The sequence below is a fragment of the Capra hircus genome, chromosome 10, assembly GCF_001704415.2.
Source record: "Capra hircus breed San Clemente chromosome 10, ASM170441v1, whole genome shotgun sequence".
NCBI lineage: Eukaryota > Metazoa > Chordata > Mammalia > Artiodactyla > Bovidae > Capra > Capra hircus.
This window is the reverse complement of record NC_030817.1, coordinates 2,948,652-3,092,830: the sequence shown is the minus strand read 5'-3', so window position 1 is coordinate 3,092,830 and position 144,179 is coordinate 2,948,652. Positions and strand designations below refer to the sequence as shown.

The 144,179-nt window shown below is 45.0% G+C and overlaps 2 protein-coding genes across 7 annotated transcripts; one reads left to right on the top strand and one right to left on the bottom strand.

Annotated features, from left to right (window-relative positions):
- SPATA7 (spermatogenesis associated 7) lies at positions 7,634-50,026 on the top strand. 5 transcript variants are annotated; one of them, XM_018053884.1, is made up of 12 exons: positions 7,634-7,822; positions 16,332-16,406; positions 18,474-18,569; positions 23,386-23,433; positions 26,785-26,912; positions 36,951-37,348; positions 39,788-39,854; positions 41,496-41,611; positions 44,437-44,490; positions 46,035-46,112; positions 49,016-49,073; positions 49,315-50,026. In XM_018053884.1, the coding sequence occupies exons 1-12, from the start codon at positions 7,804-7,806 to the stop codon at positions 49,873-49,875; spliced, it is 1,698 nt and encodes a 565-aa protein (XP_017909373.1). In that variant the 5' UTR covers positions 7,634-7,803; the 3' UTR covers positions 49,876-50,026. The 5 variants fall into 5 exon arrangements, with proteins under 5 accessions (XP_017909373.1, XP_017909372.1, XP_017909375.1 ...); XM_018053883.1 differs by having other exon boundaries at positions 36,879-37,348; XM_018053886.1 differs by lacking the exon at positions 18,474-18,569 and having other exon boundaries at positions 36,879-37,348.
- Positions 64,654-139,115, bottom strand: PTPN21 (protein tyrosine phosphatase, non-receptor type 21). 2 transcript variants are annotated; one of them, XM_018053881.1, is made up of 19 exons: positions 139,054-139,115; positions 134,307-134,685; positions 105,946-106,115; positions 100,723-100,820; positions 99,205-99,272; positions 98,108-98,178; positions 95,783-95,870; positions 95,296-95,384; positions 92,927-93,014; positions 91,343-91,422; positions 82,885-82,945; positions 82,189-82,273; positions 77,131-78,431; positions 72,233-72,370; positions 70,895-71,116; positions 68,582-68,710; positions 67,841-68,075; positions 67,303-67,463; positions 64,654-67,053 (listed from the first exon to the last, which is right to left on the bottom strand). In XM_018053881.1, exons 2-19 carry the CDS (start codon positions 134,484-134,486, stop codon positions 66,925-66,927), a joined length of 3,393 nt encoding a protein of 1,130 aa, XP_017909370.1. In that variant the 5' UTR covers positions 134,487-134,685; positions 139,054-139,115; the 3' UTR covers positions 64,654-66,924. The 2 variants fall into 2 exon arrangements, with proteins under 2 accessions (XP_017909370.1, XP_017909371.1); XM_018053882.1 differs by lacking the exon at positions 139,054-139,115 and adding an exon at positions 136,510-136,619.

The window sequence follows — 144,179 nt, the reverse complement described above, 5'->3', positions numbered from 1 at the left end:
GGAACTCTGCATTCAGATGCTTTTATCTTTCCTTTTCTCCTTTGCCTTTCGCTTCGCTTCTTTTCACAGCTATCTATAAGGTCTCCTCAGACAACAGTTTTGCCTTTCTGCATTCCTTTTTCTCGGGGATGGTCTTGATCAATGCCTCTTGTAAAGTGTCATGAACTTCTGTCCATAGTTCTTCAGACACTCTATCTATCAAATCTAATCCCTTGAATCTATTTGCCACTTCCACTGTATAATCATAAGGGATTTGATTTAGGTCATACCTGAATGGTCTCGTGATTTTCCCCACTTTCTTCAATTAAAGTCTGAATTTGGCAATAAGGAGTTCATGATCTGAGCCACAGTCAGCTCCCGGTCTTGTTTTTGCTGACTATATAGAGCTTCCCCATCTTTGGCTGCAAAGAATGTAATCAATCTGATTTCGGTGTTGACCATCTGGTGATGTCCATGTGTAGAGTCTCGTGTTGTTGGAAGAGGGTGTTTGCTATGACCAGTGCAGTCTCTTGGCAAAACTCTGTTAGCCTTTGCCCTGCTTCATTTGCTACTCCAAGGCCAAATTTGCCTGTTATTCCAGGTATCGCTTGACTTCCTACTTTTGCATTCCAGTCCCCTATAATGAAAAGGATATCTTTTTTGTGTATTAGTTCTAGGAGGTCTTGTAAGTGTTCATAGAACCATTCAACTTTAGCTTCTTCAGCATTACTGGTTGGGGCACAGACTTGGATTACCATGATATTGAATGGTTTGCCTTGGAAACGAACAGAGATCATTCTGTTGTTTTTGAGACTGCATCCAAGTACTGCGTTTCAGACTCGGCTGTTGACTATGATGGCTACTCCATTTCTTCTGAGGGATTCTTGCCCACAGCAGTAGATATAATGGTCATCTGAGTTAAATTCACCCATTCAGGTCCATTTTAGTTCCCTGACTCCTAGAATGTCGATGTTCACCCTTGCATCTCCTGTTTGACCACCTCCAAATGGCACCCCACTCCAGTAGTCTTGCCTGGAAAATCCCATGGATGGAGGAGCCTGGGAGGCTGCAGTCCATGGGGTCGCAAAAAGTCAGACACGACTGAGCCACTTCACTTTAACTTGCCTTGATTCATGGACCTAGCATTCCAGGTTCCTATGCAAGATTGCTCTTTACAGCATCGGACTTTGCTTCCTTCACCAGTCCCGTCCACAGCTGGGTGTTGTTTTTGCTTTGGCTCCATCTCTTCATTCTTTCTGGAGTTATTTCTCCACTGATCTCCCTTAGCATGTTAGGCACCTACCGACCTGGGGAGTTCATCTTTCAGTGTCCTTATCTTTTGCCTTTTCATGCTCATCTCTAGGGCAGGAGAAAAACTGGGCTCAACTGGGCTTGCTGTCATTCTGAAAGAATCATATAAGTTGGTCTTTTAGAAAAATGTGTGACTTTATACATATTTCTCTCAGACAGCTTAAAAAGAGGTTTGCCTATGACAAAGGAATTAAGCAAATTCTCATTTACCTTTTCCATTTTATGTGTCCATGATTGCACAGTAAAATAAGATTTCTGTTTTATGGGGTGGTACATGCATAGACACTAAACATACATGATGAAATGTCACTGAGATAATTGTCTCCCTGCCTGTTTCCTGACTTAGTGGGATGAGCACTAAATCCGGAGTCAGAAAGCTGAGTCGTGTGGGCTGAGGGTGTGCTCTGGGCTCCAGCAGTCTTTTCTGCAAGATGAAGATTTTGGCTTGGTAATTACTGGCATCCTTCTGGCCCCTACATTTTCTGATATACAAGGGAAAGTATTTGTTTACTGTTAGCCTTGTTTAGAAAGTAAATTAATAAGGCTCAGAGCATCACTGTCCTTTAGCTTATTTGTCCAGTTATCTTATATAAGGATCTACTCTGCATGTTATAAATGACATGGAGGAAATCATTCTGTGCCCAGACCGTGACCAAAGTTTCTAGACTGTGCCTTCACTGTAGGCTGTGTCTCCTGGACGTATTTTTTAGCTCACATCGCTTTTCTTTAATTTGAAGTTTCCTGTGGGTACACATTTCAGTGGACACTTAATATTAGGTAACAAGAGCTGTTTTCATTATGTATTTTCATACTGTTGGAAAAGTTAGATTTAAAAAAAAAAACATGAAACAGTGAACACTGAAAAATTGTTGCAGATAGGAAATGAAAGGACTCAGAGAAGGTTAGAGAAACCCATATTTCAGTCAATAAAGGCAGAGACTGACCATGTCTGGGGGAGTTAGCAACCCAGTCTCATCTCCAGCATCTAAGCTTCATTATTGTTCAGTCGCTAAGTCGTGTCTGACTCTGCAACCCCATGGACTGCAGCATGCCAGGTTCCTCTGTCCTCCACTATCTCCCAGAGGTTTGCTTACTTGCTCAAATAGTATAAAGCAGTAATTAATGCAGTCTAAATTTAAATAGTCCTGAATGTCCTTCATTTCTGTCCTTAATTTTCTTTAGAGTAGAGATTAGATACCTTAGGGCATTAAAAAGGGATGGTTGTCATTGGTGGCTTACAAACTCAGGGTTTTTTATTTGATTGCATGTGGCTATTCGTGATTCATAGGTACACCTAGAGGAGCTTTATTGCAACTTCCCAGAAATCCACTAATCATTAAAACTTCAGACTCTATTTTTTAAGTGAAAAAAATAATATCAGGGTAAAGTAACACATCAGTTATGCTTTTTGCTTTGCTTTCTTTTTAATGGTGAAGACACTTATAAACAGAGAATGCATTTAGTGGAGATAACCAAACCTTTAGGTCAAGCATCACCTTTGATGTATTGTGGCAACTGACTGGCAGTGGAAAAAGAGATAAAATGCTCTTCTTAAGCTATAGGGACAGCCTACCTAGTAACCACAGAATGATTAAGTTCTGTTCATGGGGACTTCTCTTAATTGGATGAAAAGATTTAAGGAACACACCTGGGAGACATGGAGACGTGTGATAGTTACTAGTGGGCTTAATACATGCACTTCTACGAGTGATTCTTTTCTTAGTAGCAAGAAATCAGCTAAGCTCCCCCCAGAGTCATAATCCTGTGCTCTTTTAAACTGTAGGAAGGGAGTTCCTTGGTGGTCCAGTGGCTAAGAATCCACCTGCCAGTGCAGGTTCAACCCCTGGTTTAGGAAGATCCCACATGCCACCTGCCACATCCCGCAGAGCAACTAAGTCCATGCCCCTAACTACTGAGCCCAGGTTCTCGAGGCCACGCGCTGCAACAAGAGAAGGCACCGACCGCAAGGAGACGTCCGCGCGCCGCAGCCGGAGAGCAGCACCCCCCCACCCCCCCCCCCACAACGAGAGAAAGGCTGCCCGCGGCAAGAAAGACCTAGCACACCCAACAGTAAAATACATGAATCAGCTTTAAAAAAACCTTTTAAGAATAAATAAACTGTAAGGAAAATAAAAACTTAAGTGTGGAATGGAGCATAATAAAAAGTGCAGTGACCTCTGTGTAGCGTGACACAATTGAGAATAATTTTCTATGGACAAGATGATATTTGTGTTCAGATATCAGAGTTCTTTTTCCCACGGGAACTCAAAATGGTCTTTTGGGATCAGTTTATGCTATTATCACCCTTTCCTGTCTTTTTTATTTTCTGTTAGGGTCATGTTGCTTTATTGAGAATTATGGTCGTCACTGTTCTCTCTAGCTTTAACAATTAAATTAAGAAAAATCAAGTTATAGGTTGACAATGATGACAGTTTTTTATTCATGAAGGGCCCTTAGATAATACAATAATTTCTTTCTGTGCTCAGGAAAGAATTCGGTATGCATGTCACTACTATTGGAGAAGTTCTACCTAGGAGTCACGTTTCAAAATGCTTTTCACTCCTTACACTCCTTGAGTAAGATTTGTAAGTTAATATTGTCTCCTGTGGGTTGGCTGTCCTCCTCAGAGACGCAGTTTAAAACTTTCCTAAAGCCCCCTCTAGTGACAAACAGCAAATTAGTCCATTACTTCATAACATTTAATACCATCAAGTTCTAAAGTCCCATTTTTTCACCTATTTATTAGATAAATGAATAAGCTACAGTATTTCGATTGGAGAATGGTTAAGATATAGTCAATAGCTCGAATTTCCAAGGTTCCCACCAAAACCTAGGGGATTTTCTTTTGAAATGAAAACCAGCATCATTTAATTCCATTTCTTTTCTCTGCCCTGAAGGGTACACCTTAAAAAAATCCCCTAAAAAATGTCCTTCATTTTTATCCTTCAGGGACATTAAAGATGAAAATATGTTTATAATTAGCCACTGAATGGGAAAAGATTAACTTGGCCTTTACCTCTTGGTGTCTCCATTACATTCACTGGATAATTTTCATTCATAAAGCTGAGCATGGCCAAACAGAAAAACATAAATTCTCTAAATTATGAAAGCAATGGTAATCTATAAAGATATAGATTAAATGTAAATGTAATAATACAATGTTTTAAAATAATAAGTAATAAAATACAATCAGCTATACAGTATATGTATTGGACTACATATTATGGCGTGTAAAAACATATTATGGTATGTAATAACATATAGCTTATTTCATTTGTATCTCTTTTTCCAAAGAGCTTCAAACTCATCTAATTAAAAATAGGCTTGATTAAACCATTAAATAAGAGAAGAATAAAAGCCTTGGGTCGTATCTGACTCTCTGTGACCCTATGGACTGTAGCCCACCAGGCTCCTCTGACCAGGGACTTCTCCAGGCAAGAGGTCTAGAGTTGGTTGCCATTTCCTTCTCCAGGGCATCTTCCTGACCCAGAGATCGAACCCGCGTCTCTTATGTCTCGTGCATTGGCAGGTGGGTTCTTTAACTGCTAGCTCCACCTGGGAAGCCCATATAGAGTATATGTATTAGGCTATATATTATGGTATATAATAATATATAGCTTATTTCATTTGTGTCTCTATTTCCAAAGAGCTTCAAACTCATCTAGTTAAAAACAGGCTTGATTAAACCATTAAATAAAAGTAGAAGAATAAAAGCCACCTGCATAATATAGGGAATTAAAGAGATGAATAGAAAGGCTATGAATAGTTATTGCAGCAAAGCATGGTCTTAGTTTTGAGCTGACATGGTAAGACAAAAAGAAGGAAGTCAGTAAGAAAAGTGGACACTCCAGTGCATTAAGGGAGAAAACGGCTTTCCTTCTGAAATACAGATAGACAAGCCTCCAGATAGCAGTAATGAAAACGCATCATCGGAATGATTCCTTAACAATGAGAAATTCATGTTTTAATATTCAACAAGAAGTCTCAGGAACGTATGTGCTCCAAGGACATTGCAGTTGGTGGTGATTCCCCATTGGAAGCGTGCTCCTGGGAGCAAACTCGACAATAAACCCAGGCCAGCTGCATACATTTACCCATGATCGGGGTTATCTCTGGGAATAGCAACCAGAAAGGATCTTCTCTCTTTTTTATACAGAGTGAAGACAAAGGATAATTAAATTAACTGTCATAAAGGGACTTATGATATGTTCTCTGCTATGGTTGGAAAGAAAAGGACTCTATCGTGCACTTCTTGAAAGAACTGGAACAAAATACTTAAAAATCATGAAATGAGGATGGTTTCAGTTGAAGTTGGCTACCAAGCAATGTAGTCTTCACAACCCTCATTTTGTTGTCTCTCAATGGTAGAGCCCCTTTCCTTTTGGAAGCCAAAATTTCCTTTTGATACCCAAAGCCTACTTTCACAAGAGAAACTGGCATCACCCTTGAGTGAGTCAGGTCAGTGTGTTGCCTCTCCCAGGGCTGTTTGCCCTCTATGCTTCAGTTCTAATCCAATTCAACAAATGCTTACTGGGGGTCTAGTATATGCAAGATATTTCCCAGATGCTAGTACTGGAATAAAAGGCTTCCTGTTCTTACCGATTTCAAGCATTAATGAGTAGGTAGGCAAGAGTGTCTTTGTTCTCTAGGTAACACCTGACTCTCTGCCCTTCAGTTCAGTCGCTCAGGAGTGCAGCAAAGTCCATGGACTGCAGCACATCCCTGCGCCCCTGGGCATCCTGCCCCTGTACCCTTCTTTTTGTCATTGGGGCCATAGAACCATCACACACTTACGCATTTCTCAATTCTGAATCTAATTTTCTCCTTTCCCTGGAGTCTTAGAAAATCAGGAATTCAGGTGAATTTCTGGCTATAGATACCCCTTTCCTTTTCATAATGTTCCTAAATTACTCCTTTGTGCCTGAATTCCCCTTCTGAGGCAAAAGTCTTAAAAGAGAGAAAACTGTTATTTGCTGAACATCTCTTTCTGCCAGGCCCTGCATGTGTTAATCCTTACAACTACAAAGTTAGTAGCATCTCTTGCATCTTAGACAAGAGGGGCTGCAGGCTTGGAGAGGTTTACAAAGCAACTCAACAGATGTGGGGACTAACTGCAGCAGCAAACTCACAATTAGATGTTCCACATATCTGCCTTCAAAGACAGTACTTTTGCCATTACAGAAGAGATGCTGGCGGGGCTTGAGGCTGCAATTTTGCGTCTCAGAGGACCTTTGGCAACAGCCGGGGACCTTTCCTGGCACAACCGGGGGTGGAATAGGTGGGCTGCTCCTGCCATGCAGTGCGCAGAGGTCACAGCTCGCTGCTAAACACGCTGCACTACACAGGACAGCCCAACAATCATGCATCCAGCCCCGAATGTCCATAGACCTGCTGCGGACAAAACACATTACAGAACGCGCCCGGCCCCAGTCTGTCCTCGCGTCCAAGGATTCAAAAGTAACTCCTTCGAAATTAAATTGTGGAAAGCCACGGATAATTCAATGCCTTGTTCATGTTACAACTCTTTCCCATCATAAAGGAAAACTGATGACTTAAGATTTTATTATTATTTTTTAATATAAATTTATTTTCCTTGGAGGCTAATTACTTTACGACATGGTTTTGCCGTACATCGACATGAATCTGCCACGGGTGTACACAAAAAGGCGGAAGGTGGTGGTGGAAGAGGAGGGGGTGCGGGGAAGCTCAGGAAGCAGAAAGGAAATGTAAAGTGATTACCGGGATTAAGAATTAAGATAATATGTAGATGCTTTCATCCCCAGGATTTTCACTGATCCAAATGTTCAAGTACTACTGCTTGTAACTTTAATTATTTGGGGCTTCCTTGGTGGCTCAGATGGTAAAGCGTCTGCCTGCAATGCAGGAGACCCGAGTTTGATCCCTGCGTCGAGAAGAAATGCAAACTGATTATTGGGGTTAAGAATTAAGATAATACATAGATGCTTTTCATACACAGGATGTTCACTAATCCAAATGTTCAAGTACTGCTTGGAAATCTAACTATCTGGAGCTGGTTAATTGCTACCCTGAGTTCAACCAACAATTCTTTCCGGGACCCAGGAGACACGGACGACCGATGAGGCCGGCATGTTTTCCTGCTCTTCCCGCACAGATGAGGCCTGCCCGGTGCTGGGGGCGGAGTCCCGACGGGCCGCAGAGCCGCAGGGCCGCAGAGCCGCAGGGCCGCAGGCCGGCGCTGCACCCCAGCGTCTTCACGTCCTCCGCTCCCATCTCGAGACCCGCGGGGCGGGGCGTGGGGGCGCGTCCCTGCGCGGTGACGTCACAATCCGGCGCCTCGGGGCCCGCCCTCAGACGCCCGGCGCGCGTGAGTCTCCGGCCGCCTCAGCTGCCGCCGCGCCGCCGCGCCGCCCCGCCGCCCCGCCCTCCGGCTGCATCTCGCCGAACCTCTGCCGCGGGGAGCCGGCCCGGCCCCTGGAAGGGCTGAAGGGGACGCCACAAGTCCCCGCGGTGTGGCCGCAGGAGGACCCGAGCATGGACGCCAGCCGGAGAGGTAAAGGGCCGCCGTCGCGGGCGCCCGCCGGCTGCCCGGCCCCGTCAGATGTGGGGTCGGCGTCGCCGCCGCGCGCGCGCGCGCTCCCGGGCCCCTGCTTGGTCGTCGGCGTTGCCTCCGACCCTTCCACAAGCTGTCTAGGCCTATTGCAGCCGAGGAAGCCCTGCTTGCGGGCTCCCCAGGTGCGCTCGCTGGCTCAGAGCTTGTTACCCCGGCTCCGGGAGGCCCTGTCCCCCTGAAGTCGGGGTCGGAGGCAGACCTCCCTGAGCCCCGAATCAAGTCCCCCCTCACCCGCCCCCTGCACTTAGGGGTGATAGGGGTGAGCTTCGGTCTCTTCATCTCGAACGTGGTTGTAAAACCACCCATGTCTTGGAGCTCTTGAGGATTAAATGCAGATAATACCTACAAAGCTCTTGGCACACTGTGAAGTACTTCAGTTCAGTTCAGTCGCTCAGTCGTCTCCGACTGTTTGCGACCCCATGAATCGCAGCACACCAGGCCCCGCTGTCCATCACCAACTCCCGGAGTTCACTCAGACTCACGTCCATCGACTCAGTGATTACATCCAGCCATCTCATCCTCTGTCGTCCCCTTCTCCTGCCCCCAATCCCTCCCAGCATCAGAGTCTTTGCCAATGAGTCAACTCTTTGCATGAGGTGGCCAAAGTACTGGAGTTTCAGCTTTAGCATCATTCCTTCCAAAGAACACCCAGGGCTGATCTCCTTCAGAATGGACTGGTTGGATCTCCTTGCAGTCCAAGGGACTCTCAAGAGTCTTCTCCAAAACCACAGTTCAAAAGCATCAATTCTTCTGCGCTCAGCCTTCTTCACAGTCCAACTCTCACATCCATACATGACCACAGGAAAAACCATAGCCTTGACTAGATGGACCTTAGTTGGCAAAGTAATGTCTCTGCTTTTGAATATGCTATCTAGGTTGGTCATAACTTTTCTTCCAAGGAGTAAGCGTCTTTTAATTTCATGGCTGCAGTCACCATCTGCAGTGATTTTGGAGCCCCCAAAAATAAGGTCTGACACTGTTTCCACTGTTTCCCCATCTATTTCCCATGAAGTGATGGGACCAGATGCCATGATCTTCATTTTCTGAATGTTGAGCTTGAAGCCAACTTTTTCACTCTCCACTTTCACTTTCATCAAGAGGCTCTAGGAGTCAGCCCAGCCCAGATAGTTTGCATCTTCACACTGTGAGCAAGGCAGATAAGGCAGTCTTCAGACTTCTTCCAATTCAGTGTTTCTATCTATTTTAAATTATGCCTTTAAACCAAGCTGCCAGATGGTTCCTAGCAATGTCTTGCTTTGCATACAAGTGTGCCTTTATTATGTAATCATCGATCAAAATAAGTGCTGTTCTGAATGTAGGAGATAACTATCCATTGATCAGCAAGCTGTATTTTCTGACAGTTTACCATCTAAGTTCCAGAAAAAGCAAACAAAAATACGTTTATGGTTTTCAGAAGTTTTACCACAGAAGCGAACATGACTCTTGGTGTATACTGGAAACTATTCCGAAATTATCTCGAGTTTGAATGCACAAAACATCTTGTACATTGATTTCACGGTGAATAAACTAAAAAGATCATAAATAACTTCCCAAGGTCCCAATAAGTGACACAACAGACTTTCAATCCAGGTATGATAAAGCAAAACCTTAGAGCAACTTAATCATCTCATGGTAGAAATGGGAGCATGGGAAAGGATATATGTAAAAATTAGAGTTATCATAGACTTAGTAAGTCTATTTGTTAATTAGGTTGTTTTTAAAATCAAGTTCATGTAAAAAAAAGTAAAAAGATTTCTGTTTTTATAACTTACCCAGTTTAACTAGCTCCATTTTTAGGACATTATATGATGTATAGTATCAAACACTGCTTTTTATTGAGCTTTTAAGAAAAGTGTAATACTCGACAGATCTGGGGTAATTGTTAATAGAAAACCATAAATAGATTTAGAGCTAAAATACCTAAGGAGACATGGAGCAATGGACTGGTTTAAAATTGGAAAAGGAGTATGACAAGGCTGTATATTGTCACCCTGCTTATTTAACTTATATGCAGAGTTTTTGAAGTCCAAACCCTCTACCTCAGAATTCAATGGTATTGAAGATAGGACCCTTAAAGAGTTAATTAAGTTAAAATGAGGTGGTTAGAGTTACCCTAATCCCACTTGGGGAACCCCATGGACTATAGCCCACCAGGCTCCTCTGACCATGAAATATATGCAGAGTCCATTATGTGAAATGCCAGGCTGGATGAATCACAAGCTGAAATCAAGATTGCTGGGAGAAATATCAACAACCTCAGATATGCAGATGATACCACTCTAATGGCAGAAAGTGAAGAGAAACTAAAGAGCCTCTTGATTACCGTGAAAGAGGAGAGTGAAAACTCAGCATTCAAAAAACTAATATGGCATCTGATCCGTTCACTTTATAACAAATAGAAAGGGGGAAAAGTAGAAGCAGTGACAGGTTTTCTTTTCTTGGGCTCCAAAATCACTGTGAATGGTGACTGCAGCCATGAAGTTAAAAGATGCTTGCTCCTTGAAAGAAAAGTCACGACAAACCTAGACGGTACATTAAAAAGCAGAGACATCATTTTGTCGACAAAGGTACATATAGTCAAAGCTATGTAACCATGTATGGATGTGAGAATTGGACCATAAAGATGGTTGAGTGCTGAAGAATTCATGCTTTCAAATTGTGGTGCTGGAGAAGACTCTTGAGAGTCCCTTGGTCTGCAAGAAGATCAAACCAATCAATCCTAAAGGAAATCAACCCTGAATATTATTGAAAGGACTGATGCTGAAGTTCAAATACTTTAGCCACCTGATGCAAAGAGCCGGCTCAGAGGAAAAGACCCTGATGCTGGGAAGGAAGGAAAGCAAAAGGAGAAGGGGGCAATAGAGGATGAGATGTTTGGATGGCATCACCGACTCAATGGACATGAGTTTGAGCAAGGTCCAGGAGATGGTGAGGGACAGGGAAGCCTGATGTGCTGTAGTCCATGGGGTCACAAAGAGTTGGACATAATTTAGCTACTGAACAACAAAATTGCACCTTTTAAATTGATTAGATTTCATTACCTCTGATGATTTTGAGAGCACAGGGTACTAAGACATCTAAAGTTATTTATCTTTTGTCATTTACGGCCTTTGACATTGTGCTCTCTCACTTCCCTGTATATACCTGCTTTTTCTTTTTCTGTGAACTGTAGTGAAACGTGTTCATTAGGAAGGAACTTGGAAGGAATAAACTGCATACAGGGAATAAACTACATACTTCTTAGCCTGTCTTATATGATATAATAGTAGCATGCAGCATGATTTGAGTACTAGCAATTTATATTGATCAGGACAGTGTAATGGTTAAGACTCAGGAGCCAGACTGCTGAGTTCTTGGGCAGATGACATGTCTTACGTCTTTGTGCTTCATCTGTACAGTGTGAATAATGATAGTACCAATCTCATAGGATTGTTTTAAGGATTAAGTGAGTTTCTAGCTACAGAGTGGTTAAAAGGTTGCCAGGTACACTTAGCAGTATTCAGTAAGTGAATACAAGTGAAGAAATCCAACTCAAATTGGTTTAAGCGAAAGTGGGAATTTTTGAGCTCCTGTGGAGAAAAGTCTAGGGAGGGTAGAGCTTCAAACATGGTTATATCCCAGTGCTCAAGCAGTGTTACCAGTGATCTTTGGTCCTGGTTCCGCTTACCTCTGTGTAAGTTTCCTTCTCAGACAGGTTCCCACTGTGTGGGGCAAGATGGCCACCAGTAGGGTCAGGCCTGTTTATGTTCTAGGGATTTCCTAATAGTCCCGGTAGACATCCCAGGACTGTGTCTCATTGTCTGGACTTGGGTCACCGTAACTGGCCAGTTTGGGATGATATGCGCACCTCCGACAGTGGGATCCTCTTGAACCAGCTAGGCTAAGCGAAGGGAGGAGTGGTTCCTCAAGCAGGTTAAGGTCCTGTTTTCCTCAAAGGGGCACTGGATTCTGGGTAGGCAAAAAGTCAGCAGTTTTTTCCTCTGGAGAAATAAGATTTGTTTGAGAGTTTGGTGGTTAGTTTTCTCCCTTTGTATTTCCATGTGCTCCATCATGACTGTCTTTACTACCAACTCAAGTGTTCCCACCATGACTTCTCTTGTCCTAAATAAGTCAATGGTTTTCCTTCTTGCTCTGACTTATGTAGATGGAGCTTCTTGGATATTCTTAGGTGGTTTTTTTGTTTGTTTGTTTCACTGTGTTCTAGCAGGATTTGTTCTCTCATCCTGGATTTTAGTTCTACTGACTTGGTACCTCTTTTTCTGTTTTCAGACATCCATATTTGTTTCAGACTTTGACTGTTTCTTCCCCATACCTTGATAGCTTATAGAGCAGACTGACCATGTACCCATTTAAAAGATGTCTTGGAACACACTATATTTGCTTGTTGAATTCCATTAAACTCTGTGACTCAGCCTTCCTATCTTGGAGGTTACCCCTCAAAACACAATCACTTTGGGGGGACAGAAGTTGTTTTGTGATGAAGTATATATCTAGTTTTCTGACAGTGCATCTTGTCTGAAAGGTGAGACACTGACGTTAGGGGAGATATTAGTTTTCTGTGCCCCAGTGTTCATTACAGCACTATTTGCAACAGCTAGGACGTGGAAGCCACCTAAATGTCCATTGACACATGAATGGATAAAGAAGCTGGAGTACATATATACAGTGGAATATTACTCAGCCATAAAAAGGAACACATTTGAGTCAGTTCTAATGAGGTGGGTGAAACTAGAGCTTGTTACACAGAGTGCAGTAAATCAGAAAAACAAATTTTGTGTACTAACGCATATGTATGGAATGTAGGAAGATGGTCCTGATGACATTATTTGCAGGGCAGCAGTGGAGACAGATGCAGAGAGCAGACTTGGTGTGGCTGGGGCGGGAGGGGAGGGTGGGGTGTGTGGGGAGGGTGGCGTGGGGACACGCGCTGCCACCTGTGAGATCGACAGCCAACGAGGGTTTGCTGTATGCCACAGGGGACACAAACCAGAGCTCTGTAACAGCCTAGAGCGGTGCAATGGGAGGTTCACAAGTGTATGCCTATGGCTGATTCATGCTAATCTCTGGCAGTTTGCAATTGTATAAAACAATTGTATGATTCATGTTAATGTTTGACAGTTTGCAATTCTGTATAGCAATTATCCTTCAATATAGTGAAAATGAGTATACTACCCAAAGCAATTTACAAATTCAATGCAATCCCTATCAAGCTACCAGCAACATTTTTCACAGAACTAGAACAAATAATTTCAAGATTTGTATGGAAATACAAAAAAACCTCGAATAGCCAAAGCAATCTTGAGAAATAAGAATGGAACTGGAGGAATCAACTTGCCTGACTTCAGGCTCTACTACAAAGCCACAGTCATCAAGACAGTATGGTACTGGCACAAAGACAGACATATAGATCAATGGAACAAAATAGAAAGCCCAGAGATAAATCCACACACATATGGACACCTTATCTTTGACAAAGGAGACAAGAATATACAATGGAGTAAAGAATCTCTTTAACAAGTGGTGCTGGGAAAACTGGTCAACCACTTGTAAAAGAATGAAACTAGATCACTTTCTAACACCCCACACAAAAATAAACTCAAAATGGATTAAAGATCTAAATGTAAGATCAGAAACTATAAAACTCCTAGAGGAGAACATAGGCAAAACACTCTCAGACATAAATCACAGCAGGATCCTCTATGATCCACCTCCCAGAATTCTGGAAATAAAAGCAAAAATAAACAAATGGGATCTAATTAAAATTAAAAGCTTCTGTACAACAAAGGAAAATATAAGCAAGGTGAAAAGACAGCCTTCTGAATGGGAGAAAATAATAGCAAATGAAGCAACTGACAAACAACTAATCTCAAAAATATACAAGCAACTTCTGCAGCTCAATTCCAGAAAAATAAACGACCCAATCAAAAAATGGGCCAAAGAACTAAATAGACATTTCTCCAAAGAAGACATACGGATGGCTAACAAACACATGAAAACATGCTCAACATCACTCATTATTAGAGAAATGCAAATCAAAACCACAAAGAGGTACCACTTCACACCAGTCAGAATGGCTGCGATCCAAAAATCTGCAAGCAATAAATGCTGGAGAGGGTGTGGAGAAAAGGGAACCCTCCTACACTGTTGGTGGGAATGCAAACTAGTACAGCCACTATGGAGAACAGTGTGGAGATTCCTTAAAAAATTGCAAATAGAACTACCTTATGACCCAGCAATCCCACTGCTGGGCATACACACTGAGGAAACCAGAATTGAAAGAGACACATGTACCCCAATGTTCATCGCAGCACTGTTTATAATAGCCAGGACATGGAAACAACCTAGATGTCCATCAGCAGATGAATGGATAAGAAAGCTGTGGTACATACACACAATGGAGTATTACTCAGCCATTAAAAAGAATTCATTTGAATCAGTTCTGATGAGATGGATGAAACTGGAGCCAATTATACAGAGTGAAGTAAGCCAGAAAGAAAAACACCAATACAGTGTACTAACACATATATATGGAATTTAGGAAGATGGCAATGACGACCCTGTATGCAAGACAGGAAAAAAGACACAGATGTGTATAACGGACTTTTGGACTCGGAGAGGGAGAGGGTGGGATGATTTGGGAGAATGGGAATTCTAACGTGTACTGTCATGTAAGAATTGAATCGCCAGTCCATGTCTGACATAGGGTGCAGCATGCTTGGGGCTGGTGCATGGGGATGACCCAGAGAGATGTTGTGGGGAGGGAGGTGGGAGGGGGGTTCATGTTTGGGAAGGCATGTAAGAATTAAAGATTTTAAAATTTTAAAAATTTAAAAAAAAAAAAGAAGAAAAAATATATAAATAAAAAATATAAATATAAATAAAAAATTAAATATAAGATGTTTAGATAGAATCCAAGCAGGAGGGTAAATGGATTGGACTAGATGAAGCTTAAGACCTCTTTAATCATTAAGTTCTGACATTTTTATGTACTTTTATATAATAATTTTATAGTATATAATTTTATAAGTTACTAAATTACTCTGTGAGAGGATCACTTTCTTAAAATTATTTTTAAGGACAGACCAGCCTGTGATGTATACAGGTCAGGAAGCAACAGTTAGAACTGGACATGGAACAACAGACTGGTTCCAAATAGGAAAAGGAGTACGTCAAGGCTGTATATTGTCACCCTGCTTATTTAACTTATATGCAGAGTACATCATGAGAAACGCTGGACTGGAAGAAACACAAGCTGGAATCGAGATTGCCGGGAGAAATATCAATAACCTCAGATAGGCAGAAGACACCACCCTTATGGCAGAAAGTGAAGAGGAGCTAAAAAGCCTCCTGATGAAAGTGAAAGAGGAGAGTGAAAAAGTTGGCTTCAAGTTCAACATTCAGAAAACGAAGATCATGGCATTCGGTCCCATCACTTCATGGGGAATAGGTGGGGAAACAGTGGAAACAGTGTCAAACTTTATTTTGGGGGGCTCCAAAATCACTGCAGATGGTGATTGCAGCCATAAAATTAAAAGACGCTTACTCCTTGGAAGAAAAGTTATGACCAACCTAGATAGTATATTCAAAAACAGAGACATTACTTTGCCGACTAAGGTCCGTCTAATCAAGGCTATGGTTTTTCCTGTGGTCATGTATGGATGTGAGAGTTGGACTGTGAAGAAGGCTGAGTGCCGAAGAACTGATACTTTTGAACAGTGGTGTTGGAGAAGACTCGAGAGTCCCTTGGACTGCAAGGAGATCCAACCAGTCCATTCTGAAGGAGATAAGCCCTGGGGTTTCTTTGGAAGGAATGATGCTAAAGCTGAAGCTCCAGTACTTTGGCCACCTCATGAGAAGAGTTGACTCATTGGCAAAGACTCTGATGCTGGGAGGGATTGGGGGCAGGAGGAGAACGGGCCGACCAAGGATGAGATGGCTGGATGGCATCACGGACTCGATGGACGTGAGTCTGAGTGAACTCCGGGAGATGTTGATGGACAGGCAGGCCTGGTGTGCTGCGATTCATGGGGTCGCAAAGAGTTGGACACGACTGAGCAACTGAACTGAACTGAACTGAATATATATATATTAACTCAGAATGCTATTGATTGTATCTCAAAATCATTTAAAAACCAATAGGTCAGTGATTTATGGAATAAACTCAGTACATCCTCAAGTAACATAATTGAAGTGTTTATCATTTTATCCGGTGAAACTTAAGTCTCAAGCAGAACTTTTTAAAAAATAACTTATTTTCTTAAAAAAGAAAGCCTTTTATCTATGGCAGCAGGATTTTTATGTGATATATTATTGCTGGTTAGTAATTGAATTGATTGAATAAATTTTAAACAATTTTGGTAAAGATAAGCTTATGATTTTTTATGTGTTCAGTAGTGTCTTTGTGAAAGTTGTGTTTCATTTGTCCTAATTCATGTTTTTTTGTTAAAAGTCAGAGCAACCTCTGTCCTTCCCACATTTGATCCATCATGCCTATTTAAAGGACACTTGAGCACCAAAAGTAATGGTAAGTGAGGTACTTAAAATGGTAAGAGATGGTTAAAAGATCAACCAGTTGTGTTTCCTTTATTTGTAAACTATGTAGCATGATGAAAAAATGCTTCCTTTAATCAGTATTTGGACTTCATGCTCCTTCTGGGCTGTGCCCAGTCGTGTGCTCCTCTGTACGGCCCCATGGACCATAGCCCGCCAGGCTCCCCTGTCATGGGATTTTCCAGGCAAGAGTACTGGAGTGGGCTGCCATTTCCTCCTCCTCCATACTACTACTTAGGATTAAATATTGCAAGAATTCCTGGGACTAGAGAGTGTAGGAGTCCATCCTGCCCTGGATGTGGCCCCTGGTCGCCTCCTGCCCCCTGTGGCAGCTCCAGCCCAGCTCTTCTGTTGCTGGCAGACTGCCCTGGCTGAAGGCTTGCCTTCCTTGTTAAAATGGTGATTAGCAGGTGGTTAAAGACACAGCACTGAAGAGGAAAAGCCAGGCAGAGAAAAAGAGAAATGCCCTTGAAAAGGCCATTTTGTGTCAGGAACAAACACTTGTCCAGCTGGGCCTCTTTATCCAGTTGGAATTTCTAGATCTTCTAAAAGGAAAATCAGTATTCTCTAAGATGTTCTCTAAATCTATATTCTGTAAGATCAAACATCTTAATGTTTTCACATTTTAAGGACTTTAAATTTTAATGTACATTTTAAATATTTTATAATTGTAGCTTAAAATTTTTAAGCCTGGGTTTTTGGTCAAAATAATTGAAAGTCTTTTTTTCCTTATTTACATGAAAAATCTTTGATGCCGATCCTCCAAATGTGAAAGAAGGATCATTTTCAATTACTTATTTCTTGGTAATAAAACAAATATATAAACATGGAACCAGAATCATAAACTTTGAAAAGTAATTTTTAAATAAAAATTTTGAACTAGTTTTAAAAGATACTTAAATAGAAAAACAGACTGAAGAGCAGTATGTCATTTACCAACTTTTTTTTTTAAGAATATGTTGCAGAGCTGGTATAGAAACAGTGATTGTAAGTATGAGATTGCTTTGGTTCAAACTATGTCCTTTATCAGCTGTGTGACCTTGAAGACGTTCCATTCCTGTGCCTCAGTTTTCACATCTAGTAAATGGTGATGGTAATGACTAGATGAGTTACTGCATGTAAAGAGCTTTGAACAATATACGCACGGCACCTATTCAGTAAACGCTTTCAGCAGTGGTTGTAGTATCCGTGTCAAGGTTGTCATTATTGCATATGCTTTTATTGTGCATAGAATTCCCTTAGAAGGATGCATTAAAGCAGCAGCAGAGTTTACTTCTGCGAGAGAACACTCAGGGTCAGGGCAGGAAGTTCAGTCCTTTTCAGTGTCTGTGCTGTTTTAGCTGCAGTTTTTTTAAACTACATGTATGTATTATCCTCAAAAACTTTAATATTTTAAAAAGTTATGCCTGTGTTTATATTTTATATGTTTATGCTAGTATATGCATGCTTAATTCAAGAATTCTTTCAACAGTTTAGATGAGGTCAAGAAGTTTAATGTCATCTGATTTCTTTGTGATTGTACTTGTCTCAAGGTTGTCCTAATGCTTCCAAAAGAATGCAGTAAACTGATTTGTAGGACTTGTTTTCAGGTATAAAATTAGAAATTTTCATCTCAGAATAGAATCTTCACCTGTAGGATTTGTTTGATTTCCCAGACCAGTATATTCAAATGTTAAACATGATAACACTATTTTATCATCAGGCAAGCAGCTAAGTATTTTTAGTTAGGAGATTAAGAGCTGTCAATAAGTAGTAGTTTTGTAAATGTAATGGTAGGTTATCTTCCACAGTCTCTTCCCGAAACTCTCAGGCTTATAAAATTTAGGGAGGTTTGAGCCCAGAGTGGTCAGTAGCTCGTCACGTATCATTGCAGGATGACAGCTAGGACACACTCAGCGTCACAGACACAGTGCCAGCATCTCCATGGTTAGAGTCCAGAGCATTCTATAAAAATGTGCTTAATACTGAGTAACTTGTTTATCTCATGATGGTTTTTAATTAATTTTAAATATATAATGATTAAATGTGTTTTAATTTTTAGCTTTTTGCACTGACTCCTCCTCTCTCAGACTAAGTTCCCTCCAACTGGTCAAGAATCACATGGCTGTTCACTATAATAAAATCCTTTCAGCCAAAGGTAAACGTGCAAATGTTACTTTCTGTACCCAGTTTAAACCCTTCTCAGCTTCACTTCTGATTTGTGTTAACCTGTAGCAAAAATGAATACATGATGTACCAGTGGGTTTGTGCTTGGTGTGGTAAAGTACCAGCTACAGATTGGTACACCTAGCAAGTCCGGAATGCCGTTTTATTAGCTGTGTTTGAATATAATGTCTCTGTCTCATTTTACCTGTGTTATTCCTAATATATTTTGTGATTAGATGCTGATCTTAATATTGTGATTAGACAGTAATTTATAATCTGTTCTTTTTAACACATCCATTCTTCTACATATTGTCTATGGTGGCTTATACTAAAAGGCAGAGTTGACTAGTTATGATGAGGTTCTACGATCCTGAGAAGCCTGAGAAATTTATTGTCTGTTCTTTTACAGAGCACGTTCGCTGACTTCTGGTACAGACCATTTCATCATTTCACCAAAAACTTCTCCCTAGTCCTTTGCAGTCACTCTCTTCCCTCCAGTTCCTGGCGACCACTGATCTCCTTCACTGTAGTCTTGCCTTGTCTAGAATTTCGTATAAGTGGAATCACACAATATGTGTCATTTTGGATCTAACTTATTTCAGTTAGTTAACACTCTTGAAACTAACCCATGGTCAGTATTTCTTTCTTTTTTTGCTAAGTTGCCGGGGTCCAGCCCCGGTGGATCCAGGGAATTCAAAGGTGGGGGGATGGCGTTGGCGTCTTTGGAAAAATACATATTTAATTACAGATATAGAGAGAGATTAGAAACAGATAGTGTAGTAGGAGATAGTGTAGAAAAAGAGGCTGAATAACTTGGTCTACGTGGAATAGCATCCATGCTCCAGATGGGAATTCAGCCAGAAAAACAGGGAGCAAGAAAGAACGACATGGGGGTATCAGTCTTTCTGGAAACTGATCCCATTGTCTTTATTTTTAGGTTTGCTTATATACCTTTTGTTACACATAGGGATGAATATAGAGTCACGTGGGGGTCAGCAGTCCTGACCTTTATCAAAATCAGGTGCTTCACATAAATGTTAAAAAAAGGTCTTAGGAATATTACATCATCTTCTGGCCATGAGACCCACTGACATTTTATGATCCTTTCTTTCTGATAACCAAAAAACTTATTTTTTCCAAGGGTGTTTTTTCTTAAACCAGGTACCACCCTCCAAATAAAGTTACATTCCTATAGGGTGAGGGTGTAGTGAGTTACAATCAAGAAAGGAATTTATTTAACCCAAGGTTAACATGATTAATCTTAAAGGTTAATACTTATTTCTCCTATATGCTAGTTATATTCATTATAAGGGCAGGGAACATGGAGATTTAGCAGCAAACATCAGCCCAACAAATGAAAATCCTTTTACCAATGTTCCCCTTAAGATCTATTTAGTCTTAAGATAGTGATATAGTTACATTTTTACATAGCAAGGACACAGTGATTTATAACAAAGTACAGTGATCTATTACAAAAGAGAAAATTCATTAACTCAAAAAGTCTAGTATTGCTAACCTTAAAAACTACTGTATTTCCTTTTCTATATTCCAAATACATTGATTAATATATTCCCAGGTGCCTAAGGATATGGAGGCCTGGCGGCAATCATTGACTCAACAAGAAGAAAAAGCCCTATGCTAATTAAGACTCTCAAAATACTCCAAAACTCTCTGTGCTGTTTATGGTTGAGAGGTAGTAAACAATCCTGTGGCAGCAGTATGGATAATCCTGTCACACAAGCTAGTCTGTCAGCAGAGAGGTTTGACCTGAGACATCCTTGTCCCACCCAGAGCAGGGAATTAGCAGCAATTATTGACACAACAAATGAAAAACCCTTCACCAATATAATTCCTAACCAACCCACTATACTAATAATTTCCAACTCCCCAAAAGAATTTGCCTTTAGTAAGTCTAAAACATCTCGTGCCTCTCAGATTGGGAGGCTATAAACAATCACATGTGGCCGGACGAACCTATACAGGTGGGCTAGACAACCTTCAGAGGAGTCGGTAAGCTGAAACACTCTTGTCACGCCCAGGAATTTTTATTGCCTTGGAGCTGCACGTTTACTCCTTCTCCAAGAGAAACGGTTATGGGGGAGAGTCCCCCGTAAAGTCAGAGGTGTAGGTGAGAGCATAAAACAGACTCTGGTTTTGGGGTAGATGCTCGGGAACAGGGGGTTTCCTGAGGCTTGATCACACCTTTGCGTATGCCAAGCCTCCTTCCTCGTGACCTTTGCCATGGGCGGAGTTCCTCACGCTGGCCCCTGGCACTAAGTATTCCATTTATTGAATATACCATAGTTTGTTTATTGACGTTCACCAGTTGGTGGACATTTGGGTTATTTTGACTCACTTTTGGCTATTAGGAATAAAGCTTCTGTAAACATTCATTTAGAATATTTGACCGTATGCTTCCATTTCACTTGGATAAATTTATTTACTAGGAGTGGAACTGTGGGGTAATACAGCAAGTGTATGTCTAACTTTATAAGAAGCTGCCAAACTGGTTTCCAAAGTGGCTGTCATTTGCTTGTTTCTATCACTTCCACATCCTCGCCAACACTTCCTATTGGCAGTCCTTTTTTAGCCACTCTCTGGATATGTAATGGTATCTCATAGCGTTTTAGTTTGTATTTCCCTAATGCCTGATGATGTTTGTGCTGCTGCTGCTGCTGCTGCTGCTGCTAAGTCGCCTCAGTCGTGTCCGACTTTGTGCGACCCCATAGACGGCAGCCCAGCAGGCTCCCCTGTCCCTGGGATTCTCCAGGCAAGAACACTGGAGTGGGTTGCCATTTCCTTCTCCAATGCATGAAAGTGAAGTCCCTCAGTCATGCCCGACTCTTAGCGACCCCATGGACTGCACCCTACCAGGCTCTTCCATCCATGGGATTTTCCAGGCAAGAGTACTGGAGTGGGGTGCCATTGCCTTCTCCACCTGATGATGATAAGCAGCTCTTTTTTCCTTTTTTTAAATTGCGGTATAGCTGACATACAGTATTATGTTAGCTTCAGATGTACTGCATAGTAATTTGACATTTGCTTATGCTTTGAAATGATCAGCAAGGTGAGTCTACTAACCATCTTTCCCCATAAAAAGTTAATTACTGTGTTACTGACTCTTTCCCTTATGCCATGTATTACTTATTTGTGGCTTTCTTATTTCATAAAAGGAGGCTTGTGCCTTTTAATCCCTGTCATTTTATTTTGCCCCACATTCTCAGCTTCCTCTTTTTTGCCAACAGCATTTACTCTCTGTATCTGAATCTTTTCATTTTGTTTTTCAGCTTCCACATGTAAATGAGATCATACTGTATTTGTCTTTTTTGTCCAACTTATTTCACTTCCAATAAAACCCTCTAGATCCATTAATATTATAGCAAAACACAAGATTGCATTTTTTGTAGCCAAGGAATGTTCCGTTGTGTATATATACCACGCCTTGTTTTTCCATTCATCTATCAAAAGGTACTTAGATCGCTTCTATATCTTGGCTATTGCAAACAATGCTGCAGTGAACATGCAGATTGGTGTTTAATTTCCTTCCGGTAAATTCTCAGGAGTGGAATTACTGACTCTTAGGGTAGCTCTATTTTTAACTGAGGAGCCTCCATAGTGTTTTCCGTAGTGACGGTAGCAGTTTAGAATCCCACCAGCAGTGCATGAGGGGGTCCCTTTTCGTTGGGCAACTTTTCTTATTCTTATTTTCCATCTATATATCTTCTTTGGTGAAATATCTATTTAAATCTTTTGCCCATTTTTTAGAAAATGGGTTGTCTGTCTTCTTAGTGTCAAGTTGTGGGAGTCCTCCTCATGTAAACACTGTCCTGTGTCAGATACATGCTTTGCAGATATTTTCTCCCAGTCTGTGATTTGTCAGTTCATTTTCTTGATTTAAGTTTTTATTATGAAATAACTTTAGACTTAACAGAAAAGTTGCAAAAATAGTACAGAATGTCACAGAAACCCTTCATCTAGCTTTCTCTGATATTAAGATTTTATATAGCTAGAATACAGTTATTAAAACCGGAAAATTAATATTGACAGCATACTATTAACTACAGACCTCATTAGAATCTCAGTAGTTTTTCACTAATGTCTTTTACAAAATTTTTTATTTTACCATTTGAATAACTACAGTTTTTAAATTTTTGGTAAAGTTTTAGCTTCTACATTGTTTCTGATCCATTTTGAATTAGTTTTTGCACAGGGTATTATATAAGGACCATTTTTTTTGCCTAAAAATGTCCCAAGTACCATTTGTTGAAGAGATTGTCCTTTCCTCATGGAAATGCCTTGGCACTTTTTAAAAGATAATTGACTATTTGCAAGGGTCTGTTCTAAATTTACTCTTCAGTTCTGTTGATCTGTATGTCTGTTACAACACCACACTGCCATAATCACGGCAGCATTACAATGAGTCTTGAAATCAGATAATGTCGCTGCTCTCATTTTGCTCTTTTTTCTCAACTTGTTTTGGGACTCCGGTTACTATGTTAAGTGAGTGATACAGGTAGGTTAAGTCAGTGACACTCAATACACTGGTTTTCTGATGTTTACTGTTTCATGTTGAATAGTTTGCATTGCTGTGTTCAAATTCACTAATGTTTCCTTCTGCAGTATCCGATGAGCTGTTAATCCTAACCAGTGTGTTTTTTATCAAGGATATTTTTCATCTCTAGAAGTAGCATACATATGAAAACAAGGGACTTCAAGTACTGGAACCTCTTGTGATTTTGACTTTTGATAGTTATTGTCGTTTAGAAATATTAAGAATAGTATTAAAGCAAGTGATTTTTCTCTTTCAGCTGCAGTAGACTGCTCAGTTCCACTAAGCATGAGTGCCAGCATCAAATGTAAGCAATTTTTAACATACTGCCTTTTTAAAAAAAATATGGTAAACTGCACACACAACTTAAAATTTACCTTCTCATCCATTTTTAAGTCTACAATTCAGTGACATTAAGTGCATTCTTCTTGTGGTACAGCCATAACCACTGTCCATTTCCAGAATTCTTTTCATCTTGGCAGAACTGAAACTCTGCCAGGTTTGTTGGGATCCGTGTATCCAGGGCAACAGCAAGAAGAGCTGCGTAGCAGGTGTGAAATAAACCAGCTGGAGTGACAGGTGATGAGCTCATTGAGATAGGTCAGAGAGATGCAGACCACACAGGGTTTGGCCATGTGCAAGCAAGTGAAAACTAAATGACATTGGAAGCCATTAGAAGGTCTTGAGAAGAGGAAGAGGAACAGCCAGTTTAACTTTTAAAGTGTTTCTCTGGCTGGTAAGTTGAGAGTAGTCTGCAAGGGGCAATGGTTAAAGCAGAGTGACTAGTTGGGAAACAGCAAATCAAGGGAGAACTATTGGTGGTCTGGATCAGTGCTTGTAAGTAGAGGATGGGTGTGTGTACTTGCTCAGGCACTCAGTCCTGTCCAACTTTTTGCGACCCCCATGGTCTGCAACCCACTAGGCTTCTCTGTCCATAGGACACTAATTGTGCTTGTAAGCAGAGGGAGTCTGAAATGGCTTCATTCTGGAAACTTTTCAGATGTCTGTCAACAGTATTTCCTGATGGACTGGACGTAGATAGAATAGGAGAGGAAAAGAGGGGTGAGTCAAAGATGCCTCCCAACGCTGAAAACACAGCGTTACAATTCACTGACATTGTAAGTAGGAAGGTATCTAGGGGAGGAAGTGAATCAAGTGAGTTGGGAATTCAGTCTTGGTCATTATAAGCTAAAAATAAATGCCTATTAGAAATCCAAGTGGAGGTGCTGAGGAGGCAGTTGGAATGCAAAGCCTGGAGCTCAGGAGGAGGTTCCAGGGTGGAGACAAACGTTCAGAAGTTGACAGCATACATGGTTTACTTGCAGAGTGGCTCCTATTTTTTGTTTTTAGAATTTAGACTTAGTTAGTGCTTATTTATCCCATGATACTTTCTGCCTTCAGTCAGTTGAGACAGGAGTTTTTCTTTATGATCATGTAAATGAAAAAAATTGTGATGTCTTGAAGAACCGCAAAGATTATCATCACCACACTGAAGTATAGTTAATAATCATTACTTTGTGTGTAACGTAGGTGATGCGCATTCTAATCAATACAAACTTACTTAGAAATAGGCTTTATAGACATATTTTCAAAAAGAAATACGTCTCTGGTCTTGAGTCATCTCTGTTTTAATAGTCTTCTGTCAAAGCAGACAACTGAATTGGTAATTTCAGTCATTGTCTGAATTAGGATATCTCTATACTTTGTTGAATTGTTTAAGTAATGCCATATTCTAATGCATTAGAAAGGCTTTCCCTTTTATGTTCTTAGTTTGGGGATGTGCGTGGGCTTTCTCCAGGTACGGTGAGCAGGGGCTGCTCTTAGTGGGGTGCTCAGGCTTCCCTTCGCTGTGGAGCACAGGCTCAGAGGTGGGCTCCGTCGTGGCACGTGGGCTGAGTTGCCCCGCTGCATGTGGAATCTTCCTGGGCCGGAGACTGAAGCCGTGTCATCTGTCTTGGCAGGCAGATTCTTAATCATTGGACCACCAGGGAAGTTCCAAGAAAGCCTTTACCTTTTACAGCAGTTTTATTGACAAATAATTTTCATACCATAGAATTTATGGATTTTTACCAAGTTTACAAAATTGTGCAGCCATCACTACAAACCAGTTTAGAATATTTTCATCATCTTAAGAAGATCCCCAGAATGGTAGCTTTGCAGCTGCTTCCTCATCCCACTCCTAGCCTTGAAAGCCGCTGATCTGTTTTCTTTCCCTGTACATCTGTTTACCAGTCGGTTGACACTTTCGCTGTTTGTTTTTTGTCCGTGATGAGTAGTGCTTCTGTGAACATTCATGTACAAGTCTTTTGTGTGAATGTGAAGTTTCATTTCTCTTGAGTATACACCCAAGAATGGAATTGCTCGGTCATCTCATAAAATTACATTTAACTTTTTAAGAGACTCCCAAACTGTTTTCGGAAGTGACCATACCATCTTACATTCTTGCCTCTGACATATTAGGATTTCAGTTACTCCGTGTCTCTGCTAACACATTATCGACTCGTTTTTTGATTGATGGCCATTTTAATGTGTGAAGTGGTATCTCGTGATTTTAATTTGCATTTTCCTCATGATTAATGATGTAGAACATTTTTATATGCTTATTGGCCATTTGTATTAAATATATCTTTAGTAAAGTTCTTTTCAAATGTTTTGTCCCATTTTTCCCCCAAATCAGGGTGATTTGAAACTTGAAATTATCTTGTCCATCAAGTTGAGATACATTCCAGTTAAAAAGCATATGTTAAATTTAAAATTTTACATGAAAATACAAGTCATTTAATTTATGGTTAGCCTCTTTAAATTCTTTATTTTTGCCTGCACTGGGCCCTCATTGCTTTGTGCAGACTTTCTTTAGTTGCCGTGAACAGAGGCTACTCTTCGTTGCTGAGCACAGGCTTCTTGTTGCGACGGCTTTTCTTGCTGTAGAGCCGAGGCTCTAGGCCCGTGGGCTTCAGGGGGTGTGGCTCACGGGCTCTAGAGCACAGGCTCAGTAGCTGTGATATCAGCACAGGCTTAGTTGCTCTGCGATGGAATCCTCCTGGACCAGTGCTCGAACCCACGTCCCCTACACTGGCAGGCCGCTCGCTATCCACGGCGCCACCAAGAAAGCCCCACCTGCCTTTCAACTCTGAAGCTGGACTGGCTTTCATTTTGCTGTTTTCAGTCTTCGAAAATGACTCAGTACCTGACTTAAAGCCCACTAAAATGTGAAACCACTCTTTTGGTTTGTATTTTCAAATGAATAGCAGTTAAGAAAAATGGAAGTCAGTTATCCTAATTAAAAATAATATTTTAAAATTTAATGTCATTTTTTGTCATACAAAACTTACATTTTTGTAACATAATATTGACAATAGTATTTCATTTGTAGGGGAGCATATGAATTAATTCAGGCTCTGCGTTTCTAACCTTTGTATCTCTGTATCTACTAGCAGTTGTTCCCTTGAGCCCTTAGGCTTAATCAGTTTGCCATATCTTGTTTGTGCTCTTTAAATAGTTAATCCATTTGAAGTTTCAGGAAACCCTATGGATTTTTATTTACATATCAGTAGTGTAAACATTTTTAGCAAGGAGAAAAGTACTCTTTCTTAGTCTTCAGTCATCAAAAAATTATTTTTTCTATTTTACTCTGTATTTCAATATTTTTTCCCCTCAGATGCAGACCAACAGCGAAGAGAGAAACTCAAAAAGGAATTAGCAAGGTGTGGGAGGGAGCTGAAATTTACTAAGACTACAGTGCCTCCTAAAAGTCATTCCAAATCATTACTTAACACTCTACAAAAGGTAAGATAGTATTTTTACCTTTTCAAAGTAAATGTTTCTAAGATACTTCATTGATGGTGCAACCTGAGTTTTTGATAATGTTTGCTATAGGTCAGAATTGGTAACCTTTCCTGTTAACAGTCAAATAGTAAATATTTTAGGCTTTCAAGGCCACACAGTCTCTGTTGCAACTGTTGCGCCACTGGAACGCACAGTACTTAAGTGAATGGATATTGCTTTGTTCCAGTAAACCATTAGTAACAGAAAAAGGTGGTGGGCCGGACTTGATCTGTAGTGGGTATAGTTTCCTGACCACTGCTTTAGGTTTTTTGTGATACCCTTTATCATCTGATTAACGAAGCTCTTTTCAATTCCTCATTGCTTAGAGAATTTTCTTCCCTTCTCATGAATATATGTTAATTTTATCAGCTGCTTTTTCTGCATTCTTTGAAATGGTGGTACAGTTTTTCTTTTTAATCTATTTCAAATATAGTGAATTAAAATTGAGTTTCTAATGTTAAATCAATTTTGCATCCCTAGTATAAATATAGCTTTGTCATGATATATCACCTTTTTTCACGCATCACTAAATACAGTGGCTAAGGATTTTAGCGTCTGTGTCCATCATCGACACTGGCCTGTCATCTCCCCTTTCTCTACCACGCCACGTCTTGCTAGCCTCCTAGAATAGACTGGGTGCTGCTTCCTGTTTTCCATGCTCTAGAGTAGTTTATGTGAGTTTGTAATTATTTGTTCCTTGAATTTGATGGATTTCAACATTAAAATTATTTGGGCCTAGTTTTCTTTGTGAGGTTTTTGACTGATTCAGTTTTTGAAATTGCTGTAGAACTATTTTCACAATTTGTACATATGTAGAAAGTTGTCCATTTCATCTAAATTTTCAAAGTCTTGGCATAGACTTACTTGTAATCTCGTAAATCATATCATAATCTCTCTTGAATATGTATTATTTCTTCTTGTTATCTTAATATTGCTTATTTTTGCCTTCTTTCTTCTTTTCTTTATTATTCTCACCAGAGATTTGTCAGTGTTATTAACCTTTTTAAGGGCATGTTTTTTACTCTGTTGATCCTTTGATAATTTGCTTTCTAGTTCAGTAATGTTTATGCTTATCTTTATTCTTCTCTTTTGGCTTTCATTGCGTTTATGTTGCAGTATTTTTTCTGCATTTGTTTAGCTTATTTTCAGCCTCACTTCTTTTGTAGTGTGAACATTTTAAGGCTGTGTATTTTTCTCCAAGTACTACGTTAGCTGCATTACTCAAGTTTTGATATGTGGTATTTTTATTGCAGTTTAATTCAAAGTATTTTATAGTTTCCATTATAATTTTTTCTTTAACTCATTGTCTTTTAGAAGTGTTCCTTAATCTCTATGTCTGTTTTTCCTCCTGGTTTTCCCTTTGCTACAGATTGCTAGCCTAATTGTATTTTGATCAGGGAACATCTTTTTGATACTCATTTCTTGAAATCTGTTGAGATTTGTTTTATGTCCCAATAGGTGGACAATTTTTTTTAATGCACTGTCATTATGTGTTTGAAAAGAAAACATGTTTTATAGCTCTGTGCAGTGTTTAATGTATAGTGTATTCATTAAATTAAGCTTTATATACTTTATATGTTCAAATCCTATTGATTTTTTTGTCTGATTAGTCTGTCGTGATTATGTATTTAGGTATTTCTCAAAAAATTAGCACTAGCAATTTTCGTTTTATATATTTTCAGTCTGTATAATTACATACAGACAGACTTGTTCTTGTTTAGCTGCTAAGTCATGTCAGACTCTTAACACCATGAACTGTAGCCCAGCAGGCTCTTTCTCTCCTTAGGATTTCCCAGGCAAGAATACTAGAGCAGGTTGCCATTTCCTCATCCAGGGGATCTTCCCAACCCAGGGATCAAACCCACATCTTCTGCTTTGGCAGGCAGGCTCTGTACCACTGAGCCACCAGGGCAGCCCGCGTAGAGACTTGGAGACGATAGATTTTCTTGGTGAATCAGACCTGTTGTCACTGTGCTTTGAATTTCTTTACCTTGATGCTTTTAATGTTAATACTGAAGTGTGTTCTGATAGTAATACGGGTAAACTAGCCTTCGTTTCATTGGTATTCCTTTGGTATATCTTTCTCCATTTTTTAATCCTAGTAGTTTAGGTGGGTCAGATTATTCACTGGTAATTTTTATTCTTTAAAGTGAAGTGCTTCGTATATTTTCATTTCTTCTTACTGTGTTGTGTTTGACCGCGGTAGTAGACAGAATTCTGAGCCCCACAGTGACGCCTCCCTTTAAACAATCCCCTCCTCCCGCATGCAGGCAGGACCTGTAGCTTGCTTCTAACCCTGGCATGTGGCAGAGGTGATGGGATACCGCTTCCATGGTTGTAAATGGCAAAGTGAAGAGAATTTCCCCCTGTGACCGAGAGAAAGAGAAAATAGGTCTGGGAGTAGTTTCTGTAGTGGTTGCTGTTCCCCTCTCCTAGCCATGACAGAGAAACAAGAGGAAGGGGCTCCTTATGCTCCCCCCCCAACCCCCGAGAGCGTTTGGTGTGGTTCCTAGAGGAAGAGGCTTGCAAGCGGTACAGACTCCCCAGGTCGCAGAGGCTTCCTGCACCTGCGCGAGTCTACACTCGGTCTTAGCAGCTAGCTGAAGACATCTTGCGCAGTCTTCTCAGCAGCGTGTGTGTCATTCAGCAGCTTCCATTGCACACAAGCACTTGCTCTGGTCCTGTTTCTCCATGTAAGTGCCTGTCTCACTCTGGATTTCAGGTTAGTTGTTTGCTCTGTGACCTTATTTCTCTCATGAGTTCAAGAAAAATTATTAATTTGCAGGGTGTCCAGCTTTCTTCTTGTTAAAACAGTGAGAGCTATGTTTTTACCATCTCTCAGGTGAAACTACAAATCTTTGTGTGTATGGGATGATCTCTTTAAACTTTTTAATTCTGAGGATTCTTCGCGTCTGTAAGGACAGTGGGATAATGAATCCACATGTTCTTGTCCCCCAGGTGCAGCCATGGTCAGTTCAGGGCCAGACTTCCTCCACATGTAGCCTCATTCAATGCCTCCTTCCCAGATTATTTTGTTGCAAATACCAGATATATATTTTTTATCTATAAATATTTCTATATGTATCTGAAAGACCACCATACCATTATTGTGCCTTTAAATTAATAATTCCTTGATATCATCAAATATCCACTGTTCAGATTTCCCCATTGTCTCTTTCTTTTTAGTTTGTTAGAATTGGCATCTAAATAACTTCAACTAATTGATAAATTTCTTTTAAATCTCTCCTCCTCTCATCTTTTTATCCCACTGCAATTTAGGTGTTGGGAAAAACCAAGTCATTTGTCTTGGGTTAGGGTTTCTGTGGACCATCTGGGTAATGCAGATTTAGGCTGCAGTCTTGTATGGAAGCAGCATGTGATTTCAGATTCTCAAAGGCCAGTGTTCCCTCACTGCCAGTGCTAAGATGGGCAGGTTTCCTTGCAGGTCACTCCCTGGGGTGTAGCAGTGGAGAGGACCCCAGACTTGTGAGCATAGTCTCCTAGGCTGTCTGGATGAGGCCCTGGGCTTTGTTTCCTGACCCCCAGCATTAACATCGCCTGTTGGTAAAAGCCACCGTCACAGCTGCCCTTCCTAGGCACCGAGTGGCGTTTTTTAACTCCAGCTCTTGGCATTGTACATGCGGGTGTGACATGTCAGCAGGCAGGGGGCATGAGTAAGGGCATTTATAAGTTAGTAGTGAACCTGGGTCCTTTTTATGTGAGGAGTGTAGGGGAATCAGAGACCACCTCTTAGCTGGGAAGTTATGTCATCATATTGACTCATTATGTGACAGTTTGCAGTATGGGGAAGGCTTCCCTAGTGGCTCAAATAGTAAAGACTCTGCCTGCAGTGCAGGAAACCCGGGTTCAGTCCCTGGGTTGGGAAGATTGCCTGGAGAACCCCATGGACAGAGGAGCCTGGCGGGCTGCAAAGAGTTGGACATGACTGCGACTTTCACTCACTGCAGTGTGGGGAAGAAATGATTAAGACATGGTGCGTAAGACAGCCGAAGGGGCACAAGGAATGTAAAGTAGAATCCCCGGGACTTGGCGATTGGCTCGATGAAAAGCAAGAGGCAGGAATTACAGAGTTCCCAGCTTTCTGGTTTGGGCAACGGAGAGGATGGTGGTCATTGACTGAAAGAGTAACAGGACAAAGTGCAGGGTTTTGGGGGGGGGTGGGGGGCAGATAATATAAAGTATAAGTTTACTTGTTTGGACCTGCTTGATTTGAGATGCCTTTGGAACATCTAATATGTTCAGTAGAGAGCTGGATAGAAGTATCTGTGTCATGAAAGAGGTGTGGGCTGAAAATAGATTTGGGAGTCATCAGGAGAGCTGTCGCTGTGCTGGAGAGCCCCAAGGCTGTCACACTGATTAGAAAGGACTAGAAATGGAGCCGCTTCCTTCAGAGTAAGCCTGCTGTGCACTGTGCCATCTGGGGGTGTGTTCATCATATTTGACTCATACGTGTATTTCCATTTTTAGTGACTTTTTAAACTGAAATTTTTAAATCCCTTTCTGTTATCTAGCATTTTGAATATCAATTAATAATTATATTTTGAGGTAAGAGTGGGACTTGTTGAAAACAAAATATATAATTAAGTCTGTAAGTGTAGGACTGACTTACTCATTAATTTTTCCTTTAGTCATTATAACTCTAACTTTTTCTCTCTAAAAAGTTAGTTCACTGTTCTTTTATACAGGTATATTTTTTTACTCCATTTAGACTTCACAGTAATTTGCAATTCACTTACATTTTTATAAAACTTGATAAATAGTTCAGTTCAGTTCAGTCTCTCAGTCATGTCTGACTCTTTGCGACCCCGTGAATCGCAGTACGCCAGGCCTCCCTGTCCATCACCAACTCCTGGAGTTTACCCAAACCCATGTCCATCGAGTTGGTGATGCCATCCAGCCATCTCATCCTCTGTCGTCCCCTTCTCCTCCTGCCCCCAATCCCTCCCAGCATCAGAGTCTTTTCCAATGAGTCAACTCTTCTCATGAGGTGGCCAAAGTACTCGAGTTTCAGCTTTAGCATCATTCCTTCCAAAGACACTCAGGACTGATCTCCTTCAGAATGGACTGGTTGGATCTCCTTGCAGTCCAAGGGACTCTCAAGAGTCTTCTCCAACACCACAGTTCAAAAGCATCAATTCTTTGGTGCTCAGCTTTCTTCACAGTCCAACTCTCACATCCATACATGACTACTGGAAAAACCATAGCCTTGACTAGATGGACCTTTGTTGGCAAAGTAATGTTGTGTCTGCTTTTGAATGTGCCATCTAGGTTGGTCATAACTTTCCTTCTAAGGAGTAAGCGTCTTTTAATTTCATGGCTGCAATCGCCATCTGCAGTGATTTTGATACATATTTAGGTACATTTAAATTAAAATTATTTCAGGCATAATATTTTGATAATTGGGAGGGTTTTATGGGTAATAGATGCCTGTGGTTATAATCTGCATTTACTGAAAAGTTTGCTATGATTAGAAAGTGTTAACTTTAGCCTGTGGACATACTAGCTGTTTATATACATGAGATCAAGTAATCAAAAACCTTTTCTTTAATTTGCCACACTCTTAATATGGGCTACTTCTTTTCTGTCACATTTTGACTCACATGCTGTCACCTCAGATACTGAAATCTGCCCCCTCTACCCTACACACAGATTTCACCATTCACTCACATCATTGGTGTGTAGCACATACTGTGTGCTATTAAGATTAGTTGAATATATGAATGTGATTATGTTCTTAAATAAATGTGTTTTAAAAGCACTATAAAACAACAAAAATGAGAAGCTGTTGGTTTGTCTTATAAAATACAATTTGAAGCTTTTTGCAAAACAAGTGTAATCAAATTTTTAAATTGTACCCATCCTGTTCCACACTTGAATTGATTCCTTAACTGTTTTAATACCTGACAGTTGGAAAATGTCTGTATACTGTTTTTTCTGACATTATCCCTGAAAAATATTGATTTAATACTCAATTGTTCTGTGATTATAAAATTGACATAAGAACGTGTTTCTGTAAAGTTTCGATGATTATCACTTTACATAAATTCTTAAATCACAGGAACGATTTATAACGAATCGCACTAAACTAGAAAGGGACGGTAGTCAGATTGTCACCAGAATGTTTCCCAGTGGCGTGTAATCGATGAGTCCTTTTCTGATTTTAGAACTTTGCAGTGATTTACTGTTTTAATTTCGGTGAATTTACCAGTGTGTTACACATTTTCTGTGAAAATTATATCCAAGCTTTCTGATACTGACAGCTAAGAATCATAGAATCTGAAAAAGCAGATGGGCATAGTTGGTTTTGCTCTGTGTTCTCCTGGTTTCCAAGAAAAGACAAGCTAGGGTACATGGTAGAGATCATAAGATGTGAAGATACAGAACAGTTTCATGCTTTCAGTTGATTCAAGAGCAATTTCCCCAGCCCATTTCAGACGCATGAGGGTTTATTTCTATCTTTAAAGACGTCAGTGTTTCATTTTGTTTATTAAATAGCCATTACTGATAAGAATTTTCTTACAGGCAGTCTGATGCCTTATGCATCTCTGCCTGCTATGATCTCAGTTTGTACTGTTCCCCAAGTGTAAATAATTCCTGTGATTATTATTTAATAGCCCCTAGAAGACTTTTCAGATCGAACTAGAAATTGCTTTCCAGGGATTCAGACTCCTCTGATACGTAAGCTGCAGTGTGAACCTAGTTTGGTAACACTTTTTACAACTAACATATTAAAGTCATTAACTAAATAGTACCCTAGTAACTCACAGTTTAATGCCAGAATACTTCGTTGCTTTGAGTCATTCTGCCTTATGTTTGGATATAGTTAGAAAGCAGTTGGAAAGGAAATAGGTAGATTTGCCCTATTTTAGGCTGTAATCACAATATCCAGTTATCTGCAGTTTCCTTACGAGGCAGATCAATACTTGAGTTAGCTGACTTGTTCACTACCACGAAAGGAGTGGAAATCAGTTCAAGATTCCTGAAGGTATAAAAAATAAATAATTTTCAAACGAGTCTGTAAAATAGCATGACACAGTGGGACGAGTTCAAAGCTGTGAGACCCTGCACCTCAGTTTCTTCATCTGTGAAGCAGAGGAATAATCGTGCCACCACCCAGAAGGTGATGCAGTGATTAAATGAGTCGTATATTAACTGGGACAGAGCCCTGCACATGGCATGTGCTCCATACCTGGTAGTGAAGTGATGGGAGTTATTACTCCTCTTCTGCTCACGGGCAGTAACAGTGTCCTGTGCACTGAAAGCACTTGGCTCCTCCTCATTCAGTGTATCTTCCTCTTATTTTCCTCCTCGAGCTTGTAGGAGAGATACAACTGGCTAAATCCTAGCCTTTTTCACCTCAGTTTAACTTGCATGTAACTTCCCCTGTACCATTTAATGAAGTGTCTCAGAGTTCTGTTAAGGCTATACAGGTGTCCATAAAGTCTGGAATTATAGACAAGATTTCTTGGGCATCTTGTCTGTGAAAGAATGAAATATTACCAGTACTCTTAAGCCATATGAGCCCACAGTAGAAACACTTCTTCCAAAGTTAACGCACACATACATACACTGTAATACTACTGAGCCGTAAAAATGAAATAATGCCATTCGCAGCAACAAAGGTGCAGTGAGAGGTCAGTCAGAAAGAGAAAGACAGTACCGTCAGTTCAGTTCAGTTCAGTCGCTCAGTCATGTCCAGCTCTTTGCAACCCCATGGACAGCAGCACGCCAGGCTTCCCTGTCCATCACCAACGCCCAGAGCTTGCTCAAACTCATGTCCATCGAGTCGGGGATGCCATCCAACCATCTCATCCTCTGTCATCCCCTTCTCCTCCCACCTTCAATCTTTCCTAGCATCAGGGTCTTTTCCAGTGAGTCAGTTCTTCGCATCAGGTGGCCAAAGGATTGGAGTTTTCAGCTTCAGCATCAGTCCTTCCAATGAACACCCAGGACTGATCTCCTTTAGGATGCACTGGTTGGATCTCCTCTCAGTCCAAGGGACTCTCAAGAATCTTCTCCAACACCACAGTTCAAAAGCATCACTTATTCAGTGCTCAGCTTTCTTTATGGTCCAACTCTCACATCCATACATGACTACTGGAAAAACCATAGTTTTGACTAGACAGACCTTTGTTGGCAAAGTAATGTCTCTGCTTTTTAATATACTGTCTAGGTTGGTCATAGCTTTTCTTCCAAGGAATAGGCATTTTATAATTTCACGGCTGCAGTCACCATCTGCAGTGATTTTGGAGCCCAAGGAAAGAAAGTCACTCACTGTTTCCATTGTTTTCCCATCTATTTGCCATGAAGTGATGGGACCAGATGCCATGATCTTAGTTGTTGAGTGTTTTAAGCCAGCTTCTTCACTCTCCTCTTTCAGTTTCATCAAGAGGCTCTTTAATTCTTCTTCGCTTTCTGCCATGAGGTTGATGTCATCTGTGTATCTGAGGTTATTGATATTTCTCCTGGCAAGAATTTTCCAGAGTTTGTTGTGGTCCACACAGTCAAAGGCTTTGACATAGTCAATAAAGCAGAAGTAGATGCTTTTCTGGAACTCCCTTGCTTTTTTGATGATCCAACAGATGTTGGCAATTTGATGTTTGGTTCCTCTGCCTTTTCTGAATCCAGCTTGAACATCTGGAAGTTCTCGATTCACATACTGGTAAAGCCTGGTTTGGAGAGTTTTGAGCGTTACTTTGCTAGCATGTTGAGGTGCGTGCAATTGTGTGGTAGTCTGAACATTCTTTGGCATTGCCTTTCTTTTGGATTGGAATGAAAACTGACCTTTTCTAGTCCAGTGGCCACTGCGGAGTTGTCCAAATTTGCTGGCATATTGAATGCAGCACTTTCACAGCATCCTCTTTTAGGATTTTAAATACCATATGATATCACTTACACGTGGAATGTAAAATATGGCACAAATGAACCTACAGAAACAAGACTCACAGACACGGAGAGGAGATGTGTGGTTCCCGAGGCGGAGGGCAGGTGGGGGTGGGTTGGACTCGGACTTTGGGGTGAGCAGATGGGAACTGTTCCATACAGAATGAATAAACAAAAGGGTCTGCTGTATCGGGGGAGGGAACTATACTCACTATCCTGTGATAAACCATGGAAAAGAATATAAAAAAGTGTGTGTATATAGCCAAGCCACTTGCTGTGCATCAGAAATTAACACAACATTGTGAGTCAACTCTACTTCAGTTAACAAATTTTTTGTTAAGTTAAACCAGAAAGAAATAAAGCCGGCCAAAATGCCTTCCCTTTCAAAGCTTTCCCCCCTCATGGGAAGTTGATAAAAGAAACACATATGAACTTTTTCTGGCATAAATCTTTCTTAATTGTGTTTAAAACATCAATCACTTGAACTAGAGCTCCATACGTTGTGAGAGTACCTTGTCATTCCTTCAAAGCGTTTAAGTCACAGCAGAACCGCTGGCACTGAAGATGGCCATGACGACAAGTCAGGGAGGGGCAGATGCTGCCGCCAGCTGTGGTTGAGAGGGCTAGTGCTCAGGGCTGATTTAGAAACTCAGATAAAACGGAGGAGGACAGGGGAGCCAGGCGTGCTGCAGCCCATGGGGTCACAAAGAGTCAGACACTTAGTAACTGAACAGCCACCACCTCAGGACGGGAGTTCAAGACCACAAATATTGGTCTGTGTTATTAATCACTTTCTTAGTTTCAGAAAGAAAAATGATTGCTATCACTTGGGTTTAGAACGATATTTTTATATATAAATAATTAAAAAATGAGTATAACTTCATATACGAATTTCCAGGAACATAGACATATATTTGCAGGTTGTAGCCCCGAGGCTTTGCATTTTTTAATGTGTAATCAGGAGATCCCTAATTATCTGAATTTGTAACTGTGATTGATCACTGTTAAACCAAATGTTCTTAGCCTTCAGGAGAACCACAGGATGAAAACGGTTTATTAATCGAAGAAGTGAATGAATTTCCATCTTTTACACAGTCACCAGTAATTTCTTCTGAGAGGCTAAGTCTACCTAAGTCTCAGAACGTCCTCACGAATTGTACTGAGAAGAACTCCAGCTGCTGCATGTCCAGCATGGATTACGCTGCCTCTGGGTCCAAGAAACCATCTTTTGGAACCTCCTACGGCAGAGGGCCCAGGGGCACATTCCCCGGTTCCCAGAAGTTTCAATTAGTTATTTCAAAAGCACCCAGTGGGGACCTTTTGGACAAACATTCTGAACACTTTTCTAACAGACATTTGCCATTCACCCCACGCACTTTAAAAACAGAAGCCAAATCTTTCCTGTCACAGTATCGATATTATACACCTGCCAGAAGAAAAAAGAATTTTACAAATCGGCGGATAGAAGCTGAAACTCAGACTGAATTAAGCAGGTATCACACAGTAACTTACAGTAGATCCTTTAAGATGTGGTAGAAACTAGATCCTGCTCCTTGCGTCCTGCCGTGTGCCTGCTGTGCCGGGCTCCGTGTCTGGCAGTGTCCTTTGATTGCAGTGAGACTAATTAACTTTTCCTTCTGCATGAATCATTAGAACTATCAGAGTAATGGTTAAAAAAGAGAAATAGCTATTAAACTTGTGAAGCTCTTTAGAAACCTGAATGTTATGTATTTTAATTTATTGTTTCAGACGTGGTACTAGAACTTTTGTGTGGTTTTAAATATACTTCTAGAAAATCCTTAAAATATGTCATCAAACAGCATTTGTGTAAATATGTTCATTGATTTATGTTAGAAATAGCAAAACAGTGGACTACGTGCGGGGAGAAAAAGCAGTTGTCTAACTACCCCTGTGGTCCCTTGCCTGCCGCTACTCAGCAACAAGTCCTCAGGTGTAATGTAGACAATTGGGATAATTTCTGGAAATTAAATATAATTTGCACCAATAATATTTTCATATGCGGTAGTACCTGGCACACAATGAATATTCATTAAAGGTTGCCAAATGACTAAAGAAAGAAGCAAATCTTGTTAAGTGTTGAGTGTCAGCAGATTTGTAATTGTTTTTCCTAGTGTTCTGTGAATGAATACTTATTTGGTACTAGGTTTTAATTATTTTTAAAAGTAAAAAACAATTTATGACTAGTATCTTTTTCTCTGGGTAAATATAAGAAGTATAACAACATCAGTCTGTATGCATTTAAAGAATTAAGAAATTAAATCTAATGGTAGGATCTTCAAGTGAAGAGGAGATGATGAAAGCAAATGTTAGGTTGCTGCCAAAGTAATTGAGGTTTCAGACCTTGAATTTCAAGTCATTATAACTCGGCTCACACACATCTTTATTGATCAAAATAAAAACCATTACAGTCAACACATTTCTGCCAATGAAAATTAGTTTGTTTATTCCTATAGCCTAAAAATCCATGCCTCAGGATTCAGTGACCTCTTGGAACACATTTTCTGCCTCCTGCAGGCTGTGGAAGATTGTTCCTTGCGAAAAGGGGTCGGGTTGTTTAAAGAAGTGGTAATTGGCGAGAGGTCAGGCGAACATGGCAACTGAGGCAGAACTTTGTAGCCCAATTTGTTCAACTTTTGAAGCGTCGGTTGTGCAGTGTGCAGTTGGGCTTTGTCATGAAGAACTGCAGGCGTTGCGGTCTTCGTGCAGCTCGTTGATTTGCTGAGCATACTTCTTAGATGTAATGTTTTCGCCAGGACTCAGAAAGCTGTAGTGGATCAGACCGGCAGCAGAGCACCAAACAGTGACCATGATGTTTTTTTGGTGCAAATTTGGCTTTGGGAAATGCTTTGGAGCGTCTTCTCTGTCCAACCACTGAGCTGGTCATCGCTGGTTGTTAAATAAAATCCACTTTTTGTTGTACGTCACAGTCCGATTGAGAAATGACTCACTGTTGTTGTGTAGAATAAGAGAAGACGACGTGTCAAAATGATGTTTTTGATTTGTAGTCAGTTCATGAGGGCACCCCCTTGTCAAGCTTTTTCACCTTTCTAATTTGCTTCTAATGCTGACCAGCCATAGAAAGGTCAACATTGAGCTCTTCAGCAACTTCTCGAGTAGTTGTAAGAGGATCGGCTTCGATGATGGCTCCCAGTTGGTCATTGTTAACTCCCGATGGCCGCCACTGCACTCCTCATCCTCAAGGCTTGGTCTCCTGTGCAGAACTTCCCGAGCCACCACTGCACTTGACAGGCGGCATCAGCTCCTGGGCCAAGTGCGTTGTTGATGGTGTGAGCTATCTCCACTGCTTTACAACCCATTTTGAACTTGAATAAGAAAATCACTCAAATTTGCTTTTTTGTCCAACATCATTTCCATAGTGTACATATAAAATAGATAGCAAGTAAAAGTCATAGGCAAAAAAACATAAAGCAAGGTACGCACACTAAAAGGATGTGTAACATAGCCACATTTATTTAAGAATGCATTCCAGTATCAAATGGCAGATTTCAACAATGCAAAAACTGAAATTACTTTTGTACCAACCTACTATATTGGGTAGCTAATATATTGGGTTGGCCAAAAGGTTCATTCAGGTTTTCCATACCATCTTACAGAAAAACCTGAACGAACTTTTTGGCCAACCCAATAACATACTTTTCTGATTATGTTTTTGACAGCTCTTTCAAGATAATAGTTTCCATTTCCCTAGCCCCATTCTATCCAACAGAAATCTAGCTGCTATTTGAAAAAGGAACAAGAGGCATATGTGATCCAAACCATATCTATTTCCCATTTGTATCATTAGAAATCTCTCTCCTGTTTGAAGGTTTTTTCCCCCTAGATAGTAAAGTTTGTTTTCACAGTGTTTGTGTCTTGAAAGTTTAACAGTAATTTCTTTTAAAATATTACAGCTTTAAATCTGATTTTGAGACAGTTGAGATCAAGAACGCCACAGATTCAGAAATGAACATAAGGCAGGTAATAAAAATGAGACCTCTTTGTGTTACACATTAGAATTATAGCTGCCTTAATTGAATATGTGTAGCTCTTTGAACTGTGAAGAATAATCTTTGGTGACATTTTTTGCATGGGATATAACCAGTATACCGAAGTATTGCCCGTTTACCAATGGTTATAGCTCTCCATGAGTGGCCAGAGGGAGCCTGCCCAGTCTGCTAAGTCATTTGCTGTTCATGTGTTTTCCAGATGGTTGGCTGGCTGAATGGATGGATGAATGAGTAAAATATCGTAAATTCTTTTTTTTTTAATACCTTAAAATATTTTCAAAGATGCAGACTCAAATCACTAAAGGAGCCAGAAAAAATTGCACAGAAGTTTAGTTTCTATGCCTATTCTCTTTCTTTTTTTAAGAATTGCCACTGAGAATCTATAAAAATAGATGGGTATTATTCTCCTGTGCTTGCTCTTTTTTCTAGATCATAAAAATCTTTTTTAGTGTTTGTATTTTGAATATTTAGCAATCATTTCTTTTAAACTGTTACAGCTTTAAGTCTGACTTTGAGATAAACTTTTTATTAATCATGCACTTGTTAATCATATACTTGTATCCTAATTTTCAAGTTATTGTTTGTGAGAATGCTTTGTCTGTTAAAATCTCAAACGGATTCAGGGATAGAAGAATAAAATACAAGCACACTCAGCTTTTCTCCTTCCTTCTGAAAGTGGGTAGAGGATTGTGGGTTTGTATCTCGGCCATCAATAGCTGTGTGACATCGGGTTCTGCCACTTAAGGCCCAAGGACAGATCAGTTCCCCTGAGAACTGAGTTACCACATCTAGAAAATTGTACTTTTAATGTTCAGGATCATTGGAAGGAAAAAGTGTTGTAGGTAAAATACCTAGTCTGATCTGGGCTCGATAAATGATGGCTATGGCTAGCTTGAGAGATTGGAGGGTTACCTCCATAGGTGACTAAACAGACTAAAGCAGAAGTTCATTTTATGACATTGTACCGCAAAGGTCTGTCTGTAACCCTGTAAGAAAATGGCATGTCCCTTACTCTCTAATCAGTACCACCAGCATCTACTTGAGTATCAGCAGCAGTAGATAGACCAGCATTCAAAAGCACTTTTAACACTGTCAAGCACTACACACAAATTAGCATTATAAAGGTTAAATCTGATCATCATATGCTTGGCACAGTAGGTGGCCCCTAGTCAGGGTTCCGTAAAAGTAGAAGTTTGTTAATACTGTTCAGAGTGCCAGAGCTGCCACTGCTTTTGTGTGTTAGATAACATTTGAAACAGATGGGCTATTTTGAGTTTCTGGATAATAGGATATTTACTCTCAAGTTAACTTAAAACTTGCACTTCATTTTCTCTTTTTATATATGTATGGTATTTAATACCATTTAAAATATTCCTCATTAAAGTATAAGAAGTTGTTTTATCTTTAAATAAATATAAGAAAAAAGTCTTGATTGTATGAAAAATGAATTCTAAAATATCCTTTGTCCTATAAGGCATCAGTCACTTTTTTTCTGCTGGATCTCTCTACTCTCTTTCATCAAATATTTTTGGACATTTGATGTTTTGCTTTAGCTCTTCTTTGATTATGTTTGAAGCGAAATAAAGATTTATTCTTCTCATTGCATCTCCAGGCATCTGGTTGTGTGTCAGATGGTACCAAAGGAAGAAGAGCCCCTTTACCTTTACAAGGGCATGAGTTATTGTGGGACAAGATTAGAGACGGCGCCCTCCAGTGTTCCTCGTCAAGGTATTTCAACTGTTTATGTCTAACCACTTTCCTGTGCAACAGACTGAGAGCGACTTGGGTCCTGGTTCATCGTCGACATGCACCGTAGTCTGGTTTGGTATTATGCAGTTCAGTTTACTAAGGAAATATTACAAAGTAGGTAGTCACTATAAAAGTTTAGATGGATTCATTTTGCTAATTCCTCACTAAAGGGAAAGGGGACCCTGGCTTGTACTATTTGCCATCACTATTCATCCAAGAAAGGATTTTCCCCAAGACAGATCCTGCAGCGCTGGTGCTCACCAGTTTACACGGCATAGGTAGTACTGGAGGACCTTACCACTTGAGGACTCGTCATTTGTGATTTGAACACTCAACCATATGCTTTGTAGAGGAGGCAGTAATTTTTCAAATGATTCATCATGTTTAACAATTACGGAACACTGCCTGTAAATAAAAATGATAAGTTGTTGGTCTTATAGAACCTATGCCTCTGATAGCTTTAACTGTCAAATGCATTTCCAGTGTCAGAGTTTGGATATGAGATGAAGATGGTAGAAGGGAAGGACTCAAAGATCAAGAATGAGACCTCCTAGCGGAGGTCTCCTTCCCTCGTGGTGCCCTGGTAGACACTGCCTGCCAGCGCAGGAGACATGGGTTCCCTCTCTGGTCTGGGAGGACCCCGCTGCCAGGGAGCAGCTAAGCCCACGTGGAACAACCTCTGAGCCTGTGCCTGGAGCCGGGAGCCACAGCTCCAGAGGCCCGCAGGCCCAGACCCGCGCTCCGCAGGAGAGGCCACCGCTGTGAGCGGCCACCACTGCAGCCAGTGTAGCCTCACTCTTGGCAACGAGACAAAAGAATCAAAGACATCCTGTAGCAAGCTGGAAGCAAGCACATGCAATCCCTGAGGGCGCAGGTCTTCTCTTGGGCCTTTCCTTGGGGAGAGCTCACCTGTCAAGGCCTTGTGGGGGTTTGGGGGGAGAGGAAAGGAGGGCTATTGCTAACTGCTCTGTCTGGAAATTCCTGATGCTTTAGCTCTCATCGGTTGAGCCAGTCTGCCGTGAATGTAAAGAATGACCTCAAGAAAGCAGTAGTCATCTTTCCTAGTCAGTCAGTTTAGTCACTCGGTCGTGTCCGACTCTTTGCAACCCCATGGACTACAGCACACCAGGCCTCCCTATCTATCACCAACTCCTGGAGTTCACTCAAATGCACGTCCATTGAGTCAGTGATGCCATCCAGCCATCTCATCCTCTGTCGTCCCCTTCTCCTCCGCCTTCAGTCTTGCCCAGCATCAGGGTCTTTCCCATTGAGTCAGTTCTTCGCCTCAGGTGGCCAAAGTATTGAAGTTTCAGCTTCAGCATCAATCCTTCCAATGAACATTCAGGACTGATTTCCTTTAGGATGGACTGGTTGGATCTCCTTGCAGTCCAGGGGACTCTCAAGAATCTTTTCCAACACCATAGTTCAGAAGCATCAATTCTTTGGCGCTTAGCTTTCTTTAAAAGAAGTAAAATATTATAATTGAACATACCTGTGAATAGAAAGCTTGGAATTAACTAATACTGATATAACTGAATAACAAACAGAATTTATCATAATGGGCAGCTTACAGTTTTTTTCCATAGAAAAATATGTTTCCAAATGTTTCCAACATCATTTATATTTTAACCTTATTCCAATTGATGATCCTTTTTACACGATAAGTTTCATAGTACAATTTTTTAAAGGATTATAAATTTATAATTAGAAAACTAGTTTCAAAAATCTATCTTTGCTACTTACTAACACATGACCGGAAGAAACACAAGCTGGAATCAAGATTGCCGGGAGAAATATCGATAACCTCAGATATGCAGATGACACCACCCTTATGGCAGAAAGTGAAGAGGAACTAAAAAGCCTCTTGATGAAAGTGAAAGAGGAGAGTGAAAAAGTTGGCTTAAACTCAACATTCAGAAAGCGAAGATCATGGCATCTGGTCCCATCACTTCATGGGAAATAGATGGGGAAACAGTGGAAACAGTGTCAGACTTTATTTTTTGGGCTCCAAAATCACTGCAGATGGTGACTGCAGCCATGAAATTAAAAGACGCTTACTCCTTAGAAGGAAAGTTATGACCAACCTAGATAGCATATTCAAAAGCAGAGACATTACTTTGCCAACAAAGGTCCGTCTAGTCAAGGCTATGGTTTTTCCTGTGGTCATGTATGGATGTGAGAGTTGGACTGTGAAGAAGGCTGAGCGCTGAAGAATTGATGCTTTTGAGCTGTGGTGTTGGAGAAAACTCTTGAGAGTCCCTTGGACTACAAGATCCAACCAGTCCATTCTGAAAGAGATCAACCCTGGGATTTCTTTGGAAGGAATGATGCTAAAGCTGAAACTCCAACACTTTGGCCACCTCATGAGAAGAGTTGACTCATTGGAAAAGATTGATGCTGGGAGGGATTGGGGGCAGGAGGAGAAGGGGACGACCAAGGATGAGATGGCTGGATGGCATCACGGACTCGATGGACATGAGTCTGAGTGAACTCCGGGAGATGGTGATGGACAGGGAGGCCTGGCGTGCTGCGATTCATGGGGTCGCAAAGAGTCGGACACGATGGAGCGACTGAACTGAACTGAACTGAACACATGACCTTAGCAGGTTACTTAGCCTTTCTGCCCCTTTGGTGATTTGTTTAGAACGGTAATGTCTTCCCAATACTTGACTGGGTTATCCTGAAGATTAGATAAAGATAATGAATGTGACAGGTGCTTTGAAGTTCTGAAACCTGCTTATTACTAATGTATTACTGTATGCCAGCCATTGCTTTGTTCAGATATTCTGATTTTCTCTTTCCAGGGCAGTATGTCAATATTCGCTGCAGCCACCTTCAGGGAGAAAAATGTATTCTGAGTAAGAGCTCTTTGACTGCCTCATTTTGCTTAGTGGAAATGAAGAATTAGGCTCACAAATTTTTATTAAATAAGTCAAGATTGAACATGAATTTTTCTTTACAGTCAGCTTTGGGGTTTGGTCATATAGTACACACTAAATTTGAGAGAATTATTAATGATTCTTATTAATATTATTGATAATATTATCCTGAAATATCTGAAATAATTATCAGTCACTTCATTTTTATGTCTAGTGGAAATTGGTCCCTAGATTAATAATACTTGCTAATTTTTTATAATCAGTACCCATAATTTTTATAAGTAAAAATCATGAAGATGAGATTTAGAGAAGTGCAGCCTTTTGATAGCTCAGGATACCATTCTTGGGCTTTTTTCACCTCACCAGGTTTTTTTTTTTTTTACAGATATTATGCTTCTGAACTTGAAAGTTGTTTTAGTTGGGACTGCATTTTTTCAGGGAAAGCAATCTTTTTATAGCGTTTCATTTGTTCTCAAATTTGCTGCCTATGAATTGGTTTAAAAGCATAATTTTTATGCAGTAGTCTTCTGCTGGGTATGCCAGTTAACTCTTCCCCTTGACGTTTGCTTATTCCGTAACTGAAGTAGACTTAGGCTTCCCTGGTGGCTCAGCGGTAAAGAACCCACCTGCCAGCGCAGGAGGCGTGGTTTCCATCCCTGGGAGGGGAAGATCCCCTGGAGAGGGAAATGGCAACCCACTCCAGGTTTCCTGCCTGGAGAGTCCATGGACAGAGGAGCCTGGTGGGCTACTTGGTATTTACATTCTCTGTCAATTCGCTGATTTTTAGCTAAGTAAGATCGAACTTGTAATAGTACCCTACTTTTTGTGTGATAGCTACTAAAATATATAACTCAGAGTATAACAGAGACCTGTACCCAAGTAATTAAAAACTACCACTATATATATGTACACACATTTTTTCTACTCGAATATTTTTCCTTATCTACAGACTTGTCAAGAAAAAAAATATTTTTTTCTGCTCAATAAATTTCTCCACCTTGAAACCAGATGCCCTCCTTGGAGCAGGAGAGGATTTCATCGTTTAAGTTCCTGCTTCTCTGGATGACCTTCCTTTTTCCCTTCTGCCTCACAGAGGGATTCACGCCTCTGTGGCTGGACCTGGCCAGGAGCCCGAGGCCATTTAAAATGCTCCTTAGGAACACAGCACGCCCGCACAGGGTCGCCCCTAAGTTGCCCTCTTGCTCCTTTGCCTGGTTGCTTTCTGCTTCACTTAGTCCCTGCTGCTTCTTTACTTCCTGATCGGCGTTACAGACATCTACGGAATATTACTCCATTAGGGAATACTTTCTCATCTTTAGTAAATGTCCTTGCATAATTTGAGAAGGTAGACATATATTTGTTTTATAATGTTCTTCTTGATGATGTGAGATGGAAGTGCGTTTGTAATAGTACAGATATTTCAGTATAGGTACTTACGCATCCTCTAATTTTCAGCGTAAATAAGCAGTAATTTTTTTTAATAAGCAGTAACTTTTATGCTGTATATCACTTTGCCTTCACAGTGAAGAAGAACTGTTGTATCTGAGTTTCATTGAAGATGTAACAGATGAAATTTTGAAACTAGGTTTATTTTCAAACAGGTTAGATTTTTTAAATTGTATTGTGGTCATTGAATTGTACATTAAAAACTCTTAGTTTGGTGTTAATTTTATTTATTTTCACATATTAGGAAATGGAAATTATATTGCTTTCTTAGGGGACCATATTCTTATAATTGATACAAATTATAAAGAACATTTAATTCGTACTCTTCCAGGGGATCCCTGGTGGCTCAGATGGTAATGAATCCACCTACACTGCAGGATACCTGGGCTCGATCCCTGAGTTGGAAAGATCCCCTGGAGGAGAGCATGGCAACCCACTCCAGTCTTCTGGCCTGGAGAATCCCATGAACAGAGGAGCCTGGTGGGCTACAGTCCACGGGGTCGCAAAAAGTCAGGCACGACTGAGCGACTAAACACAGTTCATACTCTAAGGCAGGTTCACAGTTTAGGGGAGGTAGAGAAAAGAGTAGATTTTATTCATCTAAATACGGTTACATCCCTTAAATACAAAGAGCAAATTGCCGGAGGGGGGGTGGTGGGTATGGGGGGAATGAGGCAAAACGGTTGAAGGGAGTCAGGTACAGACCTGCAGTTATAAGCAATCAGATCAGGGGGCTATAATATGCAGCGGTGACAGCTGTCCTGAACACCATATTGTATATTTGAAAGTTGCTAGAAGAATAGATCTTAAAAGTTCTCGTTACAAGAAAAAAAATTATTCTGTAACCATGTAGTGGTGACGGATGGTAACTAGACTTACTGTGATTATCTTGCAGTATATACAAATAACAAATCATTATGTTGTATTCCTTAATAAAATGTCAACTATACCTCAATTTCAAAAAAATCTTATCACAAAGAAAAAGAAAAAAATGGTATGCACATTTGAAGGAAAACCATTAAACTGTCTTTATTCAGAGATGACATCATACATGTAAAAATCCCATAGAGAGAGAAGACAAAAATACGATGTCTTTTAGTTTAGAATAGGCTAGCACACTAAATTGCTGCTGCTGCTTTCAAAATTCCATCATCTCTTTTTACTATCTGAAACTGTCATGAAGATCAAAAGCAGGCTTTTTTTGTTACGACTGTTACTGGTAACGTGAGGACAAGTTAAAGACTAGGTTTGCACACAGCCAGTGAAAGGGGAAGTTTGTAAAACCATCTTAGTACTATATATCTTAAGGAACCCGTTGTCCCGAACCAGCTTGAACTTTTATTTAGCTGAAATTCATTTAGATAAAACTTTATGATATGTATCAGAAGACCCTACTGTGTATATGCTACGTGCTTTCCCTGTCATAAGAGTATGTCAAGTGCAGACATGTTTAATAAGTTGTTTCTATTTAACAACGTGAATATACATACTACTACTGAACTGTAAATTTTAAAATTGGTTAAAATGGTAAATTTTATGTTATATAGTTGTTGTTGTTTTTTTTAACCACCACCAGAACAAAAACACTGCCTCCAACTGTAAATCAAAAAAATAAGATTAGAAGCCAAAACAAAGTTGACATGAAAAATGCACATTCATGCTTAAGAGCATTAAAACTCACATTTTTCATTTAATAAGGCTTTTTACTGTGACAATTTTTATAGTAGCACAATAAAATGGAATCAACCTGCATATTGAATAGTAAGGTTCAGTTGAATAAATTTTAGAAGGTTTATAATAGTAAGGTCTGTTCAGATATTTTAAATGATGTTGCAGAAGTGAATTTATTGATACATAAAGATGTTCAAAATAATATAACTGATTAGAAAACAGTATAGATATCAAAACAGTATGTATTATTTAATCCCAGTTTTCATAAAGAAATAAATATGCATAGACAAGTGCCGAGTAAACATCAGTGATAGTTGTAAATTATAGTATACAGATTTCTTGGGCTTTTTAAAAATTTCAAAATCAGAAGAATAATTAAATCTAAGATTGTCTCATGACTTCATTGATAGTAACAAATGGTAACAAATGAGTAGTTTTCAAAAACCCAACTGATACACTCCTGTGGTAGCTAGACAAGGCTGGTATAGCTGAAAGAATGTGCCTGGAGCCAGACACTCCTGAGTTACAGTCTCTTCGTGGCTTGTGACCCCGGGGAGACAAAATCATGTAGACGGGCCGTTCGCTCATCTGAAAACGGGCTTCCAATACCTTTCTCTGCCAGCGTCGGCTTCCCAGGTGGCACTAGTGGCTAGGGACCCGCCTGCCAGTGCGGGGGAGACAAGGCCCCCCAGAGGAGGGCACGGCAGCCCACGCCGGTCTTCTTGCCTGGAGAATCCCGTGGACAGAGGGGCTGGTGGGCTTCAGCCCGTGTGGTCACACAGAGGCGGACATGACTGAAGCAACCGAGCACACGTCTGTTGGTCATGATTAGAGATAAAATGATTATCGCGTGTCCAGCACAAACGGATCCAGCCGGGTCTCCCGCACTGTAGGCAGACGCTTTACCGTCTGAGCCACCAGGGAAGTCCACAGTAAGTGCTGACTTTAGCTTACTATGTCAGTTTACCCTGAGTGGAATATCTTTGCAAGTATAATTTAGGAAACATTGTCAAGTAACGCTTTATAAGAGTTATTTTAGAGTTTGCCTTTGGAGGATGAGTGTATGTGACCGAGAAAAGGAGGAGGGAAGGCTTTTGGTGTTTGTGAGAGAGAGAACGGATACAGGGCTCTTTAGTGGGGGGCGTTACAACCTCATGTCAGACAGTTTATTTCACAGAAATGTAAGCAGTGTGCAGTCTCAGAAGAGACATTGGCATCTGTTAACATAACTGAAACATAGTAGAAGTCAGACTAGCTTCCACACTGGAGAGCTTGATAGAACAGAGAAGGATTAGGGTCTGTATCTTTGAAAAGAAAAAGGGTCTAAACTCTATGTAGTCGGTTTTCTGATTTTGAGACCATTAACATTTATATTTATCATTTGTAGGTTTCTGGAACGACTGTTTGAGAGACATATAAAACAAAATAAACATCATTTGGAGGAGGTTTGTCTTAACTTTATAAGAAAAATCCTAATATAGAAAGAATTGTCAAGTTTTACCTTTCTCTCAAAGAATGCATTAAAAGCAGATACTTTTTTCTCTTGCCCTCTCTGTGTATGTGGGGAAAGGGGAGATACAGGCAGAAGGAGGAGGAGGCAGTATTAACCCCGTGGAGGTGAGCAGCGCTGCAGCACCCTTGACTAGCCTAATTAATATAATTACTCTTGTATTTTTTTAATTCCAGGAAAAAATGCGCCGGCTGCTACACGTCTTAAAGGTGGACTTAGGCTGCACGTCCAGGGAAGGCTCAGGAAAGCTAGATGACGTGGATACGTTGCATTTACGTGATGTTGGAAAGGCTGAGAATTTAGAACAAAATGAAAATAAAAGTGAACAAGATTTAATCATTCAACAGGAACGTCAGGAATACCAAAAAGCTTTGAATATGTTATTGACTATACCAAAGGAAGAGAATGAGAAAATCTCTTCGAATGAATTTTTCCTCCCCATCTATAAATCAAAGTATTCAGAAGGGGTTATCATTCAGCAGGTGAATGAGGAAACAAATCTTGAAACTTCAGTTTGGGATGAGAAAAATGGAAGCGTGTCAGACAGTTTGCTAGACCAGGAAACCTCCGTGAGCGTCATTGAAGGCGACAGTGACGCAGAGAGGGCTGAGACCTCCACGGAGCTGTGTTGCCTCAGCACGGCACTCGTGCCTTCTGCTCAGTTGTGCAGAATCAAAGACAGCCAGGAGGTGGAAGGACCAACTCTGAGAATCATGGAAATGAGCATTGAGGACTGATCTTGGATGTCTGATCTTCACTAATAAATATCCCAAATGGCCAATCATTCAATATTCCTTTTACTTTTTTTTTACTTTTATATGTTAAGAGTTCTGTATTTGTCTTCTGTGTTGTATAATAAATTACTATAAATTTAGCAGCTTAAAACAATACACATGTATTATTTATCGCACAGTTTCTGTGGATCAGGAGTCCAGGTACAACTTAGGCGGGTCCTCTCTGCCTTTGGTCTCACACACCTACCAGCCAGGGCTCGGCTGGGGTCACGGGGGTGACTTCTGCTTCCAGACTCTCCCAGGTGGTTGGCAGGGCGTCTTCCCTTGTAGCTTTTGGTTTGAAGGCTTCCGTTTCCTGCTGACTGCCCACTGGAGGCTGTTCCCGTTCCCTGCTGCGTGGCCCTCTCCGTAGACCGCTCACAGCGTGGCTGCCTGCCTCTCAGGCTCACAGGAGAATGAAGGAGGCTCTGCTAGCCAGACAGAGTCTCAGAAAACAGTCATGACGTGGTGTGTCACAGGAGTGACTTCCATCACCTTTGCCATATTCTTTTGCTTAAAAACACACGTGTATTACACAGAGAATTTACTGTGTAAATTTACTGTGATAATGATGAGAATCAGAAAAGTAAAAAGATTATCTGAATCAGGGTTTTCTAAATTAACAGTAAGGATCTATTTTTAATTCTTCTGAAATGAATGCCTTTTTTGCTGATGCTAAATATACGTAGATAGCTGTAAAGCTAAATTTGCTATTGGAAAAAATGGTTCATGCTTGCTTGTTTGAACTGAAGCTAAATGCAGTGCTTACCTTTATGAAAGTGAAAGCGAAGTCGCTCAGTCGTGTCCGACTCTGCGACCCCATAGACTGTAGCCTACCAGGCTCATCCATCCATGGGATTTTTCAGGCAAGAGTACTGGAGTGGATTGCCATTTCCTTCTCCAGGGGATCTTCCTGACCCAGGGATCGAACCCGGGTCTCCCTCATTGCAGGCAGATGCTTTACCGTCTGAGCCGCCAGGGAAGCCTTTATAGAAAGAGGTAAAAGACAGAAAAAAGCGAGACCTTTTTTGTTTTGGCAATTAGGCAATTTACATTTATTTGGAACAGAGGCTAACCACAGTCTATAATATACTCCTTGTCGTAAAATATAGTGCTCTTTAAATAGAAAATATTCTCTACCCTTGGGATCAGCTTATTCCCCATGTCACTTCTTAATTAAACTAAACCTTTCTGTCTGCCACTGGAGGAGTTTGGTACGACAAGCAAAATCATATCTGTCCATAGTATTCCTTAAAATTTTCTACCTCTTTTCCTGTATTTGTGATTATTAAGAAATGGGAGCATTGTAAAGTCAGAAATTTATGATTGCATATTACTGATGCTATAAAATAAAGATGTTCTAAAAAAGAAAAAAGTCACAGGTCTTGCCCACATTAAGAGGCAGGATAGAAGGGTGTGAATGCGAGAAAGTGAGAATCACCTGGCTCCCCTTAGGGCCAGTGGACCACAGTTTCTGAAGTCCCTTTATAGGGGAACGGATCTCACCTAGACATGAGTGGTTCTGCAGGCCCTGGGGGAAGGGCCTATAACCTGGAGCAGCTCCTAAAACATTAAGCGTTGTCTGCTGCCATGTTGAGGCTTCCCTGGTGGCTCAGATGGTAAAGAATCCGCCTGCCAAGGCAGGAGACCTGGGTTCAATCCCTGGGTCAGGAAGATTCCCCTGGAGGAGGAAACGGCAACCCTCTCCAGTATTCTTGCCTGGAGATCCCCTGGACAGAGGAGCCTGGCGGGCTACAGTCCACGGGGTCACAAGAGAGTCAGACACAACTGAGCAACTAAACAACAGTATCTTTCATTTCTTGCCTCTAATTTCCTACAGTATCTAAAGCCTCAAGGCCTTTCTAATAATCAGTGAGCTTGGATGGCCTATTGGCTGAAACGCCATCCCTTCTTGTGCAGATGAACATCTACCAGGCCCAGTCTGATGCCCTCCCCTTGCCTGTACACTTCATGAACAGGATCCTTAACTGAACTCAGACATGTCTCAGAAGACTCACCTCTACTTAGGTCTTTTCAACCACTCACAGTAATGGAAATATTTGAGTGTTAGATAACGGTTTCATGCCTGGGCACCATGGAGGATAAAAAGATGAATCAGAATATGGGTGATAACCCAAATGTTGTTCTAGAAATTTAGCAATTTCCTCCAAGTATCTCATTCTTTAATGCAGGCTTTTAGCATTCTTTTGCCCACACAAGTGTTTCCCAAAAGGTGGTGCATATCACTGGAGGTATTAGAACTGATTTCTGGTGGTGGGTGGGAAACTTCAGAACCCAGGCTCAGGGACAGCCTGCAGTACGGTCAGGCTGGGTACCCAGTGTCAGGCCCCTGATCATCCTGCCGCATTCTTTCCTTGGCCCTGCCGACCCTCTGCTCTCACCTGTGGAGTTTTATCTTACCCCCAACAACAAAAGATGCGAAGTACAGATCGGGCAACTGTGGAAAATCTAAACTGCACGAAGATCTGTCAAAATTCCGAAATAAGGGATTTGCTTGGCTTTCGGACTTCTAAATATACTGTTTTATCCAAGAAATTAGCCATTTTCTAAATCATAGAGAATAAATTTCAATATTATAAGTCTAAAAGACTGTATTTGCATAACTTACTATTGCTAAGTCGCTTCAGTCGTGTCTGACTCTGTGCGACCCCACAGACGGCAGCCCACCAGGCTCCCCCGTCCCTGGGATCCTCCAGGCAAGAACACTGGAGTGGGCTGCCATTTCCTTCTCTTACTATTAATAAGAGAGATTGAAATAAAGGATTATGTAAAAGCCATTCTTTGAAACATGTTACACAAAGTACGTACATGGGCTTCCCTGGTGGCTCAGCTGGTAAAGAATCCGCCCGTGATGTGGGAAAACCCCGGTTCGATCCCTGGGTCGGGAAGATACCCTGGAGAAGGGATAGGCTACCCAGCATGGTGCTCTGGCCTGGAGAACTCCATGGACTGCGCAGTCCGCGGGGTCACAAAGAGCCGGACACGACTGAGCGCCTTGCACTCCACTCTGCAGCCTGCGGTCCTCTTTCACCCGCTGTGACCTCTTTCTTGGCGCCCGCCCGGGTCTCCCGTCACTCACATGTCCCCCCCTCCATCCCGTCTGGGGCTGCCCCACTCTTCCAGCTCCCAGGGCCCCTGCCTTCGGCCCCAGCCTCACCACCACGAGGCCCGCACCCCCTTCCCCTGGTCAGTCCCCCATTTCCCTCCTTCGCTGGAGCTTGCTGCCTTCTTGCTGCGCCTCCCCACCTGGGGCCTTGCCCCAGACTCCCTGCCTGCTCTGACACGTCCGTCTTCTCTACCTTCCAACTCTGGGTACAGCCTCTTATCTGAGGCCATGGCCCATCCTGACTTCCTACGTTTTAGGGTATTCTGTTGTTATCCTCAGGATTCCCTGTAAAATTTAAAGAGATGAGCTGGTTTAAAGATTTTTTTTTTTTTGGTGTAAAGAAACATTAAAAGTGGTTCTCAGATGGCCAAAGTTCTGTAAAGGTGAAGTGAATGGTAAGTCTGGGAAACACAGGCTTAGTCTCAGATCAGGATATTAATTTCTCTTTCCCTCCGCTTCTCCCACAGCTCATTCTGATTTGCAGAGTCGTCGATGAGTGTTTTGAGCCCAGTTGCTCAAGTTTGATTCCTTATGAGCTGTGACTTTAAGCTGGTTACTAACCTTCCTCCTGCTTTTCATGTGTTGAATCGAGTAGTTACAGAGCCTTCATTGCAGGGCTGTAAGAAGTTAAACAGGTTCTTTGAAAAAGACTCACAGGCCGCTACTCTTACTGTCAAACAGACCAACAGACCATGTCACTCCTTTAAAACACAAGCCAAACTGAGTTTCCTCTTGCTAATCAGAAAAGGTACAGGCCCCTTTGCATTTGTTTATAAAGTCATGTTTTCCTCCCAATTCATCTCTCACCAGGCTCACCCAAGCATCCTCAGCATCTTAATTGCTTCTTCCCAAATAGGTCCCTCCCCTCTCTGCACTTGCCGTTGGCTCCAAACACCATCTCCCCCCTGGGGTCCCATGGGGCCTGCACTGACAGCCCAGAGGGAAGGTAACATGGAAACCTTGAGCTGCTGCTCCGACAGATGTCCCCTGCTCTGGGTGAGACCTTCCACGTCTGCCGTGAGAATTATCATACTGTTTATAATCTAGTTGGTCTCCCGTCCTGGCGCTGGGCTTCTCAAGAGAAAGAACCCGTTTCTCTTTGGATCCTCAAAGCACGGATGCATTTGTTCATGCACAGAGACATTTTTGACCTGGAGGGGATGTTTAGCTCTAGACAAGGTTTTAGGGAAACAGGACAGATATTTCCTCCTCTCTTACACTCAGAGGGCAAATTCCCTATTTAAAAGGAGCAATGTAGCAAACTGCTAAATTACATGAAAATTTCCTCATTTGCTCACATTTCAAATGGTTTAAAATATAAATTAGCATTCTCCTAAGAAGCTTTAAAAAGCCACATTTTTCCCCCCAGTGAAAACAATTAGAAAAAATCAGAATAGCTTTTATGAGGCAAGATGACAATTCCCCAAGTGGTTGCTTTAGCTGTGTGGTCACCGACAAATTATTCTGGGCCTTTGTTTAAAAAGAGTTCAGATTACATGATCCAAAGATTTCTCTTAGTTTTAATATGCCAAAGTTAATCTTAGTTTAATTCTTAGGTTCTTTAGAAATTATAAATTAAATAATCTTCACCTAGATAAGTGGAGACCCCTCATCACCCTTCATGTGGTAGTAGAGTCTTGGAAAGCCATCTGCTAAACTCACATTCTGGTGATCAGAGATGCTCTCAAGCGCGATGCCTTGCCCAGACCTTTTAAAAGCATCAGGTGCACCCGGTAATAGCATATCCCCACCAAAACAAAGCTGTGTGTTGAATTCTAAGGCCAGGGAGAAGACGCTTTGAATTGGGGTAAAGAAAGCTTTGCTCCGAAGCCGCCCTTAGTCCCTTGAGAACTGTCCTGTACCAACATTCAAGTTTCGAGGCAAAAATGCCTAGCAGTCCTGGATGCTAGGGTTCCACACTCACCTTCTAAGATTTTAAAACAGGTGGGTTGAGGTGGGCCAAGATGGCAAAGTAGAAAGACCCTGACCTCACCTTCTCTCATGGGCATACCAAAATTACAACTATTTACTGAACACCTATGAAAAATACCAGCGCCTACAAAAAAAGTTCTCCAACTAAAAATATAAAGCAGGACTCACAGATGGGTAGGAGGGGTGGCGTTGCATATGATCAAATCGCATACCCCCAAGGTGGGCAACCTACAAATAAGAGAATAGTTACAATTCCAGAGGCTCTCCCCAAGGAGCAAGGGGCCGGAGCCTCACACTGGGTTCCCCAACCCAGGGGTCCTGCACCTGGAAGATGGACCCCCAGCATGTCTGGGCTTTGAAGGCCAGCATAGCTGGCTCTCGCGAGTCTCAAATTCAGTCCTAAATAGAACCCCATTCTTAGAGGGCTCACGGAAAATCTCATCTTCCAGAACCGAGGGTGGAAACAGTAATCTGCGTGAAGTCTGGGTTGGACGTTCCTGCCAGTCTGGAGCGTCTCCTGGAGCGGCACGGGCCGCCGGAGCCTGCCCTGGGGACTCAGGCACTGGCGGCAGCGCGTGGGGAGCTTGTTCTACCACGTGGGCGCTGGTGCCTGTTAGGGACCAAACGACGGTCTCTAGGACCTGAGTCATGTTTACCAGAAAGAGACAGGATATGCGCTCATCCTGCCTGGCCAATCATGTAACGCCAGCTACTCCTGTAACTGAGACAAAGAACTGCCTGTATATAAGCCACCATACTCCTTTGTTCACGGCTCTTGTCAGATTCCCTTGTGTGGGATGAGACTTGGGCCCTAGCGCGCTAGGAATAAACAAACTCCCTTCTTGCGTTTGCAATACTGCGGTGGACTTGCTCTCTTGGTCGGTTTGGAGTTACGGGCTCGGAGCATAACAGTGCCAGCCAGCAGCATTTTGGAATCACCCTCTAGCTTATTTGGAGGCAGGCATGGCAACCCACTCCAGTGTTCATGCCTGGGGAATCCCATGGATAGAGAAGCCTGGTGGGCTACAGTCCACAAGGTCTCAAAGAGTCCAAAACGACTGAGCGACTTTATCTATCTATCTGTCTCTAGCTTATTAGCCTCAGGACCCAGCTCTGCCCCTGCCCACAAGCTTGTAGGCACCAATACTGGGGCACTTCAGCCAAACAGCCAGCTGGGCAGGGACTCAGCCCCACTGACCTGCAGATTGTTGTTTAGTGACGGAGTCCTGTCTGACTCGTTGTGAGCCCATGGACTGTAGCCCACCAGGCTCCACTGTCCAGGGGATTCTCCCGCAAGAATCCTGGAGTGGGCAGCCACGCCCTCCTCCAGGGGACCTTAGGCAGGCTGCCTAGAGATCGCCCGAGCTCACAGCTGCCCCGGGGCCCAGTGCTGCTCGCGGGTGGGCCGCGTCCTGGCCCCGGCGCACAGCAGGGGACTGGAGCCCCAGGCCTTCAGCCAGAGGACTCAGGACTGAGCCCCCTCCACCAGCCCGGGCCGCGCCTTGGCCCCCGGGCCTCTGCTCTGGCCGCAGGGCCGGCCCACCCGGCAGAGGGCTCACCACGGGACAGCCACTGGGCCAGCTCTGTGAGCCCCACGGGCAGACACGCGGACGGCCCGACACCGGCCTCCGGCCCCGGCCCCCGGAACAGGCCAGCGTCTCGCGTCTGTCCAAACGGCCCGTCTTCGAAGAAACCACAAACGACAAATGCTGGCGAGAGTGTGGACGAAAGGGACCCTCGGACCCTGCTGGCAGGAGTGGACACGGGCCCAGGCACTGCGGAGGGCAGTGCGGAGGTCCTCAAGGACGGAGAGCAGGAGCGCCACAGGGCGCGGCGGCGCCAGCGCGGACGGCACACCCGGACGCGAGGAGGAGCCACGCTGCCGACGGCACACCCGGAGAGGAGCCACGCGTTTGAAAGGTACATGTACGCCAACGATCATAGGATTATTTACAATAGCTGAGACGTGGAAGCAACTTAAGTGTCTATCAACATATGCATGGATAAAGCAGATGTGTTGTGTATATATATATATATAATATGTATATGTGTCTGTGTATATGTATATATATATATGGGATGGAATACTGCTGCTGCTGCTAAGTCCCTTCAGTCGTGTCCGACTCTGTACAACACCATAGACGGCAGCCCACCAGGCTCCCCCGTCCCTGGGATTCTCCAGGCAAGAACACTGGAGTGGGCTGCCATTGCCTTCTCCAATGCATGAAAGCAAAAAGCGAAAGTGAAGTCACTCAGTCCTGTCTGGCTCTTAGCGACCCCATGGACTACAGCCCACCAGCCTCCATCCATGGGATTCTCCAGACAAGAGCACTGGAGTGGGCTGCCATTGCCTTCTCTGGATGGAATACTACTCTGTCATAAAAAAAGAATGAAGTTTTTCCATCTCCATCAACATAGGTAGACTTGGAGGGTTTTATGCTTAGTGAAATAAATCAGAGAAAACCCTTACTGTATATCACTTACATTTGGAATCTAAAAAATACAACAAACTAGGGAATATAACAAAAAAGAAACATATCTAAAAAACTAGTGCTTACCAGCCAGGAGGGGGATGGGGGAGGGTTACACAGGTGCAGGGGGTTAAGAGGCACAAAGTACTGGGTGTAAATAGATGAGCAACAAGGGTTTATTACACAGCACAGAGAATATACCCAGTTTCCTAATAACTATAACTGGAGTATAACCTTTAAAAATTGGGAATCACTGTGTTATATACCTGAAACATATATATTGTAAGTCAAGTACACCTCAATTTAAAAAAAAACTAGAAACAATTTTTTAAAACGTGAGTCAACCATTGTTTTTCCCATGAAGAGAATATTATTTTATAAGTTTTCTTCTGCTGCTGTAACAAGTTCCACAAACACAATGGCTTAAAATAAAACCTACCAGCTTACAGTTCTGGAAGCCAGGCGGCATATAATCAAGATGTTGCCAGGGCTGCATTCTTCTTGGAGGCTCTGGGGAGAGTGTGTTTTTCACCTTTCCGAGTTTTCAGCGGCTGCCTGCATCCCTTCCCCTGGGGCCCGTGCCTCCATCGTCAAGGCCAGCAGTGTGGCATCTTCAAACCTCTCACCTCTGCCTCTCTCATCACGCCTCTGCTCACGGCGACCCTCCTGCCTCCCTCTGAGAAAGACCCTGTGGTTCCTCTGGGCCTACCTGGATAATCCTGGACAATCTCATCTCAAAAACCTTGATTTAATCGCATTTGCAGAGTCCCTTTTGCTATGTAAAACATTCATAACTTCAGGGGAATAGATTGTGGACATCTTTGGGGGCCCATCAGTCAACCACGACTGTAAATATCATTGAGTGAGTGAGTGAAGTTGCTCAGTCATGTCCGACTCTTTGCAACCCCATGGACTGTAGCCTACCAGGCTCCTCCCTCCATGGGATTCTCCAGGCAAGAGTACTGGAGTGGGTTGCCATTTCCTTCTCCAGGGGATCTTCCCGACCCAGGGATTGAACCCGGGCCTCCAGCATTCCAGGCAGATGCTTTAACCTCTGAGTCACCAGGGAAGAAAAATGGTCTAAATAAAGACATAGTCAACCTATTGACTGTAGCTTGGCTATGTCATGAATCCCAAGTTGCAGTCTACAGTGAACATTTATGACTTTTTCATTCTGTTTCGGATTCAGAATTTTTAGACATGGGATATACCTCAAGAATCTGGATTTCAACACACTTACAATGTTGCTGTTGCTGAGCCAAAAATAAGCCCATTAATAAATGAAGTGGACATTCAACTAATGACACATTGCACTACTTTGTCCATCCTAATGGAAATCAGCCCTGAATAGTCATTGGAAGGACTGATGCTGAAGCTGAAACTCCAATGCTTTAGCCATCTGATGTGAAGAACTGACTTATTGGAAAAGACCCTGATGCTGGGGAAGACTGAAGGCAGGAGAAGAAGGGGACGACAGAGGATGAGATGGCTGGATGGCATCACCAACTCGATGGACATGAGTCTGAGTGAACTCCGGGAGTTGGTGATGGACAGGGAGGCCTGGTGTGCTGCAGTCCATGGGGTGACAAAGAGTCAGACACGACTGAGCGACTGAACAACAAAATAAGCAAGGTGGACACTCACCTAATAACAAGTTGCACCACAGGGATGATTCTGTGAGGAGAAGCTCTGCCAACCTGCAGGGAAGTACGTAAATATCTATTCTTCAAATATATTAATTGTTCAACAAATGTCCTGATTCACAAAGTTGGCTATTTTGACAAGATGCATTCTAACTTGAGCTTAAAGCTCAATATTCAGAAAACGAAGATCATGGCATCCGGTCTCATCACTTCATGGGAAATAGATGGGGAAACAGTGGAAACAGTGTCAGACTTTATTTTTTGGGGCTCCCAAATCACTGCAGATGGTGACTGCAGCCATGAAATTAAAAGACGCTTACTCCTTAGAAGGAAAGTTATGACCAACCTAGATAGCATATTCAAAAGCAGAGACATTACTTTGCCGACTAAGGTCCGTCTAGTCAAGGCTATGGCTTTTCCTGTGGTCATGTATGGATGTGAGAGTTGGACCGTGAAGAAGGCTGAGCGCCGAAGAACTGATGCTTTTGAACTGTGGTGTTGGAGAAGACTCTTGAGGGTCCCTTGGACTGCAAGGAGATGCAACCAGTCCATTCTGAAGGAGATAAGCCCTGGTATTTCTTTGGAAGGAATGATGCTAAAGCTAAAACTCCAGTACTTTGGCCACCTCATGCAAAGAGTTTGGAAAAGACTCTGATGCTGGGAGGGATTGGGGACAGGAGGAGAAGGGGACGACCGAGGATGAGATGGCTGGATGGCATCACTGACTCGATGAACGTGAGTCTGAGTGAACTCTGGGAGTTGGTGATGGACAGGGAGGCCTGGCGTGCTGCGATTCATCGGATTGCAAAGAGTCGGACATGACTGAGCGACTGAACTGACTGACTGATTCTAACTCGTAAGTGACTGATGATGGTGGAAATGTGTGATGCCTGTAAACGACTAAAAGAAACATCTATTGTCTGGAACATAATTTAAAATAACCCATTGGAGACATGGGACTAATTACATACCTCTGCAGTAAGAACTGAAATGAAAAAAAAATAGACAGAACAGCTGTAATCGTCCTGTTCACACACAGATAATGTCTTGCTTCAATATTTATTTTATGGCAAAAATAGACTATAATATATTCACTTCACATATATTACATTCGTTCAAACTCTTTTGCCTATTAAATGTACACACTTTTACAAACCAATGACAGTTCAGATTTAAGCTCTTCTGATTATACATTATATATTGTTTTTACACTGTTGATCACCAGACAGTAGCACATAAAATTGCTTTTTAAACTAGAAAATACTAGACAACTGCATATACGATGTGATTCTGAAAAGGCAGAATTCCCAACGCATTGCTTGAATTATAGGGAACTTTCTGAGAGAATGTATTTCATAAAAATTGTCTCTAAATATTTAAGTTTCTGTGGACATTTGAGTCATAGTAACAGCAGTTGGAAGTTTTAAATACATTATTATCCAGATATTCATTTTTAAACTATGCTTTGCTTGATTTGCTATGGGTGGGGTTTGGACTGCTTCAGTTTTTAACAAAGAAATACAACAAAATCCTGTCTTGTTGCAGTGCAGTCTTCATCTGAACTAAGCAGCATTGTTAGAAGTCGGAATCTCTCCCTCTTGAGCACAACAGAGTCAAACACTGAGGTGGTTTCACAGGAAAACATTTAACGTTTCGCATGATAAAAACGGTTTTCTATTTTAATGTAAAAAATTACTTGAGAATACAGCAAAAAGCAAAAAATATATTCTGAAGGCCCAGTGCCAACCTTCAGAGTAAGGTTTAACTGTTCAAGTTTTTTAAGGCTTAATACTTTAAAAAATATTTTTATTTTCTCCCCTCATTTTCAATGTGTTGCTTAGAAATTGAATACACTGGTAACTGTGTAATAGCTCAATTCTACAACAAGAAATTAAGCTTTAATATAGAATTGAAAAAAAATCTAATATGGAGAGTCTAAATGGACACTAACAGAAAAATCTTCAAAAACGTTAAGAATCATCCCTGTACAACTACTTCAACTTCTCTACTGAGCCACAAAACCAAACTACGCAAATAAAACCCACCAAAGCACTACTGATCTAGAAGTTGTCACAAGTAATAGCATTTTTTTCCTTTTGTTTTTTTTTCTTTCATCTTTTTGTTTTGTGGGCTTAAGATTTTGGTGTTTTTTTTTAAAATCTCGTTTTTATTTTGCCTTTTCTGAAAATGTTCGTCATCTGTAGAGAACATTTGCTTTTTTTCAGGCTATTTGTTAGGCTGACAGCACAGTGCGTGTGGCCAGTGGTGTCCGACTCTTGCGACCGCGTGGACGGCAGCCCGCCAGCCTCCTCTGTCCATGTGATTCTCCAGGCAAGAGCCCTGGAGGGGGCTGTCATTTCCTTCTCCAGGGGATCCTTCTGACCCAGGGATGGAACCTGTTCTTTTTTGCATGTCCTGCATTGACAGATGGATTCCTTAAGACTGAACCAGTATGGTAATTATTCCAGTAAAAGCACAAAACCATTAGGTCCCTTCAGGACAGTTAACTGTAATATTAAATCCTGTTTCAAGAAATATTTCTCATTCAATAGTCCATTAATTTCATGTGATTTCTAAATTTCTGGAAAAAGATGTTTGGAGACTCTCGTAGCATTTATGACAGAGCAGTTGGACCTGTGATATTTGCAACTCTTATGAAAAATGAGTGACCAAGCTTATCCTCCTCGTTTATTTGTTCAGTTCTCCTCAGCTGATAAAGGAGCGCATGGAGATGGAAGGCCATCACCATCACGTCTACCCCAAAAAGTGAGGGCCAACCAGGATAACCCAGATAATCCAACCGTCTGAACTTCCCTGGTTGGTACAGACCTGCTCCTGAGAGTGAATACATCTTTTCTTCACTAAGCTTTCAGAGCTTGAATTTAAAATACACATGAGCACTAAAAATGTTGGTGGTGACAACCGAAATAAAGGAGTGGTCTTTATACAGTTTAAAAAACCCCCTAACAGTCAGTTTAAAATTGCAGATTCATTACACTGGAATCATCAACAGCTATTGCCAGTGTGGGGGCACTATAGATTCAAAGCCAAGGCATCTTTGAGATTTTAAATGGTCCTTTTATACAACACGCCACAAAGATGTTTAATGGACGGAATCATGTTCAAAAGATCTACCTAGTAAGTAATTTTTGAAAACTTTCCAACAGCACGTTAGCCATACTGTTAGTTCTATGTGCACGCTTGTGTGCTAAGCTGCTTCAGTCATTTCTGACTCTCTGCGACCCCACAGACTGCAGCCCACCAGGATCTCTGTTCATGGGATTCTCCAGGCAAGAACACTGGACTGGGTTGCCATGTCCTACTCCAGCAGAACTTCTCAAGCCAGGGATCAAACCTGTGTCTCTTATGTCTACAGGTAGTTCAATTTTTCCCTTCTTGTCACTCATTTATATTTATTTTTAATATTAAAAGCATAATTTAAGATAAGTATATGGTTACTCATTGAAAAGGACCCTGATGCTGGGAAAGACTGAAGGCGAGAGAAGGGGACAACAGAGGATGAGATGGTTGGATGGCATCACCGACTCGACGGACATGAGCTTGGTGGACTCCGGGAGCTGGTGGTGGACAGGGAGGCGTGGCGTGCTGCAGTCCATGGTGTCGCAAACAGTCGGACACGACTGAGCAACTGAACAACAGCAACATACGCTTACTAACTCTTTCTGAACCCAGCAACATATTGGATAAAGTTCAGATTTACTCGTTTTTAGAAAATGAGTATTTTACATATTTCTGGAAATACGCCACCAGCCAGGCCCACCTCGCACGTGTGACCTAGAGACACTCCAGCTGTGGGGACACTCGCCGTGGGACTCCTATGTCCTCAGCTGGGGGTCGCAGACCTCCTGCCACCTCCCTGGCCCAGGCCCACCGTCCCCCCCTCCCCCAGGCCAGGACCACCCAAAGGCAGACACGCGGCAGAAGCAGACAAGGCGGGGATGTGCTGCCAGCTCACCCGCCTGTGGCCGGCGCCCTCACGGGGGTCTCGGCACCCCACTCACCCACCCCCGTCCGACCTTCACATGCCACTCAAGTTTCCCAGACAAACGATGGGACACTCGTGACGTGGAACTCCCTCACGAAACACTTGTCAATCCGACTTCAGTTGCTTGCTGAGGCTCAGGCCCCACTGCCGGGCAAACCCGAATTGCTCCTGTGCTCTGGCCAGCAGGGTGCAGTGGGGAGGAGAGTTGCCCTGTGTTTCTCTCGGAGTACTGATGGTGAGGGTGTGACGACCTTTTCAGGCCCCTGTGGTTTCAATAAGCTTTGGGAGAACAAACCAGAGTTAGGGCCCACTTACAGTAATATTTCCCTTTGTAGACAATACTCTCAATAGTTTCACATACATCGGAACTTATAGAGCATAATTTTTATTTGGGAACTACCTGTACTATGCCAGTTTAACCACCCAAGGAGCCTTTTGATTATTTTCTAAAATCCTCCGTCTACACACCCCTAACACCTGCAAACCTTAAAGCACCAAACTTTCCGATTTTTTTCTCATTTAAAAAAAAGTTATATTTAGGGTAAATGAAGCTCTTATTGCAGGACTTTGAAAAACTCATGTTCTTTCAAGAATTGTTTTCCCAGACTATTCCTAATGGACCTAGCCCTCTTTTTGAAGTGTCTGTCTCTCAGTTCAAAAAAAAGGGTCCCCTCTAATTTAGACCATTTTAATAAACTTTAAACTGGAGATATTAGCTTCTTCTACCTGAAATGTTGATAGAAAGCCAATTCCCTAAATGTCTATCCAAAAGAATTCCCTTTAAAAGTCTGATTTTTAAAATGATTTACAATAAACTGTAGTTCTTTATATTTTAATAAGACCACTGAAGTGGGTTTGACCCTGGGTCTCCTGCATTTCAGGCAGATTCTTTACCATCTGAGCCACCAAGGAAGCCCAATGTAAAGTTTTATATTACATGTAATGAGAACATTTATATTTCCTTAATATTGTGAAATTAAGTTACCGACCCACTTGAAAGGACTATTTTCTTTTCCCGATGAAGCAGTAGAGAGGCTGCCATGCCACGCTGCTGTCAGCCCATCCTCACTCCTCCCTGGGGCTTCTGTCCCGGCCTTGGTCTTCCCAGGACCTTCTGGGCAAGCACAGCCTCTGTCTCAATCCTGCCAACACGGTTTGAAGGCTACATTCTAGGGCTTACTGAATGTTTCACAGTGGATGTTCCAGAAGGAAATAAGTAATGAAGATTGCAATTCCAAATGAGGTTCTAAAATGAACACTTCCCGTGTTCAAAACTATCCACTGGAGCATTTTATCTAAAGATCCCACTGATCAGGAGAACTGATACCAGAGACGCCAGCGCTCGTCACTGGAAAACACTGGTTTGTAACCTACTCTGTCTGAAAGTGCATGTTTTGGTAATTTTGATATGAAACTAAGAATGTCAACAAACAAATAAAAGACACTAAAATACTGATGCACTGTGTAAGCTTGGCAGACAGAAAATCCTCAACTCAGACATGGTGAGCCGATGAAACCTCAACATTCTACAGTTTGACCTTGAAAAGCATATTACTTCAAAAGTCCAGAAATGTAGATTTATTTTTATTCAGAAATACTTTCATATTCTCTAACTGTTCATCAAAAGTTTAAAAATTCAAAAGGGACACAAAAAAATTACACGGGTCTCAGAAGCTATGTCAAACATGCGAGTTTTAAGAGTGACATTTATACAGTGTAACTTAGCCCTCATAATTTTCTTATAATCAAATTGTAGCAGGAACACAAACATACCATATATTACTCTTTAAAATTTTTGTTTTACAATGTGTTCTTGTCAATGGGACACTTCAAAATGTTTAAACCTGACAGAAAAGCATTTAAAAAAAATACCAATGGAAGAAAAAGGTCTCAGAAGCACACCTGTCCTTGGCCTGGCGTGGAGATGGGGACACCGCAGTAAGAAGCGCTGGATCCACTCTCCCGGGAGCGAGCTCTGAACACCCACACTTGGGTCTAGCGTTCTTTAAAATCATTTTAGACTTAAAATCAATTCTTGCCCACTTTCAATATTCACTTTCATTGATGCTGTCTGCATTTCCTCTTAAGGGGTTGGTTTCTGGGACAGAGTTAGGCAGGGACAGCTGTTTGCAGGGAACCCACTCTCACAGCTGTGGTCAGGGGTGACCACAGTGAGCAGAACCGCTTCAGGAATGAACCCGGGCATCGGAACGTCCCTCGGATACCGTTCACTGGGGGAAGTAACCCTGGGTTTGACGTTTGGGAAGCTTGACATGTTGGAGAAGCGGCTTCCGGAAGGAAGAGAGGGCTCCTCAGCTAAACGCGAGGGCCAGAACTCCACCACCTCCTCGGCCCGCGGCGACGAGCGCTTCGCAGTCCCCCTGCCCGCGGGGAGGGGCCTAAAAGGGGTCTGGGGGGGGTGGGGCGCGGAGGAGGGGGAGCCCTGGGAAGAAGGAGAGGAAACCCCGGGACGTCCTGGACACCACGGTCGTCTCCGGTGGCCCCACAGGTCTGGGCTGTAGTTTGGAATAAGAGGTGAGACTATTAACAAACTCCTCCCTTCTTTCAGGCAAAAGAAAACAAAGCCTCTTCATGGCTTCTTTTAATGATAATATAAACTTGATTTGTTTAAAAAAAAAAAAAAAGAGTTTTAGGTGGAAGAACTTCAAGGAAACAGAGGGAGCTGTTGCCCATGACAGGCCCTGAGTCTCCCAGGGGGTACCTCCGGCGGGGCGGGGCGGGGGACTGTCACCATTCTTCCCGAACCCTGCTCCGCCCGCGGCTCAGTCTGAGTGCAGGTGACGCCGCGTGCTTTGTAAAGACAAAGGCAACTTGCATTTCCTGCGCTTCCTCTGCACAAGTACTCTCCTCCTAGTCATCCTCAGTACTCTCACCCCTGATCCCTTCCAAAACACTTTCAATATGTCTGCTGTTATGTACTGCTTCACCTACAAAGCAACATACAGATTAAAAACTCAGATTTGTTCGCAACCAAAAAAAGTGCTTAAAACCATCTTATGCAACTGTTTTTCACTTCATTTTCAACCAAAAAAAAAAAAAATCAAACACATTTGGGTTTATGAATAATACTGAAAAAAAAATAGTGATTCTGATTATTCTCATACACGTATTAAAAAAATGTGCCTTTATTCCCCATGTTAACTTACATTAACTGACTCATTTCCGTACCTTAATGAGTTAAACTCTTGCTTGGAAAATATAGAAGGTACAAATATAAAGAACTTTTAGGATTAAAAAATTTTCTGAATATAAAAACGCTTTCTATGTTTCAAAAATAACACTTTTGGATTCTTGTTGTAGTTTTGGGTTTGGTAACTTAACTGTTAAGTACCCAAGGCTTTTTTTAAAAATAACAAAATAACATGGTTTTAAATACAAAGTTCCAGGAACCACTCACATCTGTGGATCAGCCCCACGGAAAGTTTAGTTTCTCAACAAGAAAACCCCAAATATTTTCATCATAAAATAAAATTCCATTATCAAAAACTAGCTTAAGATAGAAAACTATATGCCTTAGTGATTGCCAGAATTGCCCAGCACAGCCTCAGTAAAACAGAGAGAACTGATCGAGAAAAGACAGTCTCCACACGTGTGCAAGATCTGCAAGTCAGACAGAGGGGCGCCGGAACCGCGGCCTTGCCCTCGGGCACCGTCCTTCCCTGCGGGCCCCTGCACCTCCGCCCGGCTGGTTCCTCCGGCGGCTCCTCCCGCCTACGCCCGACGCTGCGCCCGCGAAAGCGCACGGTCGGCAGGCACGTCTCCGTCCTTCCCGGGCTGTGAACGCCTCCGTGACCGTCCCGGCGAGCGCGGGGCCTAGATGAGCCGGGAGCTCCTGAGGAACTGGATGAGCACGCGGTACACGAACGTGTACTGGCACAGGGTCTGCACCATCAGCATCCGCTGCCGCCGCAGCATGTCCAGCACCCGCGGGACGTCCAGCGCCTGGGGGGGGGCGAGGGGGGGCGGGGTGAGGGCGCGGCTCCCCGAGACCGCGGGGGGCGGGCGGTCCCGGGGGACCCTGGCTGCAGGCCGGCAGGCGGGCAGCCTCTTGGCGCCTCGGAGTCTCCTGCGGAGAAGCCCGAGCACGTTTGCGCGGAGAGCCCTGGCAGGCCACGGGCGGCGGGGGCCCCGCCCCGCCCGGCCCGGCCCCTCGCGCGGCCCCCTCTCCCGCGCCCACAGAGGAGCAAGCACCTCGTTGTGCTCCAGGCAGGCGATCATGATCTCCGACAGAATGACGACGCCGGTCCGTCCCACGCCGGCGCTGCAGTGGACCAGCAACGGGGGGTTGGGGCTTCTGGGTTCACTCGTGCTGTTTGTATGGCGTCGAACAGACTGGATCTCTTCGAGGTATGCTGTGAAACACGGAGGACACAGACTCAGAGGCACTGAGGCCCAGCAGGCCAGGCCGTCCCCGCCGCTGGGGCGGCGCCGCAGACGCGGGGCACCGGGAGCCGGTGCAGGCCCAGCTACGGGCCGGCGGTCGGCCTCGGCGAGCCCCCGCCTCTGCCTGCGCTCCCGCGAAACGCAAAACTCCTCAGGGACCGGAACTGCCTGCTGCTGAGTAACCGGGTCATACTCTAAAACCTCCTCTGCTACGCCTTCCCCTGACGCTTGAAATGGTCAGGTTAAAACAAGCCCAGCCCTGCATGCAACAATACGGAGGCAAGAAAGGAGCCTCCGGAAGTCTGCCTCCGCGGCGGCCTTCGCGGCGCCGAGCGCGGGCGCTTACACAGAAAGCCCTTGAGGTCCTCGGGGCAGCCGTGCTCGGGCCAGTCGGTGTACTGCAGGTGCCAGATGGTCCGCTCCTGCCCGCTGAGCAGGTGCTTCATCTTCAGGCCCGTGGTGGCGTAGCAGCCGGAGTCCGTGCGGAAGCGCGTGGTGATCTTGAACCGCCCGTAGGTGACGGTGTTGTGCCTCGAGCCGAGGCGCGGCCAGTACCTGAAGCTCTTCTCCCTTCCGCCCTCCTGTCGGAGACAGAGCGCTCAGAAGCGCGGCCCGGAGCGCCGAGGGCGCCCGTCACGGGGAGCCGCCTCAGGAGCGCAGCCCGGAGCGGCCCTCACCGGGAGCCGCCTCAGAAATGGCGGCCAGACCCAGCCAAGGGCGCCCGTCACGGGGAGCCGCCTCAGAAGCGCAGCCCGGAGCGGCCCTCACCAGGAGCCGCCTCAGAAATGGCGGCCAGACCCAGCCAAGGGCGCCCGTCACGGGGAGCCGCCTCAGAAGCGAGGCCCGGAGCGGCCCTCAGGGGGAGCCGCCTCAGAAACGCGCCCCTCACGGGGAGCTGCCTCAGAAACGCGCCCCTCACGGGGAGCCGCCTCAGAACCGCGGCCCTGACCGGCCGACGGCGGCCCTCACAGGGAGCCGTCTGGAGACTCGCCCCCGCGCCCCCGCCCCTTCTCTAAAGTCAGGCCCGCAGCGTTCCCGCCACTGTCCGCCCGAGGCCGCGAGAAGACCTAGAGAAGAGAGGCCTCACCTCCTCGGCCGTCACCATGGCTATGATGGCGATGCCCTGTTCCCACACCATCTGCCAGAAGTCCGGGCAGGTGTTCTGCAGTGGGCCCTGGGTGGCGATATAGTCCCATTCGATTCCACTGACAGAGACCTGAAATTAGAACGGGGCTTTTAAAAAACGAGAATGTGTGTGTATGACCCACGCGTATACATTTGTTCATGGAAAAACTTACACAGCGAACTGAACTATTCAGGCAGAGACTTTCACCTTAGTCTTTTTCCTTACTGGTGTCATTTCCACTACTGGCACTTTTATAAGCATAAGCGTGATGGGTTTACATAATATCTATGTGTGACCTGGGACGATTTTCTTAACCTCTCCAAATCTCAGTTCTCTCTGAATAAAAATACTCCCTGCCCTCATGTGGTTGGCATTACCCAAGTCAACATGTTCAACGCCCTGCACGTGACAGGGTCTCAATAAATGGCTGTCATTCCTGCTGTTACGTGCTGGTTCTTCCAAAAATAACATCAGCATCGTCACAGCCCAAAGTTCAAAGCCAGCCTTCCCTCGTAAAGTACAATACACGCTAGGATCAAGTGCAAGCAGTTAAGACGAAAACCTAAGTCAAATGTCAAATTTCCGGGGGCGGGGGGAATCTCTTCCTACCTAAGGAGTTCACCTCTGAACTTCTGAGTCAGGATCACTCCAGATAACATACTAAATTTCCACTTAAGATTGAAAACCTCCTTGAGAACATTCTAATAATTATGAGAGTTGTAGTCAGGAAATGGGGTTAAATCTCAGCTCCCCCACTACTGAGTGATGGCCGTAACGCTTCCGGGCTGCCCTGGGTCAACCCTGGGACTAAGAGGGCAGCGGAGTCCCGCCCCCACCTCCCACGGGCCCCAGGCCCCACAGCGAAAGGACCAGGCGGCGGGGCTCGGGGCCGGAGGCGCGATGCCTTCCTGACTCGGAGGCCAGGGCAGCGGCCCACAGCACGCAATACGGGGTGATCTGGGAGTTCCTCCCGCTGTGGCTGAAGATCTCGAAATACCACCACAGAGCCTCTGCATTCTTCTCTCGCCCATCCAGTCATGGGAGACGGGATACCAAAGAAATGCTCCGTTTTTAAATACGTCACCTCAGTCACGTCCAACTCCGCACAACCCCATAGACTGCAGCCTTCCAGGCTGCTCTGTCCATGGGATTCCCCAGGTAAGAATACTGGAGTGGGGGGCCGTGCCCACCTCCAGATCTTTTCAACCCAGGGATCGAACCCAGGCCTCTTATGGCCCCTGCATTGGGGGGTGGGTTCTTTACCACTAGCGCCGCCTAGAGAGCAAAGTTTGCGCGTGGAACTCTGCTCAGTGCTATGTGGCCGCCTGCAGGGGAGGGAGTTTGGGGGAGAATGGATGCCTGTATGTGTCTGGCTGAGTCCCCTCACTGCGCACCTGAAACTATCCCAGCATGGTTAATCGGCTACACCTCAATACAAAATAAAAAGTTTTTTAAAATAAAAATCTTATGCACACATTCCCAAAGACTGTCAAGGGCAGACTGCTGGGTCTCCGGGAAGTCTCACTTGCAAAATGGCTCTCATCCAACGTCAACTGCAGACTGAATAAAATGTGGGAAAGAAGAGAGAGAACACCAGATCCTGGATACCTTCTCATTCGCTCACTAGAAGGAAATGTCTTCTTTCCAGAGTAAGGAACGGACTGTGCAGCCAGTGTGAACAGAGGCTGCGGACACGGAGAAGACAAAGAGGCTGGCTTTTCTCACCGTCCTCGTATGGACCATCCCTTTTCCCACTTTACTGGGTGTAAGGCTCCCTCAGGCAAACGGCATTACCCTGTTTGGGGCGGGGCGGGGCGGGGTTGGGGGAGGGAGCAGCACCGCTTGCCCACGGAACAAAAACGGTGTTTAAAAAGGAGAGAGTGGGCAAGGAGCGCAGACGGCTCCAGTGTGAGGGACGGTGTTGGTGACACCATCCAACACACACGTGTGTTACATCAAAATGCACAGAGGTGCATAACAAGGAAAAACGAGCCATTCAGCCGCTCCTGAGAGAACCTGTGAGCTAGAGAGAGGGCTTCAGATTCAGACGCACCAAGTGCTCCAGGCAGACAAACAAGCGGCCCTGAAGTCCTGGGCACCATGCTGGGGGCAGAGGGACCAAACACCGTCCCGCCCTGGTGCGGATTTCCCAGCCTGCAGAACACTGTGTCAAAATGGTTCAAAACAAGGGTGTTTTTTGAAAACAAGTCTCACCACTCTTGTGTTGATGATTTAACTGAGGACTCTGCCCCGCCATTCTAGCACTCCCCTCACCTTGATGTGGGAGGCGTTGATGTAGCCGGTGTTGTTCTCCTTAGTCGGGACTAGCTCCACCCTGGCATCGTCGTAGGGAAGCACGTCCTGGAACCGATTTCTTTCTGCATTTTCAGGGAGGCGTGCTGTTGAGCACTCGCCATCAACTAGCCGTTTTTTAAGAATTCTTTCATATTCTGTGAATACCATTCCCTGTTCTAACCGCTGTTCCAGAATTTTACACTGGAAAACACAGAGTGAGAAATAATATAACTGCAGTCCCATGCCACACACAGCTGCATCTTGACTGCATGTCTGAAAACTCGCTTTCTGCCTCAAGTCTAGTGTTATCCAATACTGAAAATTCTAGATGAAACCAAAGTTAAACTTAACAAGTCATAACAATGAAAGGAGAAATGAAATAATCTTCTTGGTGAGAAATATAATGCAAAGTTCTGTTTAAACTTGTTCTAGAATAATTCATTGAATTCATTTTCTCTTAATCTATAGTCAATTACTTGACCCCCTTAGAAAGTTTGGGACTGACTTGTATACACTGCTATAATTAAAATGGACTCGTTGCATAGCACGGGGAACTCTGCTCAATATCAGGTGGCAGCCTGGATGGGAGAGGAGTTTGGGGGAGAATGGATACATGTGCACGGATGGCTGAGTCCCTTTGCTGTCCACCTGAAAATATCACAACATTGTTAACTGGCTATACTTCAATATAAAACATTTTTTTAAAATTACCCGGCATCTTAAGAACAGAAAATTCTCCTGGAGAACAGTAAATCCTAGAGTAGGATAATTAATTCCAACTTCTATGAACAAGCGCTTCAACTTTGTCATATGATACATAAAACACTGAAAATAGTCAAGTTGGAAATTATCTCCAGGATCCAGGTGTAAGCAAAGTAACTTTTGCTTAGCATAATTCATGCTGGCCTAATTTTGACAGAATAGAGCCTCACAGCAAATACATCTCAGTCACAAAGAAAGTTTTGAAAACCTCAGTAGTTGTTCACTGGTAAAAGTTTTTGATGTCAGGACAGCAGTCACTGTCTTTCTTTCCTATGAGTCCTCACATGCAATTGCTGATTTCCTCTCACTTTACAGCCACAAGGAGGTAAAGAACAGCAGCCAGAAGCCAACAGACAAAAATCAACATTTAGCCTGAAATGATCTATCGAGGCATTAGCTATAAGCTTGCCCCAGTTTTGCAGTCCAGGTGACAAAGTTGCTAACACTCCTTTATGATTATCAGACGGCTTAGAAAACCCAGGAGATTCTCAGGAAGGCAGCTCTGCAGCCTCGGCCGGCCCCGAGAAGGCGGGCGGCCTGGGGTCCCCTACGTACCCGCTCGTCGTTAGTAGCTCTGGCCGGCACGTCCTTCTCCTCATCGGGCAGCGGCAGTCGAGACAGGGAGAGTCCATTTAGAGCAGCCAATTTGAGAGGACCGATTTTTTTTGCATCTCCTCGGCTCTTTTTCATTCCCTACAAAAATAGTTACAGGTGTATATATCAAACATACACGCATATAATCCCTCTGGGAAGAGATTTCAGTGGACTGAAGACGAAACAAACAGGGAGGGCGGGCTCTCCTAAAGCAACAGCCGCAGGAGCGATGACACTCCCACACACACACATTTGTTTCACAAACATGAGGAGGAAGACATTCCATTCAAGGCCAAAGCCCTGATAAGTCTTCCAGATAGAAGGTTTTGAAATGCAGCTGGTTTCAGGGCTCTGTTGTAATGGAAGGTGAGGGTCCGAGCGGACGGCAGGTTCATTCCTTCACAGGGTTCACTGGACCCCATTCACTCGGGGTCCTCCTGAATGTCAAACTGTGACACGCATGAAAACCAGCTGTAGTCCACGAGAAGGGTTTAAATGTGGTGGCCTGACTGTAGTAAAAGCTCTCACACATTAAACTGTTTCTTTGCCAGTGCTTTCTGTGGCGACTCTATCGTCTTCTACATTCTGTGGCAGACTTGTGTGACTGGGGTTAGACTACCACACTTCTGATAAACGCCGCATTTTCAAGTGAAGAAAACGGCAGGGCCGCAATCTCCATCATTACACCAGGAGAGGGTATGAGAGAGGGCATCTGTCTTCTGAAAACTGGTGTTTCTTCAAGCCAGCAGTTTTGCTCTTGAAGGCAAACGAGCCCAGGAATGCCAAGTCCTCTTTAATAGTCTACACCTCCTGGGAAGCCACGGGATATAATCATAATGACAGCAGCCCTACTCAGACAGAGATGGTTTCCTCAGTTCTGTCTCATAAATGAGATCACCTTTGCCCCAGCTCTGTCAGCAAGGCAATGGCGACCCACTCCAGTACTCTTGCCTGGAAAATCCCACGGGTGGAGGAGCCTGATAGGCTGCAGTCCACGCGGTCGCTAAGAGTCGGACACGACTGAGCGACTTCACTTTGTCAGCCTTGGAGGGAGACGGAGAGGGAGGCACACAGACAACAAGGTCCCTGCTTGGGTGACGTCGTCAGGATTCTCAGGTGTGCGGGAGGCGGGTGAGCGGCTAACACTGGGCTGTGGGGGGAGCGGGGGCCGTGCTGACGGGTGGCGTCTGCCAGGGTCCAGGGTGCCAATCCTCCCACACGGCTAATGTCCATCTGCCCCACAAGAGCCCAGAAATGGAAAACTCAGGTCCCGACAGCCCGGAGAAGTGGCCCCAGCATTTCTCAGCCTGAAAAGGACTGAAATGCCCCAGCACCCATGCGCTGGGTGACTGGTAAGGCCAGCTCTAGAGCCAGTATTTGCAGAAAGGGGCTCACAGTAAAAACTCACCCCAAACTCCCCTCACTTAGCCCTCAGAGGACACAGTTTTAAATGTACAGGCCAAATGGTGGTTTCTCGCATGAGAACCACCACGCAAGACTGAGGGTGAGACAGAAATTCTTCCTGTAAACACATAAGCATTCAAACCAATCCACCTCTGCCTGACAGCAATCAAGTCCCTGCAGGTGGAGACGGGTGGAGAACTCCGGCATGTTCCTGCTTATCTGCAATCCATTTCACTGTTTTTAGTACTAAACCTCCACAACCATAATTCACATTGTGTGTTCATTCACCTGTGGTCACCATTAAACAACAAAGGCAACCGGGAGTTACAACGGGGCGCGGGGGTGGGGGGGGAGCGGTCAGAGGAGTAGCAGGGGGTTGGACTCCAGCTCTTGGGAAGTCAGTCAGTTAAATGTATGATCCAACCTCACAGTAATAAGTTAAACTTGACGGAGCACTTTCTATGAGCCAGGACCTCACTTTCCCTCCAACAACTCTCTGGGGTTGTCTCAGTTACAAATGAAAAAACAGGAGTCAAAGAGATTAAGTTCTTGGTCCAAGGTCACACCAGCTAGCTGCCTCCTTGTATATGCTAAACAGGGTCAAAACAGTAGAAACCCTGCATTCAAGTCAGTCATGCTGCTTGACAGAACTCAGAAGCCCTTTCTGAGCCTAACCTTCCGTGGGACCTACCACCCTACCGCAGGAGACAGAGGAGGGGTGCCTGTCCCGGGTCACCTACGGAGGAGCCTAGGGGCTCGGTGTGAAGGGCCCGGCCCTGGGAGAGAGCCAGTGAATGGCAAGGTCTGGACTCAGAGCCGAGTTTCCCACTCGTAGGTCCTGTGCCTGTTCCCAGCCCACGGCTGCCATTCACGTTCTTCAAGTAAGAACGTTCCTTATCTGAAGGGGCGGGTGGGGGGGGCTTCCCTGGTGGTTCAGTGGTTGGGAGTCTGTCGGCCGATGCAGGGGACACAGGTTCAATCCCTGGTCTGGGAGGATTCCACCTGCCACGGGGCAACTAAGCTTACGGGCCGCAAACAAGGGGAGCGAGAGCATAACCCAGTCACATGGTCGACACTGGAGGCCTCCGTGCCAAGGAAGGGGGCATTTTGTACCTTTAGCGAACCCAAATCAAAGTCCTCAGATTCAGCAGAACTCCCTGGGCCCATTCAAAAACTACAGGGACAACAGGCTTGAATACTGGACTCTACTCATCTGGGGTCAGACTCTGGCCCCACATTAAGAAATAGGCACAGTTCTTGATGTAATCAATGAAGAGTGTCAACTACAAGAGGGCCGGACCAGCTGGTGAGGACTCAGGCTGAGCTACTTCATTCTGCAGACACATCCACGACCTGTCCCGCCTCGAATCACCGACGCTAAGCCACCCCCTCCGCTTCAGCCGACCTGAGACACTGGCCTTTACTGTTAGGCAGTTGAGTAAGGATGTACTCCCAGGAAAAATTAAAAATCAACTTAGAGGAGAATCCACCTGCCAAGGCAGGAAACATGGGGGGGTTCACCCCTGGTCCGGGAAGATCCCACGCGCCTCGAAACAACTAAGCCGCAGCGACGGAGCCTGGGCCACAGCCACCGAAGCCCGCACACCCAGAGCCCCGAGGAGCCCCTGAAGCCCGCACACCCAGAGCCCCGAGGAGCCCCTGCGGTGACCAGCCTGCAGGCCACTACAGAGCGGCTCCTGCCAGCCGCCCCTGGAGAAAGTCCATGCACAGCAACAGAGATTCCGCGCAGCCAAATGTGAAGTAACTGATTTTCCAAGACAAACTTACAGTTCAAAGCCATTCAGAGAAAAAAGATTTAAATCCTGGCACTGTTAATCATTTGGGTCTGCGTACAGTCATCTATTTCATAACCACTGTAGTACCGTGCTAATTTTCCTCCTGCTTGTGAAGATGTTTGTGACGGCTCAGAGGATCTAATAATACACTAGGCCAGGACCACATCTGCGATGGGCCCTCAGGTCTGAGCATGCTGACCAGCAGAACCGGGAGGCAGAGGCCCCAGCTGCCAGGACATGGGGGACACCTGGGAGACGGAGTGCAGAGGCTAATGCATCACTTTCGCCTGGCAAGAGCCCTGGGCATGGGGAACGGAGGCCTGAGCAGAGCAGAGCCTGAGTCGGGCAGCCAGATGACCCAGAGCGGACACGCGGACACAAAAACGCTACCAACGCCTGGGCAACGCTGAGGGCCTCACAGCGAAAAGGCTTCAGCGGGAAGACAGAGAGCAAGGCTGAGACAAGCAGTTGCTGCTTAACAAAACGTGTGTCAGTTGCTCAGCTGTGTCCGACGCTTTGCGACCCGTGGACAGCAGCCCGCCAGGCTCCTCTGCCCATGGGATTCTCCAGGCAAGGGTACTGGAGTGGGGTGCCATGTCCTTCTCCAGAGGATCGTCCTGACCCAGGGATCGAGCTCGGGTCTGTATACAATATTTTAAAATATACAATACAACCTCTATGCAGAACAGTGTAGAAGAGAGGAGAACCAGCTACAGAGATAAACACGGGTTTAAACTCCAGTCCCTCACCAGCTGTGTGACCGTGGGAAAGTTACTTAGTCTCGCAGAGTCCACTTTCTCATCTGTAGAGACAATAGGCCTGTTGTAAGCTGGGTGCAGTGAAGCAGGAGTGCTCTGGGAATGGCCTTCACTAGCTAGAGATGACGTTATGCTGTTTTCTAGTTGGCCTCAAGTGGATAACAAAGTGCGTAAATCAGCGTGCTTCATCACACCGAGTATGACGGAGCTGCATTTTCTACCAGGGGCCTTCCTTGGGCTCTCAGCTCCCTCAGCCTCTCTTTTAAAGACATCTGGGGTGCTCCGGTTTTCCGTCTTGGTGAAGCAGCCCAGAATCACCCTCCAGTCCCTGGAGGTCACAGCGCAGCAGTTTAAGCCGCACCCACAGACCGTGACACACAGAACCCACTAAGGACACCTCAGGGGAGCTTCCCTGAGCCCACAGAAGCCCACGGAGCCGCAGCAGCCCTGGGCCTGCGTCACCAAAGGCTGCTTTTACCAGTGGCTCACAAGGCAGTCTTGGACAGTGGTGAAATCCTCACTCCTCTTCCGTGGGGAGGCCTTCTGGAGACCGCCCACTCACTGTTCCTACCCCACTCCACAGAGCCTCCTATGTCCACCTTTCCCTGGGTCTAAGCTATTATCTCTAGAAATGTCACCAAGATTCAATCCCCATCATTTCCATAGATAATCAAACTCAGAGTGTTTCAAAAGAAAGCAAAAATAGGGTAAAATGTGTGTCTACTGGGCTATGGGGCTGTTCGAAAGAAGTTCAAAAGAAAAAGATGAAAGACATTAGAACTCGCGGAAGTCAAAGACAAGACGGACAAAGGGCAGAGGATGCAGAGAAGGGCAGGTCTGCAGGGGGCACCACGCTCTGGGGTGAGGCCCCCACGCCCACCCTGCACCACACACGGCTCACCCCCAGCGGCGGAAGCCCTTCCACTGCGTTCTTCTTCGCGGAGAGGAGATCGGACGCTGGCCTCTTTTGCAGGGAGTCCCTCCGGGCGCGGTACCTCCCCGACGTGGTGAGGTCCGACTCGGACGCAGATGGCGACAAGAGCCCGTCCCTCCGGGGCTGCGGGCCCTCCCCAGGCGCGGGCCCCGGGGCCTGGGGCTCCAGGATGTGCAGGGGCCCGGGGGCCAGGGGCGCGGTGTGGGGGGCGTCTGGGGGGCGGCCGCCCCGGGGACCGGGTGGCGGCGCAGGCCCCTCCTCGGGGTCCTCGTCCTCGTCCTCGTCGCTGCTGTGGATCAGCACGGTGGCGTCGGACAGGGACTTCCCGTGCCCGCCTCGCAGGCTGCCCCGCGGCCCGGCGCCGTCCTCCGCTCGCGGCGCCCGCTCCCCCGCCGCCAGGGCCGGCGCGGCTCTCTCCTGCAGCCGCAGGCCCTCGAGGCCGTGCACCAGGCCGGCCAGCTCGAGGCTGTTGCGCTTCTGCAGCCGCGCGCGCCGGGCGGCCGTCAGCGGCTCGCTCACCTCCTGCAGCGAGTGTGCCACCGGCGAGCTGTCCTCCTGGAAGGTCTGCACTGAGTGGTGCACGCGGCGCGTGATGAGGTCGGGGTTGCTGCTGCTGATGGGAGGCTGGCGGGACAGGTCCGGGGTGCTGTTGGCCGGCCGCGGGTGCGGGTAGGGGGGCGGCGGGCGGTACACCTGCGTCCTCAGGATGCTGGGCGCCGGGCAGTCACGCGCCTGCAGCTGCGCGTTGGTCAGCTCGGGCACGCTCACGGCGCCCAACCCCGGGCGCCGCCCGGCCACCGAGGCGTAGGGGTAGGGGGCCGGGCTGTGGAAGCTGTGGCTGAGGCTGAAGGTGCCGGGGGCCGCGGGCGGGGAGCCCGGGCGTGCGTGCTCGCGGATCTCGGGCTGGCTGTACACCAGGCTGAGGTTCCGCAGCGAGCGGCTCTGCCGCTCGGCCGGCGCCAGGCCGCGCTGCAGCTGCTTCATGACCGTCTCGTAGTCAGGGGTCGGGCGGTAGGACGGCGGGATCAGGGCGCTGTGCCGGTGCGAGGGCACGTAGTCGGGCCTCAGGACGTCGCTGCCCGTGATGCTGGGGTTCGAGGACCCGGGCGAGGGCTGCAGGTAGGGCTGCGGGCTATTCAAGGAGCTGGTGCTGTGCGCGCTGTACACGCTGCCATTGCGGACGCGCCCGCCGAGCTCCACCTGCGCGCGATCCAGGCTAGTCTGAGAGTGGCAGTAGAAGCCGTTCTGGTTGGTCACGAAGAGGTTATCTGGGGGCGGGCGGGACAAGCCAGTTAGCATGCATTCTATGAGGAGATTTTTTTTCTGAATGTACTGACTTAGACCAATTACTGAAGACAAACACTGAGACGGCCTGAACGCCGATGACGTTCATGAAACTCCAGGCTGAAGGGACCTGGCTCTACTCACACCGCCGGACCCTGCACATGCGGTTTCTGGGCGCCTCACCTCCTCACCTCCAGAATGGGGTGGTTCTGCCTGCTCCAAGAGTGGGATTCAGGACCTCACACCCAGTAAAGAACAGCCAAATCTATGCTCAGCATTAAGAGTACAACTATACCATGAAACACTGCCCTCTTCTGAAAGTCAAGAGCATGTGTTTTACTAGAGACAAAGCAGGCTTTCCAGAACTCTGGGGAGCTAACAGCAGAAATACCCCTAGGTGTGTGGCCCTGCCGATGCTGAGTGAGTTCAAGCACCAGCTATCTGCAAACATTTCCTGAAATGAAACTCAAGGCGGATTGTGCGGATTCCCCCAGAGTGAAGCTAACAGGGCAAAGAGTTCAGCAGGATCTAAGCCTCACAAGGTCTCAAGTGTCACTGGCAGCTGCACAGCTCAGCAGGGGAAGGAAGCCAAGAAGACCCCCGCAAAGACCCCCGGCTCCGCCCCTGCCTGAGTGAGACTGGGGTCACAGTGGGCAGAGTCAGGAGCCTCATGTGTCCACGGAGGCTGTGTGTGTGCCTGCCTGGGCTGGAAGGAGGCCTGCTTCTTCAGTCCAGCCTGTAGTTCACCTGGAAAACTATTGAGGGTGACTTTTAACACTTCAGTGGAAAGACCACCAGAGAACAGTTGCCATTGATAAAAACAATCTTTTTCTGACTCAAAAGCCTCCTGATGGTTTTATCCAAGGGAACAGCAGACCAGCAGCTCATGCTGGTTTCTATTCCAGCGGGGCACACAGCCACGGAGACACGGGCCTCAGAGGCAGCTCATGCTCTCCCTGTGGATGCACCGCGCTTATCCCGCCTCGAGAGCACCCTGAGGTCTGCGTCTGTGGCGCCCCCTCTCCTCACAGCTACCAACGCTCACTCAGCCTCACCCCCGCCCATCTAGACCAGCATAATACCTGCTGGTCCTGCTCTGCGCACCCCCCAAACTATCCAATTATGAGTCTGCATGTGTAGAAGACTCTGCTAAGAACTAACGGGGCAGGGAGGGTGTAGGGAATGATTAGGATCCAAAGAAAAAGGGAAAGGTAAGCACAAAAATCACGGGAACCCAAGGAAGAAGTGTTGCAACTGAAGGAGGGAAGAGCCGCGAGTGAAGGAGCCCAGTGTCACAGGAGCTGGGGGAGGGAAGGAGCGCTTCCGGCTGGGGCTGAGCGATGGGGTCAGGGCCACCTCCAGGACACACGGCGCTCGGGGCCTGGAGAGCGGGCGGCTGCAGTTTCACCAGTCGGGGCCCCTGGCTCTGAGTGCTCTCGGGGTACCCTCCTCCCTGTGGAATCACAGTCAAGGAAATGTGAGCAGGCAGTCCCCTGCCTCCTCCTGCGACCACCCTGGCCAACCTTCCAGAAGGAAGGGGCTCCCGCCCAGAGCCCTCCTGCCAGGGCAGGGGGTAGGCAGGGAAAGGGCGCCGAGGGTGACAGAGCGGGGCGGGCAGCCGGAAGACTCGGCAGAGAGAGCGTGGCTGGAGAGGGCTCAGAGCGGGTGCGGGGGGTGAGGCCTGGAACAGGAGCACGGAGGGGCATCTCAGAGGACGCTGAACACTAGACATGGACGATCGTCAGGGAAATGGGACGAGCCCAGCCGCCGAGTGCCAGATGAACCAGGGAGGGTGGGAACTGAGAATGTCAGCGCCTGTGATGCTGCGACTCATGAGAGGTCTCAAAAAAAAAAAGACTGCATTGGCAGGAGCAGAGGGATAGGGAGGAAGAGAGATGGAACAGATGTTCCATGAAGTTAATCAGAGGCAAGAGGATTTGCAACTGTCTGGGTACGGAAGGCAAAAAAAAGAAAAGAAACATTATAAGCAGTTTGCAATCCCCAGAACCAGGGGGTGACTCCACCATAAAGGAGCAGGGAACCTGGGAAAGGGCCTGGTGGAGCAGGTGATGAGCTGGACTCCAGGACGCCACTGCAGCAAGCGGTGGCAGCAGATAACATTCCGAGTGCTCCCACTCAGCCCACAGTCCTGGGGGCCCCCTGAACGGCCCCCAGGCTGTTGGACAGGGGGCGCGTGGGGCCGGAGCTCAAGAAGGAAGGTGGGCTGGGGAAGGCAGACAGTCCTCCTCGCTGAGACCCCAACTGCGGATGAGAGAGATCAACCGGATGCCTGCGGAGGGAGCGGGCCCTGGGCAGACCTTCGGGGCAGGGAGCACCGAGGGGGCAGGGAGCACCGAGGGGGCAGGGAGCACCGAGGGGGCAGGGAGCACCGAGGGAGCAGGAGCGGAGACCATCCGGCGCGCGGAAGAGGCTGGAACGCCGGGGTCCGCCGGGAAGGAGGGTGCGCGAGGGCCGCTTGGCGGAGCAGCACAGACGGGAGGGGAAGGGGGAACCAGCAAGCAGAAGTGGCACACAGTGGCACCCTCAGAGGTGGGGAGAAAATGAAAGAAAAGATAGTTCACGCTGCAGTCTGGAGGGAGAGGAAAGACATTAGGAGGCTCGCAGACGGAGAAAAAGGGAGGACCGGGGAGGAAACACACTGCAGAGGAGAGAGACTTTTCGGGGTGGGGGTCGGGTGTCAAAGCCACAGGAGGGCAGTGTGGGAAGAGGAGAAGCCAGTGAGGAAGGGAACAGCAACACCCCGGGGTGCACACTCTGGGACTCCACAGTCGACTCTGTCCGCCCCCCGCCCGCCCGCCCGGAGACTCTCACCCAACACACACGGCACAGCACCAACAATGCGCCACCACCTGCCTCCTGGTCCCCTCACGCCGCCCTCCACAGTCCCCTATGGGCCTGAGTGAGTCCAAGCTCCCACTTCGCCGTCTGTGCCAGGGCAGTCACTAACCCCCACAAAAGCGGGGCAGCGGCCCCACCCAGGAGCTCGCCACTCCCCACCTTTCGAAGTCACCCCTCTTTCCAGAAAGCCTTTCTCAGACTGCCTAGCTCACTCTCGTCACAACACGCCTGTTCCCTTTGTACCTAAGTCATCTGCGTACTGTGTCATCCTCCTCTATTAGGTTCTAAGCTTCTTAAGATGTGGAATTACCTCTCTGCATCCGTCTCCCCGCCTTTATAGCAGAGCCTTGTGGACAGAGGAAAGTAATAATGCTTGCAAAATGAATGCTGGAGGTGCAGCTTCAGAGGCCCTGTCTTCACATAGCTCACTGCGCCCATCATTTGAAACATAAACATAAACAGAGGGAAATGATCCTTTACAATGGGAAGGTCTGAGGCAGGAACACACACGGAGCAAGCCTGGGGCCTCCGGGGCCAGAAATCACAGAAGCGCTCAGAGCCCCCGGGGCACACGTTAACAGGACTTGGGAGCCAGTTTGAAGGAGTGCCCATGGGCCAAATTCAGGATCAAATCTGAGTATCAGAATCTGATACTACATGTTTGCTATCCACATCCAAAAAAAAAGCTGACTCTAACAGCAGCCTCTTTTATGAATCCAGGTTGGCTATCATCATGACAATAATTCTGTGAAGTTAAATTTTTAAGTTATTTGTGTGATAACTTCAGCCAAAAAACTCTCCTGGCTTCAAGATCTCCAAGCCTTCATGATTTATTCAAATTACAGTAATTTTGTAAGGCATTTCAGAAATGGTGCACTTTACCTAGGGAAGAGGCGTACGGTTCTGTGTAATGTCCATTATAGTGCAGCTGGGGCGGGGCGGCCGGTGCATAGGGTTGCGGCTTGGGCTAAGAATCGGAAAGTCGGAAACAGGATTAAAACACATCACCTGTGGAAATATGCGTAAACAGTTCTTTTCTGGCTTCTTTCTCTTCACTGAGAAACTTCTGAAGGAGCCTGATGTATTATATATGAAAAATAAATATCAAGACCCTGTAGCTCTTACCCTATCTATCCTTTTCAGGGTTTTCCAGAAAGGCAATGCTAAGCGCTATGCTCTATTATCAGACAGCAGACAGCACCAGAAAGCAGGAACAGACAGACGTTTCCTGAATTCTTATATAAACAATCGATTAGAAGAAACTTACATGTACTACATTTAATCTTATTAGCAAAACCATCTAGTATTTTAAATATCTACTAACTTCTGATTACTCTTGGCTAATAGTCAATATCTTTAATATTAGGTTGGACCTAATATTTTAAAATATATAACACAATAAATGTTAAATATATAAATATTAGGCTTAAGTTGTAGAAAATCACCATTTCTTTGGTCACATGTCAGCATACTTTAACAGTTCAAACTAAAAACCAACACCGCTGAAAGCCTATTTTATTAAGGAAAGCGAGAGAACTAAAACAAAAAAAGGCAACTGCAATTCTCCCTCTTTCTTACCAGAGACAGCCTCGAAGAAGACCTCCTCCTAACTGGGTTCACAATGACGGTCTGCGTTTGCCTGTAAAAATACGACACGTCTTTGAGAAACACATATACACATGCTCATATGCACACAATCTTCCTAAACATGCTAATAAGAAAGTAAAAGGATATATCTTCCCAAGCGACAAACTCATCCAGTCATCAATCAGAGAAAAGGCAGGCGGTCCCCTGGCTGGACTCCAGGGTCTGAGCCTCTCGGAACAGCCGTCGGTCGCCTGGCTGAGCCCAGGGCTGGGCAGGAGGAGCTGTCCCCACTCCACGCAGGCAAGCCCTCTGGAGTGACCGGCAGCAGAGCGGAGGGGCACCAGGCGAGAGGGCCACAGACTCATCCCCAGGGAGAGTCAGCGTAAATGCACTTCTCCTGCGGGCCGGGCTCAGCGCTCAGGACGGACGGCCAGCTGCCAGCCTCAGAGCCAGAAGCAATGAAGTGCCTTTGATGGAGAGCCTGTGAGCCGCCAACCACACAAATGATCAAGAGACAAGCTGGGAACTAGGGAAACTTAGGGATATGTGTGTTAGCTGCTCAGTCATGTCTGACTCTTTGTGACCCCCTGGACCGTAGCCCACTAGGCTTCTCCATCAGTGGGATTCTCCAGGCAAGAACACTGGAGTGGGTTGCCATTCCCTTCTCTGTAAGAACATATATTTCCTCTAAGAAACTAAGGTAGGGAGAACAAAAGAGTAGGAACATTGGTTCAGTGGGCTGGTGGTAACTCCATTTACGTTCCTTTGCAAGAAACTTCTCTCTGGTTCTAAGTATACTTTTAAAAAAGAAATGAAAAGTATTCAGGAGTCCTGGCTAATATTTATCAGATAATTTGAGATTTTAAGCTATTCAGAGCAAGCTCCATCTTTGAATAAACATAGGTCACAAATAAGCAAAAGAAAATTCCTTTTGTCAGAATCTATCTTTTAAAGATAAAGGCAGGCATTTTTGTTGTTTCTGTGTGTGGTCAGTTTTATTGTGAATAAGATCTAGGAACCTACACACATAGGATTGTTGGGTTTGATCATGATGCAATTTTGTCAAAGCACTTTTTGAAAAAACTTTGAGCGTCTATTCCTGGCCCATAGGCTTATGTGACATGTAATTACAGATTACAAAAAATGTCATCCTTGGTTATAGTGTTCCTAAGGACTAACTACTAGAAAATCCATAATCACAAACTGAACATTAGTTCCATTTAATCAGTAAATTTACCATCTCAAGCTTAAGTCTCAAAAATTATTCTCAGCACTGTAACAACAAATTTCTTATATTAAATCCCTAAATATTAGTTAATTTTTATAAGATTTTTGAGGTAAAAGAAAATTATTCCTAATAGGAGCTGTCATGTAGCTGCAACTGCTTTTATGAGTTGACTTTTTTTGATTAAACTTTTTAAAATAACTTGTTTATCATTGGAACATATTAAGATTGCTGATGAAGAATAGATGTCTTTTTCCCAAAGGATACTCCTATTCTACCAGTAATTATTCCGCAACAAAAATAAAATAGACGTGAATTCCATTAGATTGCAAACATAGCCACATTAGTTGGTAAGACATTAGTAAAGTCAGGAGGGTGTATTGAGTGTTTCCCCCCCCTTAATTCATTTTTAATTGAAGAGCAATTACAGAATTGCGTTGGTTTCCGCCATACATCAACATGGATCAGACACAGGTCCCCTCCCTCGAGCCTCCCTCCCCGTTCCTGCCCCTCTAGGTTGTCACAGAGCCCCGGTCTGAGTCCCCTGAGTCACAGCAGATCCCACTATCTATTCCACGTTAGTATAAGTCCGTTCTCTTTTGAATCGCTACCTAACTGCACACTGTCGTCGTTTAGTTGCTCAGTTGCGTCTGACACTTCGCCCCCGGACTGCAGCCCTCCAGGTACAGAGATCAAGCCCTGCTGCACTGGCAGGCTGGGTCCTTTCCCACCGAACCAACAGGCACACTCCTTAACTGCACGTTAATATAGTCCTCAACTTAGCATCCAGGATTTGAAGACACTGCATCTTGCAGCGTCGAGGTTTACTTTCCCTTTATTCTCCATCGTCAGGCCTAGGTTTAGGCCATCCTAGTTGGCCTTTGAAGTTTATATTTGGTCCAGAGACTCACCAAATTGACTAAACCTTTAAAGGACTACAAATTCAAAACGCAGAGATGAGGAAAAAGGCCATTGATAGGATCTTCCAATGAGGTGTCCAGAGTTGCCCAGCCGGACACAAAAACAAAGGCTGTTAAACATGAAGCCCAGGGATGGGAGCTTTGGAGTAGGGGTGGTGCCCCCACACGGGGATCTATTCTGGTGCCTGCTGGCGGCCCCCAGGGTGGAGGCGGTACCCCTACACGGGGGTCTATTCTGGCACCTGCTGGCGGCCCCCAGGATGGAGGTGGCACTGCAGAGGCCACTTCTGCTAAAAACAAACCAGCACGTCTTCCTTCTGCCCAGCTGACGTAGGCAGCCTCTCCGTCGGGTCTACATATTCTAACCTCTTTCTTCTTGCCAAAATCCTGAAGAATGCAGTTTTCTAGGAGACCAGCTAACCTTAGTACACAAGAGAGAATGGTTAACAGTTGGTAGTGTTTGCAGGCAGTTACTATGCTGGTGGGTGCTTCTAAAAACGAGACAGCTAAAGATCTTGTGGGGGCTGGAAATCACTGGAATATGTGTATTGGAGAAGACACAATATGAAAAGGTTGCTAGCCCAAGTAAAACAAATGACATTACTTATTGAAACAGTGCGAAAGGCTATATACGATTACCTCGGGGAATCCAAACACCAACCCTGAGAAGGAGGCTGGTTATTATACTGATTTTACAGGTAAGAAAATGGATACTTAAGATTAAGTAAATTGCTCCTGGTCACATGGCAAATAAGCAGAACTGGCATTAGAACCAGGCAGGTCTGGCAGACTCCTGAGCACACGCTCCTAACAGCTGATTATCTGTCTGACACCCCCTCCCCACCCCAACAGATCCATGGGCTCCACCAAGGCAAAGGGCACACCATGGCACCACTGGCACCTGGCACACAAGAAAGCCACCGAATGTGTGCTGAACAAGTGAATGAAACAGCAAGTGAGGACTACAACGGATGCTTAGGCTAAGCACTTACAGCTCGGGCTTCCCTGATGCTCAGCTGGTAAAGAATCTGCCTGCAATGCAGGAGACCCCGGCTCAATCCCTGGGTCAGGAAGATCCCCTGGAGAAGGTAAAGGCTACCCACTCCAGTATTCTTGGGCTTCCCTTGTGGCTCAGCTGGTAAAGAATCCGCCTGCAATGCAGGAGACCTGGGTTCCATTCCTGGATTAGGAAGATCCACTGGAGAAGGGAATGGCTACCCACTCCAGTAATCTGGCCTGGAGAATTCCATGAGCTGTATAGTCCATGGGGTCACAAAGAGTTGGACACGACTGAGCGACTTTCACTTGGGCTTCCCTAGTGACTCAGTTGGTAAAGAATCTGCCTGTAATGCAGAAGACCTGGGTTCAATCCACAAGTCGGGAAGATCCCATGGAGAAGGAAATGGCAACCCACTCCAGTACTCTTGCCTGGAAAATTCCATGGACAGAAGAGCAGGACAGGCTGCAGTCCATGGACTCCCAGAGTTGAATGTGATTGTGCAATGAACTGTCACTTACAACGTACACTTGAACTGTAAAGACAGTAAATTTCCAAGAGCTGACTTTTGCTTTGTGAGCTTTCTTTCTTGTATATTTCAAGCTATAGAGGAGTGAGATTTTGATGCACAAAAAATATATTGGCTAGTGAAAATACCCAGAAAATATTGACCTCAGTGACCTTCCTTTAATGGGACAGGGGCTTTCTCTTCTTCCAGGCTTCTCACAGTGTCTTCAAAAACCCTGCAGCAGGGTTTTTGTCCCACAAGAAGGGGGACAGCCCCAGCTCCCTCCAGGCAGAGCCACTGCATCTCCTGATCACAGAAGTCTCCAGAACAGACTGGCTGCTGTATTTGCCAGTAGCCCTAAACTGCAGGAACACTTGCCAATGCTGACAAGGCTGAGCAAGGAGCCCACTGGCGACAGGAATCCAACCTTCCCCTCTAGAGAAAGTCCGTGGAAACTTCTGCCACTTAGCTTTGCAGCTTTGGGGACACCAGACTCCCCTTTCCCCTCTCTCCCCAGAGAGAAGAGAAAGAGCCTCACACACACAAAGAACCCTCTCAAGATTCCTTTTCCCTCTGATTCTTCTCATGCACGACTGGATCTGGGCCTTGGGGTGGCAGAGAAGGGGAGAGAAGTCATTCGACCTAAGAAACTGTCACTACCTCATTTAATTCCTATTCCAACTCTAAAAAAATGCTAAATAAAACTCACATTATCCTCAACCTATAAATTTAAAAAGCAAAGAGAGGGACTGCCCTGGGGGCCCAGTGGCTAAGACTCTGCATGCAGGAGGGCCAGGTTCAATCCCTGGTCGGAGAACTAAGATCCCACATGTCACGGGCCAACTAAGTCCAAGTGCTGCAACAAAGGCCAAGCACAGTCAAAAAAAGAAAAAAAGAATTTATTTCTCTTCACCTGGGGATCAAGTGCTACATTCACTTCCTGTAGAATGAAGTGGGTATCTTCCATCATAAATTATTTCATAGCAATAGTTCATGAAAATGGACTTCCATGATTTAACATGTAAGGAAATTAAAAGAAAAATGTAGAAAATAGACCTTTACATATAATTATTTCACTTTAAAAAATACTCATTTCCTTATACAAATGTAACATATGCAACTGAGGATCTAACATAAATGTGGTTTTATTTATATTTGGGAATAAATAGTAATATTACCAAAAAAAAAAAAAAAGACTGGGTCATTTACCCCCCCCACACACACACACACATAAATTCTTTATTTTCCCTCTGAACTTTAAAACTATTACCAAGGGTGATTTGCCAAAAAACTATTTTAAAAAGGTATTAACCACCAACCAATAGGGATGCCTACTGGAAAAAGATTCTGTCTTATGGTTTATTTCAAATGACTGATTCTTCATTAATTTCCAGGGGGGGGAAAAAGTGAACTGAGGGAATGATGGCTCATTATTACAAATACTCTTATTAAACTTATGAAAGGCTTTACATCCACAAAAGGGCTGTGGCCCGGGAGACTGCGCACGCACCACTTTGCACGGAACACACGCGTCTGCACACAAAGCACTGCCACCCACGCCGGGCAACAGGCTCGGGCGGAGGAGCCCCAGACGCCACCGCCCGGGACGCCGGCGCCGCGGAGCCCGCCGCGAGGGGGCGCCCTCCTCACACAAAGGCGCCCGGAGCCCTGAGCCCCGCGGCCGGCAGAGGCGGCGTCGGCCACGGGGAAGGCAGGGCCGCCGCGCCTGGCGGTTCGCGTCTTCCGCGGCCCCGGCGGCAGAAGCAGCGGGACTCATCTCATATGAAAGGACGGTGGAGGGAAGGGGATGCAGGGAGCCCGGGGCCTCAGGGCTGACTAATCGCTGGATGGCCCTCCCCAGCGGACGTCCTTCCCGCCCCAAGCCGGGCCCGCCTCTCTCTGCACCGCGGCTCCTTCACACCGACCCCATGACCCGGAGAGCGCCTCTCCTTCCCGGGCCCTAAGGTACAAGCCGTCCTTCCGTCAGGAGCAAAAGGACGGCGGCGGGGAGCAGGACGGCTCGTCCCCCCGGACTCCCCGAGCCTGCTTCCGGCTCGTCACTCGGAAGCCGTCCCCGGCCCCGCCGGACGCCCGGGCCTCAAGACTCGCGGGAGGAGCCCTGCGCCCCCAGCCCCGGCGGACGGACGCACCGGACCCGCGAGGCTCGGCCCGGGCAGGGCCCAAGGCCGGGTTCCCGCCCTGCTGCCAGCCGCTCGGCAGGGCGCGAGTCCGCGCTTGTCCGTCCCCACAGCGTCCCTGTGAATGGGCACCAGGACTGTGCAGACGGCCGCTGTGAAGCCAGAGGAGACGAAGGCGGGCCACATGGCACCTGACATACAGGAAGCGCCGACTGAACCGCGTGATACGCGGCAGGAAAAGCAGCACTGAGCGCGGCACGGGACAGGCAACGCGGCGGCCCGGCAGCAGCGCTCAGGCTGGATCTGCACGAACGAGGGTGAGCCCGCCCGAGAACAGCAGGGCGGGCGCCCAGCGAAGGGCACCAGCCTGGGGCCGCGACGGGCACCAGACAGGCAGGGACCGAGGGCCCTGGGAGCCAGGACGGAGGCTCGGCGGGGCACTGGGCCCGGAGGAGGCGGGCTGGAGGGGAGGGCAGCGCAGACGTGGGCCTGAGCGATGACTGGGAGCAGAGCTGCGTCTTTGGCTCATCGGTTCTGGAGACTGCCCAGAGCAGGCGCGACAGGGCCAGCAGGCCGGCTGGGGGGCAGCTGGTGAGCTGGAGCAGAGAGCAGGGCTTCAAGAACAGGGGTGGGGAAGGAGCGGAACCGCTCTGGTTCACATGGCCTTCGGCCGGGAAGCCTCTCCGAGCCTGTGCTTCCGGTTAGGTACCCTCCCAAGGGCTCCGACAGCACCACAGACATCCCGGGGCAGGGCGCGTAACACTCGCTTCTCCGGGTCCACTCGGCAAAGCCGTCAAGGCCTCGGGAGAGCGAGGCCCTTGCTCGGCACCGGGAATACAGGGGTTAACAAGAGGGGCGCGGTCTGGGCTCTCCAGCCAGGGGGGATGCAGACCACAAACAGAGAGGGGGACACCCAGATCCAGGGGCTGCGGGCCATGAAGGGGAAAGAGGTAGCAGATGGAGACGGGCGCGCGGGGCGGTCAGGAACCGCCTCTCTGGGCCTGCCCTGGGGGTCCCTGGCTAAGACCCTCCACTTTTGCAGGGCGCTTGGGTTCGATCCCTGGTCAGAACTAGATCCCACATGCCACAACGACCCGGCACAGCCAGATAAATATTTAAAACAAATAAACAAAAAAACCGCCGATGAAGGGCACCTCTGAAGAGGCCCTGATGTAATGAGGGGCCAGTACATGAAGACCGGCCTCAGAAAGAGGAGGAGAGGGGGTCGGACGGACGGAGGGCACGCTCACAGACCAGAAAGGATGCTAGTGTGGCCGGAGTGGGGTGAGCAAGGAGGGCAGAGGGAACAGTGGAACCAAGCAAGCACAGAGCACGCGCGGCTATGCACTTCCAAAGACGAGGGCGAGTCAGTGCAGGGCCTCAGGCAGAGTGAGAGGATTCCGGCTGACGATGCAGGCGGCTACAGGCAGGGAGGCCCGGAAACAGCCAGAGAGCTGCGGCAGTATTCCAGGCAAGCGCCAGGGCAGCCGGCACGAGTTACCCGCTGAAGGAGCGGTCAAGATGGCCTGACTGAGAGAGATTCCAAGGTACAGAGCTCGCGGAGCGCAGGACGAACTGCGCTGGGAGGGCAGAGAAGCAGGAACGGCGGAGGAGCTCCAGCTCCGGGGCTGGAGCCTGTGCTGTGCCAGGCGCGGGAGCAGCGCTCGGGCAGGAAGGCGAGCCGTGGGCGGAGTCTGGCTCCAGGCGCGTCACCAAATCGGAAGCCCGCGAGGCACCCGAGCGGAGACGCCAAGGAGGCAGCCGGGGTGCGAGTCCAGAGCTCGCGGGAAGGCAGGCTAGAGAGTCAGGTGCGCTGCAGGTACAGATGCTGCCAGGAACCGGGTCAAGCCGAATCCCCTGCGGAGTGAGTGCAGACGAGAAGAGGTCCGGGGGTGAAAGCAGCCAAAGGGATGGGGAAGAAACAGTCTCAGAAAGAGAGAGAGCAGGAGAGGGGGGCGTGGCAGCCAAGGAGGGGACAGTCCGGGCGCGGGGAGGAAGGGGCGGGCAGAGGCTGGGCGCCGCCAGCGCTCCAGTGAAGAGCTCAGGGGACCGCCGGGTGAAGGTCGCCGCCACGCTGACAGGGGGCGCCAGTGAGGGGTGGCGTAAGGGAAGCGCTGGGAGGGAGGGGAGAGAAGGATGACGCCACTCTTTCCAAGGGAAAAGAAGAAAGGTACAGCACCGTGGCTCCAGGGACGTGCAAACGGAGAAGACGTGTTTAGAGGTAAAATGAGACAGCATGTTTGCGTCTTAACAGGAATGACCCAGCAGAAAGGGGTAAGCCCACGGGGCTAGGAAAAATGTACATTAAGAAGGGGTGTAAATTCTTCAAATGGCTGGATGAGCTGAATGAGCTTTTGTGCCTCAAAGTGTTGATTGAAAAGAATTTTTTTTTTCCTTTTAGCTTTCAAGAATTAGAATAATTCTGTTACTAGTTGAAAGAAATCTTAGAGGCCTATTTGTGGATACTAGAGGTTGGTCCAAAGCTAAAATGAAAAATAACTGAGAAAATTTTAACACACAAAAGCAAAGAGATTATTATAAAAATGTCATTCAGAAGTTATCTTCTTAAAAAAAATTGCCTTTATAGATGATACCCTGTAGCTCAAGATGAAAACTTCTAAGGTCATCATTTCCCAGTATCCACGGGCAGGGTGTACTTACAGGCTGCACTGATTTAGTCTGTAAAATTTATGTCGCGCAACACAGAGTCTCCAGACGTATTTTGCTGTTTCCATGTCTTCCTAGTGAACAAAAGACACACAAAGTGAAGCAAAGTACATCTACAACTTGATACAGAGCTTATCTGAGAACAAGACAGACATGGTGACATGGTGCATCAAAGTCGCTTCTAACACACTGCGACTCTTGCATTGTCTACCACTGCACCCCACATATGAATGTTGTAATTCGGATTCATTATGAAGACCACCTGGGGAAGGGAATGGCAACCCACTCCAGTATTCTTGCCCGGAAAATCCCATGGACTGAGAAGCCTGGTAGGCTACAGTCCATGGGGTCACAAAGAGTCAGACACAACTGAGTGACTTCACTTTCACACTTTTAGGGGAAGTGTACATAGGGTGCTTGGCTCAAAGTGTGGTGTCTAACAAGGGTTTAATAAAAGTTTCAGCACCTTAAAAAAAATTATGAAGACTAACAAAAAGCTCTCAGTAGTACAATTCTTATATTAACAGTTTCCAGATGACATAGAAATCTTTAAATTAATGAAAATGTCATCTAATTATGAAAATGTCATCTTTTAATATTACTCAAAGATGTGACTAAACAAAACATTTTTATTATTAACAAATAGATACTCAAAGACATTTTTAAAAGAAGTAACTCAGACCCATGGCTTTCGTCAAGAGAGTAAAGGTAACTGTGAAACAGTATTTCTACAGAGCTGGATGCCTTTAACTGTGGTGTTGGAGAAGACTCTTGAGAGTCCCTTGGACTGCAAGGAGATCCAACCTGTCCATTCTGAAGGAGATCAACCCTGGGATTTCTTTGGAAGGAATGATGCTAAAGCTGGAACTCCAATACTCTGGCCACCTCATGCGAAGAGCTGACTCACTGGAAAAGACTGATGCTGGGAGGGATTGGGGGCAGGAGGAGAAGGGGACGACAGAGGATGAGATGGCTGGATGGCATCACCGACTCGATGGACGTGAGTCTGAGTGAACTCCGGGAGTTGGTGATGGACAGGGAGGCCTGGCCTGCTGCGATTCTCAGGGTTGCAAAGAGTCAGACGACTGAGCGACTGAACTGAACTGATTCACTTATCAGTGGGAGCCAAGATACAGTGTTTCCTTTCTTCCCTACTTGTGCTCATGCCTGCTTAGTCGCTGTGCGACCCCATGGACAGTACAGGCTCCTCTGTCCATGGGATTCTCCAGGCAAGAATCCTGGAGTGGGTCGCTACGCCCTCCTCCAGAGGATCATCCTGACCCAGGGATCAAAGCCCGTATCCTGCACTGCTGCAGGTAGATTCTTTACAGCTGAGCCTGCGTACGTAATTTAAAGGTCATCTTAATCAGACAGTATTTATCCAAAGACTCAATTCATTCAACAGTATTTACTGAGCAACTTTGCTAAGTGCGATTATGCAAAATGTTATAAAGAATAAAATTTTATGTTTTATAAACTATGAAAAACTATCATTTTAAAGCTACTCCCCCAAACATGCACACAGAAATGTTAACTTTTAGGAAAAACAGTCCATGCAGATTCCTAATGTTTACTCACAGTTTGAAACTGGATGGTCTCCTCTTTATTTGCCAGCTCTAAGGCAAAAAAGGACTTATTGTGGGACATGTTAGCAATATCATGCCACCTGAGAACAACAAGCAGAAAATGGTCATATAAGGACTCAGATTTTTACTAAGAGACAGAAGATTTTTTTCCATTTTGAGCTTAATGTATAACCTATTATTTGTTATTTTAGGAAGAAAACAGGGCTTTAATTGGTGAGCATGCATTTTATAACTGAAGTGACAACAGGGAGGTACAAAAAGTAACGCACGTAAACTAAACCAGAGGCAAAGCATTCAAAACTGTAAACTTGGGGACTTCCCTGGGGGTCCAGTGGTTGAGACCCATGCTTCCAATGCAGGGGCGAGGGTTTGATCCCTGGTCAGGAAACTAAGATCCTACATGCCACACAGCTAGGCCAAAATAAATACATAAAAATGTAAACTCTACTCATCCTTGTTTGCTGGACTAGTCTGATCAAATATCCCAATCTCAGCTCCCAATGCTCCTTTGTTCATTCAACAAACGCTTTAGCAGGCACCCACTGTGACGATACCAGGCATCTTGTGTTCAATCCTGAGGCACAAAGATGAGCGCCGCCCTCAGAGGGGCTCCAGTGGGGGGTGGGGGCGGGTGGAGAGCACAGACCTAACAAGCACTGTTACCTTCTGGTACACAGGGCAAAATAAGACCCAGAGGTAGAGCGGAGATGCTCTACAAAGCTGGGGAAACAGGGCCAACAGAAAGTTCAGATGCTGGGAACCCAAAGAGTGAATTAGTCTAGGGGTGTTCACCAGGATTCAAACTCCAATTCTGAACTTTCCAACTTTCTGTAGTTTAGCATGTTAAGGTTTTATATATTAATATTTTATTACACACTGCATAATTTTTACAAAGGGAAAAACAGGTCTGGAAGAAAAAATTTTACCCCTTTATCTTTCTCCATCTTATTAGATTTACATTTATTGAAATAAATAAAATTCATTCACAATAACATGGTACTTCATTGCTTTTGTGTTTTAATTTTCTGGATGACCTGTGTACCGAGCATGTGGGATCTTAGTTCCCTGACCAAGGGTCAAACCCAAGCCCCACGTGTTGGAAGGCAGAGTCTTGACCACTGGACCTTCAGGGAAGTCTCTAATTGCTAAACTGAAAGATTATGAGTGTCATATTAAAGAAGGCATTTTAGAACTTCCTATCCAGTGAGATAAAGGAAGCCCACGGGGATGTCTCCCGTGTTCCTGTGACCATTCGAGCAATGTCAGGGTCCTTCCCTTCAGTGCCAGTTAGACCCATCTCTGCCCCCTGCCCTGCAACTGAGCGTGTTGGGGAGACAGGGAGCAGCCTGGGGACCTGAGAGCAACTGCCCTCGGGAGCCGCCTGAGCCAGGGCAGGGCGGTCCAGGAGCGGGGACCTGTTCCCCAGGCCGGCACAGACTCCACGGTGACAGTCACCAGGGAGAATTCAGGCGCCCAAAGGCAGGAGAGCAAAGGAAGTGAAGGGACACACAATACTGAAAAGGGAGCTGCCTCCACCTGGAAGCTCGCTGCTGCAAGCCAGCCACGCTCAGCACACTGCTATCTGTCCTCTGTCCTCCTGACTAGGCTACATTCTAAGACTTCCACAAATGAAGAGCACCACGCTTTTTATAATCAAGAAAAGGGAAATCTGCATTACAAACAGTAATTTAGATGTTGGTATTTTAGGAATTTTGGTACCAACTAGAATCAGGGAAAGCCTAGATTTCCCATGAGAAATAGCCAGGGAAACCAGAGCTTAAATGAAAAATGCGCTGCTCGTTTACATCAGTGTGTGTGCATTTGTTCAGCCCCACGGCGGTGAATTTTGTTTTTTCCCCCTAAGGCTGGGGTACAGTGGGCATCAGGGACTTTATTCTGAACCTGATGAAACGTGTTTCTAAGGGCACAGAGCCCTTCAGCCTCCAGGAACTCATCCTAACATGCAAACCTCAGCGACTGAGGAAAGAAATCTGATTTTGTTTTTTAAATCAACTGGGATCTAAACCCTGAAATAAATACTCATACTTTACATAGAAAAGAAAGAAAAGAAAAATTCACACACCAAGACAAAGAATGGCCTCTGTATGGTAAGAAAAGAGTCACACGTCTTTAAACATTTCCTAAGCAGGCCACCATTATAAACACTGTTTTCTGCAATTTAGTTTTGAAGTAAGTATCTTATAACTATTGCAGTCAGGTGCAGTTTTATTCTAAGAAGGGTATGTTTCCATTTCCTAGTGAGGCCTTGGGAGACACTTACTTGTGAGCAGTACAGTTAGCACAGGGACTAAAGCTCAGCCACCAGCAGGAGCCACAGAAAGTGCACAGAAAGAGGAGTACCTGAACACCACAGGGGGCCTCCCACTCTTGTGCTTCACAAAGACGCCTTCGAGACACGCGCCGACAGACACGTCGCAGCCTTGGCTGTCCTGGGAGGAGAAAGCGGACAAGGAAACACGGGGCAGCAGAGACACGGGGGGCCCGGGGGCCCCACCTACCCCCACTCCTGTGTCCCACATGGAAAAGGCCTGGGAGACCTCCCCTGAGGGGGAAAGTCTGCAAGTATAAACGTGTCACCTTGGAAACACATATGAAAATACAGTTGGGCTCCTTAAGGAATTCTATTCCAAGAGTAATTCCAAGAACAAAAGACAAAACAGGAGTATCTGTTTTGTGAGAAAACTTCGGCCACGAAGACCTCAGCTTCATTTCCAAACGTCTGCACAGGTCGGGCTTCGGGCAGCACAGCGTCCCTAGCCTTCCCTGCTAAGCTGCTGGAACGACTCAGGCGCCCGCAGAGGGCCCCCCGTCTTCGGGCCTCGCCTACCTTGGCAGGGTAGCTCTCTTCCCCGTAGCCGTCCATTCTCTCTACCTCCTGCATGTAGAGCGTTTCCGCGTCAGGAGCTGTGAGGCCCCTGCAACCCGAGAGATCTGTCAGACAGACTGTTCACAAACTAGGAAAATTTCAGAAGAGCTTGTTTGCAAAAAACTACGTCTCGATCGGGTATAAAGCGTTAGAAACATTTCAAGTTTCTAAGCGTCTGTGATTAGTTTATCAATCCACCAATTTTTACTGAGAATCAACTACATGCAAGAGCACTGTGCTGAATGCTGAGGGCTGGTTATGTGAGGTCCAACCCCTTGGCCTCGGGGCAGGCCAGGGGGGATGCAGAAAGCAAAACAACCTCCCAAGATTTCAGTGAGAGCCAAACTTCTCTCCAAACCACCAAAGTGTCAGACAGTACTAAGCACTGTGTGCTAAACACTACACGGTGAGTAGGGCGAGTAACAGTTAGCAGCTGGCTTTGGTGACAGCATGACGAGGGTGGGCAGGTAGGCGGGAAGGCAGTGTGGGCAGAGGAGGAGGCCACTGCATGGACACCTCCTTCCCAACCTCACCTTCTGCTGCTCCACACACCCGCAAGGTACCCCCCACCACAACCACACCAGACTCTCTGTGTCTTTGAACATCCCACGCTCCCTCGTGCCTGCGAGCCTTTGCACGTGCTAATCATGCTTCCCGGTCTAACTATCATCCACGTGTGCACCTGGTCAACCCCTGACCCCCATCAAGACTCAGCCTGCACACCCTCTCGCTCACCTTCTCAGATTGCCCTGCTCTACGCAGACCCACCACCTTCTGTGCACGCCTCTCCCCCGCACTCATGATGAGAACTATTAAGTGCTATTACAGTGGGCTGTCGGAGAAGGCAATGGCACTCCACTCCAGTACTCCTGCCTGGGAAATCCCATGGGCGGAGGAGCCTGGTAGGCTGCAGTCCATGGGGTCGCGAAGAGTCGGACACGACTGAGGGACTTCACTTTCACTTTTCACTTTCATGCATTGGAGAAGGAAATGGCAACCCACTCCAATGTTCTTGCCTGGAGAATCCCAGGGACGAGGGAGCCTGGTGGGCTACCGTCTATGGGGTCACACAGAGTCGGACACAACTGAAGTGACTTAGCAGCAGCAGTACAGTGGGCTGTACTGCCTACCCCTGAAGACCCTGGCAGGTCACGGTTCCATTTATCTTTGTGCCGCAGCATTGAGCACTCTGCCTCATAACAGAAGATAGCACTAAATTATCTTTTAAGGAGATGCACAGATGAATGAATAAAAATAGCAAACGAGAGAGAGCAAGGTATGCCCGAAGTATTAATTATGCTGAAAAAAAAAACGGGTTCATTTGGACAGCAGAAGATAGAGCTGGAATGGCAGGATTGAACCAACTTGTGAGAAGCCTTTAATCCCAGGGGTGATGAACTCAGGCTGGTGGAAAGCAAGAAGACTCACGAACACTTGAGGAGAGGAGGGGAGACAAGTCGAAAGAGCTATTTTAGGAGAATTAATCTTCTGTGAGTGACTGTCTGGATTTGAGTGGGGACAGACTAAAGGCAAAAGGTTATTTTTAATAGGAAGGGGTGAACAAACAATAGGTTATAATTAGACAGACCTGGGTTCACATCCCACCTCTACCACATGTAACTTTGGGCAAGTTATTTATAGTCTTTGTGAACTTGATTTTCCCAATCTGTAAGGAGATAATAACATTTACCTTAAAGAGTGGTTATTAAGAATTTGATGATACATACAGTACTTGGGACTGAGTGGCACTTGGTTTAGCGTAAAACCTAGCGTTCTCAAGGACAGGGTTTTCAGACAACACATTCAGCTTCACTCTCAAAGACCAGGATCTGCCCAGCAGGGGCCAGAACAGCAAGCCTGCTGCTCCCAGCACAGTGTGCCCGGACGACAGGGAGACAGCTTCTAAAGGCAGCGGTGAGGCTGGGGGGCAGACCCAGAACATCACATCTGCCACAGAGGAAAAAAGGTCTCTCTAATCTTGCGTTAACCTACACAGGGCCGGGCCACCGCCCAAACCTTCAGTATGTGGGAGGAAGGACGGGCAGCCTTCAGAGGCTGGCCCCTTTCAGCTTTCTCAGCTTCATCAGTGACACAACGTGAATAACAGACGGGTTAACAGGGGGGAGTGCTCGGAAGGGCGCATGGCAGGCGGTGCGAGCTCTGCCCAGGTGGGGAGAGCTGGGCAACTAGCAGCAGGCGCAACAGCAGCAGAAAAGGCCCACATTTAATGCTGCCAATGCACGGCTCAAACTCAAGACAGGTACTGTCCCCACTTCTCAGCGTTACCTGTATTTCTGATGCAGTAAGGCCACTTTTTGGGTTGCTTCTTCCAACACTTTTTCATCCTGTAACCACTCCTGGGAAAAACACATGACAGTAAGTACGGAAACAAATCACTCAAATTTCTTAGGAGGAATCTATGCTACTGTTATCGACTCTTGTCTCCAGCAGGCAAAACTAGGGCTAGAATCAATATCTGAGAGCTTCACTAAAGGACATAATCATGACCTTTCTGAGAATTAAGTGGCTTCTGCTCAAAAGCCAAAACACTTGCCCTGCCTTCTCAATTCATCCCAGAGAAACTTGCTGTTGTCTAGTTGCGAAGTCATGTCCAACTCTTTGTGACCCCATGGAATGTAGCCCACCAGGCTCCACTCTCCATGGGATTTCCCAGGCAAGAACACTGGAGTAGGTTGCCATTTCCTTCTCCAGGGGATCTTCCCAATCCAGGGATCAAGCCCGCGTCTCCTGCTTGGCAGGTGGATTCTTTACCACTGGGCCCCCTGAGAAGCCCCCAGAGAGAGTTAGAGACGGGCTATTTCAGGTTGTTAACACTCATCAGCCAGCTCTAAGCCCAGCACGCAGCAGCACCTGGCGCACTCCCCGGCTGGCTCCACAGTCAGAGCAGCCCACCACTTCCTACAGGTGCTGCAACGCAGCTTCCCTGTCAGTTCCACCAGTGTTGACTTTAAAAGGCAGAAAGCAGGGTCTTTTTGTCACCTACTCTTTAAATTGTTGATGAGAAACGATATTCACTTCAACATAATTCTGTGAGGGCTCAAGTTTTCAGTTAAAGTCAAAACCTCTGAGGTTCCTCAGAAGCTGGAAATGAGTGCCTCTCTTTAGACTCACATTCCAACTCAAAATCAGTGTCTCTGGCTGCAGCCCCAAGGCCACAGACCCTTCTGCTTCTGTGCTTTTAAAGGACTAGAAGTCTATTACAAGGAAAGTAACAACTCAAGCTGTTTATAAGGAGGAGCTGATTTTTCTTAACTCTATCCCTACCTAGCAAGTCTAATAATATATGGACTTCATTTCAGGGATTATTAAGGGCCTAGAAACGCACTGTTGATGAAAGTGTCCAATGTCAAAAGAACGCTTACCACAGGAAGCAAGGCAAATTTCTGAAGAAAATCCTGGGATTCATACTGATCAAAGTCACCAAAATCAGCTATATAAAATCACAAGTATTCACATGTCAATTATGTTTAATTGGAAGCAAAACATATACAACTAAATCCAATATGAAGCATACAGATGGTGTGCTTGTGACTGAGAAGTCAAATCTGCCTCATAGCTTATAAAATGCATATTTTAAAAATTCCTTTTAAAGTGTCCAACTCTTTGTAACCCTATGGACTGTAGCCCACCAGGCTCCTCTGTCCATGGGATTCTCCAGGCAGGAATACTGGAGTGGGTTGCCATTTCCTTCTCCAGGGGATCTTCCCGACCCAGGGATCGAACCCGGGTCTCCCACATTGCGGGCAGACTCTTTAACCAGACAGATTCACATGTCTGGGCTTGGGAAAAAAATGCCTTTTAATAAAATGGAAAAAAAAAAACCACATTACAAATTGTATAGAAATCATCTCATTTTTTTGTCATTAGAAAACAAAAATCTACCCTATAATCATATATGCCTACTTACGTACAGAAAAAATGTTCAGAACAAACCAAAGCATTCATGGTAGTGATTACCTCTAGGGAATGGAATTAGATCATCTGAATATGTTACAGTAAGATGTATTTGTTTAGAAAATTTTAATTGTTAAAAAGAAACTGATAGTTCAGCAAAAAGCTTATGAAAGACTAACTCTTAAAGCCAAAGATAACACTTAAGATTCAAAGTCCTTTGAAAAGGAACATGGCTTCATGAGTACAGAGCCGTTTTTTCATCTAGGAAGGATATATATCTCCATGTCTGCTAACGTCTGAAGGAATTTTTATTAATGATTCTTTTCATTAAATTTCAATTTCCAAGATTAAATGCCAGTTATCATTTGAAATAAAGCCCCATTAGAAGTCTTTCCAAAGTATATTACACAGGTAAACACATATGGATTAACCATATGACAAATGACAAACAACTCAAAGATACTTGTGAAACACAAAACTATCTAATAATACTATGATTGGCAATGTTCTAATCTAGGGCAACTATTTAAGAAACCAACACCAATGACATATGCTTAAAGTATAAGCGAATATAACCTTATCCACCCCACTGTTTGGCTGATCTTTCTTCTGAAAATACGAGCTAGCAGCAGATCAAGGCCCTGCACTAGAGGAATCCATGGCATGTTAAGTGCTGTGTGTGTGGGCGTGTGCGCGCACACACGCGCGCATATGTGTATATTTCCTCTCTACTGTTGGTCTGTGCTCTGCTGACGTGATAACATGCTTAGCCTTCCAAAGTCTCATATTTCATTCAAGTAATTCAAACCCATTCCTCCTCCACAAGAAAGCCCCTTAGATAACAGAAATACTATTCCACTAACAGAGAAAACTACGCTATAGCAGTTACTTTCTATAGTCAGTTACTTTAAGAATTCCTTGCTGTTTCTGTTTAACATGCATTTTAATCTGATTGATCTAGTACAGTATCAATTGCCATTCTTTACCTTGAACAGCTAAGCCTGCAAGCTGAATTGCTTGTTCTAATGTACAAGGAATGTTTCCTTCCAAGATATCTTTCTTCAGCTGCAGATAATACTGATACCTATTAAAAAAAAAAAAAGGTCAGTTTTTAAAAGTCAATGTCGGTATTACCTCCAATCGGACACAAGGCATTTTATCATAATTTGGTAGAGAAGCATCAACTAGCCAAAATTAAGCTCAGATGATTTCAAAGAATGACAGGAACGTTCCTTGATCATATCTATACTGACAAATACACACAGACACAACAATTTATTGAGTCACTTATTCTTCACTGTAGTTTATTTGAAAGCTACAAACTATAGACACCTAGGAAACAGCTGGTCATCTATCTTATACCCTGTAAAACTGTCTCTAAGTTTTGTTGTTTTAGTTGGAAAAACAGAGAATCAATGGTGAATCCATACTTTAAAAACTCTTTGGAGCAACTTGGTGATGTAAGACTTTCCTAGCCCTGGACAGTAAAGTCAGAAGAAAAATGGTTCCTGACATTTCAGACCAGGCGCATAACAAAATGTTCTTTATTGAAATACCATAAAGGATAGTTGCTAAAATACTTTATAACAGGCTTTTAATGTGGGCTTACTTATGTTTATGTTTTCGGTATATAGGGTATTAGTTACCAGCACAACCTTTAGTCAAGCAAACTCCGGTTAAATTTCAGATCTCCAATTTAGCATTTTGCAGGAACCTGGGAAAGTCATAATCTGTGGGTTTACATTAACTCCAGCAAAAGGTGGGTACTATCACCCCTTCACAAGGCTGAACACACCAAGGAATATATGTTAAGGTCTTAGCATAAAACTACAACCTAGCTGGAACTTAAGAAACAGCCACTATCATGGCTAGCAGCAGTCCCCCACTTGCAGCCAGGCGGCAGTATTTCACCTGGCTGACTTCTCCATTTTGATAAAGCTCTACAGTGAAGATCTGTTCTGCCTTCCTTTTATTTATTCACTAAGGTAATTACTGGGGCCTTCTATGCGTCAAGCACTGTTCTAGATGCTGGGGATACAGTGCTGAACGAATTTCCCTCCGTCAGCAAAGAGCATGCTGGCAGCACCGGGTCTTGCAATTGACGAGGTCTTCCTCACTGATGAGGAAAACTTGCAGCTTTCCCCCGGGAAGCTCCTTTCAAGCATCTGAAGTCGTCTATATCGAATATGCTGTCCACATATTCCACCCGAAATGCTCTTGGTCTTTTCTTAATCAAATCACTGGTCAACAGGTGCACACTCTAGACTGGTGCCTAGATTACGGCATATACTTTCCTACCTGGTCGCCTGTAGTTTTGTAACCTCTAATCTACCTTCCCCGATGGGTGATCTTTGTAGAATACACATTTCATCATTCCCTTCCATTAAAACTCAAAAATGCCTGTCCCTATTGGTCTATGACTCTATGACTTGGGCATCTCTTTTTCCAAGCCTCTGTTCTCCTCTCGAGGTAATATCTGAAATTCCCTGAAAAAAATAATCAGTTGCTTCTATTATCCCCTTACTTTGCACAAGCTACTCCCTCTAACTAGAAAATTCCTCGTAAAGTCAAGTGAAAAGTCACCATCTTTACCTTCCCTATTCATGTTCCCTGCAACCCACTCCTAGGAATCCAGCACTATAATTCAGTTCAGTTCAGTCCAGTCAGTCGTTTCCAACTCGTTGCGACCCCATGGACTGCAGCACACCAGGCTTCCCTGTCCATCTCCAATTCCTGAAGCTTGCTCAAATTCATGTCCACTGAGTCGGTGATGCCATCCAACCATCTCATCTTCTGTCGTTCCCTTTCCTGACTTCAATCTTTCCCAGAATCAGGGTCTTTTCTAATGAGTTTAAGTTCTGCACATCAAGTGGCCAAAGTATTGGGAGTTTCGGCTTCAGCATCAGTCCTTCCAGTGAATATTCAGGACTGATCTCCTTTAGCATGGATTGGTTGGATCTCCTTGCAGTCCAAGGGACCCTCAAGAGTCTTCTCCAACACCACAGTTCAAAAGCATCAATTCTTCAGCACTCAGCTTTCTTTATAGTCCAACTCTCACATCCATACGTGACTACTGGAAAAACCATAGCCTTGAGTAGAAGGACCTTTGTTGGGAGAGTAATGTCTCTGCTTTTTAATATGCTGCCTAGGTTGGTCATAACTTTTCTTCCAAGGAGCAAGCATCTTTTTAATTTCATGGCTGCAGTCACCATCTGCAGTGATTTTGGAGCCCCCTCCAAAATAAAGTCTGTTACTGTTTCCACTGTTTCCCCATCTATTTCCCACGAAGTGATGGGACCACATGCCATGATCTTAGTTTTCTGAATGTTGAGCTTTAAGCCAACTTTTTCACTCTCCTCTTTCACTTTCATCAAGAGGCTCTTTAGTTCCTCTTTGCTTTGTGCCCTAAGCGTGGTGTCATCTGCATATCTAAGATTATTGATATTTCTCCCAACAACCTTGATTTCAGCCTGTGCTTCATCCAGTCTGGCATTTCACATGATGTACTCTGCATATAAGTTAAATAAGCAAGGCAACAATATACAGCCTTGACGTACTCCTTTCCCAATTTGAAACCAGTCCATTGTTCCATGTCCAGTTCTAACTGCTGCTTCTTGACCTGCATACAGATTTCTCAGGAGGCAGGTCAGGTGGTCTAGTATTCCCATCTCTTTAAGGATTTCCCACAGTTTGCTTTGGTCCACACAAAGGCTTTGGCATAGTCAATGAGCAAAAGTAGATGTTTTTCTGGAATTCTCTTGCATTTTCTGTGATCCAATAGATGTTGGCAATTTGATCTCTGGTTTGTCTGAAATCTAAATCCAGCTTGAACATCTGGAAGTTCTCGGTTGTTGCTTATCCCAAATTTGGATTCTTGAGCCTGCCTTTTACATTCTCCAAAATCCAGCACTTTTTAACCCTGTTTAACCTTACTTTCGAGCCAAGCTGGATTACTTCCAGTGTTCTGAACATGCTGCGTGCATTTTCACCTTTGTGTCCTAGACCTTTCTTTTAGACATATGTAAAGCCTGGCTTGGAGAAGTTTGAGCATTATTTTCTTAGCGTGTGAGATGAGTGCAACTGTGCGGTAGTTTGAACATTCGTTGGCATTGCTTTTCTTTGGGATTGGAATGAAAACTGATCTTTTCCAGTCCTTTGGCCACTGCTGAGTTTTCCAAATTTGCTGGCATATTGAGTGCAGCACTTTCACAGCATCATCTTTTAGGATTTGAAATAGCTCAACCGGAATTCCATCACCTCCACTAGCTTTGCTTGTAGTGATGCTTCCTAAGGCCCACCTGACTTGGCATTCCACTTGACTTCACCTTTCCCTCCTCCAACGGATCTTCCCAACCCAGGGATTGAACCCAGGTCTCCCGCACTGCAGGTGGATTCTTTACCAGCTGAGCCACAAGGGAAGGCCATGCTATAATTAAAGCATGTATTATCATAATATAATGTAATTGTTCACGTACATGGATATCAGTTCCACCAGACTGTGGCAGCTCCTCCAGAGAAAGAGTAAAGCATATCTACTTGTATATTCATCTCCCACAGTAACCAACATAATTCTTGCAAACCATATTATAGCTTCAATCAATGTTCCAAGAAATGAGACAAAGTTGTCCGTTACTGTTTTCTCCTCGCTTCTACTCTCTGCAATTTTTATGACTCAGATCTGCTCTGTAGTCAGTTCATGTCAATCCCTAGAACCTGACTCTAGCTCCTTTGGTTATCCATCATCTTCCAATAGTTAACTGCAAACTCAGTACTTAAAAAGAATATTCCACAAACACAGGACAGGATCAGGTTTTTACTATCTGCAAGCCATTGTGTTAGAAATGATTCGAAAGGCAAAGTTAAAGAAAACATGGGTTTAAAATCTAAGAAAAAGATCTGTACACAAATAACTGTAGTGAGAGGCTATGACAGCTGCCATCTTAACATAAGTACAAGCAAATTCTAGAATAGTCTGGAGAAGGAAAAGCTCATGCCAGCCTCAGGGGTCACAGCTTTATGGAGGAGGCGCCTTTGGAACTAAAATCAGATGAACAGGATTCCAGTTACATATATCTAAAAGAAAGGTCTAGGACACAAAGGTGAAAATGCACGCAGCATGTTCAGAACACTGGAAGTAATCCAGCTTGGCTCAAAAGTAAGGTTAAACAGGTTAAAAGTGCTGGATTTTGGAGAATGTAAAAGGCAGGCTCAAGAACCCAAATTTGGGATAAGCAACAAGGTCCTATTGTTCAGCACAGAAAACCATATGAAACATCCCATCAAAACCATAATGGAAAATAATATTCTATAAGGAATGTGTGTGTGTATATCTACATGTATAACTGAATCACTAGGCTGTACAGTAGGAATTAACACAACACTATAAATCAACCATGTGAAAGTGTTAGTCACTCAGTCGTGTCAGACTCTTTGTGACTCCATGGACTGTAGCCGGCCAGGCTCCTCTGTCCATGGGATTCTCCAGGCAAGGATACTGGAGCGGGTTGCCATTTCCTTCTCCAAGGGATCTTCCCGACCCAGGGATTGAACCTGGGTCTCCCACATTGTAGGCAGATTCTTTACCATCTGAACCATCAACTATACTTCAATTTAAAAAAAAAAAGAATGCAAACCTGATTCCTTGTTTCTTTGTTATCTTCAAGAAAAAAAAAATTAGTTCCTCTATCCCACGCCTTAATACATTCTACATTTTCTGCCTTTGTTCCTTTTAAGTGCATTTATTGGCCAATATTTTCTGATCTCAAACCCTTCCCCCACATCTTTCCCCTTCCACACCTATGTATAGAACATGGCTACTGGGGTCAGAACTTCTACACAATTTCTTGAGGAGTAAACACAGATTTTGTGGCTATTTCTGAAAAATCTCCTCTCTCATTTCATTGTTACTAAGGTCAGAAACAAATCCATAAAAACATTAAGGGTGACATCACTTCAAGAGGAGTTCACAGCCAGGGTAAAAACATCACTTTTCCTGGTAATCCTTCCTTCGTGCCAGTGAACCCATAACTCAGGCAACATGCCATAAAGCTCTCTGACACACCACATACCAGAACCTCCAGGCAATGCTGTGGCTAAAAATGCATGGTGAGAGGGCAAAGGTTAGTTTGACCTCCTGACTCGTCCAACCGTAGTTTCACTTTTCTAATCTCACTGGATTCCCTAGAAGCAAACAGTACCTTCTTTCTTACCTGGTAATCTCCTGCTGTAGCTGTGAGACTGAAGGCACGTAAAACACCACTCCAAAATAGACTGTAGGTTCCAACGCGTGCTTATCCAGCTGCTTCTTTAGAGGTTTTTCCAAATCCACCCACCGGCGCTGATTTTGCTTGTTATAATACCAGAGGCTGAAGTAAGTGATCTGGAAAGAGGGAGAGTCACTGAAGGAGGCAGGAACATACAGGAGAATTTGCCTGCTCTTGTCCATTACATTTTCATACTGTTCATGGGGTGGGGGAGTGGGCAGAGAGTGAGACGGTTAGATGGCATCACCGACTCAATGGACATGGATCCAAGCCAACTCCCGGAGACAGTGGAGGTCAGAGGAGCCTGGTGTGCTGCAGGGCCAAGGGGTCACAAAGAGTTGGACACAACCCAGTGACTGAATAACACCGCACCCATGACCTGGGACCAAGAGACCGCAGTCTCCTATTGCTTCTCTGCTCAGAAAGGGACCACAGCAACACCTAAAGGGGCAGAAAACAACAAGGAGGCGAGCTCTGCCTCTGCAGACACTCATTCCGGAAACAGAGGCGCCGACCTCCTCGGTGGTCCCGTGGTTAAGACTCCACGCTTCCCCGCAGTGGGCATGGGTTCAATCCCTGGTTGAGGAAGTAAGATCCCACATGCCACACAGTCAGGGAAAAAAAAATAGGGGCAAAAGTCAATTACACTTGCACACTATTTCTTGAACCCTGCACAAAAAATGTCTAGATATCAGAATTCAGCAGATACTACACAATTTTACGTAAGTTCAACAACAACAACAAAATACTGAAAAAATAGTTTTCAGTGAGTTCCCTGGTGGTCTAGTGGTTACGATTCAGTGCTTTCACTGTTGTGGCCTGGGTTCGACATCTGGTCAGGGAACTGAGATCCTGCGTTGTACGGCCAAGAAAAAAAAAGTTTAGCTTTTAAATATCAAAATATTAAATGTATCATAATATTTTATAATAAGCATAACTGGGGTTCTTCCTAAATTTTGACCAGTCACTATATTAAAATTTGGCACCTATAAATAAATAATTTCATGTAAATACTGTAAATTCTAGTAGTAAAGATGCAATTGCAATAGCCAAAGCAATCTTGAGAAAGAAAAATGGAGCTGGAGGAATCAGACTCCCTGACTTCATGCTATACTACAAAAGCTACGCTCATCAAAACAGTTTGGTACTGGCCCAAAAGCAGAAATATACCTCAGTGGAACAGCACAGAAAGCCCAGAGATAAACCCAGGCACCTATGGTCAACTAATCTATGACAAAGAGGGCAAGAGTACACAGTGGAGAAAAGACAGCCTCCCCAGTAAGTGATGCTGGGAACACTGAACAGCTACACGTAAAAGAAAGAAATTTAAACACTCTCTAATACCATACATAAAAATAAACTCAAAATGGATTAGACACCTAAATCTAAGGCTGGACACTATTAACTGTTAGTTGAAAACATGGGCAGAACAGTCTCTGCTATAAATAGCAGCAACATCTTTTTTGATTCGCCTCCCAACAAAGACAAATGGCACCTACTGAAACATAAAAGCCTTTGCACAACAAAAGAAACCATAAGCAAAAAGAAAAGACAACCCACAGGATGGGAGAAAATATCTGGAACTACCATATGACCCAGCAAGCCCGTTCCTGGGCGTATATCCAGAGAAAACCAAAATTCAAAATGACACATGTGCCCCAAGCTCACTGCAGCACTGTCCACAAGAGACAAGACATGGGAGAAACCTAATTGCCCACTGACAGGAGCAGATAAAGGCGTGGCACGCACACACCATGGAGTATTACTCGGCCACAAAAAAGACGTCAGGCCGCACGCAGCAACATCAACGGCCAGGAAACCGCCACACTGAGGAACTGTATCAGAGAAAGACAAAATATCATAGGATGCTGCTAACACACGGAGTCTAAAAAAGACAAAAGACAGTAAAATGAACTCGCTTACAAGACAGAGTCACAGACGTAGAAAAACTTACAATTAATGGGGGGAAAGGGGGGAGGGGTAAACTGGGAGATCATATCTATTCTCTACACATAAAAGATAACTAGTAAGGACATACTCCTTAATATTCTCGTGACCTATACGTGAAAAGAATCTACAAAAGAGTGGATATATGTATAACTGATCCACTTTGCTATACACTTGAAACTAACACAACAGTGTAAATCAACAATATGCCAATAAAAATTATTAAAAAATAAAAATAAACTTAAAAAATGCAACTGCAATTTTCCTTTGCCCCCAAAACTTCCTTAATCACAAATTTATAAAGTAACTGTAATGCTACGGAGATAAACAGACACACATACACGAGAAAAAGCTATAGCTAAGGCAGTAACATTACTTAAGTGTCCTGCTCAGAGGCTTAAGAAAAACCCCCTGATACTAGCATCTAAATCTCAGCTGCCGTGTAACAAACTGTTTAAGTAAATCAATCCTAGCCCTGGACTGCTCAACCTGAAAAGGCGCTAATGCATGTAAGGACTGAAATGACAGCCTCCAGCCACTGCTAATATTCACCTCAAAAATCAATTGACAGATCAAGGCAACTGGAAAAATAACTGCTTTGTTCTAGACTCTAGTGTAACACTGCCAAACGGAACTTCCTCTGATGGTTGAGGTGAAGGTATCTGCATTCTCTGGGGATGTGCAATGTGGCTAGTGCAGCTGAGAATCTAATTTCCAATGTCACTTAATTCTAATGGACTGAAATAGCTGCAAACATCTAGTGGCCACTGCATTGGTTCATACAGCTTTAGAGCAACAATAACACAACCAATGATAACATACAGGCTATTTCTTCAACCGTAACCCTCAAAAAATGAGTCTTCAATTTACAGAGGGGGAGAAAAACCCAACATTAAAACATGTCCTCAATATTAACAAAGTTACCTTATAAATTTTTTTCTTTAAACAAAGGAAGACCCATGCCTTTCAAATGAGTCTATTAGGGGCTTCCAAGGTGGCTCAGCAGTAAACAATCCGCCTGCCAACACCGGAGCCACAGTGCGATCCCTGATCCGGGAAGATCCCACATGCCGTGGAGAACTAAGCCCGGGCGCCACAGCTATCGAGCCTGAGCTCCAGAGCCATGGGTTCGATCCCTGATCCGGGAAGATCCCACATGCCGCGGAGCACAGCTACCGAGCCTGAGCTCCAGAGCCTGGGAGCCGCAACTCCTGGGCCCACGAGCTACAACTCCCCAACAGGAGAGGCCCGCAGGCCGCAACCAGAGGGAAGGCCCCCCACCCCACTCACAACTCCAGGAAAGCCCGCAGGGCAGTGAAGACCCAGCACAGCCAAAAATAAACAGGTGTTTTAAAAAGGAGTCTATTAATCATATAAACTCAACGAGAGTCAAAAATGTATGTATCCGTTTTCCCTTTATATCCAAATAGCTAGAGCAGTGCAGGAATTCAGTAAACTTTGCATAAAAGAACGAATATTCTCCTGCTTCTCAGCTGTCACCCAAATTATCACACATGAATGGAATATTCTGAACATTTACTGTGTTGGACCAAGTTCTAAGAACTAGAGCAATATTACAGATTAAATCACCACTATTACCTTATCCAATAGATGTCTGTTGTGTGTGTTAAGCTCTAACACCAGTGTTTCTCCAAATGCTGTCGTTGGACCACCTCTACTGGAATTACCTGGAGCGCAACGAGGCCAACAGAGAGATTAAACTCTCAAGTAATCTTGTACCCACTGAAGTTCGAAAGTCACTGCACATGGCGCCCCGCCCCCCTCAACGTTATGGAGGAGACAGTCATGTGAACAGCCTACCCTTGAAAAGCTGCATGGAAATGAAATTTTTGAAATCCAAACACACTTTTAATACAGCAGAAAAGTTAAGCCCTTCTGCTGTTAATTATTGTCTGAAGTTGTGATTATATTTATGAAATAAAATGTTATGTGTAAGAAAAGAATAGTATCACATTTTTGGAAAACAGGTACTATTCCTATTCCTTCTTTCATCTGAACTGCAACTTACAGAAAACAAAAATCTAGTAACAGGAGGAAGCTGCTGCTAAAGTCCAAAGTTCCTGGGTTTAATTTCTAACACTTGCTTGCTGTGAAGTGGAAAAGTCAATTAGTCCAATTCAGTTTTCTCAACTGTATTAAGGCAATAATACCTCCCTCATAACTCTACCATGAGATCTAAATGCCAAACATATATGACTGCATTTTGCCACTAGAAAACCACTATGTTTTAAAAAGATCAGTTTCACCCACTCTGCCAAACATCAACAAAACCAACTGAAGATCTTGGCCCCCCCCCCCAAAAAAAAAGAAGCCTTCCCAATCACATCTATTTGGTGACTGCCTCACAGTGCACTTCTGTTCATCGTACAGTTTGCATTCTAGTTTAGACTTGGATGGCATGTACCATGTCTGGTCTATTACACATACCATTGCGACGCACTAAGTTCTACAAATAATCATTTTTTGCCATAAACCCAGAGGCCTGGGCATTGTTTAGGATCTAAAACTGTTTTGGTCATAAAAATTAAAAGGTCTTTAAAATACTCTGTAAACATTACTTTTCCCTTTAAATCTAGTTGGACTTGAATCCTCTGAACACAAAAATTTACACAGAAGTATAAAACTATACATCTATTCTATAATTTATGAACAGACATTATACAAAAAATATGAACAATCTGTTAGCATCCTTAAAAAGCACACTGTAGAAGAAATACACTTTTCATACGTGCTAAGCTTACCTACTTTAGCACTGCATTGATGACTTACGTCACATACATGGATAGAAAACTGAAAAGAAATGCGTTTGTGAAACTGCATCGTTAGTTTTTTTTACAATGATATACCTTATAAAGAAGTAGTAAGAACCTTGTGCAAACAGCTGGATATAGACTTAGTAAATTATTAGTTGATTAGCTATCTTAGACACAGGAGAGTCCAAGACATTGGAACATTAACTCCTTTTATAGTGTAGTAAAGTATTTGCCTTGGTACTCATCCCTGTTTTCAAGTGCTATCTTAAGTAGTAGTCAAGGCTAGCCAAAATAAAATTTGCATCATGTAAAATATTTCCAAGGCAGTATTATATTTCTAAAGTTGCTACTAGAAATGTTCATATACATATGGGTAACTAAAACCCCATAACATTATAATCCTTATATTCAATGCTTTCTTAGAATTTCTACACATAAAGAATGAAATAACAACATGTGATTCCAGAGATTTTACAGTATAGTTTGATTCTAAGATGAGTAGGTAGAATTTGAGCAATAAAATGCTCTGATTAAATCTTCATCAGGCATAGAATTTTCTGTATAAGTCCATTGGGAGGATTCAGAGACAAGTACAGAATATTTCCTTCCTTACTCTACAGGCCAGCATTATCCTGATACCAAAGTCAGACAATAGTCACCACCTGAAAAGAAAACTATGGACCAATATCCCATAGAATTATAGATGCAAAAATCCTCAACAAAATACTAGAAAACTGAACCCAAAAGCATACTATAAAGATTATACACCATGACCAAGCAGGACTCAACCCAGGAGGGCAAGAGTGGTTCAACATACAGAAAACAATCCACGCGATATATCAATATTACGTATGTGAGGGGAGGAAAAAAAAAAAAAAGTCCTCTCAATCGACACAGAAAAAGCAACTGGCATAGAAAAAGCAATTGGCAAAACCCAACACCTCATTATAAAAAATTAAAAAACTAGAAAAGCAAGAGAACTCTCCAAAAGCATTTATGAAAAACCCACAGTTACCATCATATTGAATGGTAAAACAAGACCAGTTATGCCCATGTTCACCACTGCTAGTCAACACTGTAATTGGACCTCCTAGCCAAAGCAATTAAGTAAGAAAATGAAAGGCATCCAAACTGGAAAGGAGGAAGTGAAAGTATGTCCATCCACAGATGACATGATCTTATGTATTTTTTTAAAATCTCCAAGATGTCTCTACCAAAAATATCAAACAGAAAATAAGCGAACAAACAAAAATACGGAAGTCAATAAAGTCAGCAAAGTTGCAGGGTTCAAGATCAACATGCAAAAACCAGTGTGGATTCCACGTGCCCACAAAGGAAAATTCAAAAAGGAACTTAAGCAAACAGTCCCATTTATAATAGCATCCAAACAAATGAAATACTAAGAAATAAGTTTAAACAAGGAAGCGAGAAGACGTGCGTACTGAACAATACAAAACATTGCTGAAAGAAATTAAATGGAAATACATCGTGTGTTCACTGGCTGGAACACTTAATATCATTAAGACAGTAAGACTAGCCAAAGTGATTCAAAGGCAACCCCTATCAAACTTTCAAGAGCCTTTTTCACAGCGATGGAAAAGCCAATCCTCAAATTCATGTGAAATTTAAGTGGCCCTGAACAGGCAAAACAATATCAAAAAAGAACAAAGTTGGGAGACTCACATTTTTTCATTTTAAAACTTACTACTAAAGCTACCATAATCATACAGTGAGCTACCAGTATAAGGAGAGACGTTTAGACCAATGGTATAGAATTAAGTCCAGAGATAAACTCGTGCACTTATGGTAAACTGATTCTCAGTAACAGTGCCAAGACTATTTAGAGGAGAAAAACAGTCTCTCCAACAAATGGTCCTGGGAGAACTGAAGATCCTTAAGAATGAGGTTAGAACCTGACCTCACACCAAATACAAAAACTAACTCAAACTGCATCAGTGACCTGAATGTTAAGAACTAAACCACAGAGGTTCCCTGGTGGTCCAGTGGTTAAGACTCTACACTTTCAACACAGGGGGCACTGGTTCAATCCCTGGTCAGGGAACTAAGGTCCCACATACCTCATGGCACAGCCAAAAAATAAAACATAAAAAAAAACACTAAACCATAAAACTCCCTAGAAGAAAACATAGGAGTAATGAATTTGGAAATAAGATTCTTAGACATGATACCAAAAGTATGAGTAACAAAGCAAAAAAAAGATGCATTTGACTTCATCAAAATTTAAAACTACATGCATCAAAGAATCAAAATCAAGAAAGCAAAAAAGACAACCTATAGAATGGGAGACAATTTATCTGCAAATCATGTATTTTCTAAGGGTCTAGAATCTAGAATACATAAAGAATTCACACAACAGTGAAAAGACAAACAATCCAATTTTTTTTAAAGGCAAAGGACTTGAATAAATATTTCTCCAAAGAACATATACAAACAGCCAAGAAACACATGAAAAAAAAGCTCAATCACCATTAGTTAAATCCAACTCAGAACCACAATGAGATACCACTCCACACCCATTAGGATGGCTATAACTTAAAACAGAAAATAAGTGATGGGGAGGAAGTGGAGAAATGAAAACCCTTGCACACTGCTGGTGAGAATGTAAGATGCTTCAGCTGCCACGGAAAACAGTTTGGCAGTTCCTCAAAGACTTAAACACATAATTACCATATGACACAGCAGTTCCACTCCTATTTATTTTCCTGCAAGAACTAAAAATAGGTACTCAAACAAGTATTTAATACATGTATACACACGTCTATAGCAGAAGTATTGGCAATAGCCGAAAAGGTGGAAACAACTCAAATGTCTACTGGTAGAGGAAAGGAAAAATTACGGAATTATACATATAATGGAAGATTATTCAGTCATTTTTATAAAAGACATACGTGCTACAACATGGATAGGCCTCAAAAACATTATAGTAAGTGAAAGGAGGAGAAGGGGACAACAGAGGATGAGATGGTTGCATGGCAGCACCAACTCGATGGACATGAGTTTGAGTAAACTCCAGGAGCTGGTGATAGACAGGGAGCATGGCGTGCTGCGGTCCACGGGGTCAAAAAGAGTCGGACACGACTGAGCGATAGAAATGAAAGACAGACACGAAAGGCCACATATTGTGTGATTCCATTTAAAGGAGATATCCATAAAGACAGAAAGTAGAGGTGGAAGTAGGGAAGAACGGGGAGAAACTGCTTACTAGGGAGGGGATGCCCATTTCGAGTAATAAAAGTGTTCTGGAACTAGACAGAGGTAGGACTGTGAATGGAATAAACGCCATCGAACCGTTCACTTTGAAATGGTTAGCTTTCCGTTGTGTAAGTTTCATCTCAAAAAAAGTTATTTTTGAAGAATCAGAACCACTCATACTTAAAATCAAAATACAGAATTTTTAAACTTTATTTCCAGGGGAGTTCCCTGGCTGTCCAGTGGTTAAGACATCACACTTCCATTGCAATGTGTCCAGGTTCAATCCCTGGTCAGGGAACTAAATTTCACAAACTGTGTGGTGCAAAGGTGGGGGGGAAATGATTTTTAAATGTTTACATACATCAAATTCAGTTTATCTGACAAAGTCTAGGGGGAAAAAATGAACCAGAAATAGATGAACCTAGCTATGAGTTAATTGTATTTCTATTTTCTAACATCTGTACTTAGGTAAAGATTTTGGTACAGTTTGACAAGTTCCTGACAAATGCAATTATCTGAACAGAAATGAAAAACACTGAATAGGCAAAAATGTGACTGAATAATGAAAGACTTGTCAAACTGGAAGTAATACAGTATATACCCTTGACAAAGAAGAAAAATATCTCCTTTCTCTTCTATGGAATTTATGAAACTTTATTTTACACATACTTGTAATGAGTTTAGTAACTTGGTTACCCAATTAAAAGCAGATTAAAAGCAGACAAATGAAAGGGAAAAGACTTAAACAGCATGTTGGCAGGAGCAGGAAGTGATAGGTAACACTCTTTTACCAACAGAGAACACATACAAACAAGTCCTTTCGAAGTACATTATAAAGAACTACAAAGAAAGTAGTCTGGAGTTATTTCTCAAAGGAACAAATTCACTCTAAACATTAATTAGTCATGTATTTAATAACAACCACTGTTGATAATAATTAGTCAGTGTCCTTTTGTTTAAGATGGGTAGGGAAGTTCACAAACCTTTCTAAAGACTGGCACTGGTCTTTGGACCAAAGAGTTCTCCTTGATTATAGGCAAAGTTAGTTATTTCATTTCCCAAATATACATAGAAAATTAATATATTTTATTACAGCTTTCAGTACTTGAGCCAACTGTGGCTTCATTTCTTTACTTGAAAGTTCAGCCGCACTTCCCACAGCCATTTCTGCTGTCTGAGGGAACTGCTGGTATGCCCACCTCCTCCAGGGGCCACGCTTGTGACCCCCACAGCTGCCACTAGCAGGGGCGGTGCCAAGAGCACAGACCCACAGTCCAAAGGCTTGGTTCTGAATCCTGGCCCCCCACTCATCCGCTCCTGAGCAAGTCCCTTCCTCACTGAGTCTCAGCTTAACCTCAGGGAAAATAACACAACATACCCTGCCTTTCTCAGGAAGTTGTACAGAAGTATTTTCTAAGTCATAACTGGGCTGGAAAAACTTGGGTGTTGTTTTGTTGTTGAGTAGCTAAGTCGTGTCTGATTCTTTCGAGATCCCATGAACTGTAGCCCACCAGGCCCCTGTGTCCATGGGATTTCCCAGGCAAGAATACTGGAGTGAGTTGCCATCTCCTTCTCCAGAGTATCTTCCTGAATCGCAGTCTCCTCTAGGGATCAAACCCATGTCTCCTGCATTGCAAGCGGATTCTTCACCACTGAGCCACCAGGAAAAGGCCAAATATAAACTTAGCAGGTAGGATCTCTTTAGGTGTGTCTGAGAGCAAAACACAAAACCCGAGTCAAGAATGCTTCTTCCCTGAAAACAAAACTGCTCAAATAATATTCAAACTAATGCATTCCATTATAATGTTACCAGGACTTTTTTTTTTTTTTTAAGTTCAAAACTTTGCTTACAGCAAGCTCCCTGTAGGCCTTAAATTTCAACCAGTCATTACTTGGTCTAGGTATTTCTTAGAATCATATGTCTTCTCTTTCTTGAGTCCAAATGTTTGGGTTATGCATGTCCTGTATTGTTTATGGGCTTAGTCTAATTGTAATAATTTCCCTATAAACCAGCCTTTACTAATTGGCTTTTGGTTCACACCTCCCACCACTCCTTATCTAATTAACCACCCAGTACCTTTCCCAGTAAGAAACTGTACCTCCACTTGGCTGCTTTTTCTCCACAGCTCTGTCTCTCCCACTGTGACCAAAGCAAGCTGACCTGACCTGTGGGAAACTGATTCCAATAGAAACATCTGAACTTCCAGGATCCTCTGGATCAGCTCTCAATTATTGGGACTTCCTTGGTAGTCCAGTGGCTCAGACTCCACAGTCCAATTCACAGGGCCCGGGTTCAGTGATGCTCAGGAACTAGATCCCACATGCCACAACCAAGAGTTTGAACGTCGCCACTAAAAAAGATTTCGCGTGAAGCGACAAAGATGGAAGACCCAGTGCAGTCAAGTCACCTTTCTTAAAATTCTCAATTATCTGAACAACTTTTGTGAACCTTCTTCATTGCCTATGCATATATGCACCCTCTCCTACTTTGTTCCGAACAAACGTTATCAGTAGTTTTCATAAAGTTATTCAATGATTTCTTCAGGGCTATCTAAATGTTTCATAGCAATTCCCTAAAAGTGTACAGATAACCGTGCCTGTTATGTGAGCTACAGTAAAAACAAGCTACACAGTTACAAAACCTGGCTTCTTTCCAGACATGACGTGGTTGACTTACTTTCAACGAACTAACATTTACTCTGAGAACAAGGTGATTTTGATAACCCAGCTTTCTGCTACCAGATGAAAAGGTAGTTTACAAACCTTAGAGCTTGCATAAAAGGTGCAGGGCCCCCAAATCGCAGTCGTTTAAAGAGATACCAGCTATTATAAGCAGGCCCAAATCCAGTCAGAATGTAAACCCCTTCCAAATCCAAGTCACTTCTTGTCTAATTATTTTAAGAGTCTCTTAGTCGTACTATTTTTAAAGCAGAGGGGCATACAAATTAGCCAGAGGGTTTTTTAAGCCACTGATGCACTGAGTTTGATAAAAGTTAATCCCATATAAAATTGCAACTATAATTTTATCCTGATGCTTTTCTTAGACTAGGCAGGAGTCAGAAGGCTTTTCATCAGGAGAAAGATGAGAAGAGATAGCACTAGATAAAGCCTGTGCCTAGCAGAGATCATGTAACCAGGGCAGTTAATGAGTATTAACCTAATTCAAGGCTAGAGACTTAGCTCTACACCACGTGAGCCATAGGTAATGAAGCATAGCACGTCTTCCTTTTGACACATAGTGTGGTGGTCACAGCGCCTCAAAGCAGACAGCACTCTTTTCTGTTCTGTTTAATTTCAATCCAGTTTCTCCTGTCATTGGTCAGGTAATATATTATCCATTTCACAGTCAAGGTTATAATATATGACATCACTGTACTCTACACATGTGAGGACTCAAGAAGGTAACAATCCAAAGTACACCTTAATCCTGAAATTATACTGAAACGTATTCAACCGAAGCCCAAGTGACTGAAGTCCTCAAATGATCAGTGCTGGAGCATTTAATTTCCAGGAAAAGAAGAAAATGGTAAACCACTTTCTTGAAAGAAAGTCCAGGGCATGAACTGTCTACATACTATCTATATAGAGGACGGCTCTTATCTTTTTCCGTTTACCATCCTGGATAAAAAGATGCTATGAAGGAATAATGATCCTGAAACGCAGTAAGATCACTCTTCAAAAAATATACTGTACTTTCTAAGAGAAACGGACCAATGTCTTAGGAAGATTCACCTACTCCTTCAGTGAAGACTGACTATCTCCTGTGTGTCAGACACTGTCCCGGGTGGAAGGCAGGTACAGCAGTGGACAGAGCAACACGATTTCTACCCTCTCGTAACTTGCACGATAGCAGGAGGAGAAAGACAAGCAAGACTACCTGGAAAGTTAGACGGTGACGAGTGCAGCAAAGAAAGATATCCAATTATAAACTAAAATGTCAAACATTTTTAAAGAGTAAGCTAGAATTAAACGGGAAATTTCGGTTCATATAACAATTCACCATGCAAAAGTGAGAGAAATAACTGAGATGTTACTGCGCACACTTTCAACATCCAAGGCTGAGGTTCTCTATGTGTACTACCACATACAAGGGCACTTTGTTTCAGGCCCACGCAACTGAGGGTAAGACAGAATCTACCATTCTTCAATCACTTTAGTTAACTAGTTTGTTCTATTGCGGAATCCTTACTTATATCCCATTCTAAGAAATGAATTCACTTTAGTTCAGTCATTCAGTCGTGTCCAACTCTTTGGGACCCTGTGGACTGCAGCATGCCAGGCCTGCCTGTCCATCACCAATTCCCGGAGCTTACTCAAACTCATGTCCATTGAGTCACTGATGCCATCCAACCATCTCATCCTCTGTCGTCCCCTTCTCCTCCTGCCCCCAATCCCTCCCAGCATCAGGGTCTTTGCAAATGAATCAGCTCTTCGCATCAGGTGGCCAAAGTACTGGAGTTTCAGCTTCAACATCAGTCCTTCCAATAAATATTCAGGACTGATCTCCTTTAGGATGGACTGGTTGGATCTCCTTGCAGTCCAAGGGACTCTCAAGAGTCTTCTCCAACACCACAGTTCAAAAGCACCCATTCTTCGGAGCTCAGCTTTCTTTACAGTCCAACTCTCACATCCATACACAACCACTGGAAAAACCATAGCCTTGACTAGACGGACCTTAGCTGGCAAAGTAATGTCTCTGCTTTTGAATATGCTGTCTAGGTTGGTCATAGTTTTTCTTCCAAGGAGTAAGCACCTTTTAATTTCATGAGTGCAATCACCATCTGCAGTGATTTTGGAGCCCCCAAAAATAAAGCCTATCACTGTTTCCATTGTTTCTCCATCTATTTGCCATGAAGCGATGTGACAAGATGCCATGATCTTAGTTTTTTGAATGCTGAGTTTTAAGCCAGCTTTTTCACTCTCCTCTTTCACTTTCATCAAGAGGCTCTTCAGTACCTCTTCGCTTTCTGCCATAAGAGTGGTGTCATCTGAATATCTGGGGTTATTGGTATTTCTCCCGGCAATCTTGATTCCAGCTTGCACTTCATCCAGCCCAGCATTTCACATGATGTACTCTGCATAGAAGTTAAATAAGCAGGGTGACAATATACAGCCTTGACATACTCCTTTCCCGATTTGGAACCAGTCCATTATTCCATGTCCAGTTCTAACTGTTGCTTCTTGACCGGCACACAGATCTCTCAGGAGGCAGGTAAGGTGGTCTAGTATTCCCATCTCTTTCAGAATGTCCCAGTTTGTTGCGATTCACACAAAGGCTGTGGCATGGTCAATAAAGCAGATGTTCTTCTGTAACTCTCTTGCTTTTTCCATGATCCAGTGGACGTTGGTAATTTGATCTCTGGTTCCTCTGCCTTTTCTAAATCCAGCCTGAACATCTGGGAGTTCTCGGTTCACATGCTGTTGAAGCCTCGCTTGGAGAATTTTCAGCATTACTTTGCTTGCGTGTGAGATGAGTGCAACTGTGCAGCAGTTTGAACATTTTCTTTGTTCAAATCTCCGAAATTTGGGCCTTTTGGGGCTTGCTTATTAGCTTAATTCACAAATGCCTGTGTTTTAGGGCAACGGATAAATGGTAGCTGTTCTCTTCTTATTGACAGTGAAAAAGATAACCTCAGTCTAATTTGGCCATATTACAGTCTTTATATTTCAATTAAGCCACAGGAAAAGTTTTTTTCACATTTTCTTGAAGTATTAGTTACTCCTTCTCTCTCGTCTCACCACGAGCCATACTTTCAGTTGTAACCACGTAACGTAAGCAAGACAAGAAGGGCTGAAACGGGCTTATTTAGGAACAGCTGCTTACTCCCTGACATTCACTCCTGTCAGGCTATATCCTAGCTGTTTCACTTAGAGAACAAACGTATGGCTACTGGAGCGAGGGCAGAAGCAGGGGGTGGGGACAGTCAGGGAGTTTGGGATGGTCACGGACACACTATTTTAAATGCAGCAGTGTGTGCAGGCTGTATTTACAGGGCCTGCTGGGTGGCACAGGGAACTCTGCCCAACGTCATGTAGCAGCCTGGATGGGAGGGAGTCTGTGGGAGAATGATACAAGTTTATGTATGCTGAATCCCTTCGCCAGTCACCTGAAACTATCACAAGCTGCTTGTTAACTGGCTATACCCTAATACAAAACAAAAAGTTTTTTTAGAAGTTACAGCTGTTCCATGTTATACTGAAAGGGTTATGGGGACTTCCCTGGTAGTCGAGTGGTTAGAACTCGGGGCTCCCACTGCAGGCGGCATGCATTCAGTCCCTGATCAGGGAACTAAGATCCCACATCCCAGGCGATCATGGCCAAAAGACAAAGAAATGCTGATGGTGCGGGGGAAGGCCACAGAGAGAGAAAGGGAATGAGAATGGGGAGTTTAAAACTATCCATGAATACGGTCACGGTTAACATCTATTGTCTAGAAGAACGTTACCCCACGTATTTTCCATTGCCTTAAAAAAAAATACAACCGCTCCACTGCCATTAAACTAGTATTACCACGAAAGAGCTGAAGATTTTTAAAAAATCAGGGAAATTACTTTCCTGGTTAAAATCCTAATTATGCACGTGAAGAATATCAGACTTCTGTTACAACAAGCTATGTTTGCTTCTTCATTAATCGAGGGAGTTTGAAAACCACGGTTTCATCATACAAGAACTAATCTTTTCCCTTGCATATTTATTAGGTGTTTTTCTACTTTTAACAAATACTTCTTCCATATACACAAACACTCCAAGAAAAGAATAAAAGTGTATCCCTTTCTAATGTAAAAAAGCTATTTCCCCTTTTTTATCAAGAATATAAAGTTCCATGTAATAAAGGCCACACTCAAGGGTCTAATGGCTTTCCTTTTAATCGAAGCTGTTCATTGAGGATCAAGGAATGGGGTAGGGGATGGGGAGTACTTAACTCAGAAACACACACTCAATATTTTTTAATTGTTTAAGTACCATAATGCCAGTTATATTTTATTCCAAGAAGTGCTACTTAAAAATACATACAAGGGATTTCCCTGGTGGTCCAGTGGCTAAGAATCAGAGCTCCTAATGCAGGGGGCCCAGGTTCAACCCCTGATCAAGGATCACAGCATGCCACAACTAAGACCTGGTACAGTCAAATAGATAAATATAAATACATAGATTTCTTTTTAATATATACCATATTTTCATTTCACTCAGAAGCAGAAGAGAATGAACGAGCCACTAGTATGTATGTGCTACTAAGGATAACAGGAACTGTTCTCTATTCCTATATCCAACTACCGTATATTCAGGGAATATAATGGCTAAAATAAGGGAATATAATGATAAAAGTCTCAATTAACAACAACAAAAAAAAACAAACAGGGACTTCCCTGGCAGTCCAGTGGTTAGGATTCTGCTCTTCCAGTGCAGGGGACTCAGGTTTGATCCCAGATCAGGGAACTAAGGCCCCACACGCCGCATGATGTGGCTAAAAACCAAAGTTTAAACGATAGAAACATGACCTGCAGAAGAAGTAAAGATGGACTAACAATGTGCGTGGCACTGTCCCCACGCCCGTAATTCACAGATGGTAGAATGGTTACACTTGGCTGGTGGGAGGAACTGCTGTAGCAGACTGAAAGACACCTGTGTACAGAGCAGCTGAATCTCAGTGACCCGGCTTCAACAATAAAGGCAGCAAGAACCTCAGCAGGCTCCCTGGCTCCACCACTGTTTCTTGCCTGGAGGCAGACTCTGACTCTAGAAGCCCCCAAGTCCGGCCAACAGCACTGCGGCCAGATCTTGCTTTGGAAAACCTCTCAGCGGCAGCTCTCCTGGGCTGTATTTCAGCAGACTGCAGCTTCCAACTCTGCCAGGGAACAAGCTCGCAAGAGGCTTCCTATCAAGCGGCTCTGCGCTCAGCATTTCAGACGTTCCAAACCACGCCTCGAGGCCTGATAGTGATTCACGCTCCTTCTCAGGCTTTATCTTTCCTTGCCTGATGCAACTTCAACATCATATTTTAAGCAAAATAGACTGTAGTAATTAAAATAAAAGATAAAAAATTTCAAAAGTACTTAAAACAATCTCCATCAGATTTGGGAGGCTGCAACTCTTACAAATGGCCCTTAAGGGCATGAGCTCGGTGCAGGCCACCTGTCACTGGCCCCAGGTTAACTACAGAGGGGAAAGGTGCTGATCAGGGAGCCGGAAGCACTAGTCCTGTCGTGGTTTCTTAACCGTGAGCAAGTTTACTCGACACCTTTTGGCCTCAGTTCACCCCACCTACAAAATGGGCATGAGACTGCCTCTCTCATAGGGCTGGTAGGGATCGAAATAAACAGAAACATTTAAAGGGCTTAGAACACGCAAGAGTAAGTCCTCAAGTAACATTAGCTCTGGTTATCAGAGTTTAAGTCCCCTGAAATAGTATAAAATTTCTCATTACATCTTCTGTAGCATAGAAAATTCTATACTTAAGTGCTAGCCCTTCAGTAACAGGGCTTTCTCTCTGGCAACTTTTCCTTGTCTTTTTCTTTCCTTTTAAAATAAATTATTTAAAAATATATAATGACTGGATTGTTTTTCTTTAGGAAAATGGCAATGGCTCAAAGAAAAAGCAGTTTGCTGCTGAGGGAAAAGCGCTAAGCCTGCAGCGGGAAGACCTCGGCTCTAGCCGGGGGCGCCGCTCGCTGGCTGCCCCAAGCAGGCCAGGCAGCACTGTGATGGACAGTGAAGCCTGCACTCCAGCAACGGGGGACAGATACTGTACAAACACTGATTCGTCGTCTTAGACGTATGTTTCATCATCAAACACGCTTCTTGTCCTTAAGTCGCCATTCAGACGTAAATCTGACTTCAAAACGCATGCCAGTTAACAAAAATACAAACAAATAAGCCTTTGCAAAATACGGGTGAGAATTAAGGTTATTTTCTAGATAATCCACTCCAAACTCTGGAAGGAAGAGAAAGGACATCATTTGGAATATTTTCATTCTCGGTGGTATGGTTCTTGAGCTTCATTGGCTGACTTAAGAACAACATCTTGAGTCATTTTTCTCTGTTAATTATTCTAACCAATGAACAAATTTACATGATGAAAAAAGAAAACAGAAATGGCTAAAGAAAAATAACTCTACACTAAAAAAGTAGTGGCTTCCCAGGTGGTTCAGTGGTAAAGAGTCCGCCTGCTAAGGCCGGAGTCGCAGGTTAGAGCTCAGGTTTGACCCTTAGGTTGGGAAGATCCCCTATAACCCATTTCAGTATTTTTGCCTGGAAAAATCCCATGGACAGAGGAACCTGGGGGACTACAGTCCACAGGGTCTCAAAGAGTCAGGCACAACTGAGCAACTGCACACACACAACACACGTGTCCTGCGTCAGGACCCCCCGTGGTCTGGAGGCTGCCATCTCTGGTCCACTCCATTTCTGAGATGGCGGGAGGAGGAAGGAACTCAGTTGCACACAGGATGAGACTGAGAATGTCCGCACCGACGCGTCTAGTGCAGCGGCGAGGCGCACGGTCAGCATCCAGCAGAAAGCTACTGCTGCTGCCACAGGCAACAGTCACGCGTGAAAGACACAGGGGCCAGAGAAGCTGCTCTCCTTCGGCCACACAGGGAGCACTCACGGTCACCTAGCCCCGGATCCCCGCCTGGTCGCCCGTAACGCTGGAATCTGACGTCTGCTAAAAAGTCATTTGACATGGAAACTAATTTCTCAAGTCAAAGACTGAGCCGTCTAAATAACTATAACGTGACTGAGCACAGACAAGCTGTTTTTCGATTCACAGAGAAATGAGCTGCTGCCACCCAGCACAGAATTACTTGTATATTTTCTTAGCCTGCTCAGTTAAAACTTGTTCAAAATAACACAATTACAGTGTCCTATTCATAAATAAAAGCCCTGTACACCTTTTAGTGATTTCATTTGGATAGTCTAGATGAAGCGACACAAACCCTTGACAAGAGTTATTTCTACAACAAGCCGCTCCTTCTCATATAGGATCTGGGTCATGCATGTTTATTCTAGTGAAATTAACACCTTAAGATGATTCTGAGGAATTTAAATTGCCTTTGGATATCCTGTCAGTTCACTGAAAGATAAACCTAAGTGACATTTATGTATGAACAAACTGCTTAGAGAACCAAATAGAAAAATATTTGCTAAAGCAACATATTGTTTACAACAGTGATATGAGCAAAAGCTTTGTTAACAGAAAAGAAAAAGCCAAGTTCAGACAGGGTGTGTATTCTGACAAGAGTAAAGTAGACTGCTCAACAACTAGCTGCGGGGGTTGGTTAATGCGTGAAGGAAATATGAGTAACCCATCCCGTCAGGGGAGAACGGCCACACACCTACTGCCTGGGTGGGCACAAAGGCGCTGCCTGGTGGGAGAAAGATGAGGATCCACCGCCAGAGGCCGATGAAGGGAGCTACCGTTCACAATCTGCTCCCTTTCCTCCTTGAAAGGAGATTTTCTTTTTTTCTGTAACAGTAAGTTATCCAAGAGAGGAAATGAATACCCCAAATGTCCTTTCCTAAAATCTAAAGGCCATTCAAAACAGGCATTGGTTGGGGAACGGGGTAAGGAGTGATACTTCAGAGGCAAATTGTTTTCCTAAAAATATGAAGGTCTTGAATTTTTCACAAATGTTCACTACCACCACCTTCCCGCTGGAAAAACAAAGAGTAGGGAAGAAAGAGACCCTGTTTAGCCGAGAGAAGGGGAAAGACTGTCTCATCCAAGAGGCCTTGAGGCCCACCACCTGAGCTCATCGATGAATGGAAAGAGGGGTGGATCCTAGACTCACCTGAAATTGTGTGCAAGATTCTGCATTTTGATCAGATTCTACAAAGGGTCCATGACACTTAAGATTTTAAAACTCATTAAAAAAAAAACAACTTTACAAGTCAAAGTTCAAGCAGAAGCCTGACGCATACAAACTCGAATTGCGGCTCCTCTGCGTATTAGCTGTACGATTGCCCAGGTGAGCACTGCAAAGCACCCTATTTTTCAGAACTTCAGTTTCCTCCTTTTAAAATGGAAGAGAGAATGGCCAACTCACTGTGAGGATTAAATAAGAGATGCTAAGCTTCCAGCAACAACGTGCATCCACCCACAAGGAGGACGGCAGGAAGCTGCTAACAGCATCTAGTATCAAAGGAATGCGATCTGAAGCCATAAGCACCAAGGATAATGAAGAACGTAGAGGGCTCCCCTGGAACGCCATCAGTTCCCCTGCTTGCCATCTTGTTACCGACTCACAAACCTCTGTAAACCAGCAAATCCACTCTCGATTCCACATGGTCACGAGACCACACTGCGGGGACATACCGCTGGCGAGAGACATTCAAGGACATCGCCAGTGTCTCTCAGGTGAAAAATCCACCACTGGCAGAAGAATGGCTCAGGCCGTGAGCCCTGAAATTTACTAGAAATTCAGTAAAGGTTGAACACTCCGTTTCTTTGAGTAAACAGGTGTCCAAAATCTGTAATAACTTGTGTGATACGTTATTGTAAAGTGCATAGTATCTCCATGTTTGTATATAAAATCCCTCTACTTACTTATATGACTAGTTTTAATTATTTAGACCAAGTAAGAGAAGTAACAGAAAAATCTAAGAGTCAAGAAAAATCCTTGCTCATTTATAATCAAGTTTGGACTTTGGAAAGCTTTATTTAGATAGAGAGGCCAATCTAAGATTTAAATTTGCTTCAGATGGTCCAAAAGATCAAACTAAAATATTTACTGATCCTTGTCTATAAGTCAACCTTTCCTGTTTTATAACATACATACCTGAATGAGTAAAAGCTCAGCCCAAAGGCTAAAAAGTTTGCAGGTACTATACTCTTACCGCACACATATTTCAGCTATTTTTAGAGCCCAAATGAAAATAGCTAGTACAGGCGGAAATGCGCATGAAATTCTTGAGGCCTACTCAGATAACAGTCAAGATAAGGTCAGTGGATATTTGGAATACCTAAGATGCTAATTTAAAATAAAACACTCTGATGGCCAAGAACACTTTCTAAAGTAGTGCTTAAGAGCAATGGTTTGTATTAAATGCTTGATTCCTCTTTGATTCCAACAAATCCCGCAGCCAAAAAATGTCCCCATTTGCCAGAAAACAGTGTGAGAAGAATCGGTTTAAAGTTCAGCAAAGAAGCTGCCATTCCCCTGACAGAGCAAGCTCACCCCAGACAGCCTCTGAAACACAAGCTCTAAGTATTTCAGAAGAATCCCCAAATGAAAAAGAAAAAAGTCTAAAGAAAAGAGGTTCTCTGCTACCTCTGCTCAAAGTCTGTAAATGTTCAACTCTCTCCAGGAAGTAAAACCATACAGCAAATAAAGGCTGACTTGACTGAACTGTGGTCTTTGCTTATCAGTCTAAATTCAAAGCAAGAACCTTAACTTTTAAACTCGGGGACACTGATTCCGCAACCATGCACTGTAAGGTGGTGATGGTCCCGCCTGACTCTCTGTGAACTCACTGACTGCAGCCCGCCAAGCTCCTCTGTCCAGGGGATTTCCCAGGCAACAATTCTAGAATGGGCTGCCGTTCCCTTCTCCAGGGGATGTTTCCAACCCAGGGATCGAACCCGCCACCTCCTGCACTGCAGGTGGGTCCTCCACCGCTGAGCCACTGCGGAAGCCCACCCTAGGAGGCACAAGCACCACTTCAGACACCGGTGATGCAACAGTCCTACTATGACGGAGGTTACACACCAAGGAGTCAACACTTGGCACGTGTGGGGTGCATTTCAAATACAATTTTCTGAATATCTGTGATAAATCAGAACAAAGTAACCAAATATCAAACAATAATTTTAAAATGAGAGGCCACAGTGAGAACTTCTAAGTTTTGCTAGACTTTTCAACTTTTTCAATAAAATGCTTCAGAGGTAAACTTAGGGGTGCTTAGCAGCCATTTGAAAGCTGTTTATTTGGAAAAGTTATGTATGTATGCTATACACGCAGAAAATGGGATCCTTGTTCCCTCTACACAAAGCATTCACAAACAGCTGAAAGAAAACTGCCCTCTAAAACTTAAGTTATAAAACTAACACAATGTATCACAGCAGAAGCATGAAAACCTTATCTTCAAAAGCTTTCCAGGTTTGTGTTTTTTTTTCTATTTTGGCTGTGCCACAGGGCTTGCGGGATCCTAGCTCCCTGACCAGGATCCAACCCAGACCTGGCAGTGAGAGTCTTAACCACTGGACCACCGGGGAAGTCCCCAGAAGGCTTCCAGGATTTTTAAAATGTCCTGTTTTTCTAACTGGAGATCTAAAAACTTAAAAACTCCAACCAAATGCAAATTTAAGCTGAATAAGAACACTAAGATAAAGACAGACATGCTATAAAAGAAATTACATTTCCCCTGCTCTCTGCCGGGTGAGGACACAGTGAGATACCGGCAAGCCGCCAGCCAGAGGAGAGGAGGGCCCTCAGCAGAGCCTGACCACGGCGACAACCTGACCTTTGATCCCCAGCCTCCAGAATGGTGAGAGATCAGTCTCTGTGGTTTATGGGCCACACCATCTGTGACACTTCGTTAGGGCAGCCTGAGTGGACTAAGACATACGCCAAGGAGAACAGCTGGATCACATGAATGTGAGGTACCGCTGGGGGTTGGGGGGTGGGGGGTGGGGGGTGGGGGGTGGGAGGTAGAAACCAGTTCTGCTGGGTCCTCCGAAGCTCCATAACCTGCACACCAGGCACAGGCCCCCGGCACAGGGTGCCTAGTAAGTTTCGATGAATGTGTATCAATGAATGAAAACACACACAAAAAAACGATTAAAAGCCTATGGGGCAAGGGCAGTCTACTGAGCAAGAAGCTGCAGAAAGGGAGCTTCCCTGGTGGCTCGGCGATCGAGAACCCGCCCGCCGGTGCAGCAGACACGGGAAGATGCCTGATCCGGGAAGACTCCGCACACCGCAGAGCAGCTGAGCCGCGCGCCACAGCCCTCGGGCCTGAGCTCCCGATCCCGCCGGCCCGGAGCGCGGCTCCGCAGCAGGAGAAGCCACCCCAAGGTGGGGGGAGCCTGGACCAGCTGGAGGGGAGGCCCTACTCGCCGGAACTAGAGAGAAAAACAAACCCACACGCAGGAACGAAGACCTAGCACAGCCGAGATAATAAACGAATTTAAATTTTTAAGAAAATAAATTCTATTTTGCAATGAATTAATTAAAACCCAGGAGAGCACAATTAAAATGTGATTATCAAATGTAATATAAGATTTAAAAGATTCCTGAGAAAGACATGCCTTAGAGAAAAAATATAAACCTTAAGTAAAAGCTTCATTATTTTTTGTTTGTTTAAATCCTAGAGGTTAGTTTGAGAGCAAGAGGGAAGAAAGAGAAGTAAAGACCTACTTAAGCTCTGTTTGTGGGCAGTGACGCTGTACAAATTAATTACCCCTGGCATGAAGACAGAGGTTCCAACAGAACCGCTACATTACAGTGGTGTACTAAAATCCTGTTCAGGGAGGTAAGAAGTGCCATAACAGTGGCCACTCTATTTGTACTATCGATATAAGGACATTTTATTAAAAAACATGTATTCTCTTAGTAGACGGAAGAAGCAAAGATACTTATAAAAGAAAGAAAGGAGCTCATTTGAAGAGGTCAATGAGCATAGCGTGGAAATGGGAGTCAAACACCAGGGTTGGTGCTGAAGAGTCACACTTACCGAGAGTTTCCCAAATGCCAGGTGCTCTGCTGAGTTTTCTCGCTAAGATTGTACCCTCACAACCCCTGTCGAAGAGGCAACAGTATCATTCCCAGCTCACAGATGCAAAGCCACTGGGCTTGGGAATTAAGTAACTGCCACAACTGGTAGGTGGCAACACTGGGACCCAAACCCAGGTGTTTCCAACCCAGCTGGCAACATGTCTCAACTAGTCGCTGAGCAGGCTGGCCTATTCAAGAAGCCCACAGAGGCAGTGCCGGCCCAGGCGACCCAGACAGGACGCCGCGACTGTCCTGGAGGCACGGCCACTCCCCGTGGAAGATACACGTAAGGCTTTCCGGGCAACTTCCCTTCTCTGACTCCACGCTCACCAAGCAATGTCCGGTTTGCTCTGATTCCCAAACAGCCTGTCTACGGGGAGATCCTGGCCTAGCCAGAGGGCAAACACACTCAGAGCCCTCATCATAATTTACGATGAGATACCGGAATTCTGTATCTCTTCGTACATGACTACACTTGCATCCTGGTTTTACAAATTTCCAATGAGCTGGGGTAACACAGGGCTTACTCTCTGAAACAGGTCTTTAGGTCTGACCATCTCACTCTAGACTTTAACATTCTTTCAGACACACTGCCTCGTGGGCGACACACTCTTGTCTCACCACCCCCATCAAACCTCGGTAACACACACTTACACAATTAGAAAGTTTCTCTAATTTAAATTCTGTAAAGACTTTGACAGCCTATCTTGAAACAGCTATGAAACTCAATGACATGCAAGGAGTTTCAGCAGCTCTGAGAGGCTGCTGCTACCACGAACAGCAATGTTTTCCTGCAGCAACCCCCCCGCACCCCCATTTTAAAAAGCCACTTTTCACAGCTCAAATACAGTGGGTTCAGAAAAAAGTTGACAATGCATGTTAACTATATTGGATATAAATATACTAACCTTTCAGTTTTTAGTTCCTTAACGTACTATCAAATATCTCACTTGGTCAAAAAAAACTATAAAGACTGACAAGTCATGTCCAGCTCTTTGCGACCCCATGGAATAGTCCATGGAATTCTCCAGGCCAGAATACTGGAATGGGTAGCCATTCCCTTCTCCCGGGGATGTTCCCAACCCAGGGAACAAACTCAGGTCTCCCACACTGCAGGTGGATTCTTTACCAGCTGAGCCACCAGGGAAACCCAAGGATACTGGAGTGGGTAGCCTGTCCCTTCTCCAGCGGATAGTCCTGACCCAGGAATCGAACCGGGTCTCCTACATTGCAGGTGGATTCACAATAGAAGTGAAATGATATTCAACTTTCAAAGAAAGTAAAGATTTATGCTATCAGCTTAAATTTGGGCAGTAGCAAAATCTTATTGGCCAAATCTACATGCTGTGATTCTGAGCTTTCTTGACAGGAGACTAATGCAAGATAGCAAGCCACTATCTCTTGACTGAATCTCATGAGCGATGTATGGACGCAAAGCAAGAACAGCCGCTGCCCTGACTTAGATGATTTCTAAACAGTCATTGGGTAGGACTAGGCCTGGGCCTAAGCCACCTGTTTATATCCTACAGAGCAGAGCTTCTGAAGCTTTGAAAAGTTTGCTATACAAACTAACTTTCTGACCATGACTGTACTAAAATGTTGGAAATGGTGGGACAGCCTGTCCGGGGGCAAGACATTTTCTAGGGGTCACACCTGTTCCCACCTAGAGCACTCTTCCTTTCTGTTAAAAAATCACTCTCATCATATACCCACAGCTGGATGAAGCTGCTCGTTTCTGAGTCTGATCATCGCACACAAGGGATGGCAACTTCTCTGGGCTTCTTGACTAACAAAGAAGCAAAACAATGCCTGTGGGTTCAGCTCAACCTGTGCTTATAAAGGACTTTTCACGTCTTAACATATTAACCATCGTTAATTTATTGTAACTAATAAATGAACCACAGTTCTTCAACAAATTGACTCTAGTGGTTATAGGCAGACCAGGTACATGAGGAAGAAATCACAGGAAAAAAAAAATAGGAAAAAAGGAAAAACGGGTGAAGGGAACAAAAGAGAGGGGACTAAATCAACGCAAGCAGGCAGGACCAGTCACTGAGGCGGCTCTTCTGGCTCACTTTCCCCGTCTTGGGCCGCTGCACCTCCTTTCCTTCTAACGTTCCTCCCACCCGGACTCCGGACGCGGCACGCTCTGCCTGCTTGGCGTCTCCAACTGGCACCTGAAGCTCAGCACGTCGGAGGTGAGCGGCCCACACACCTCCGCCAACTCCCCTCCAGCCTGCTCTTCCTTCTGTTTCTTCCCTCGGGGGCAGTCCGCACCATTTACCAGAAACCTTAGGATCCACCTGGACCCTGGCCAGTCCCTCCGAATCACCTGACAGGTAGATCCCCAAGATCTCCAGGCTCAGCTCACTCCTCCTCAGCCCCACCCAGATCCGAGTGACTGCTATCTGCACCACAGCCACTCTTCTCTAATCATTTTCTCCAGAGGCGGCATGGCTTTGTAAAAACAATCACACCACCTGCACGTTTAAAAACTCTTCACCGGGACTTCCCTAGCAGTCCAGGGGTGAAGACTCTATGCCTCTACTGCAGGGGGGCACGGGTTTGACTCCTGGTCTGGGAACTAAGATCCTGCATGCCTCGCAGTGTGGCCAAAATAGAAAAAACAATTTTTTAAAATAAAGTTAAAAAATAAAAACTCTTCACTAACTTCCTAATCTGCAGGACAAGCCCCAAACCAGAAGAACCCCGCACTGGGTGGGCCCTGGCCTGCAGCCCTGCCTCTCCCTCCCCAGGTACCAGGGAGATTACCTGCCTTGTCTCTCTGGCCATGTGGGGCCAGTCTTTTCCAGCCCCTGACTGACCACCCCGCCCCATCCTTCGGGTCCCAGCTCAGACATCACTCGCCCCAGGAAGCCTTCCCTCGGCTGCCTCTCCCTAATGTCTACAGCGCCTCCTGCTTCCCTCATCATCGCGTGCCTTGTGTCTATTTCTTATCGGTGTCAACGCCAGGCTGAGCTCCGGGTACCTATATGTGCCGTTCAGTCGCTCAGTCGTGTCCGACTCTTTGTGACCCCATGGACTGCAGCAAGGCAGGCTTCCCTGTCCTTCAACACCTCCCAGAGTTTGCTCAGACTCATGTCCACTGGGCTTCCCTAGTGGTTCAGCTGGTAAAGAATCGGCCTGCAAGGCAGGAGACCTGGGTTCGATCCCTGGGTTGGGAAGATCCCCTGGAGAAGGGAACGCTACCCACTCTGGCATTTTGGCTTGGAGAATTCCATGGACAGAGGAGCCTGGAGGGCTACAGTCCATGGGGTCACAAAGAGTTAGACATGACTGAGCGACTTTCCCCTCCCTTTTGTGTCCATCGAGTCAGTGATGCCATCCAACCGCCTCATCCTCTGTTGTCCCCTTCTTCTGCCCTCCATCTTTCCCAGCATCAGGGTCTTTTTCAATGTACTTGGCCCTTAATATGTCTTTAATACTGACTGATGCAATGATGGGATGCTCAGCAGGGGCACAGCTTATCTATTCTTGACTTTTCATAAACTATAAATCAGCAGGATTTCCCAGTCAAGACTACAACATAGGCATTTAAGTGAAATAACTAGCTTTTCCATCTCTCTCTTACCCCAGAAGCAGGCAGCCAAAGACCAAAGAGGCCTGGGTTTAATTAGAGCCCTCTTCTTCACAGGCCTTACACAGCATTTTAAATGCAGGACATTATGCGGGTCCTTGAGGACGCCACAACTTCCTTCAGACTGGGTTAGGGCTTTTCCAGGAAAATCCTATGATTACTGTAACAGACTATAGTTATCGGAGCTATGGCTTTACGTGCACATTAAATCACACAGTCATTCCGAGCGTTAGGCATCACTGTCACCCTGTGGTTCAGATGAGGGAACCAGAGCTCAGACAGGTCACATTCCTCACCTAAGGTTAAACAACTAAATTGATGCAGAAACCAGAATTCAAACCAAAACATGTCTCTCAAAATTGGGCTTGACCTGTGGAAAACAAAGGGCTTCCCTTGGTGGCTCAGATGGTAAAGAACCTGTCTGCCAATGCAGGAGACATAAGAGACTCGGGCTCGATCCCGGGGTTGGGAAGATCCCCTAGAGGAGGGCATGGCAACCCACTCCAGTCTTCTTGCCTGGAGAATCTCATGGACAGAGGAACCTAGCTGGCTATAGTCCAAAAGGTCGCGGTCACAAAGAGTTGGACACTACTGAAGTGACTAAGCACGCAGGCACACACGAGCAAGAGAGTCACTGAATGCTGAACAAATGAATAAAGTCAGTAAACTCTACTAAATCAGGATGACCCATGTGGGATCAATACTAGAAGGTAAAAAGAAAAAAAATGCTAGAAGGTCAGAACTACTTGGACACTCCAAAATGCATTCCTTTTTTCTTTTTTTTTTTTTTAAGTAGCTTAAAACAACTATTTTATCTTGCTCACAGTTCTGCGGGTCAAGAATCTGGGCAGGACTTGCCTAGGTGTCTGCTGGATATCTGGGGGCTGAAAGGACCCATTTTGAAGATAGCTTCTTCACGCACATGCCAACATGCATTGCTGTTTCATTTTGGTTTACACTTTGGGAGAACATATAAACATTTTCAAAACTCAGGCATAGTGGGGATATCCCTGGTGGTCCAGTGGCTAAGACTCCATGCTCACAACCCAGGGGTCTGGAGTTCCATCCCTAGTCAGGGAACTACATCCCACACATGGCAGCTAAAAGATCGTGCATGCCGCAACCAGGACCTGCTGCTGCTGCTGCTGTTAAGTCGCCTCAGTCATGTCCGACTCTGTGCGACCCCATAGACGGCAGCCCACCAGGCTCCCCCGTCCCTGGGATTCTCCAGGCAGCAACACTGGAGTGGTTTGCCACTTCCCTCTCCAATGCATGAAAGTGAAAGTGAAGTCGCTCAGTCATGTCGACTCTTAGCGACCCCTTGGACTGCAGCCCACCAGGCTCCTCGGCCCATGGGATTTTCCAGGCAAGAGTACTGGAGTGGGGTGCCATTGCCTTCTCCGCAACTAGGACCTGGCACAGCCAAATACATAAATAAATGTGTAAGGAAAAAAAAACAAACCTAATCTCAGTTCAGTTCAGTCGCTCAGTCGTGTCTGACCCTTTGCGACCCCATGAACCACAGCACGCCAGGCCTCCCTGTCCATCACCAACTCCCGGAGCTACTCAAACTCACGTCCATTGAGTTGGTGATGCCATCCACTCTTTCCAGTTCTTTTAAGGGGCACCCCCAAGAAAAGTCCTCTTTGCTCTGTTTCATTCCTTCCTCGCAAGGAGAGGGGCTCACAGGCTCAACTCAGGTTATCCTAGCGCCTGGGTGGCCAACCACTTCAGTGGTGTCTGACTCTTTCCCACCCATGGACTGTAGCCCTCCAGCCTCCTCTCTCCATGAGATTCTTCAGGCAAGAACACTGGAGTGGGTTGCCATGCCCTCCTCCAGGGGATCTTTCCCACCCAACGCTGGAACCTGGGTCTCCTGCATTGCAGGCAGATTCTTTACCAACTGAGGCAGCAGGGAAGCCCCAGATTATCCTGGCCAGGGAGGTACTTTGAGAAGACACAGCCAGCGTGCATTTATAGTAGCTTGGAAGGAAGGAGCAAAATTCGGCCAGAGAAGCCTGCAGTTTTATTTTTCTTTAGGGGGGTGGGGGGTGGCTTACCTCCCGCAGCTCCAGTCTTTGGGCCACAGCCTCCAGGCTCTCCTGGCCAGTGCTCTCCACGGACAGCGTGAACTCGACAAACTCATTGTTGAGCAGCTGGATCCGGGCAACCAGGCAGCTCTTGCTGGATACGGTGTAGCGCCGCGTGCGTTTCAGTTTCAATCCAAACGGCAGTGGCATCTTCCTCTCCCTTCAAGAGCTGGAGGGGTAAAAAGCGAACAGCACCGCCAGCAGTCCAGGGGTGGTGATGGCCAGAGAAAGCGATCCCGTCCCGACACGAGGAGCACCGTGGAGTCTGCGACTGCTCACCCGGCAGCTGCTGCCATCAAAAAGCAACCGAGTCTCCAAAGACCAGGTGATGGGAGCTCCCACGCCAGTGCTGGGGAGAGAGGGACGCTGGTTACAGGGGCGGCAGCAACTCCGGCTTTGTTTTTAAAAATAAAAATCAATAAAAGCTGTATCTAAGGAATAAGCTTTATCTTCCCTCTGGAAAAAAAGAAGGCCTTAGCAGGATCTGGGAGGGGCTAGAGAAGTTTCACAGCAGAGGTGTGTTAGGCCCCGGGTCAGACTCCACCCCTCATTCAATTGTGCAAATAGTGGCCACCACGTGTGGACGAGGGCTGGCACTATAGCCCCAAATTTAGTAGCGAGAATCAGTGGTCCTCTTCCTAAAGTTTTGGGTTTTTTTTCATAGTTAACCCTTTTCGGCTCCCCGATGCTCCAACTGTATCTTTAGCCCTTAGGGGAGTTCACTGTCAAAAAAAAAAAAAAAACCTCCAAAAGAGCTACGTTCAAGTCCCAATTGGGCAAATTAATGCCGAACCCGACTGGAATCATCCCGTCACATGTGGCAGCTGTGAGGTTCAAATGAGGTGAACACTTAACAGGCATTTGCAGAACTTCCCGGTTTACAGATATTTACGTCACCATTTCGATTTATTTATAAACAAACTGTAGAAGACTCTACACGCGCCGTTGACCGGATTACCACGCAGAAGCCTGTCAGCTCTGAAAAGCCTGGCCCGCGCCCGTCTCCGGGTGGGGACGCCTAGAGGCGGTGAGCCTTGCCCGAGGCGGCGCCACAGCCCTGAGGAGGAGCTGGACGAGGTTTCGAACTCCATCCCGAGATAAAGACGCGAGCACGGCGCTCAACGAGCCCGTGCGGCCAACAGCGCCGAGGGCTCCGACTCCGCGCTCCCGGAAGAGCGGGCGGCGTTGCCCGGGCAACCGGCGGCCTCGGCGGCGCCGGAACCCTCCGCCTGCCGCCGCGTTTCCGAACGGACGCTCCCGGAGGGAGGACAGGCTCGGGCTGACGCCGCAGGGAAAGCTTAAAGGACCCGCCTAGCGCCCCTGCAGACAAGCGTGCGGTCTGAGCATGGTCCCTTTTCCTCAGAACTGCCTCCCCCACACCCTAAACACGTGACGTAAAACTTTTTACAGCACGCCAGTTGGTGCGTTAATCCCTGGGCGGAAGCAAAACGGCCTTGAGCGGCAGCTTGGAACTTTGACACTGACAGGATTTTTTTTTTAATACCCCCCCCGCGCCCCGCCTTCAACAAATCGACAAAATCGCAGATATCGGCAGAATCCCGGGACGGCCCCCGCCCTCCGTCGTCTTCTGAACCGAGGCTGCCTCCGAGGACGCAGCCTTGGGCTCGGTCGCAGCTGGTTACCCGGCGCCGGGGCCGGGAACCGCCGCGCGGAGGGGCAGCGCCAGCCCCCCGCGGACACGGAAGCCGGTCCTCGGGAGAAGCGGCGCTCTCTCAGCCTCACAGGGCGGCGGGCTGAGCTGGGGGCCGACCCCAGACGCGCCCTCCGCGGTCTCGCCTCCCCCACGGCGCCTCAGCCGCGGAGGTGATGGGCGCGCAGGGCTGGGCCGGGGTGGGGGCGGGGGTGAGGAGAACCAGCGTTTAGCTCTACTAGGCTTTGGCAGACCTCACACTTCATAATCCCGTCTCACCGAAGTGGACTGCGTCTCTGAGGACAGGCCGTGGAGAGGGCCTTTAGGCGTGTGTGCTGGGTCGCTGCAGTCCTGTTGGCCCCTGCGACCCCAGGCACTGTAGCCCACCAGGCTCCTCTGTCCAAGGAATGCTCCGGGCAAGAATACTGGAGTGGGCTGCCATTCCTTCTCCAGGGCAATCTTCCCGACCCAGGGATCGACCCCGTCTCTTAGGTCTGCCTGCTTTAGTCAGGGGTTCTTTACCTCTAGCGCCACCGGGGAAGCCCCCCAGTGGGCCTTGTGGAGACGTCTAGTGAAAGTCTCTCAGTCGTGTCCGACTCTTTGCGACCCCATGGACTGTACATGGATCCTCCAGGCCACAGTACTGGAGTGGGTGGCCGTTTCCTTCTCCCAGGGACTGAACGCAGGTCTCCCGCACTGCAGGCGGATTCTTTACCAGCTGAGCCACCAGGGAAGGCCTGCTGCTGCTGCTGCCAAGTCGCTTCACTCGTGTCCGACTCTGTGCGACCCCGTCCCTGGGATTCTCCAGGCAAGAACACTGGAGTGGGCTGCCATTTCCTTCTCCAATGCAGAAAAGTGAAAGTGAAGTCGCTCAGTCGTATCCGACTCTTCGCGACCCCATGGACTGCAGCCCACCAGGCTCCTCCGTCCATTGGATTTTCCAGGCAAGAGTCCTGGAGTGGGGTGCCATTGCCTTCTCCGAGGGAAGCCCTACAGAAAGTCTAAAAGGAATCAATTCCTAAGCCGTCCTTGCTCTTAAGTAGATTACAAGCAAGCTATAATTACATACATGGCTGTATCTCTAATAAGGACCCAACCACGACTTTCTGCTTTTGTTGTCTGGGTTTGGGTTTTGTTTGTTTGAGCTCTGGTTATCCACAGAGAGCCAGAAAAATAAAAGTTAAAAACAGGAAATAGAGGGAAAAGGCCAGAAGAAAAAAGAAAACTAGAAGTGCATAAGCCACTGTGTTAACAGCATTTGCTGCATACCTCTGGAAGGTAAAAGCACCTTACTAAAGAAGGGAATAGAAAATAGACATTATGAAAAGACATGGGCTCTACCTGCAGTTCTCAGTGCTCTTGTGTGTGTCAGGGTATAAACCAAATAGCTCGTAGAGACAAAATTAAAAATTAAAAAAAAAATGAGAACTTGAAATAATAAGCTTTCAACTAGAAAAGTGCCTATGAGCCATGCATGAGTACATTTTAAAAGATTATAGATACCCTTATAGATAGATATGCTAAATACCCTACCAAGAGATAAGGTAATGAATTTAAATTTTACATACAAATTATGGTAACTGGAAACAACAGTTAAGTTGTACAGAGGAAAGATGAAAATCTGTATTAGGGATGTTCAAACACGGTATTCTCTTCACTGCAAATATGAATTACGCCCTGAAGGCAGTAGATATCACATTATATAACTTAATTATCGACTTAAGCTCTGATGAAGCAGAGTAAAGCTTCGCTGTCCCTGAGTTTGAAATGTTTTACTGCATCAAGGATATAGACAAGCCAACGTTTTCTCTTTTTTATTTTGGTAGATGTTATAAAAAGTAATTGAAAAAGTTGAAGGGTATGTGTGTGTGAAACAATTTCCACAATTTTCAGCTATGTACAGTATTTGCTACCAAATATTGCCATAAAGTTATGAATGTTTGAGTAGAGTAGAAATTGATGCTTTGGGGGGGTGTCTGTTTCAGGTGTAAAATACTATGAAATAATTTGAAAGGTAGCTGGGTCTGGAAGTCTTAACTGATTACTAAACAGACATTCATAATTAGCTTTTGCAGGAAAATATACTAAGATATTTTGTTTCTCTACAAAATCACTTTATTTTGAAATTTAAAAAATAGGTATATATTAATTATGTTCAAGTATCATTTTAATGTTTTTACATCCCCTCTCAGAAGCTTCTCAAATACACTTTTAAAGTCTGAATCCTGTAGTTTTCCGCTTTGTTGCTACAGTCCTCATTACGTGTAATTTTATTAATGATGCTTTCAAATAAATCTCTAAAATTGTATTCTTAGAATAATGAATAGATATATAGCATTAAATCCAACGCATATTTGTCGTGAACACATTTATGCGTAGAACTCGAGAATAAAATGTGCTGGAAACAACAGACAACTACTTTCAGAATAAAATTTCTATCATATCCCAAAGTTAGAAAAAAAAAAAAATCTATCAGCAACCCTTAGGCATACAGCGGTTGTCACCTGGCGCACACGGAGTATTCTGAACGCGTTTGCGAGCATACGCTATTATAAGGCTTTCTCAGCACAAAAGAAAATAAGACGGGCATGCCAAAAGCGGCCAGTCTAATCAGGATTTGCAGAAATCACAAGTCGGAATTTGCAGACCCAAGAATTCTTTTTTCCAGAGTAAACACTCTTTACTCCAAAACCAAAACAAGCCATCACCACGAAACAGTCCTTCGTTCCTCTCCTCGCCAAAGTTATCTGGCAAATCTCGCACTTAATATTCCGAGAGGCACAAACATGCCTAAGACTTTTAAAGCCCAGATGCAGAATTAAGCCGCTCACAATCAACCGAGGAGCTCCGAATACAAGTTCAAGACCCCTCTGCAAATGCCTCAAGTGGAAGAGAGCCTGGAAGAGTTTTCTCTTTGTTACGCTCGTCCCTGCCTCGGGTCTGGGCAGCCGGGACGCGTCCTCCCCGGACTCGGGGGTGTTGGCTGGCGGACACAGCCCCGCGCTCAGCCCCCGCCGCCCCCCGCCGGCGCCCCGCGCCCCGCGGGTCGGGGCCCCGCGCCCTCACCTGCTCCCGCCGCCGCATCCTCGGGGCCGCGCGCCCCGCTCAGCGGCCCGCCCCGCGGGGCCCCGCCGCGCTGCCGCCGCAGCCGCACCCGCACTCCAGCCCCCGCCGCAGCGCGCTCACGGGGCCCGCGCGCCTCGCTTCCTGTCGCCCCGGCCCCGGCCCGCCGCGCATTCCCCCGCGCCGGGGGCGGAGGCCCGCAGCTGGGGCCGGCGGCGCCGCACGCAGAGGCCCGGCGCGGGCCGGGCAGCCGGAGGACGCGCGGCCGGAGCAGCGGGGCGGCCGGGCCCGGGCGTCCCTCCCCCGGGCCGGGCGGGCGGGCGGATCCGGAGCGGCGGCGGCGGCCCGTGACCTCAGAGGGCTGGAATGCGGGCGGGGGAGGCGCGGACAGCTGCGCCCGGCCGCCGGGGAGGGGGCGCGCCGCTGCTTGTTTGAATCATATGACCGCTTATTTTAAGAGTTTCCAAATAAAGCGAGGCCTTAACAGAAATGAGAGGAGGGGGTAACATTTCGGTGCCAGGTAAAGGGTGTTATTCCCGCGTTACTAGGTGATCGGTAAAAGGGTACCATTGCCGGAGTTGTTCGTTTACTCGTCTACATGTCTGAAAACAGTTCAGATAGTCTCTTTCTTCGTTGCTTTCGTCTAAGGGCATACTCCATAAAAAAAGGATTGATAACAGGGTGGGAAGGACTGGTATACAGGGTGGCAAAGTCCCCTTCCCCTAAAAAAGATTGTGTGTGAAAGTCGCTCAGTCGTGTCCAACTCCTTGCGACCCCATGTTCTGTAGCCCACCAGGCTCCTCTGTCCATGGGGTTCTCCAGGCAAGAATAGCGGAGTGGCTGCCATGCCTTTCTCCAGGGGGTCTTCCCAACCCAGGGATTACGCCCCGGTTTCCCGCACTGCAGGCAGATTCTTTACAGTCTGAGCCACCAGGGAAGCCTCCAAAAAGACTGATGTGCCTCAAATAACCTTTAGGTCTTCAGCAGAGCTGTATGTTCATGCAGTCCAAAGTGGCGCTTTAAGGATCGGGGAACTCCAGAGTCCAGTTGTCTGGGTTCGAATCTCAGCTGCCAAGCTAACTAGCTGGAGGACCTTTTGCAAATTTCTTAACCTTTCTGTGCCTGCTCATGTCCTGTGAAATAATGAAAATAATCGCTATCCAGCAACTTGTGTAAAACATACATGAAGGGCTTCATTCTGACCCCTAAGAGCAACTTTTATTATTATATGGTACTATTACACTACGGCACCATCATTATCATTATTGCAGGTCTACACTTAAGCCAAGGAATAAAACTGTGGTCCTAGTAACCTTAACAATAGGTGTTTTGCTCTTACTTGGCCAGTGGTTTGAGTGACTGGAGCAGAGAAACTTCTGTTATGTAAACTTAATGTAAATTACTTTTAAAATAGCTTTGTTTCTGGAAAGCTTTGTCTTCCTTCCGGCCTGTGGACTTTTTTTCTAGTTGCAGCAGCCATCTGCAAAGCAGGGGTGTGGGATCCCACAGCCAGGGATCTAACCCTGATGCACAGATTCGTAACCACTGGACCACCAGGGAAGCCCCTGGAAAGCTTTCTTATATTAAATTTAGTTTAGATCTCATTTCTTCAACAGTTAACAGACACTTATTGAGTACTTACTCATGGTCCCTGCTCTCAAAGGACTTCTGGTTTAGTGGGTGATAAACCTGGACACCACACACGGGACTAACAAGGCCTAAGAGGAAAGCTTCATCCTGGAAGTAGGAGTGCTATGGGAGAACAAACCCCAGGCAAGACTCAGGTTGAGTAATGGAGCTCAAAGCAAATAAGATTACACGTTTCCAACTGGGAAAAAAATCGATTCTGCTTTATAACTGAATTTCAGCTGGACGCCATGAGGGGGTCAATGTGCGTGCAAGGAAAGAAAAGAGAAAATGAGTTGCTTTCTGGTCTCATAAACTAGAAAGACTGACATTATGTGTGAGTGTTCTCTCTCGCCATCCCCAGCCTATCCTCAAGACCTGCTTGCTACTTCCTCCCTTGAAATGTCTCAGGAATGCTTTCTTTCCTCTTTGTTCCTGAATGCCACCTCCCCCGCCATCATTCTAGTCCAAACCTTCACCCCTCACCATTTTACATCTAGATTATTGCAACGAGGGTGGTCTCCATGCCTCTGGTTTCTGCTCTCTCTTCTTTCCATTGTTAATGCTAGGCTGACCTCTCCTTGGGGTTTATCACTCCCAGTGGACCCTCACAGCTAAGCTCCTCTGCTTGACCTTGGGCCTTAATAAACCACCCTCAGCTTCTTTGACCATCCACATTTCTCTCCTCTCCCCTAAGGCCCCCTGATGAGCCGTGTCTCCTGGCTCAGAGTACCTCCTGCCCGCCTTCCACTTGTCTAAGCCTTCCGTTGCTCTCCATGCCTCAACCTCAATTCAAGGCTCGGCTTCCAAGACAACTTGCTCATCACTCCATTCCACAGTGATCCCCACACTCGGCAAGAACGCTAAAACTCGGCTCATGCGGGCTTCTTTCATGTCTCCTAGAATTCCTAGGACACTATTGGGCAGAGAGTAGGCACTAAATAAAAACTTGTTAATTGAATCGGGAAGAAAATAAAAGAATTTTAAAAATAGAAAATGATGGTAAAACCCAAGCGATGTTAGACACAGCTGAACTTCCTCCCTCACAGTGCACAAGTGCCGCTTGCTGACCAAGTGCTTAAGCTCTGTTTTCCCACAACCACGTTAATTGACAGTAATGGCCCCATGACACGGCAAGCCGCTGGAACAATGCCTTCAACATCAGGGGCATGAAATGATTACCTGGCTTATGTTTGCATGGAAGGAAGTGAAGTAATTTACATGGTTCAACCCCTCAAAAGTCTCCTTCCTACCCTGCCTGTTCTTCTCCTGGGGGTGACTGGTATTACCATAATCCTATGTATCCCTCTAGAGATAGTCTGTGGATAAATAAGCAATTATATATATCTGTATCTTCACCTCCTCTTGTTACCCAGAGTAGCATATTATACATTCTTCTTCCTGTAAAGGTAATTCCTATTAAAGTAAAATTTTTTAAATTCCTACAGTGAAAAGATGTTCAATAATACGGAAAGAAACTGTGGTTTTGGTGGTGCATTGACTGATACTTTTTTAGAAGTAAAGAAATTAATCTGCTTTGGGACTTCCCTGGCCTTCCAGTGGTTAGGATTCCACGCTTCCACTGCAGCGAGCACAGGTTCAGTCTCTGCTTGGAGAACTAAAATCCCCCATGCCACGGAGCACAGCTAAGATAAAATAAAAGTGAATTTTAAATAAATAGATGTTGGACAGCAAGGAGATCCAACCAGTCCATCCAAAAGGAAATCAGTTCTGAATATTCATTGGAAGGACTGATGCTGAAGCTGAAACTCCAGTACTTTGGCCACCTGATAGGGAGAACTGACTCATTGGAAAAGACCCTGATGCTGGGAAAGATTGAGGGCAGGAGGAGAAGGGAACGACAGAAGATGAGATGGTTGGATGGCATCACTGACTCGATGGACATGAGTTTGGGTAAACTCTGGGAGTTGGTAATGGACAGGGAGGCCTGGTGTGCTGCAGTCCCTGGGTCGAAAAGAGTTGGACGCGACTGAATTGAACTGAACTGAACTGATGGGTACCAAAATACAAAAATATTTAAAAATAGGGAATTAAATGTTTAATTATAATCTGCCTTGATAGCTTAGTGGGTACTGACTATCCCTCACTATATGAATTACCATCCTCAGAAAACAATTTAAAAGGAAAAAAATTACCATCCTTTGCAAGAATCTAACTTGAAAGAATGCTCCATTCCCATAGAGATGATGGTGCCTGGGAGGAGGAGTGGAAGTCAGAGCTACAAAGGTGAAATCTTCAGTCTCCAGATCTTGACTGTGTGCTCTCTGTACCACACTCAACACCACCCCAGGGGCAACACCTTTTCCACTGCAAAAGAATGAGAATTTAGGGACTTATCTGGTTAAATAGCTAAGACTCTGTTCTCCCAATGCAGGGGCCCTGGGTTTGACCAAAGTTCCCCTGGTCAGGGAACTAGATCCCACATGCTGCAACTAAGATCCAGTGCAGCCAAATAAATAAATATTTTTAAAAATGAAAATCTAGGGGCTAGATACCCCTGGAATCAGAGAAATGATGATGCTGGCAATATATCTGTTCAACTGAACAAGACATTGAAGACAAATATGTCAATATCAATAGCAAAAACAAGTGTTGTGACTGGAGTTCCCTACACTTAAGGACTTTTGATCCAAGGGTGGACATGCCACATAATATTTACTAATGAAAACACTTGTTCATTCAAACCGCTTTTCTTAGAATCCAGATGCTGCAAGAGAAAGACAAATGAGATGCATGGCTCAGTTCCCAAAGACTCGCGGCATGAGGAGCACTCAGTTCAGTTGCTCAGTCATGTCTGACTCTTTGCGACCCCATGGCCTGCAGCACGCCAGGCCTTCCTGTCCATCACCAACTCCTGGAGTTTACTCAAACTCATGTCCATAGAGTTGGTGATGCCATCCAACCATCTCATCCTCTGTTATCCCCTTCTCCTGCCTTCCATCTTTCCCAGAATCAGGGTCTTTTCCAATGACTCAGTTCTTTGCATCAAGTGGCCAAAGTGAGGAACAGGGGAATAATTCTAGTAGGCAGGTATACTTAATAGGTAGATATACTTAATAGGTAGATATTTAAAGTCAGGGGTCCCCAACCTCTGGAATCTAATGCCTGATGATCTGAGGTGCAGCTGAAGGAATACTAATTGAAATTAAGTGCACAGTAAATGTGCTGTGCTTGAATCATCTCAGTACCATCCCCGCCCCTTCCACCCCTCCACCGCCCCAGGCTGTGGGAAAATTGTCTTCCATGAAAGCGGTCCCTGGTGCCAAAGAGTTTGGGGACCACTGTTCTAAGTGGAGTGGGAATATCTGGTTTATCGCTATGATCAGCTTCCGGCTGAGTCTGGAAGGACAAATGTAAGTTCACTAGGCTTCCCCAGTGGTTCACATGATAAAGAATCTGCCTGCAATGCAGGAGACTCATGTTCAATCCCTGGGTTGGGGAAGATCCCCTGGAGAAGGGAATGGCCACCCACTCCAGTATTC

Coding starts and splice junctions, on each gene's coding strand:
- PTPN21 (XM_018053881.1), bottom strand. CDS start 134,486: ATGCCACTGCCGTTTGGATTGAAACTGAAACGCACGCGGCGCTACACC. Junction 82,274..82,884: donor CTTCTTCGAGGCTGTCTCTG/GTAAGAAAGAGG, acceptor TCCGATTCTTAG/CCCAAGCCGCAACCCTATGC. Junction 72,371..77,130: donor AAGGGCTTCCGCCGCTGGGG/GTGAGCCGTGTG, acceptor CTATTTTTGTAG/GGAATGAAAAAGAGCCGAGG.
- SPATA7 (XM_018053883.1), top strand. Junction 26,913..36,878: donor TACTTAACACTCTACAAAAG/GTAAGATAGTAT, acceptor AAATGTTCTTAG/CCTTCAGGAGAACCACAGGA. Junction 44,491..46,034: donor GGGAGAAAAATGTATTCTGA/GTAAGAGCTCTT, acceptor TTGCCTTCACAG/TGAAGAAGAACTGTTGTATC.